The sequence below is a fragment of the Brachionichthys hirsutus genome, chromosome 5 (genome assembly GCF_040956055.1).
Source record: "Brachionichthys hirsutus isolate HB-005 chromosome 5, CSIRO-AGI_Bhir_v1, whole genome shotgun sequence".
Lineage (NCBI taxonomy): Eukaryota > Metazoa > Chordata > Actinopteri > Lophiiformes > Brachionichthyidae > Brachionichthys > Brachionichthys hirsutus.
In genome coordinates, this window is record NC_090901.1 from 778,435 (window position 1) to 900,330 (window position 121,896).

Below are 121,896 nucleotides of genomic sequence, written 5' to 3' on the forward strand. Positions count from 1 at the left end.
ACCAAAGGTCACTATTTTGGGATTTTTAGTTAAATATACACTCGGAAGCTGATGCAAAACCAAAGCAAGAAGTACATTTTAGAAATACATAACAATATGAGATTCAGGATTTAAATTGTTCTTGATATTCTTGTCTGCACTTTCTCTTAAAAGCAGGTTTTCATGACAAAGCAAGCTTGTTCACTGTAAAATGTCACGAGTGTCAGCTTGAGTTAGGGAGGTCAGTGTAATCTGAGGTGCCTCTTTTGAAAGTAAGCAAATATTTTTAATGAAAATCTGTGCCTGAAATATTCATTAGTGAATAGATTTTCTTTTCGTGAATGCATGTAAATACATGTAAAACATGTGAATACAGTAGAAATACATGATCAAAGGAATAACTGGCATATCCCAGCGAGAAAAGATTTTTCTAACTTTCTTTTTGCTACAGATGGAAGTGAAAATGTAACGGGACTGGACCTGTCGGACTTCCCGGCCTTAGCAGACAGGAGTCGGAGAGAAGGAAGTGGAAACCCAACACCGATTCTCAACCCACTGGCTGGGCGGGCTCCTTACGGTGAGACACTCTTACTTTCACACAAGTGGAACAGAATAGAAGTGACTTGACTGGGTTCATGGTAATAGCCCAGACTTTGTTTGTAATGAAGTCCACACTATACCTTCAAACAATAAAATGTATTTGTGTTTTCATCATCATCAACACGAAGTTGGCATGGTGACAAAGCCACCCACTGAACAGACACAGGATTTCTCCATTCATAACGAGGACTTCCCTGCACTGCCTGGTCCAAACTATAAAGGCCCCACATTGAACAGCGATGACAGCAAAACAGTAAGTGTGAACAGCTGATGGCCCCCACACCCACAGCAAGCCGGGATATCGTTAATTATTTATTACTGTTCATGGTTGAAATCTTTTTTAAATGGTTTTCTTTATTTGCAGAATTTGAACTCCACAAATAAGAGCACATCAAATGCAGATGGGCCCAAGTTCCCTGGAGACAAGACGGCCTTGGCACTAAACAACCAGAAGAAAGGGATCCAGGTGTTGCCCGATGGTGAGACTTCTCAGCCAATCGTATCGCTCCAATGCCACTGAGATACCCTTCTTAATCACACTCCTTGGGTGAGGCAGTTGGACTCTCTACCCTGTATTTGGTGTTTAATAATTGTTGAATATGCTTCAGTGTGAAACCAGATAGACCATCATCATCTTCATTAATCTTTGGCCATCACTTGTTAAAAATAATGACGGTAGCTTGTTTTGCTCTCTCTCTTGTGCATTTGGCGTGTGGTAGAGAAATATGGAGTTAATATCTTGACATGAAGTCGTAACGTTAGATCACAGTCAGCATTTTGTTGAATATTTCTGCTGCTGCTTCAGGTCGGGTGACAAACATTCCCTCAGGCATGGTGACAGACCAATTCGGCATGATTGGTCTGCTGACGTTTATTCGGGCAGCAGAGACTGATCCAGGGATGGTCCATCTGGCACTGGGAAGTGACCTCACGACATTGGGACTCAATTTAAACTCACCAGAGTAAGACAGCGGTTGTAATCCAAATCCAAATACTTTTAGGGGCTCATTAGCCGTCAGGCATGTGCTTGGTATATCATGCAGTAAGTGAAAAATGAAAAGCATCTGTTTGTAGCACTGAGTTACATTTTCTTTGAGGCATTCCACCAGGGATGGACTTAGCTCTATTTACAATTGCTGCTTCTAGAAGGATCACAAAAGACATCTCATCTAGAGGCATCTGGGCACATGTACAATGTACCGGTAAAAAAATGCCAGACTATAATTAACGTTGTGTTTCTCAACAAGTCTTTGTTTTTCCCCACAAAGCTACATTGTCAGGGCAGATGTAACGATAAATGTAGTGATTTTAATTGATACTTTAATGGAATGTATTGTTGTTAGCAGTAATTGTGTTTTTATTGGAAGAGCTCACTGCAAGCGTCCTCGAAGGCTGAATCGAAGCAACCGGCCTCCTCTTCGTTGTTTCGAGACGGAGAGAAGAATTAAAAGTCCAGTTGCTTCTGATTCAGCCTTCGAAGACTAACATGACCTGGAGGAATGAGAATCAACGCGAGCTTACTTTCTTTCTCAACTTTCTTTCCTGACAGAAACTTGTACCCCAAGTTTGCCTCTCCTTGGGCTTCATCGCCTTGTCGACCTCAGGACATCGGTAAGACATCAATAGGAAGAGTGAAGGACATTCGTGACATCACGCTAGTCCTTATTAGGTGCAGGGTGACGTTCTTTCTAACGTCACAGTTCCCATATCTATTGCATATATTTTGTTCAATTTGTTTTATTGCTGCAGAATTGCTGTCAGTTACACAGACTATAAAAATCACACACGGAAACGTGAATAATAATTATTTTATTTTATAAATTGTTCAGAGTACAGTAAAGGACATCCTCCATAATGTCTACGAAGCTATAATGTTTTTAAATCTACTTCTTTGTGCTGAGTAACTGTTGGATGAAGTTGAACCAGCAGTCGGGTTTATATTTTGGAAGAATTCTTTTGTTGTTCTCCCTCCCATCTAGTAAAACTGCTTTGAGTTTTTCTGAGCGTGAGGAAGTTAATCTTTTTTTCATGGTCCTTGGAAGAGGCATCGTTTGTAACTTGCTAACTTACTTGAGCTTGCCTTTTCAGACTTCCATGTCCCCTCTGAATACTTGACCAATATCCACATACGAGACAAGGTAATCATGAGCTTCAGAACAATGCAGCAATGAGAAGCCACAGTTTAGGATGTACAGATACAAATATTCTGCTTGTTCCTCACCGCTTCTAGTTGGCTGCCATTAAACTGGCTCGATACGGCGAAGACCTGTTGTTCTACCTGTACTACATGAATGGTGGAGACCTGCTGCAGCTTCTAGCAGCTGTAGAACTGTAAGTTCTGCTTTGTTTCAGAAACATTGTCTAATTTAATTTGTAAGTTAGACATGTTCCTTTATTTGGACAGATTATTGATATGTTTTTCGAGGTTCCATGGAATCAGCTGTAATTTCAATCTCTAGCTTCAACCGGGACTGGAGGTACCACAAAGAGGAGCGGGTTTGGATAACGAGGGCACCGGGCATGGAGCCTACGCTGAAAACCAATGCTTATGAGAGGGGAACGTATTACTTTTTCGATTGTCTAAACTGGAGGAAAGTAGCGAAGGTAAGAAATTGTGTTTCTGCAGCCTCTTTTCCGTAGAGGATAATAAATGAATGGAGGGCCCGGTCAGACAATGCACCAAAGGAGCAACTAGTGTGTGTGTGTCTGCAAAAGCCTGATCGTAAGCTTGAGGACATTTTTAACAGCTCAATTTCAAATCTTGGTGAGCACAACACACACACACACCATCCCATTCAGAGTAAAATAAATGATAGCACGTTTACAGGTGGGGCTACCGAGCAATTACCATATTGCTACTACAGCATCCGTTCAGGTTCTCAGTCAGATCTAATCAGTATTCTCCCCATCTCCATCCTCTCGGAGCTGCACTTCCAAATCTCAAAACTGAAGTTCCAAGATCAGTCCACAATGTTTTATAGTCGATGGTCCTCAAGCTTCATTATGTGTGAAATGTTGTGGATAAGAACGTTTCTGGTTTTTACATTTGTGTCTGCATTTCTAAGGAGTTTCATCTGGAGTATGAGAAGCTGGAAGAGAGGCCACATGTGCCAACGACATTTAACTACAACCCAGCCCAGCAGGCCTTCTAAGGCCCAACCAGTCCAAAGGCTGCAGCTGTTCCGGACATCGCTGTCCAGGAGGGGTGCTACGCTTCACACGGCTTGATTTTTATTCCTCAAGGGTTCTGGCTATTTGACTGGTGGAAGGGAGGGGGGCGGCATTGCCACCATCAACACTGCCCTACCTTTCCAAATTACATTGTTCCTAAAAACACCAATATGGATCGTTTTTATTTTTTTGTGTTCCTCCTGTTTTGAGCAGGGCCTGTCATGTTTACATCTCTTAATCTGAAGACCGACCTTGTGGCACAGGACCTAGGGAAGTGTTTCGAAAGGAAAAAGCCAGGGAAAGCAACGTTAACATTCTTAAATGCAAGCAAAAGAACGTGTTTATTGTTGCACTATATTTAGTAATAAAAGAACACAATTTGTTTGTGATTTTTCAAAAATGTGAACACCCCCTGGCTTCTTTTTTTGTTGAGGGTCAGGGAATTCAAGCAACCCTGACACGTGCGCCCCTTTTCATATTTTTCCTCCCATTTGCATCGCCTCGTTTTTTTTGCACCGCTGACCTGTTTTTGGTCCCATGATTTTTCTTCCTCGCTCTGCCTCTCCCTCTGACTTCAATGCCAGTTGAACATGGACTTTAGTTTCTACAAATGTGGATAAATCCTCAGAGGCTTAACGCCCTACTTTCCAGTCTTTGTTACAAATTTGTAAGATGTGTACATTGTTTCTCTGCACCACACAAATTATATGTACGTACAAATGTGTATATATGATTGATATATATATATCTATGTGTATAAATATATATATATATATATATATATGACATCTATTTTGGAAGAAATCTTGCCCTTGTACCTCATTTTTTTGAGGTGATGCATGGTGAGCTGTGGATGTCAACAGGACATATTTGGATTTGCTGGTTCTATGGGCACTTAAAATCTGAATTATACAAATTTAAAATGCCATTTAAGGAAAGGCCTGATTCTCAACCAAAAATAATAGTTATGCTCCAAGTTCAGAGTCCAAAGCATAAGGGATGTATTTCAACTTGAACAGCATTTCATAAACAGAAGATTTCCAATTTTAGAAGGAAAAAAATAAATCCAGTCATATTTTCTGAAGTTAAAAGCTTCTGTTCTTTGTATTAAAGCAGAAAAAAGGCTTTGCTGAACCTGTGTGTTAATTTAATGTACCATGCACAAATTTACATGTAGAATTATTTTTTTGAAAATAGGTTCAATGGCAACGATTGATTTATTTGTGTTAACACAAATATGCTATTAAGACCATGAAAGTCTTAATAGTTTTATCTTCTAACAAGCTATTTCAGGGTATTGAACTGGTACTAGTACTGAACTAGTGCCTTTATTCTGAACTTTTATTCTTTGTATTTAGTTTTTAGATTAGACAAATTCCACTAAGGTTTCTGGGACATACTTTTTTTTTTTGAACCAATGGACACATTCCTGAGCGGTGCCTTTTTTTCAAATGCTTAACTTCCGTAAATCCTGTCTTTAGTGGAATGCAGCCAACCTTGTTTCATATTGAGAAAGGCATATACACATCTTAATTCACTCAATGTAGAAAACAGAAAAGCGTGTTAGCAGGAGACGAATGCAAACAGTCCTCAGTGCACTACCATTTACAGAGACACTGAGAACATGCGATGTTAAAGACAATTTAGGCACGATCAGAATGTTTGACATCCAGAGTTCTACCAAGTTGTTGAAAATGAGATTTGTAGCAAAAGGATTCACTCTAGCATTAAACTTGCACCCAATCTCTCCCAACTGCTGCATTTGTATAAATGCTACAAACTTTATTGAAATCATTTTTGAAATCACACCACAGCTGCTGGACGTCACGTTGGGAAACGACAACGCGGTTCCTGTGGTAACATTGTCCGTACACATTTTTCTCCATGAAGACTGTTGCTTTGGTACAGGGTCCAGTCTTGTTTTGTGAACACAAACATCAGCGATGTCTGCTCCAGAACTCCGACAGGATTCTTCACAGCGAGGGAGGTTCAGAGGGGCGAGGGCCGTCTGAAGCGCCTCCTGATTTGGCAACATCATCTATTGGAGAAACAGCAGCTCATCTTTAATTACCGACGGTGCCACATTTCTATGAATTATGAAAGATAATCTGCAAAAAGATATTAGATTAGAGGATGGTGTGTCAGAGGTTTTGCATAATTGAAAGACTCCACGAATCACCACCTAACCTTTATCTTTCCTTTCCTGAGTCTCCTCAGCCGCAGTCTTATCTGCTCTGAAGAAGATCCGAGCACTGCTTAAAGAGAAGTGGAGCAGCTCAAACTCCTGAACAGAACAGAAAGAAATTAGAGTGAACAACTGTTCATAGAAATTATTGATGTACAACCCCATTTTCAAAATGTGCCGCTTGCCTCAATTTTGAAGAGTCAGTCGAATTAAATGAATATTACAGATCTCTACCTACATATTCCTGCTGACGGTCCAGTGGAGGTTGTACCTGAAGATAGACGTCCAGCCGCTTCTGAGTAAGGTTCATCGTTTGCAGCAACTTCTCATCCTGGCTGGCAGACTGGACGTTCTGCTCCTTCACCACAGCATTCATCTCTTTTTTGTACTTATCTCGGACGGCCTGAAACCAGTGCAGCGAGTCAAACTCCAGGTACTGGTCCAGCAGCTTCAAAATGTATGCAACACCTGAGAGGAGGTGGGGAGAAGCAGCGAGCAATAGAAGTGTAAGGAATCGAGCTGATGTTGTCCAACTTGCTTTTGACAGCATCACACACGCCCACTCACCCATTGCAAAGCCATCATCTGTGAACGCAGCTCCATTTTTGTTTTTCTTGTTGAGTTTCTCTTTGCAGTTGATGGAGTGCTCCACGAAATTCACCGTCTATGAGAAAGATTTGATTTGTTGAGCATCAAGCAGTGAAAGGGCTGCACAGGCATGTGCCACGCAGCTTGCTGCTTTCACTCAACAGGTTGGCGTCACCACACTGTCTGCATGAGCCCCGGTGTATCCCCCAGGCTCGTTCACGTCATTTATACAATCGCACATCAAGCACCGTTTTGACCTCAGAAGGAACGACTCCATTACACAGCAACAGTACGGCCCGGATACGCATAAAAGGGGCTGCTTCCACTCAGTCTTCTTCTTCCATGGCAAAATGCAAGTCTGTGTTTACTGACCATAATGATGTACAGTCAGGAGAATGCACAGGAAAACCCAAATAAGGAGAAATGCAATACAGCGGCAGAGATAGCAGCACAGCAGCCACTGACCAGCGGGGGCACAATCATGTAGAAGTTCCTCAGGTGCATATTCTTGGCAGTGCGAAACTCAGGCGCAAACACTCCCACCAGCATCTTGAAGTACTCGGTCCCTTCAGCAGAGTTGCTGGTCAGATCCTCCAACACTGAATCTAGGAGACTGGACACCACATAGAATCTATAAAGATGCTGTTATTTCTTTGACCTTTTCTTGCTATGGTGCCCTCTTCTGGTGGATACACGTAAATACGCTTGTTACAACTATTGAATCCGTGTATGAAAGACTGAACCCCACATCCACCAGAACATTTATTACATGAATCGATCAGACACAGAGTGCAGACCTTCCAAACGTTCTACCTGGCTGCTCTCTGCGTCTCTTCTGACAGTCCCTCCTCCTTCACCAACTCCTCAAAGTTGACTATGTCCTCCAGGTCAGGGACAAACCTGGACACAGAATAAAACATTGCAGAGCGATTCAGCCACAGAATTTCAAGGCAGCATGAATACATTTATTACCTGATAGCACTGCTGCAACAGTGGATCCCCCCTGAACGGATCATACGCACATAGCCCATGGCATTACCTGAAGGAAAAAAAACCCAGTAAAGTTTGCATTGATTTGCACTCGCAATTGATCATATGCAAAGCAGAGCTCGACAACACTTAAGTGTTTCTTACCAATCTGGCTGATTAGCTGCCTGAACTGGTCCAGGTAGCTTTGTCCATCGGGCGTGATGCCCAGCTTCCGGATGCCGCGGTTGAACTTCTCAGCTCGTTCAAATGGATACTACAACGAAACACGTGACTGGTGACTGAGGCTCTCTGAAACATTTGATAGCGGGCAATACAATGTAATCACATTAGCAAGCAAAGTTATAAAACATATACATTTAAACAGTGGTTCTGCTATGTTAATATAATTATTTGAGACTAACAAAATAATATTTTCTCCAGAAACTGCCCTTAAAAATAAACCAGCTTAGTTTCAGAATCTCCTTATCGGCTGATCGATTTCAGTCTTCCTTGTTTTCCCCCCACCTCTCACCTTTTGATCAGACTGGTCCTTTGTTTCTCTGAAGAAGCGGATGTCCTTGATGAGTCTGGACTTGATGTGTTCGTCATACATAAACTGGCTGAAGATGTAAAACTTCTTCCGCAGGAACTGGTAGGTGAAATTTACCTGTGTAAAAACAAATGTGTAACAGGTGAGACGCAAACAGTCACACGTGGGCGGGAGAGGAGTGTGTGATGAACTCACCGTGGTATTCATAATGCCTGTCCCATGCGTCCGGATGGAGTTGGCGATGTGGCGGATGTTGATGGTGTTCAAGTGCTTGTTGTTACTTGCCTTTTCAATGAAGATCTAGTAAAACATGTGCAACAAACGAATAATTGTCTGGTTCAAGATATCAAAGGCGAACATGGAGGCTTCAATGCTTACCTGGTTGTTCAGATTATAAAGGTAGCGCGAGACAAAAACGTGAATGTTCCTCATGATCTCCAGAACATCCAAACCCTGATGGAAGGACAGAGGCCAAAGAGATCATCAACAATGAATGACCTACTTTAAATCAAAATCCAAACCCTGATGCCGTCACACAGACCTGCTCCAGGGTCTGGCTGGGCAGGTGCGCCTCGGTCATAGAAAGTCCATAGCGCTGCGTGGCGAGGTTCCTCATCTCACTGTACGTGGCCCAGTCATGCAGGGCAACAGTTGTCAGGTTGTAGAACGTTTTATCCAGGTAGTGGGTCACATATGCTACGAAGATGTCAAAATGTTTTTACATTATTTTCCTTCCACAGCAAACAATCAGAAAATTGATAAAATGTCTGAAAGGAGCTTTATCAATTACTTTTTTTTTAAAATCCATAATAAAATATATATTCATTCTCTGACCCACAAATAAAAAAATACATTTAAATACCACCCAGCTAAAAGACAAAAAAAGGGAAACTAATTAGTGCATGTATTGAGACCTTTGATGTCAATGAAGCGGTTGAAGAATCGGATGGGTTTGAGGGAGAAGAAGTGAGCCAGGTCCTTCATGCCGACTCTGAAAGGGTTCCTGTCATCCAGCTTCAGGTGGGTGTGAACAGACAGACGCAGGTCTTTTTCTATCTCCTTACACAGCTTGTCCAGCAGGTGCTGTGAGAAAGAATAAAAGGATCACGAATGTACATCAGACACACGGAGGCCAAGGATGCTTCTGCTAAATATTTGTTTCATTCGACTCCAGTCAAATAATGTCAATGTTATACATCATAATATCAATCGTGTTCCTCTTTCACACCGTTTCATCATTCCTCACCTCATGGAACACGTCCATAATCTCCTTGTCGTAGCTCTCCAGCAGCTGGTCACATGATTCCATGTGTTTGGCATGCAACATAGAAGGCACACTGTCCCTTAATGCACTAAACATATACTGCTCCGGCCAATCAGATGCATCCAGGAAGACAGATAGCCAGAGATCAACACAAACAAAAGAGAAAGGTATCAATAAAAAAGAGAAATTCAGCCTTCTCAGAGTCTGATAAAGCAGCAAATAGCAACTTCTAAAATGCATTTATCCGTGTAATGTAGACGTTCTTAAACTAAATATTTTCATTAAAGAAATGAGGGGGACCTTTAAACATTCTATCTCTTCAAAACTTCAATGAAATCTAGAAGAAGCTAAAAGAAGCATGTTATGATCATTGTGCACAGAGTTACAAGTCGATCCTAAGAGAGTGCATCAGACCAATGGCCAGTCTGCTTACGTGCATTCGTGCAGCGTCCACAGCATTGTCGTGTACATCATCCAGGTAGATGGGAAACACAGCTCTGTGCCAGTAAAGGAAGCTACAGTCACACTGTAGCTTGACCCTAAGGAGGAAATGAACACTTCCTCAGTACGTCAAAATTAGGTGAAAGAAAACATCCAACAGCTTACAGGACAGCGAACATTGTGCCAAACATTTGATCAGACAAGGTCTAATATTAACATTTCCCAGCACCCAAGTGCCAAATATCTGGACGTTTTATTCCCTGCCTGCCAGCATTTGAGCAAAACTGGTTCATGCACTGAAATTTAGTTGAACACCATTTTAAAGAGGAAATCCTCACCTCTCACTCAGCTCACTCATCATATCTAACTTCTTCAGCACAAGCTGCAGCGGAAATAACTCTTCATCTTTGAAGGTTTTCTACAAAACAGCAACAATCCTTCTTTAAGACCAATGAGCATCATTCAAACGGCCAACAGCTTGACTTGTAACCCACCAGCTGAGTGCCGACGCACAGCGCCAGAGACACCACCAGGCGCCGCTCCTTCGTGCTCGGCCCATTCAGAGCGTTTTCTGCCAGCACCAGAGATGACAGCACATCCAGGCGCTGCTCGCTGTACTTCTTTTCTGAGATCACCCTTTTCTTCATAGAAACAAAATACCAATAACATGAAATAGAAAACAACGCGTCACATGGTCACAAATGGTGACCATGTCTTTTAAGATACCAAATCTCATCACTCCATTATTTTATTCTATTGAACCTTTGTGTCAATTTTTGATGCTCAGCCAAAATCTAATCAGCTCATTGATGAATTCAAAGGGAATAAAATTTCCTCAAGGTGTTCTAGAGATGTTTTCAAAAGAATGAGGCAGACAGACAACCTAAAAACACGGCGATAGCAGCAGCTGCATAAAAGTACATGTCATTTGTGTTTTTGGCTTCTCTACTCCTGCCATTTGTCATTTCTGTTTCTATTTACCTTTGCGATGCCGATGCCATTGAGGGCCTGCGACTGTAGCTGCTGAGTGACGTGAGAAACAGCGTCTGCTACAACCATGGCCCGCCTGTAAAATGTGTGCTCCACAGCCTGCGGACAGAAATACATCACATGACTCGACTGTGCACTGGGCAAAATAAAAGCATTCAACAGGAATAAAAGAAGGGAAACCTTGAGCAACTCGACCAATCGACATAGAGCTTTGACAGAGGTCTTGGTCATGGGCCGCTGCATCGACATGTACATGTTCATGGTGGTTTTTACAATGGTGCCAATGCTGTATGCATAGAGGATGCCCTATGAGAAACACACACAAAAACAGACTAAATTATGATACGGAATTTCTCCTTCTGATCCTGTAAGAGGCAGTTAACTCAGTCTACAATGAAAATAATCTGATTTTCAATCAATGCAAGTTAAGTGCATCTTGCACCTTGATTTTTGCAGGAAAAAAAAGTATAAAAGTAGTAAAAATAAAAAGATTAAAATGTAAAATTCAATGCAGAGAGTGTGTCTTTCTATTCTCACACTCTGATCTACAATCCTTGCTGGGTATAAGACTTTCAATCATCACCTGCACAAACACATTACACCTGCTGTTAAGGTCTTCTGCCAACTTGTCACTTTTATGCCCTTTGGAAAAGATGGACTCCATCTTCATCATCCAGGAAGTTACAAACACGTAGTAGGACTGTACATCCCTAACAAAAAAGGAAAAACAGAAACAGTAAGTTCCTCGTGTGTGACGTAACGATATAAAAGACTGCTTTTTGGCCTGCTGACTTTGTAAGTGTCTGAGCTCTTTGCTGTAGGAAGGTGTCTCTCTGTGCTCTGATGCCCTGCAGACTCTTCTTATCCATCAGCTTAGCTGCAGCGGGAACTTTATTGATGAGAAAACTGTCAGGAAACCAGATAATGTTTGAGGTCAAAGTGACAGCAGGAACCTAAAAGGGGGCAGAAACATAAAGGACTCAAATTATAAATGGGATGGGGCTCTCACATATTCCAAACCGAGGCCACCCAAGAACAATGAACTACCTTTTTACAGACATCAAGCAGTGCTTTGTAGAACTTTTTGTCAACACTCCGGAAGATGTGAAAGTGAAGCACAAAGAGACCACAGACACCGGCATATTTGTCTCTCTGGTCAACCTCTGATGGTTCACCTGCAAACAATACAAACACATAAATAAATACAAATCCCTCTTAAATTGCAGGACTCATCACATATGAAACCAGTTTGTCCCGAGAAGAGATACTCACCAACTTTTGTCTCAACACTGGTGAAAATAGTGCGAATGTTGAAGGAAAACTCCTCAGCGAAGGCACTGTTCTTGGCAGCAGCTGATCCTTCCCCAGGATTATCAAACCTCTGATCCACACAGGCCTGTCAGAGATGAAAACATCGCAAAGTTCGTGGTACTCACAAGACTTGGCAAAGATCAAGACCAATCCACGCTTAGACTGTAGACGTCTGTCGGCATCGCCATCAGTAAGATCACCTGCAGTATCATGCCGTCCAGCAGCTGCCCCTCAAGCTTGAGCAGGAGCTTCTCAAATGGTTTCAGCTTCTCTTCAGGAATGGAAAATTTTCCAATGTTATGGTGCACAGATTTCAACAACCTACAACCAGAGAATGCCATTACAGCAGCCTATAGAGCATTCACAGGCCATTTATGCAAGCGTGTCAAAACAGACTCAAAAATCATTCAACTGTTTAAAGAGATAAAATCCAGGATTAATTCGGAGAACAACAGAGAAAGATTTGTAGATCAAATTAAAGAAGTTATGTTATACTATCCTAAAATAGCAATTATTTGGATAAATCTTACTCTTTAATTGTATTCATGCAAACTTACTTTGTTTGATATTAAATGAGTATTCTCTTAGTGATCATAAATTTCATTATTTTGGAGGATATGATAACAATATTTCTTGGATACATTGATTCGTTTAAACAAAACATGAATTTAGTTCTTCCTCTATCGTGTGTGAGTGTTAACCTTTTATACATCTTCCAGTGATCTTTTAATGTGCTATGGTTTTCCATAATCTCATCGAGCGTAAGCAGAACCACCAACAACTCCCCGAGGTGTTCGTACACAACCTGAGGATGGGAAGCAACAGTATTTGTCAAAACATTATGGATTCAAGACAAGAATGAAATACGTAAACGCTTAAAACCCACCTGGAAATGGACACCTGATGACTCAATGATTTTTGTTGCACCTCTAAGATATAAGAGGGGACCTTTTTTTTAATCTTGCATTTTAATAGAACAAAACATGCTTTCTGTTGTAGAACCAGACAGTTATAAAGCACATTTGTCAATGTGAGTATAAAATTAAACTCGTCCACCAGCCCATTAACGACTAACATCACATGTTAGGTCAGATCTTACTTGTTGCTGTTGTAGACGGCAGCCAGCTGATGAACAATGCTGACCACCACTTCATAGCATCTTGACACATAACAGGACAGTTCCTGTCACAGGATGAACAGGAAGACAATCAGTGTTTTCTGGATTCCAATAACCAGAATTGATTAATTTCCTACCTGAAGGAATGCCATGAAAAGGCCCATCTGAATCTGTGACTCCCCTTCAACAACACTGCTCTCAGATACTATAATAAAAAATGCATGTCAGATTCTTATTTCTATCGATTGAGAATCTCTGTGGACCAGAGGGCAAATGTAACATAAACTATCATAGTTTGAGATTACCTCCTTCGCCATAGTACAATAAGCCATTGTAGAACTTGGTTTCTGCCTGAAAATAAGCAAAACAAAATGTTAATCAGCTTTGCAAAAGTCTTATAAGGAAACACATCTCTTAGACGTTACCATGCTTACCTCATATTTGAGTTTCTTCACTTCACTACATAGAGCAGCATAAACTGTAATGACTTTGTTCAAAACCTATACAAAACACAAAATAAAGGGCATTATGAATAAAAAGAGACAGCGAAAGATAGATCGAGAGAAAGACTGCCTTCTTCTACCTTGTTGTCTGTTTTAATTAACTCCAATAAAGATGACTGCTCATACGGGAGAAGCTGAAAGACAGTACAAAATATTGACGAGGAAATTAGAAGATTTTTCAGGTTAAAACAAAGGTAGCGTTATTAAGGGACTAGTTTTTAGTGCTAAACCTTAAGGGCGATGGGATCCAGAGTGAAGTCCCAAACATCTCCGATGGAGTCATCCAAAGCCTCCTCGATACCCCTCAGCTGGGAGGTGTACTCCTCCAGAAACTTGCTGTAATTCTTCAATTGAACCTCTGTGTGTATTTCTGCGGGGTGGAGGGATTCAAATAAACATTTCAACAGGCCATATATTGCAGCTCAAGACTCAATACCCCAGTAACAGACAAACAGTATTTGTTTGTGTTCTTCTTTCATGGAAAGTTGCTGTCCATAAATTAATAAGATATGTTTGGAATGGAATTTAAGAAAATTCTTAGATTAAGTCTAACTATTACTTATTTATTTTTGCAGAAATAGCCACAAAGCCCGTTTCAAACTAATTCACACAAGGAGCATTCCCTTGTTAACCCAACAAACAGGAGAGGCGCAGTGAAAGCTCATCATTCCACAAAAACAGAATTTTACCAGCATTATTTAGGCAGAGCAGTGGTGCCATGACGGACGGCTTAGAGACAGCCAACGACAGGAGGCGGAGCTAGAAGTGGGCTAGAGGTCAACCTAGGTCCTAGGAGAAGATGCACGGAGCTAGTGAGGGCAGGGTGAAGTGGAGAACGTTGCTTTGTGGTGGCGACCCCTCAGGGGACAAGCCGAAACAAAGGCTGCCCTTCCCCAGTGGGACACGTTCAAGGACTCAGAATTAAGAGCCAATCCTCCTGCTGCACCTCAGAGACGTTCCACGGAGACCAAAACAAACCCAACAAACAAGCGTTCTGTCTGAAGACTGGGCCGCGTCCCACAGAAAGTCGTTTGGAGGTTGTGACAGTCCATACAGAGGATGGTCACTTCTGTAATCAATGCTGGTCGGGGGTCAGTTCACCTGAGTAATGTTGGCGGTATTGTTAGATTTTGTCACTGATTATGGTGAAGCATTGATAGTTTATGGGTACAATATGGGTTATTCTTTTCACACGACACAAACGACCCAAACATGAACACGGATTCCAGTAACGTGAGTGACTCTGGTTTACTATGAACTAGTGTCAAAATGATTTGATTCAAACGCAAGACTTGTGCTTGACAGGGGGCGATGATTAATGTTAGCTAACTTGGCTACTCTTCAGAAATACCCTTTACAATAGATATGTCCTGAATGTTCAGGGTAATTAAGGTGCACGTATTTAAAATACATTTTACATTTGGCCAACATTCATTTGCCGTCAACATGAACAGGTTTTCCGTGTCAGCAGAGAGACGGTGCCTAGCGGCTTGCTAGTGGCTCGCTAGCAGTGGAAGCTAACTTAGCTGTCGGATAACGTTGATATTTTGCTGTTTCACCTCATTTCACCGACTTACTCTGTGAACCGTCGTCGAAACGGTCGAACTCCCAGTCATGTCCGATGGTTTCTACAGCCATAACGTGTCCCAAAACAACTTGTTAGAGAGTCACAATCCAATCCCGTGATTTGCCGAATGGCCGCGACTCGCTAGGACTCATGGGAAATGAAGTGCCTAAGACATGTGACCGCAATGCTGACGAGCTTCATCGTTTGTCTGCCTCTTAGTGACATAACTCAAAAGGTTATGGACGGATCTTGATGAGATTCTCAAGAAATGGGTGTTGCCTGGAACAAATGATGACATTTTGTTGATGATCCATAAGAGAGCCTGGATTTGGGATCATTTTGATTTTCTTGTTGACATTGCATCAAAGAAGTGTTGCAGTGTTGAGACCTCTGTCTTACCACCGAATTTCATCCGGATCAGATCAGGATTGCGCATACTATCGTGCTTTCTTTTCCAAAAATAGGGGTACATGTTGTGTTTAGCAGATTATGGAAAAATTTCAGGATGGAGTTTGATGAAAACAACTTTGTCTAACTTAGATCCCATCAAATTTTGATAGCGATCCATATACCTGTCTGGATCTGGATTTTCCCATTTACTGATAATAAAGGCTGTTTCAAAAAATCATATCTTGTAAAATATGCATTCAATTAATTAACCAAAAATCACCTTCATAAAGAGGTCCGGTATGAACTATCATGCAAAAGTATTTTCTGGATTTGATTCAGAATGAGGTCAGGAAAAATAGGAAACTAACTAACATTAAAAATAAATGATCCAGGTCACCATGTGGATGGTATAGATCCAATTCTGAGGGGAATGAGCTGCTTGGCGGAGGACTGTGTGTCTCTGAGTGCTTTTCTAGCTTTTTTTGTTTTTGTTTTTAAATACATGTGATAATTCAGATGTTTCAAAAAAGAGTGGACATGTTCATGGTGACTATTCTAATACTTTCTCTCTGACACAGTAAACACTGGAAAGAGAGGATACTGTTTGTGTTTGGAAAATTAGCACATTATGTTTCCCATTTTATTTGGCTAAGCAATACTATACTGGACATGATAGAGGGCAAGAGAGTTAGTTGTGTGTGTGTGTGTGTGTGTGAGTGTGTGTGTGTGTGCGTTTAAAGGCAGTGAGTTAGGGCATTGTCTCACTGAGGACTTAGCACACTATTCAGAGGACGTCAGACGCCATGGGAACATTTTTAAGTTAGCAGTGGAGTATGAGAATACAAGCTGCGGTTTCATGCTGACGGTAAGGAACATTTTAATTCTGAACAAAGGTATATAAGGTTATAATTCCAAAAGCATTTGTACATAATTTGTATATATACAATTAAACACATGGCAGTAAATCATTTAAGCTCTTTTATTTTGCATTATTTGTATTTTACATGTCATAGTCAAGTTTTGTATGTTTCCAATAAAGTATAATTTTACAACACCAAACGTTAAACTATATAAGCAGTGCTTGCCATTCTTTCACAATTTCTTTTAACAGAGCAAAGCAGATTTTATTATACTTTGACAAGTATGTTTAGTACCTCGTCATCTTTCAGGAATTCCAAAAGAACTGCAATGTCTATCAGACAAAACATCCTCAGTGTTGCTGATGGGATTCAGGCCTGAAGAATGAAAATGCAACCGATCTGTGCGATCACATGACCCTGAACCAACCTTATTCAACAACCAAGTGTGTGACATGCCCATCTCACACCCCTGGAATTGAAATGAGACAAATGATTGCTGATATTTTGACTTTACTTTTAAGATGTTTGCAATAACTATTTATTAATATTATACTATGTTAATTAAAATGTCTGAATTGTGTCTCATTATCAAACTTTGGAATGCTTTATAAAGCAAATAACTTGTTTGTGATATTCATTTTTATAGGTCAGCTGTCCGTGACCATTATAGGCCTCCCTATTACTCAGAATTTGGAGCTGCTGGGATTCTATCTTACCAAAAACATCTTGACACAATGGTTGTCCCAGAGTCACAACATGAGCACCTGAACCAGATTGACTCTGTAGGAAGAGACACCAGCCAACAGTGCAGACCCAACCTGTCCGCATCTCAACATTTTGGAGGTCCACTCCATCTGAGCACTAATGGGAGCGTGTCACCAGACAACACCATGATCGATAATGACCCGCACGAATACACTGAGTCCGACTTCCTGCTCCCAACTAAACTCTACGGTGCATCAGGATTCAGTAGATCCACAAGAGCAAGGGATCCAGGAGGCGCTGGTGTACCTGCAGAAAAACCTTGCTCTATGGTGCTTCAGATTGTGATTCCATTCATGCTGGCTGGGTTTGGGACAGTCTCTGCAGGGATACTGCTTGATGTAGTTCAGGTGAGAAATATAAATGAATGTCGATCATCCTTCCTCGCGTGAAGACTTGGATAGAAAAGAAAGGTGGAAAAGAGTGGAATAAGGTCAAGTTAATGACAGCACAAAAAAGAGTTGATTTAGGACAGTTGGGAAAATCTGATGCTGTGGGTTCTTCCTTGTGGTGCTGACTGTTTGATGTCGTTTTCATGGCAGAGCTGGGGTGTGTTCCAGGAAATCACAGAGATCTTCATCCTGATCCCTGCAGTATTAGGCATGAAGAGAAATCTGGAAATGACTCTGGCCTCTAGACTCTCAACTACTGTGAGTTTCTGCAAATACACACACAAACATGCATAAAAACCTTTTTATTTTTTATAAATAAGATGGCCTCATACCATGGTGCAAAATTGAGGTGTTTAGATTTCATCATATTGAATGCAGTGGCATAGCTGTATACAATATGGAGAATATAGATGACGTGAAAATGAATCATAAATGATTTTAGGTAGAATGCATGTAAACCTAAGTGCTTGTATAAATGTACCTGTTTCCAAACTTATCATTCCAATTGTCAGGTGAATGCAGGGAAGACTGAATCGGCGAGAGAGATGTGGATGTTGATCATTGGGAACCTGGCGCTCAAACAGGTCCATTATTTTCTGATGAGAGATGTAGATTTCATCTTCCAGTTAGCATTTTCTACATCATTAGCTGTTTACCTCTATAGGTCTGCAACAATTTCTTTTTATTGCGGTTCTCATTTTACAGCTACAAGCCACAGTGCTTGGGCTGTTAGCCTCTTTGATGGCAGCTGTATTTGGATGGATGGCAGAAGGCAAAATGCCCTTCAATCACGTGGTGCTTCTGTGTTCAACCAGTGTCTCCACTGCTTTCATGGCTTCACTGCTACAAGGTAACAAAATATGTAACATGAATGGGCTCTCTATTAGACATCACACCAATAATACATATCCTTCTCTGTTTCCAACACGACTTCAGCGACATTATGTTTTATGAGCAAATAACTCATGCAATGTAAATGTTACAGTGTTAAACCCCTGTGTGTGTCTTTGGGTCATAATCACTCTCTAGGTATTATCATGGTGGGAGTGATCACTGGCACGAGGCGGCTGGGAATGAACCCTGACAATGTGGCCACACCGTTAGCATCTGGCTTTGGGGATCTCATCACTCTTGCCTTCCTGGCTGGCTTCAGTCAGTGGTTCTACGCTCTCTTAGGTAAAGGCCGATGAGGATCCATTGGCTGTAGGTCTGTTATTTCTAGCAGATGGTGCTCATGGACCTAAAATGAACAATTTATAATCTGATTACTGGTTGATAATTAAGATGATAAAAATAATGATGCTTTCTCTTGGCAGATTTCTATCCTCATGTGTTGTACCTGGTGGATCTGTCATTTTTATCCCTGATTCCTCTTTGGATCATCCTCACTTCCAAACATCCAGCAACTGTCATCCTGCTCCGTACAGGCTGGGAACCAATCATTACAGCAATGCTCGTCAGCAGGTAGTCTGAAGCTGATGCAGATGCATTCACTTGAATTTTGTGTACGGGAAGCTGCTGTGGGGTTTGAAGTATGTTTTTGATGTCCCTGTTATTAAAGGTAAAACATTAATTTAGCTTAATTTAGAACAAGTTTATCTTGTTCATAATATCTAAATTATTTTAAAATGTTGTCCATCACAGATTCCAAATTGTATTGATGAGTCTCTTGATATACTCTGGTGCAAGCAAATTCAGCAGTGCCGCTGAAATTCTGTGTTTGCATGTCTTTTAGTATTGGAGGAGTTATTCTGGACAAGACTGTCTCGGATCCAAACCTGGCAGGAATAATAGTCTATGCTCCAGTAATAAATGGTGAGTTATCCTGGAAGTGACAAAAGTGCATTGATGGCCCAGTATTGGTGGATGTCTTATCTCAAAACGCCCTTATATAGCAAACGTAGATTGCTAGCTAGCAAAAAGCATAAACTAGTTTCTGTTGCATGGTGGCATTTCTCCAGGTTCTCCCGTTTCCTCCCATCTCCAAAAACATGCAATTTAGTTGAATTGAGTGTGTGTGTGTGTGTGTGAATGGTTGTCTGTCTCTGTGTGGAGTGAAAATGTCGTTCCTTTCATGCAAATGTTGGAATGACAATAAAAAGTCCTTTCTTCCTTATCAGGGTGGCTACAGGAATAATAAAACTGTTCCCACAATCAAAATATTAACACAACACTAAACGTATTTTTTCAACTTGAACACAAACAGTCCCATGAGCCTTTGCACTCCTAACTCAGGCCTGTCATCAATCAGGGAGACTGCTCCATTACCAGAGGAGAGTTTAACTCAGATCCAAATATCCCTTACTTAGCCACTAAATCTTAAATCTTCTGTTGACTCCCCCCCCTCCCCCACACCTTCAGGTATTGGAGGGAATCTTGTTTCCATACAGTCGAGTCGATTATCTACCAATTTACACTTGAATTACTCATCGCGAGAAATTCCTGCAGACCGAGGAGGTTGCTACAGCCCTTGCACTGTTTTCTTTGGTTCAGGTAAAGATATCAAGGTCAAAAACGATTAAACAAAAACACACAGACTCCGCCTCCACACAAGAATCTGAGGTTCAGCGTATTTCTTTCAGGTACAAACCATCAATCTGCTCGGGTTCTGCTTCTTTTGGCCATCCCTGGTCAGTTCATCTTCTTATACACTATCCACTTGATGACAGGAGGCTCCACTTTGCCAAGTCTCCTCTTAATTATCACTTTCTTGAGTGCTTCCCTGATTCAAGTGAGTCAAACTCAATGTGTGCTAACTTTAAATGATTGATCATTTCCTTTAAGTAACGCGTGTGTCTGTTGATTAGGTCGTTGCCCTGCTATGTCTCGCTGACTGTCTGGCTCATTGTCTCTGGAGGAGGGGAAAAGACCCCGACAGTTATGCGATTCCCTACCTCACGACCTTCGGTGACCTACTCGGAACTGCTCTTCTCGCTCTGAACGTTTTCATCCTGTGGTGTCTTGGTGATGCAGGCAGTGGATAGTTTGTATGTGAAGCTTTGAGGAATACCCAATTCTACAACAACAATGACAAAAAAAACAGAGATTAATTTTTTATTCTTCACCCCCCCCCCCCCCCCCCCCCCCTGAGATGACACCAGACTGCTGCAGCTCTGAATGAATGAACATCCAGCTCCTCTTTTTCTCCTCCCCCTCCAAGGTTAAATCTTCTTTGTATGGCGCCCGATTAAAAAAAGAATAGCGGTAAATGATGACGCCTAATGTCTGGAACACAATATGTGTTTTATATGATTTGTGTTGAGCTTTTTGACGTTTGACTTGCTATTTTACCGAGTATCTGTCTTCATATAAAATCAGCCCTGGCTTTTTTCTTCAGTTGTCCACAAGTAATGAAGTGTTTTGAATTTTTGTGAATTTACACTCCTCATGCTCCATAAAAGTTAACATTAAGAGCTTGTTGTGTTCATTTATTTTATTAGTTGATCAAAAATTGATCTTCAAATCAAAGGCTGTGACGCATTTGTCACAGAATTTTCTGGTCATAAATTAGTACTGCACAACGCATCAATTTATGATTTTATAAAGTATAAATTGTTTTTATATATATTTTTGTCAATGTATTTACACAGTAAAGGTCTGCGGTTGTAACTTCCCTCTTTATTGACGGGCATAACCGTCTTGTCATATGAATGTAACCGGATGATTGGATGTAATTAGGTAGGCAGGTGTGGGAGGGAGCACCTGTGGCCCATTTACCACTGATTGGGGGGGGGGCGTATATAGGTGCTTCCCCTCCCCCGTTCCAGTGTCCTCATTTGTGTTTCCCCCGTCTCGAAGGCAGGTTGGCCGTAGACTGTCACTGCCTTGTCTCTCCTTTTCTTTTGTTAGTTTTGTTCGTAGAGTGTTTTTAAGGAAGTTTTTAGAGTGTTAAATAAATATTCTGAATGGTTGAATGCCGTGCTGGTCATCACTGTGAGCGGACCTGTGGGTGGGGGAACCCGCTAAAACGTGCTGGGAACCAAAGGAATGAAAAAATAGCTCTTTAGGTTGGGAGTCCTGAGGTGGCGTTGTCGGCTTTGGCAACAATCGTCTAGCCCCATATGCACAACGCCACATAATGTTGCTATTCCCTGTGATTGATCGATGGTTGATCGATGATTGATCGCGATCAGTGATAAACAAATAACTGAATGTTTGTGCAGCGCTACGTCATGTACCGTAGGCGTGCACGTGAAAGCGTGCAGGCAGCGCCCCCCCCCCCCCCTGCTGCGTTAGGTCCTCCGAGGGGAGGTCCTGCTGCTACGTAGCGCGTGACGTCAAACATTTCGCCAACGAGGAAGAGTTTTGGAAATGCGAAGGACGAAGCTGCGGTGCGGCCAGCAGACTAGCGGACTAGCGGGCTAGCGGGCTAACGGAGCAGCGCCGCCCCGGCAGCTCCCCGCGTTCAGGCGAACAGATGTAAATATGGATAAACGAACTCAAGAAGGAAACTTTACGGACGCTCAAACCCGGATTCTGAAGTAAGAGCATCCTCCACGACAGAAGATGGAGCAAGTCGGCTAAAGTAAGTTAAGCTAGCACTGAGGGGCTACACTTCCACAGCGAGGGGCTACACTTCCACAGCGAGGGGCTACATTTCCACAGCGAGGGGCTACATTTCCACAGCGAGGGGCTACACTTCCACAGCGAGGGGCTACATTTCCACAGGAGGGGCTACGCTTCCACAGCGAGGGGCTACATTTCCACAGCGAGGGGCTACACTACCACAGCGAGGGGCTACATTTCCACAGGAGGGGCTACGCTTCCACAGCGAGGGGCTACGCTTCCACAGCGAGGGGCTACGCTTCCACAGCGAGGGGCTACGCTTCCACAGCGAGGGGCTACGCTACCACAGCGAGGGGCTACGCTTCCACAGCGAGGGGCTACGCTTCCACAGCGAGGGGCTACACTACCACAGCGAGGGGCTACGCTTCCACAGCGAGGGGCTACGCTTCCACAGCGAGGGGCTACATTTCCACAGCGAGGGGCTACATTTCCACAGGAGGGGCTACGCTTCCACAGCGAGGGGCTACGCTTCCACAGCGAGGGGCTACGCTTCCACAGCGAGGGGCTACGCTTCCACAGCGAGGGGCTACGCTACCACAGCGAGGGGCTACGCTTCCACGGCGAGGGGCTACGCTTCCACGGCGAGGGGCTACGCTACCACGGCGAGGGGCTACGCTTCCACGGCGAGGGGCTACACTTCCACAGGGAGGGGCTACGCTTCCACAGGGAGGGGCTACGCTTCCACAGCGAGGGGCTACGCTTCCACAGGGAGGGGCTAGGGTTAGCCACTCCCTGTGGAAGTGTAGCCCCTCACTAGCCCCTGTCTAAGAAATGCTCCTCTTAGACAGATGTTTGACTGTACTTGTACTGTAATACATACTATTGTTTGACTGTACTTGTACTGCTCTAACATTCCATATCAGGGGTGTCAAACCCGTCCGGTGGAGGGCCGAGGCACTCCAGGTTTTCCTTCCAGCCGGCCAATAAAGCAGGTGATTGTAATTATCAACACCTCTGATTTGAGAGGAGGAACTCATTAGTGAGATCAGCTGCTGGAGAGATGGTTGGAACGAAAACCTGGAGTGTCTCGGCCCTCCACTGGACAGGTTTGACACATGTGTTCTATATAATAAATATATTCATCATCACAGCTATATTTCTGTTGGTTTGGCAACTTGTTCTTTGTGTATTTAAACCTGTTTCCTGGAATGAAAAGAACCGCACGGCTCTGTTCCAGGTCAAGCTGACAAAAACACTCTTTGACTTTCATGTGCGACTCTGATGAAGTAGTTAAATCGGACCTTCTCTTCAAAACATTTTGTTATTGATTACTTGATAAATTGCAGGAAATTATTTTATTACATAAATAATCAATGAATAACCAATTACCGTAACCCTACTGTGTTTTGATGATATTGGTAGCAAATGTTCAAAGTATGTTCAGAACCATAACATTTGATACCGTGGCTTACCATAAGCTATTGTAGCACTACACACAAATACTTTTATATAAATTAACATCTTTATAGTCTCCACAACATTTTTTGCTGCCTAAATTTAGTGTCTGTGACTAATACTTTTGAATTCCTCTTTCAGGAATATTCCCTCCTACATCTCTTCTAAGACTGAACGGCGGTTAAAAATGGATCATTTTGCATGGATTAATGGACAGTGGCAGAAGGTTCAACCACCCCCGCAATGTGTACAAGATGCTTCTCGCGTTACCTACAACCCAATGTGGAATCAGCAGGCTGGGACGGCAGATAATTCACATCAGCAGAGGACACCGAACAAAAGCGTGCAGCCCCAACAAATCTCTCTCATTGGCCTTCATGAAAGATTTTACCCGAACAAGCGAATGCCACACACGCAGACCTCGGCAGTTCCTCATCAGACCGTTTCTACTCTGCAGACACCTGCAGGAGCACCAAAGAATCTCAACGTGATAAATGGCATTGTGAATCACTCCCCTCTGATTTTCCCGAGTGCGCATCCTGTTGTTTTGAATGGACTTCAGGTTCCTGTGCAGCAAGACTTTCATACAAACTCTGGAGTCATCAGTCCATCAAGCCAGATCCCATCCAACATGATGAAACCAAACACTCTTTACCCTCAACAATACGTGACTGTACAGGGGAACCAACAGAGTACGGACTTTCGGGAAAAAAGACTACAGAGCGATATTGATAAGGTGTCTGATCCCCACGTATATCGGATTGTCAAATATTTGCTTCAAAATGATATATCCGTGCCACCTCTTCCAGCATGCACTACAACAGCTACCTCGCTTCCACACAGACAGACGGCCTTCACCAGCAACTCTACGTCTACAATTACCCCCAACAGACAGATTGCTCATAACCAGTACTACAAACAAAATGGACCTCGCCCCCCCCCGCCATCATACGCCAGTGTGGTTTCTCAGCCTTTGAGAAATAAAATCAGTGCTCAAAACATTCTGGCTGTTTCAACTGGGAGTCAAAAAAATCAACAGCAGGGAATTCAACTCGGATTACTGCTGAACAACGGACAAGGGACTGCATGCGGCTTCATGCCAAAATCAAACGAGTGTGTGGCTACACAAGCGCAACCACGGCAACACCAGATAAACACAAGAAACGATCATCTGCACGTGTCGTGTTCCACAACCTCAGATGTTTATCTCCTGGTGAATAACGGGTCCCTTTACAGAGATGAGCAGTTTGTCAGGAAAGTCCCAATGGCTGATCCTAATCAGAACAAGCAGCATGTGAGATTGCCTGTCGCTGACAATTCTAATTTGATTGTACCTCAAGCCCAACTAATGAATTCTGGAGCATCTACCCACAACGTTGTGTCAAGAACCAAGAACAGCTTGAGTGCACCGCAGCAAACACCCGCACCAAACACGCTCCGTGAGATATTAGAACAAGAGGATCGTGGAGCAATACGGAAGTCAATGGAATTGCCTGAGAAGATTTCATCACATACAAGTTGGACTAAATCTTCGATGGGAAAAGATAAAGAAATGCTTGAAAGAGCTAAAATGCCCTCGACGATCACTGCAAATGAAAACTGCATTCAGTCGTCTCCTGGGTGCGCTGGCACGAGAGCTGTTGCTGTTGTTCAGCCGTTGTCACAGGAAAGCAACCGAGCTGTCAGCAATCACGCGTCCTCGGAGATGATTGGGCAACTGGCTGACAAAAATGTCTTCATCCCTCCAGCGGCATCTAGTAAAGGTGCCGCCGTGTCCTTTTCAGATTCAAGTGGGCCTCAGAATAAAGAGGCTTGTGCAGAACAATCAAGTGACCAGCAGGTCGGCCAGCAGTGCGCACCAACTAATCAACAGTCTGATCGAAAAGACAAAGATGTAAATCAGGCTGATCCAAACTCCATTCATGACCTCTCCTCAGTCCCAACCATCTCGTGGACAATTGAAAAGCTGATCAAATTGATAGAGGATGAAGAGAGGGCTCAGGTAGATCTTGGAGTTCATACAATTGCTGATTTTGGAAATACGTTGTTAAGCAAGTGTTGGGACGGTCACACTGAAAACCTGGCAGAAAGTATCAGGAACGACTGGTACAAGGAGTTGATCCTTAATGTTGCCGAGTTCTGCAGCAAACATATAACATCAAACGCAGATATATTGGCACAAGTAAAGGATGGCTTGGAAAGCCAACCCCAAAGCTACTATATCCTCAAAGAAAATGAAGTTTATTCAGAACAGCCCTACAAATCCTCATGGCTGAATACCAGCGAGCAGGTGGATGACTTTGAGAAGGAGTTTGGCTTGCCGTGGTCCTTGAAGCGTCGTATTCACACGTGTGTCTCTCAGAGACAGACAGATCATGGCTGCAAGGACGGTGCCATTCCTGCACAAACTGTAAGTGAGCTGTCAAACAATGTCCAGTCACAATCAGACCTTGAACCAGTTGAGTCAAGTGTTGAAAGCCTCCAAAACCCGACTGATAAAGGCACTAAAGAACAAAGTCCCTCTCCTATTGAAACAGAAATTGCTGATTCCAATGATTCCTATTGCTCATTTGTAATCACAGTTTTGCCCCCAGAAGAAGCCAAAGTTATTTTTGAACAGTGCAATATGGCACGTCAGCCAGGAACTGTGATGACTAACACCAAGGAAGATGAGCCACCTGAGGCTATCGATGCCACGCAGAATCACGCGCAGCAGGACAAAGAGCAGGTCTGTGCAATAGAAGAGATCTGCTGCATTTCAAGATGGATGCAATTGAATTCTGGGTTGAGCGGGCCTTCTACGAGTGCGTGTGACTGCAAGAGAAAGGAAAGTCTTAAACATCTTAATGGTGACCGTGAAAAAGAAGCGATGGAAGGACAAAAGGAAGACGACATGATTCAGATCACCAAAACCTGTATGGGAGAAGAAAAGCAAGCTAAGCGAAGACAAACCGATCTTAGCATTGAAAGTGGCCAAAAATGTCTCGCGCATTCTGACAATGAGGAGAAAGACACTTCCCAGACATGTTTATGTTCTAGGTGTGAAAGCGAAGCTACCAGCAATACGTCACACCTCGCAGAGAAGTGTGGACAGGTGCAATTGACATTCACTAATGTGGAAACTGAAGAACAACAACCACAAATTACTGCAGCGTTTAGCCTCAGTGATGACCAGGAAACAGTCGAGAGGAAGCGCAGGAGACTGAGTGGACATGGCTCACATCTTCCACTCGAATCATGCAAGAGCAAATCAGCATTTAATATGGATTCATTGCTTTCAACGTGTGAGGAGATGGTTGTTCCTGAAGAAGAATCTCTAGGCTCAAATGTGAAAAAGGTTCAACTAGTATTGTTTGGCTCAACGTCACAGGAAACGTGCAGCTTGATTGACGATGGAAAGAGGCAAGTGTCACCCGCAGGGACTGAAGGATTACTCTGGCCTCCGGAAGTTCTGTCTGTGGATGTTGGAGCCCAAAGGGAAAACTCTAGTTCAACTGTTCCAAAGGGTCGGAATTCAATCAAACTGCAGCTTCATGAACAATGGAAGAGATGTTATCATCCACCTCAATCTAGCCGCAGAAGTAAACTCAAAGCGCAGACACACACCGCTTTCTCTTCATCTGTTAAACCCACCAACACACAGAAGCTGCTCACTGCCTCTAAAAAGAGTATCTGGAGTGTGAATCGAAATGCCAATTGCCGCCTAAGTCTAAAACGGAGGAGGGTGTTTTTGTCTGGACAACTCAAAGAACGAGAGCCGATGAAAGAGCAGGACGGAGTTCGAGAGCCTGAGGATCGAATGAAAATGAAGGGCCATCAGAAGGACGCCGCGCTCCAGGAGAATGTCCTGAAGTTCAAAGTGCTGCCGAATACCTTCTGCTTCAGAGACGGCTTTAATGAGAAAAAGCAGACCAGTGACTCTGTTTCAAGTAAGTCATGATGTTGATATTTGAAGTTAGGGCAGCAGTTAAAACAGCTAAAACAGTGTATTTATTTATGCAGTAATGCCGTGACATACGAGTATAATTCGTTCCTAGGCCGAGCTCGCAACTCAAATCGCTCATATGTCAAATAAATGTTTTCCATATTAAATGACACGACCCACAACACAATCAGGTTTGTGACATCACCAATACTCTGGAACACAAACACCGAGAATAGACGGTGTCGCAGTGAAGTGAGAAACAATTGTTCGGCATTTAAACATTGTAAATGGAAAATATTTGAAATAAATCAGTGGGATTTAATTAAATAACCATATACCTACATTTACATTTTTAAGGAACATAAGTTTGATGTTCAATTTCAACGAAGCTTTTTTTGTTTTCCAGATAAGCCTGTTCTTGATAAAGGAAAACACAAGGACTCTGGAAATACTGTGAAAGGAAAAGGTAACAAATACATTGTATATTAGTTATTCTTAACTTTTATTTGTCTAGTAGTTACTAAGTGAATGCGCCCCCCCCTAATTGTTGTAAATTGACTGCATTGTAGGTGAATGGTTTCCACCACATTCTGAGAAGGGTTGTCTTCGACCAAAGATTCCTGCTCCAAAGACCTCTGGCCTCTTCCACGAGTTTCAGAGGAAATACAAGAAGATGACAAAGCCATCCGTTGAATAACACGAGAGGCAGATGTTTCCATGGCAACAGAGCACATTCTATAAATACATTTCCTTCTCTTGGAAATTCTGCATTTGAGAAAAGTTTACTTTGAGACTGTTAGACATTATTTCCACGTTTTCTTTATACGGTGTATTTAACGAATAAGCTGATGCTGTTTCATGTGTTTTCAACAGAGAAAATAACAGTTGTTTACCTTTTACATTCTACATTCATGTAAACTTCCTCCTGTTTGAAAATATATAAATAGTAGTATAAAAGTATTTTTGCAAAAAATGCAGCAGACTGAACTGTGTGTTTGTGGGTTTTATTCCTACATCATGTTTTCCTGCCAGAATTTTTGTATTTTCTCTAAGAAATCGTTATATTTTTAAGTACTTTTCTACGACGATACATTTTAAAATTTCTTGGATCATATTTAACTTGTTTTATGATAATCATGTTATATGCTGCTTTATATATTGAAGAAGGGATGTCTAAAAGATCCTGACTCTTACCTGATGTCATGAAGGTTTGTTTTAACTCTCGTTTTTACTCCCGTCCACTGAGTTTTTAAAATAAAAACTTCTATGCAGAAGACGGAAGTGTACATTATGTGACCAACAAAGGTCAGAGTCCTTACATCTAGGCTGGCGGTCCAAGAGTCTGATATGGACAAAATTTGAGCTGTGCCAATAATTATACCACGCTCATCACACACACACACTGGATTCCTTTATTATCTGCTCTGCTTATAAACAGCACAGATGCGTTTTGACTGTCTGGATTGTCAAACTGGCAAGCGGTTGAACTTTTTATCAGTTTATTTTGCAAAGCAGTGTGACAAGTACAAGTAAAACTTTTGTTTGGTCATAATACAGTCAGCAATATTTTTACTCCAGATATTTGACAGGTGGCTTTTTTGAAAGTGAGCCATTATAACAGTGAATGAAATATATCTAGAGCAATCATAATGGAAACAGCATAGCGTTGTTAACCCTGATTATTCCAAATGTAATGAAAGACAAAATGTTCTATAAGTAAGGACTTCAAAAAGCACAGGTGTCTCCATATATTATACATTTCACAAGATATGGCATTTCCATTGGTAAAAAGGCAAGTGAAAATAAAACAATGATATGTCAAACAGTTCAAGTTCATGTGAAATGAACACAGACTAGCCTCTCCAGTCCTCATAATTCAGGAGAGTAGTGCCAAACAGCGCTGCAGGTCAGACCGTAGTTCTCCTCTCTGGCATAATCAGGCAACTCTAAGAATCTGCAGTTTGGGGTGAAGAGTCTCATGCAGTCAGACTCTGCTCTCCAACTATCTCCGTGTTGTCTGAAATAAATCTTCTGATATACTCGTGAGACGGTCCGAGACGCGTCTGTTCCCGTTTGTGTGTATAAATGTTTTAGCAGAACGCCGGAGGGACACTAAAAGCTGCAGGATAACTGCCGTCACCCCAGCGTCGCTGATTTATCCGACGTTTCTACACGACGGTAATACTGTGGCGGACAAATGTTCCACCCATCCCCTGAAAACGGAAATAATAACTTCTGTTCCGCCTTCTCAAAGGTTCCTATGTAGAATGAGTTTCTTTTTTCTGTCTCCCTTTTCATTTTTGTTTTTTAAACAGACGATATGAATGAAGCGGACAGTTATGTTTCCAAAAACATTGTCTCTGTGTAGCGATAAATAATGAGGCAAATCAATTGTTTGAATGTTAATTGTTAAGTATATGGGATAACATTCAGAATCTATCTATCTATCTATCTATCTATCTCACTTAGTCACACTCATACACTACAGTCTCCCCTAATATTTTCATATTTCGTAGACGTATTGCTTTTTGATGGAAGAGGTGAAGGAGTTATAATGGATAGTTCTCTTTCTGAGTTTCTTGGAGCACACTTCTGTGACGTTGCTTTATCTCATCTGGGAATTGAAACCTTGAGGCCTACGTCTGTGCCGTCAGTTTGGCAAACCTGCAATATGTTCATTTTGTGAAGATATGGGAGATTAGGTGAAACTTTGATTTTTTTGGGGACACGAGCAGCAGATGGCTTATAAACACATTTGTGAAAGATATATAAAGACATCCATATTTGAGTTTACAGTCCATGAATGTTGTTGAAAGATAAGTGGCATATGGTGGAAGAACCACACAAGCTGCTGCACTGGCACTAAACAGCAACATTTCTGATCCAGTTAATAAAAATGAAACTCATTTCTGCAGCACTTGTTTCATTCTGTCAAAGCACACATACAAAGGTAAACATGAAATCCATGTCGTTTAGTGTTGTGGTGGATTTTTCCTGTATTAAGGTTTTCAACAAATATAGTTTAATATGTCAAACGGAAGCAGAGCACCAGCTTGCAGATATATGCAGAGAAATGTCTCTAACAGATGCAATCTGATTGCTGAGTCCTAAACAGACACAGCAGAAAAAGATGGCTTCAGCTCTCATCTGTGATATAAAGCTCGCCCCCCCGAAGGTTTCTATTCACTCTTTTGCTGCACTCATAAAACTGTTAGAACAAAATAGGTCATTTTCCCTGAAAATACTTGTGTTTCATAGCCAGTTGTAAGATGTGAAGCAGGAGGAGGAAGCAAGGCTCCCCAGTGGATAAAACTTACAGAAGATAAGGGCCCCCCTCCTCAGAAGATGTGAGCCCCCAGCTAGGCAGCAGACACATCTCTCCAATCACTCTCCATGTCAGCCCATTTGAAACACCAGCAGGCGACCATGTTTAAGGTCTCAGGAGAGGATTTAGAGAGCCGCTTGAACTGAATGGAGTGTTTCTACTGAAAGAGAAAATAGATGGGAGGACAGCCGGGGAAAGTTTCCAACTAGTTCAAGGTTGAAGCTGAACGCTCAGCAACTCTCAGGTTCAGATAATGAATGAATGAATGTTTGCAACCCCCCAAAACCTTGAGTTGCTGCAAGCTGAAATGAGCAGGCTAAAAAAAACTGAAGCCAAATCAGACACAAAGACCAAGGCTCAAAATGAAGTGTGATCCCATCTGAGCCTGTATGCTTGTGATAACACCGTACTCCTACTCCGTGATTCTGCATCCCACACATCACCCTGCGCTTTCATGCTTCTTGCATGAAAAGATTTAAAAAAAGAAGGCGGCATTTTCACACCTACTGTTTTCTGAAAGTGGAGCAGCAAAGGAAAGAAAGAGAAAGGTGAAAAGGTGAAAATCAGTGGAGGATGGGTGAGAATGGAGATGTTTGAGGGAAGGAGAGGAAGGAGGCAGACCAACATGTACATCTAAAGTATCTGAGAGTTGCTCGCTTGAAAAACTCAAACTTCTACTATATAGTGTGCGACTGGCGTTCATTTTGAGTGTGAACTCACAGGCGTCAAAGCAGCGAGTAGCACGAAGCGACCGTCTCAAGGAACAATGGAGGGAAATAATGTCGTTGATTACAAAGCTCAACTACACGCACACACACACACGCACACGTGTGAGACCTACCGCTACTCACAATGCATTAACCCATGTATCAGCCATGCTTGCTGATATGGCAACTTTTTATAATTCTATTGTAAATTAATTCATTCCCCTGCAAAGCTCGTTTTACTGCTTCATGGTGCATCATAAAAAACTCACGAGTGCCCCAACATTTAATTAAATATCATCTCTTCTTGAAATTAAAAACGTCGAATGCATATTTCCTCAGCTAGTAAAATTCTTAATTACCCTCTGCAGTATCACAGCTGCAATCGCTGCATGCGCTTGTGGAGTGAACTTCCCACCTAACAGCAATAAAAGATGAACCCGACTGAAGATGAAGTTGTTGTTTAGATCCTGATGACAGTTAAGAGAGTTCTCCAGCACTCATCATACCTCCAGATGGCTGGAACTGCTCTGGTGATGTTACTGAAGCCCATTTCCAGATAACATGAAATACTTGTTGACGAGATTCACTCGTGTCTTTTTACGCTGCAGCTCATTTGAGCTTGCTGACAGTGCTTATTTGATGGCACGGGGCTTGCCTGTGTTTTACCTTGAGGAGTTTCTTTTTTTAAATTTAAAGATTCAGCTCTGCAAGCTGGCCTTTTGATGTTTGAAATGAAAGCCCCTCGTTAGGATCAGTGGAAAACAAAATGAACAAAAGAAAGGTGCATGTTAACTGGAAACGTGTACCAGGGAGAGATATCACACAAATACAACTAATTTACTACAACATATATCAGCATTTGAATGATGGGAGTGACAGGCTGATATCTGCTTGGGGCCTGTGGGGCTCCAGTAATAAACATGCTGTGGTACAGAGAGGTTCATTCTGTCCTAAAGGCTGCTTCAGCCTCCATAGATGACATCTTTGTCTCCCAGTAGGGAGAGTGAAAACTGGAAAGTGTTTCTGTCAAAGCTACTGACGGCAACAAGGGAGAAAACGCTCCTCAGCCCCCAAGCGCTGCTGACCTTAAAAAAAAAAAATGAAACAGGAGTTGCAGTCGATGTTATCAGCGTGGACTTCACATTTGTTGCTAGTATTGATATATCCTCAATTTGTCAGCACATTTTAGAAGCCATAAAGGGGTTGCTGGTATTGAGTACAAAGAAATGTGTAAATTATCTGATGGCTGACGAAGGCCACTTGCAGATTTGTGTGTCAGTGTGGAGATGGAAAGAGTTTCTCCCTGGGTGTCGTAAAAGCTTTTCTTTACGGCCAGTCTGTGTAGCTTTGGAGTTAAAGTTCAAAGAGGGACAGCTGGTCTTTTCGCTTTCTCTTAAATCCTGTTTCCAGTCAGCTGGATCTGTGGATCAATTATACGGACTGCGCTGAGATATCCCTCAGCTCTCGGGCAGCCATACAGAAAGGATGGGGAGGAGTCTAAAAATACATTATTAGAACGTGGCCAGTTCACTTACACCACATGCTTTCCTGCAGACTGGAGCAGTTTCCTTTACGGCATAAGCAGTAAAACTCAAAGCTCCCGGCCGGCTACAACAGCAGTCTAGGAAGATGCAGCGCTCGCATCAGAAAGGCAAGAAAGTCACAGTCAATCAGTGGTTCAACTGTGATTCGCATAATGTTTTCCTCTTCAGACGTTCCTTCCAGCATTTATCTCTAGGGAGCGCACTACATGTAAATGCATTGGCTGGTCTCTGAAGATGCCACACTCTCTCAACACAAATGCCAATTTCTGATAGTTGAGCTGGCAGAGAGCCTGCAGCCGTCCAAATCCTGGCAATGCTCCACTGCAGCAGCTGGTACCACTGAGTGACCCATCCTGGTATTCTTCTTTATAAGCTCAAAGTGAACGCAAAATAAAATAATACAGCAACAGATCTGTAGGCTGAAAATGTGGTTGAGCAGAACACCAAACAGGATTTTAATTTACAGCACTGAAAGCAAAAAATGTTCATTGAAAAAAATGCAAAAACACATCAAAGCAGAATGTCAGTCAGCTGAAAACACGCCTCCTCCAAGACCAAACAATGCTGCGAACACCATACCTGGATCCCCCCTGTGAAGTTGCTTAACAGACTGTTCGATATATTTGTGTATTTCTCAGAACATCCTGTTTATAATCCTAATAATGCTCAACCCCCTAGTGGTTTTTCTTCTGCCGTGTGACTAACTGCTGAGTTAGTGACAATCGGAGATCTGTTATATGCTGACTAGACTGAAGAAGGGAACGCTTCGTGTTGTTTCGAAGAGCTATCTGCCCAAGGTTGGAGTCTTCATGTCTGGGTGATTTGCGCACGTACACATTCTTATCTGCAGCCTGAGCAGAGATGAAGCCTTTGAATCTGCATTCCTCAAAGAGACAAAGGACTCTATCATGACCATAGATTATTTTTGATTGTGTATGCCTGACTCCTCAGCAACCTGTAGTTATCAAAACATTCTTCACTGGTGCTTATCATTAACTCACCAATCAGTAGCAGAAGTTAGGTCAGGGTTCCTTTGATGCCATTTATCCTTCTTAATCTTACTCAAGATATTCATGAAGTATGACACCGCCCCCAGGGTGCGGTGCAGACATGTTCACCATTTATAAACTGTGTGCAGCCTGGGAGAGGGAGAGAGTTTCCAGAGCCGTGCGTGAGCTAACTACTCGCGCCTCTCGGCCTCTCCCAGCTGCAGCTGTCTAAAATAAACCTAAAACTACAGCCTCTGCCTCGTTCGTCTCTTGTGTGCAAGGCCTCTTGGGTTTATCCATTTTAGACCCCCCCCCCAAAAAAAAACAAATTCATCATGGAGATTACCCATTTATCCCAGCAAATGGTTGGGTGTTTTTAGCAGTAGCTAAATAAAGATCACCCTGATAACCATATATTCTAATCCAGTAAATACTGCTAAGGATTTTTTTTCAAGTAATGCAGACATCAGTTCAATTGTTTTTGCACAATTATGGACGATGTAGAAAAATCCCTTGTTTTGTATTTTTGAAGAAAATGAAATAGAATTCCCAGCCCAAAAGAGAACGGTTGGTGAAACTTAATTCTGCAATTAGCCAATGGGAAAATAAACCATGACCTCCTTGGTAGAAGTACCGAATACGCCTGCCAGATCATTGATACGTATTACTTACACATACATGATCATTTATTTTAGAAAGTCTAAAAAATATTAAACATTATCACATTAACTAAAATGTCCAAACAGATCCAGTTCATAACATTGGGGCACTCGCATTGCGACAGTTTAATATTTTACAGTAATCCACACATATTCATGAAGAGGAAAACGTTGCTCACCAAGGACATTTTAATTATTTTCCAAAATGCATTGGAGATGTTCCCTAAACATGTTGATTATTTATAGCATGTCTATATGACAGTAAAAATAACCCAATCTGGACTGAGACACTTGGAAGGTAAGGCCTGTAATATCCTGGCCTTCAACATGAGCATTTTCTTTGACAAAGCCTAATTTGCAATTAAAAGCTTTTATTCAAACGTCATCACTGAAATTACAAGAGAACTGAAGTATTAAAATAAACAAATAACACATTTTCAGTGTTTTTTGTTCTAAAAATGGACTTGAATCACCTTTTTCAGCATCACATAAGCAACTTTGGTTCTTTTAACATCTTTAACAAAGGCATATAAATACAAATGACAAATCATCTTAAATTACCATAAGCATTATTAAAAAAGTACATTCATTACACCACCATCTTTACAAAGGGGAAAGTCAGTAGAAATAAATAAAGTAAAACCTTTCGTCGCATCTTCTACGTGATTGGTTGAAAGGTCCTCTGTCCTACTAAACTGTGTGTCACGTTTCTGAGTTCAGCTTCGGAGTGAACCTTCTTGTATCCGAGCAGAGCCAGAGTGTCGTTGCAGAGATTCTGGACAGTCCTCGTGACGTCGAAGCCGAGACGAAGCCTCCAGCTCTCGGCCGCCACTCTGGAGTCTCTGGTGGTGGAGTACTTGTAGTTCCACTCAGACAGAGAAGACACATTACTGTTGGTGTTCCTCGTAATCCACGTCCTTACCCTGTCCTCCATCTCCAGGCCAACAAACCTGTAGATCTCACTGGCCTTGCCCACTGGATTGAATGCCAGGTCCTCATACCGCACTAGCAGGTAGCGCCCCCGCAGCCATGCCGGTCTTTGAAGGCCTGTTTCTGCCGAGGCCACCATGTCCTTACAGGTGCTAGTGATCTGCGACAGGTCAACGTATCGGGGCTGCCGTCCTGTTGCGTTCCATATCTTCCAAGCACGGAACTGATCTGAAAATGCCATCATGCGTGAGGCAAGGATAGCTCTCGGGTCTCTGACCAGGTGGATGATCTTCAGGTCCAGACGTGGGTCTTCTGTCAGGGTGCGCAGGTCCCCCACCTCTGGGACCCGCACAGTCTTTATAGCAACAAATCCCCTTGACTGACAAGACATGGAGGCTAAGGTGAGGTTCAGGGCCCCACACTTCCTGGGACACCAGGCTTCATCAGGTGGATCAGGCCCTGGTGAATCTCCTCCTTCTGAACACACGGGAGAGGAGCAAAGGGCGTGGCTGGAACTCCTGCGAAAGAAGGAACTTGTGACGTGACCCTGTGGTTCTGGCCGGATGTAATTTTCCATGAAGTGAATGTCACAGGTGTACAAGTTGAGGAGGAGGTCCCGATATGCTCCCAGTAGAGCTCGGCGGTCCAGGGTACGACGCACCCTGCTGCTGGAGTTGGTGAAGGCTTGCTGGACGTGGTAGAGAGGCTCAAACACATAGAAGATTCCAGGGTGTTGGTTGAGGAGCTGCCCGGTGAAGGAAGAGCCACTGCGCGTGGTGGCAAAGAGCAGGATGTGCTTCCGAGGTGACTCCGTGGGCATCAAACTGTCGTCACACAAGGCTCTCCACCGAGTGTCTTGAAGAGGGAAGCAACAGTCAGAAACCTTTCGTGTGTAAATCATATAAAAAGCTACTGATAGAAATGATTGTCACATGCTCATTCTAACCACGTAGAATACTCATTCTACAATAGCAGAAAGACTGAGCCTGCCCATTTTAACCTGCAGCTTGTACATACCTGTACATTAATTCCTGCCCAGTTAAATAAGATAATAATCCATGCCGTGATTAGGATTGACTGTAAATCTATTTGCGGTTCAAATTAGGTGTCAATTAATTTAATTTATAGGACAAATGGTAGAATAATCACCTCATGATTTTTCGCAGCATATGTTAATTATTTTCAAGTTCTGTTTAAAGAGGAGGATTTCACTTATTTCAAAAGGTCCATTTCATCTTAGAGAGAAAAATTTCATTTTAAAGGTTTTTTCATCATAACTTCGTGCCAAGATAATGTAAATGACTGAATCTTAAATTATTTACAGGGAAAACATGAGGCATGTAAAATATGTCTTTCCAAGGTTAACAAGAGGGTTCTGGTAACTCTAAATATACTACAAATAACTGATGCATACAATAATTACCGCTGATGAGGTGCTGATTGCTTTAATTACTTATGACAATAGGAGATCGGCACAGATGGAATTTATGGAGATAAATTGGGAGATAATTGCAAAGAGATTCATGTGCACTTGATTTATCTATCTTCTCCACTTCTTGGAAACTGCTTCAGAAAAATTAGTTGAGTTTAAGGTTTGTAATTATTTATTGAACCCTTTTATTTCAAGATGAGTTTGGGATTTAGATATTGAAAAATGCTCATAATTGTGAGTCCAAATATAGTAGTGGTAATAGTATTGATGTCTCACAGTATTGTTGTCTCACAGCAAGAAGGTACATGGTTTGAGTTCTAAGTTCTCCCTGTGTCCGCGGGGGGGGTTCTCCGGGTTCTCTAGATTCTTCCCACCTCCCAAACACGTGGAAATGTGACTGTGATTTCCTAATCTCATTGTGTCCCTAATCTTATTGTGCACTATGCAAGGACAATAAAGGCTTTCTATTCGATTCTGTAGACGAGACACTCGTCTGAGACGCTCGTCTCATCTACAAAAGAATGGATGGATGTCCATTACCGGGTCCTGCTGGAGTCTGTCCCAGGAGTCAACGGGGGAGAGGCTGGGCACACCCTGGACAAGCCGCCAGTTCATCACAGGGCAACACACAGACAGGCAATCATTCACACACATATTCAGACACATTGAATATGTCAGACACATATTTAGGGTAACCAATTCACCTCATTTGCATGCTTTTGGTGGAAGGAGGAAGCCAGAGAACCCAGAGAACACCCAGAGAGAACCCGGAGAGAACCGATGCACGCACAGGGAGAACATGCGAACTCCACACAGAACGGCTGCAAGTCGGATTCGAACCTGTGTCCTTCTTGCTGTGAGGCAACAGCGCTCACCACTGCGCCACCGTGCTGTCCAATATTACATTTATTGGTTGATAATGAGAAATGTATTTTCATGTTCACGGGTGAAAAATGGTGGCACGGGGAAGAGGCGGGGACAAGGAACGATGACGTTATATTACCCCCCCCCCCCCCCCCAACCGGATCTGCTTGCGTCAAGGGGTCCATGGAAGTTCAACACATGGTCCAAGCCATAAATCATTTTGACTATATATATATATATATAATGATCTTGTAATGAGGCAGTGCAGTGTGTGGAATACCTCTGTGCCTGGTTTGGCAGTGGGAAGCTCCCTGACAGGGTCCAGACAGGGAGTCCCTCAGGGTGCGGATAGCTGTGTACTGAACCCCCAGAGACGCACACACCAGCAGCAGCACCGTCTTCCAGGAGCACTCCATCCTGCCCCTCCCTCTGGCTCTACATCCTTCATGCTGACACCGCCATGAAAGCACAGACACACAAAATGTGATTTCATTTGGATGCTTTTAGAGCATCGTAGAGCTCAGATTCGTTTCAAGCCCGCAGCCTGTCCAATGAGAAGTTCTTGCTGGAACAGATAAGATTTTTGCTCAAGGGCTCTTAAGCAATAGAGAAAAAGGTAAATATAAATTGCTTTAAAATGTCTTGGCCATTTCCCCCCAGGAAACAGGAATGCTCAATGTTTCCGCTTGATTCCAGTGTTTGTGCTAAGCTAAATAAATCATCTGCAGTATTCCATTCAAAAGACTTTCTGCCTGAAAAACAGGTACTCAATATTAGACCTCTGAAAAACGGTAGCAATAATGCTCCTGCTCACAACACACAAACAGTTGCATTACTACTTTGAGTTTTCTTCTCCTCCCTTCCTTTAAGCCCAGCAGAGTGCAGCATACTCAGATATATACAGCTGGCTTTCTTCATGGAGTTGAGTGGAGAGCTTTCCTTGGCCATCGGGTTTAAAGAGTAAAGGGGAATGGAAGTTGCATTTGAGCTGCTCGGCAATCACACGAGATCCCTGAGCCCGAGCCACGCCTCCGATCATCGTCAGAACAGGTGAACATGTATCACAAAACTAAATGTTTCTCATGCATTTGCTTGCTCGCCCTCTTTCTGTCACTCTGCCTCTTCATTAGTGATGTTTATGTGTCCCCGGCACACTCGTGTCCTTAGGAATGCATCACACTGAGCCGAGATCGGCTTTTGATGTTCCATTAATCACAAACAGTACAACACTGAAGACATTAACTCTGTGGGTGAGGGGAATATCGCATCCACCGAGAAGATATCATAAGCCATTCCTTAGAGTGTAGCCAAATGACAGAATGAACCCATTGAGGGGAGAAACACACAAATGGGAACACTGTTGTATTTCTCTCTGAACAAAGTTAAAGCTTCTTGTCCTGCTAACATATTTGTTGAAGGTCAGGAGAGACAAATGAATAGAATATAAGAATATAAATAATTAGAATCATACTCTACTTGTGCCATGACCAAGGGACATCATTCTATCATCATTGAATTGTGGCAGGTTTTGTTTTCCATTCCGTTCATGACCAGGGCTCGGGGGCCTCTCTCCTGCCACCCTCCGTGGAATGAAGACAGATGCCTCAAAGTATATTAAGTCAATTTGATTTGCAAGTCCTCTTTTCTCCCTGACTTATAACTCCTAGAATAATAAACCCCCAATTTATTTATCCCTTATACAATAATTATTTACAGAGCAAAATAACTTCAGGGACAGGATCACCCAAATATTAGACTATAAGGTGCACATAAGGTGCTGCTGCGATAAGACAGCTGGAGATAATGCATATGTGCATGGTGCAACAAAGGCAATCGCCTCTGTGGAAAATAAAGGCAACAAATGAGGTTAGAAGCTAGTGATGAGGTTGGGACTGAGGGATTTGGGATGCAAGTGATTGAGGGACGTGACAGTGCCAAAGATTTTTCCATTAAGACACTGCAGTGTCTTCACAGATCCTCAGAGTAAGACTGAGCCCCGTGATCAATTCAGAAAACAAACAGCTGAGCAACAGAGCAACACCACAAGGAGTTTCAAGCAGTCTTTATCTTTCTATTTTCTAGCTATTTATCTCCGTTTCTCTGCTCTTTCTGAAACCAACACTCTCACACACACAAACACACACACACCTACACATACACACACAAAGCGTGCTACAGGCAGAGAGCAGAGCGCTGCAGTGGGAAGAGGAGCTGCATCTGGGCTACAGAGGGGCTCCCGTCATAGGAGATAAGATATTAGAACGAAGACAAGGTCAGCGCTACAGATGGTCCTGGACGGTGAATATCTTTCCATCATGAGGTGCAGTTCATCCATGTATTGATCCAGCAACAGAGAGAGAGAGGCAGGCAGCGGGTTATTGAAGTGTTAAATGTGTCAAAGTGCAAAGTGCTGTAAAGTTGTGATAATGGCGTTGATAGAGAGATTCTAAAACGGACGAAAGCATAAGAGAGTTTCAGGCTTCATGATGCGTTATTGAAAATCACAATTGCTGTAAAAAGAATGAGCTTAAATGTGAAAATACTGAAAGTACATTCATAATGATGAACAGCAATTACAACTAAATGTGCAAATCTTACCGTCAAGCTATCTTTAAAAAACGGTTGCCGTCCTTTAATCATTTCTAAAGATGATAAAAAATAAAATAAAATCCCCTCCATACGGCAGTGTGGACTATTATTGAGTGAAAGACGCACCCCACAAAGTAAGGTGCACGACAACCACGCACTTTCAAGTCACTGACATATTGATTTAATCCTCATGCTCAAATTAGACCGTTTTATTTGCTACATCTTTGCTAAAAAATACATTTATAAAATAAAATAATGTATAAAATAAAATCAAAAACCCAAATGGAGACAAACAGAAACACGAAATCCTGTCTTACCATCAGTGTATCGATCAGATCATCCGCGCTGCATCTGTCAATGCGTTTCTGCGTGCGTGGATGGAGCTGCCGCAGGTGTTCAGAGCTGGAGATGCGCCATGGACAGAGCGCGTCCCCGAGACACCGGCACGCCGAGCGCAAGCGCGAGACTGGATGCGATGCTGCGGCGACGCGCTTTACGCTATTATGCGTAAAGAGCCGACGTGATGAGACGTCACTTTGTCAAACTAAAATGCGAGCTGCTCGTCACACTTCAAGTTGTTTGAAATTCCCCGTCATCAACCCACTCGAGCATGACGTCATCAACATCCCATCAGGTCACTGCTTTTACCCCATCACTGCCATGCTCTCTGCAGGGATGCCCGCTTGGAGCACAACGCGCGTGCACGCGCGCGCACTCATCCACACACACGCACACACACAGAAAACCCATGAGATTAGAGCTAACATGATTACATAATCATGAACGCTACCATTTCTATTTTCTTTGTTGAAAATGGGACATTTTCCTGCTACTTGTGTGGGTCGATGATGTCACACCTGTGTCCTCTCCCCATTAATCAGTTCATTCCCGTCACCTGCAGCTCGTCTCCCGTCAGCCTGTACCCTTAGTCTGGAGACACACCTCAGCCAGGTTGTCGGTGATGTTTCCTACCTTCAGCGTTCCAGATTGCTCTCCCGTGTTTCGACCCTGCCTGATTCCTGGATCCCGTCTCTTTGCCTGCCCCTTGGGATCTGTCGGCCTGTCGATTCGGATTACCTGGTTTGTGACCTGCCTGATATCTGGAACTGCCTCACTGCCTGCCCCTATCTGGATTTGGACCGACTACCTGGTAACGAACGCTAAAGCTCTGTTTCTGGATCTCCCTGCTACTGTCGTGCGTTTTGGTTCTTACCTGCCTTGGTCCGTGACAGAAGGCAAGGTGGGAATCCAGTAAATATGAAGTGACGGGTGCTTGACATGACTCTGCACCAAAACAGGGTCCCTCAAATGCCAGATAGTACACTCCTCTAGCTAACGCGGTTCAACTTCTAAGCTCGTTATATCAAAGGTTCCCTCATACAGTCATGGCCCTTCACACGCTCGCTTCCATCCGAGCAACCTTTAAGGCTGAATCTCAGGCAGCAGCTGGACCTCTGTTCAGATCGATTGTAGTGACCGGAATATGAATTGGATTGGCTACTCCTGGATCAACATTTAGGTCAGGCTGTTTGGGCATGTTGTGATGAGTGGCTTTATGTGGAAGGAGAGGCATTTACATTTAACTGAGGGTTAAGGGCTTTTTAATGTCCTTCTTTTCTCCAGACATTTCCCAGTGCAGAGCAGAAGCTCCTGCAGCTGTTGGATAATAATTCTGCTTCCCTTGGACCAGGCGGTTTTCATCCTGTAAACATTAATGGAGCTAATACTCTATAGTGAACTGCACATTGACTGGCTTCTCTATTGTTTATTATTTAAACTATAATTGAGTATAACCTGAGGCGGTCAGGAGGAAGAGCAGGTACTACCTGATACGTGCATTTTTGGGGTCCCCTTTTTATGTGGATTTTAATCAAGGGGCAATTTCATTTAATTGAGCAATGCAATATAATGCTTTTATGATTAACTAAATTTGGTTGCAGGCACTCTTCTGAGTGCCTGTCAAAGACAAATGCTACTATTTAAGCATCTAATAGGCCCCCGAGCAATAAAATATTCATGTGGGAATTATGTATTATGATCAAGGTAGATATGAGCATTTAATTGCATCATGTTTAACATGGAAACAGATTCTGGGGATGAATATACTTGACAATGGTGCAAATATACATTTATACAGCAAACATTGTCTTTCGTCGGTTTATTTATTTATGTGCCTTTCTTTACTGTTTATTGGTCGATCAGGTTACGCTTTATTTGATCTTGATCTTTTGAGCTTATTGTGTGTTATCCCCCCCACACACACACAGAGCTCCTGACTTCCTGGTGTGATGAGATGGGTGCCTATAATCACCCCCGGGGGGTTATTGCAGGGTCAGATTTAACCAGCGACGGCTCCATTTGTCTTGGGAATGGGGGTCGATTCTGTTTGTGGTCTTTCATATCTCTGCTGTGGCGCATGCTGGCTAACGTGTATCTTTACTGTGAGAGACTGATGAATCGAAAATACTGTCTATTGCTGCTTCTCACTTCATGCTTGAACTGTCTGTTGTCAGAGGAAATGGGAAAGTGTCAGAAATCTAGATTTGAGATCTCTGCCCCTATCCAGCCAGCATTTACAGTGAAATAAAACTAAAGAGAGAAATTCTCACGCATCAGAATTGGACAGGCTGAAATGATTTTCTTATGAGGCGCTGAAACAAATTGTCAGCCAAAGTTCTGTTTCTACATGCACACAAAGGATGGCAAGTTGCCAAGAATTCCTATTGAGTCATGCAAGAATCTCTTGTTTTCGGTGTGGATCCTGCACTCCTACCTGCACTAAATCAGCTCTGAGCAGCCAAATGCCCCCACGCGGTCTGTCAGGCAATAAAAAAGCAGGATGTGTGAGAGCTGAATCCTCCGTGGGCCCCCTTGTTCAGATAAACCCGCTCTGACGCTTTCACCACACGCATGCAAAGAGTACAAAATTAGATGTTCAGAGAATTGTTATTTTTCAGAACTATCTTTGTGAATATCTCTGCAATCTGAACTTTCTTGGCACCATGAGACCCATGACTCACTCTGTGTCTGATCCTAACATGCCGGCAGTCTTTCATTTTATGTCAATCTTTCCACTGTTCAGGATAACCCTGTCTCCTTTGCTCAAAACCATTTTTATATCTGGGCATCTTTACACCTTCCACTTTCTATTAAAGACTTAACCTGTCGGTCAGATTACCAGACATTCAGTCAGCCTGTCGCAAGAGAAAGTAGCTTTCATAAAATGCATCCGAGGCAGGGAAAGCTGGTCTTTATGCCTTTACGGTATGTGAGGGAATGACCCCCCCCCCCCCAGCTCTGTTATTCAGCTCTCCCTCGCCAGAAGTGCAATAAAGAAGAAATTTCATTTCACCGTCTTGTACGCCAGTGGAGAAAGCAAAATCGGATTCAGCAAACACACAATTTCTCAACTTCTGCAACGTTATTGTGGTTTGGACTGTAAAAACAAAATGTGGACTCTTGTGTTACCGTTTTGGGACGCTTATTCTCCTCCTTGTTGCGCGTTAAATGTGAAAACTGATATTGTGTTCAGTGCATCAGTTTGTTCGTTTACCGTAATCAGCTCATCCTGTTCTGTAGACGAACGCCACTTGGCCACCCGTCGTCGCTTTGGACATGAGTCTGATGGTTCTGCTGAAGGACATAGAACTCCTGACCTGTCTTGCCTCTCGATTTTGGTGTGACGAGGACCATCTGAGGCAAATTCGACTCGTCCATAGAAAAGCCCATCTCTTGCTGTTTGGCACTAAAAACTCAAACTTGGGATCCTACTGCCCCCCCCCCCCCCCCCCCCCCCCCCGTTCAAACCAAAGCTCTCCGCTAACATTTATCCAAACCGGCTTGCCGAGGCTCCATTTATTAAATTTAGGGTTGCAAGCTGAGGTGAGTCGCCGCTGGCAGAATGAGACAAATCTGTTGAGTGACACAGGAGATGAGAGGAAAGACGAATGTGGGACATGGGGGTGCGAGAGCCCGAAGAGATTACTGCAGCGAGCAGGAGAGAAATGAGAATGTTTGAACGCGCCATCTGTGCATCAAAGGTGTCTCCGTGCTGGCTTGAGTTTTTGATGCGGTGCACTTTGTGTGATTGTTATTGAATGAGAGATTCTTTGAATATAGATTGTTTCATTTTCACTCTCCTGCCTACCAAGAGTTCCCTTTGTTACATTTCTGCAGTCGTGCTGCTCAGCTCTACTGTGTTAAAAACCAGCTGCTGTTTGCGAGCAGTAGACTTTACCCCGTTACTAAATATAAATATTTTAAACATAGATTTCACTATTTTGTTCCAATTACATGACTAATTATTTTCTCTAATGGTCATTTCTGTCAAAATGTTCCACGATGGTGCTTCGTAACCCACATAAATTATTTAGTTGGCTTTGCCTGTTGCTTTTTGCTTGTGGGGGATAACCCCCCCCCCCCCGGAACTGCTTGTGATCCACCTTCTGGTCTCAAACAGCTTGATCACACAGGGGAGTTTACGTGTTACAATCTGACAGAAAGCGAGTATCACAACATCTCAGCCTCTCGCCCACAAGTTTCACAGTTATATACTTCAAATCAAATCCACTGCACGCCTTTGAGACTTTGAGCGGGAAGCAATTGGATCTAATAGCAAGCTATTAGATCGGAGTGCTTCGTCTCCGTCCTGTTTGTTTTAAGCCTTTCTCTGCACCAGCTTTTTCCTCTGCATTTTTCACATGAATCATGTCCATTAGCAGTAATTGTTTTGGTCTATTATTGAAACCATTCGTGCAAAAGTAAAAATGCAAGAACCTGTTCCACCACATTTTTCACCCTCGCAACCTCCATCACATCGAATCAGGCCACAGCAGGTTCAGGCTGGAAGCCAGCAGGGAGCTCAGTGAGGTCACGCTGGCAGCAGCCAGATTATGATTGTTACCGTATTTGCTGGCTGTTTTGTTTTTACCGGGGGGTTCATTGAGGAGAAAAATGTGTGTGTGTGTGTGTGAGAACAATAAATAATTATGAATTATATTATGGTAGTGTGTTAACACTACCATAGCTCAGAGTTTACTTCAACTCAAACACGTATGCAGAGGCAGACGTGCACTCGGAGTATACGCATGCCCTCCCACACACACACAGTTGGCCTGAGATATGCCTTCACAATTGAGTCGGTCTGTTTGAAATCTCTCGGTGCAACAAACCGAAAGAATCTGATTGTCAACGGACATTGTTCTGAATACATCTTTTTGTTTGTTTTACTTTATTAATACATTTCTGATCTGGTACCCATTTAAAAACAGCTTCTTTTTTTCATAAAAGTGATGCATTTTTTGTTGCATGAACTGAGCTAAGCCTTAAGTCGGCCGTAAACATGGTCGGGTCTGTTCCTCAGCAGCAATGGCGGCTTGGCTTACATCACACGATGATAAACTATTTTCAACATGCGAGTTTGACAGTATCAAACAAAATTCATGTGAGCAGCGTACAAACAGGACGCACGCCTTATTTTCTTGAGCGTGTTGCTCTGACACATTACAGCACCATAAAATCTGTAGAACTATAAGGCACTCATTCCACTGTATATTGTCATATGAACACAGTCAGCCCAATCAGTAACAATCACTATGTGCTGTATTTTGTGTTATATTTCGCTTGTATTTCATAAAGTGCAATATTAAATGCAGAGTGTTGACTCTGCACTCCTCTGGTCTAAATTGGCTCCACAGTCAGGAGCCACAATTGATATTGATTCAAATCCCTACTCCTGTGTGGTTTTTGATGAAATGGCATAACATAGATCTTATAAAAATTAGAAAACTATCCCACGACGAAGTAAATACTTAAACATGCATTTTTTTGTTCTGCTTGTTTTCACATCTCAACTTGTTGCAGACACCAGAGAAGTGTTGATTTCGGATTCTGTGGTTTTATTGTTTATATATGTAATGCAATAAGAGTCATTGATCCTATTTTTTATGACAAATTGTTTTATTATAATTGCACAAGACTGTAAAAAAGCATTTCAAAATAAAGCACAACACCAGAAAAAGTTCCATAAAAAGCATTGTGCAACATCTGTGGTTTGTTGTTCATTTTTGCCATGGTGACATTACTTCCTTGTTGACATGACGGTTACAGTTAAATTTTGTCCGTTATGCTTTGACTTTTTCACACCGATAAATCTACTGACAGGTGAGATGCTTGACTGGCTTTCAGTTATCCCTTAAAGTGACATTACAGCCTTACCTGACTGTTCGACTTTTTCAAAGCACAAACCGAATAAAAGATCGAGCAGACTTTGTGAAATAAAATACACTGTCACAATCAAAATGGGTTTTTCTCCAGTCAAGAATTGTGTATTCGCACCTAAGAAGATAAGGAGCCAATAAGCACAAACATGATGCATAAAGAAAACGGTCATTTAGAGAGTTTGGCAAGAATGTTTAGTTATCATAGGTCTAGCGTGTTTAACCGTCATATTACCCTCAAATATTACAAAAACATTTTATCCTTGGTCATTCTCATCCCAGGGATATTTACCTCCAGAAGATGATTTAAAGAAAATTGTTGGCCAGGTTTCTGGGTCAGGGACTAAATTTATTCAATACATAAATAACCCCTTGATAACGAAACCTTGACCAGCCCTCTATCGCCACCATCAGGCCAAATTTAATATCTTTTGATTTTCAAGATAAGTTAATTTAATACTAAAGTCTTACGATGTAGAAGTCAAAAAATCCTGAAAGGCCAAGTGCATCAAATATGATATGCTGGGCTTTAAAGTCTACATATAACTACATCATTAAGGCTGATTTTAACTCAAATAAGAACAATCTGCACCAGTAAACAACAGAGACCCTCGTGTGAAAGTAAAATATCACACTTGCGGTAGTCTTTTGACATGAATGGTTGATATGAACTTTAAATTTAGCATTTTTATTTTATTCTTATTTCTATTACGGTACTCTTTATTAAACCAGAGGGAGGGAGAGAGAGTGCATGCAGATTGCAGTATATAGAGTACAATGAGGTGCACAGAGGGCTGCATGAATTAACAATGTCCTTGTTGGAATACCCCTCCCTCCACAACACGGGAAATATAGGGCTCTACAAGCACATTGCAAAAAAATTACTTCATCATAAGCTTATGCTTATTCAATTGTACCCATCAAATTAGGAAAAGTCATGAAATATGAAGTAAAAAAACAAACAAGTGATAAACATTAAATGGGGTCAAATTGACCCCGGGGATAACAGGAGGATTAAGGGTTTTCATCACTATTAGTTAACTTTTCGGTGCATCCAGGATCCACTTTCAGTTGAATGTCTTTGTTGGTGTTGATTCCAGAGCGAGGCGTTGTTACGCTCTGTTTGGGTGTGGTCTGCACCCTTTTTCTTTTTATAAGTACAGCAATAACAATCGCTCCAACCACCAGCAGACACGCCAGTCCTCCCCCCACAGCGTATGAGGTCACATTAGGGACTGAGGACTGCTCATCTGGGACTTCAGTTTCAATGCTTCCAGACTCCGGTTTATCGATTACAGAATCAAAATCTACGTCTGTTCTTGTATTTCTGATGGAACTTAAAATGGTTTCCTGTTTAAAGATACACCTGTATGAGTCGATCCATTCCTCTTCATCAGAATAGTCTCCATCATAATCATCTGCTTCATCATAATCCTCTTCCAGCATCTCAGAATCCTCTAATGCAACGCACCAGTATACTCCTACATCTCCCGCTTCCAGACTGGAGATGACCAGCGATGTGCCATTTTCAGACGGAGTCAGTCTGCCCCTCAGGTCCGGTGGGATTGGAACAGTCTCATCCTCTGAATCATGCATGAGGTCGTGTTCGCCTGATGTTTTCAGGCGATACCACTGCACCCTATAGAGGTCATCTTTGCCAACGTCACAATCTATTGATATGTCCCCTCCTTCAAAAACAATTTGTTCAATGGAGTCCTTTTTGGGGCAAAGAACCAAAATGTACTCGACTTCAGAAAGAGAGGAGATGCATGAATAGTCCCCACTGTGCTTGTCAGAGACCGCAGGAATGACCAAATAGAAGCGATCTGATTCATTACCGTATGACGTGAACATCTGATCGTTCTCTGTGACGCCGCTGTTTATTTTGCCCAGTGGTGTTTCCCATTCCTGGTTACCACCAGAGGGGCATTGTAGCACCAATCTGTCCCCTAGTGAGGCGAACACTCCCTTGCCCTCACTGCGGTCTGGCAGGTATATGTTCTGGAAACTGAGACAATCCTTACCTTTGATTACAAGACAGTAAAAATGCTGGTTATTCCCTAACATGCTTTTGTCAAGAAAAAGCACAGCTCCACTGTCTCTGACCTCCACAGCGCCCCTCAGCTCCTCCACCAGAGGGTCCAAGGACATGCTGGTATCGAGGAAGATGGTGAGTTTATAAGATGGATACATTTCAAGGTACCAGCACACAGAGGTTCCCTCCAAACCGACGTAAGTGCTGTTGCACAGGAGCTCAACCCCTTGATCTTGTTCCCTCATAGTGATCTCTTCAGCTCCAACCTCCTCATCACACACAAACAGCCTGTGTGTGTGCTGGCTAACCAGGGTTTGGTGTTGCCAGCATTCCCTCCTATAAATCCCCGAGTCCGTGCGCGTCAGGTGATGGATTTCCAACCCGAGCAGGTACTGATAATTGCTGAAGTGGATGCGACCATTGAGGTCAGCAAGGGGTGTAATGGATGTGCTGTCGGCTGAGGAGTTGCCAAGTAGCTGATCTCCCTCTGCAGAAGATCTATAAACAACAATATAATCCACTCCGAAACAATACCCCATCTCAATACTGCTCCCTTCAGCTCTCATGTAGGGCTCTTCCTCTTCACCGCAGACCAGGCAGAAAAGAAAGAGAAGCAGTGCCTCCAGAAAAACGATGGATCCCATGTTGTTCATCTGTCCGGGGCCATGTGTTCGCCACGCACTGGGAAGTATGCTTGCTGTGAGCTTGGTTTAATACAGCAACTTCCTTCACTTTAGTCCCACCTCCAGCTATTACACTTCCTCCCCATTCACCGTCTTCCACATGCTTGCAAAAACACGCTCTCCGTCCCAAAGTCCAACGACACTGTGCTGTGTCGTTGGACAGGTTTCCTCTCGGCAGCGGGTGTGTTCAGTCACCAAGAAATGTTGCTCAATGGCAGTTCATGTATCCACATTTCTGTCTGAATTCCATTCAAGCAGGCATGAATGCGTTTCTATATCCAGCAGTGACCTTGATCAATGAGCACGTTGATCAGGAACATGATCATATCCTGCATCTTATATCTTCATCCGAAAATTCTAATTGTTGGTGTTATATTTTGCAGCATAAACAAACAAACAAAAACATTGGTTTGCTGGTAATAAAGCGTCAAGATTAAGCACCAACTGCAAAAATAAATAAACGTTTCAATATGTTCCGTCCAGCTGAGCCTTATGCAGATCACATTAGGACTGTATGCTGCGAGGTTTGGTCAGCTGCTGCGTGATGCCAATTTTTACCTAAATTGCTTATGGACTAAATTTCTTAACATGTGGCCTGCAATAAAATAAATGTACAAATAAACAACATAATCCAGACATCGCCCCAGAGACGTTTAAAAAGTAAGGATCGACATTGATTGAACAGATTTTTACTTTCCATAAGAATCGAAGCTGTTGCAGCCTCATATTCATTGTTATATTTAATTTTACGTGTTGCAGTTTACTACATCCGTCACGAGACAACACGCTCCACCTTTAGAAGAAGAAACCCGTTCCATAACATTACGTCACTTCCTCTGTCCCCTGCTAAAGGTACCTCTTGTTTTAAATTCACAATACTTTACGTTGCCTCTGCTCTTGCAGGTTTCCATGTAGCTGCCTAGCAGGTTTATAAAGGCTAAAATACCTCAATGGAGTCGAGTTGAACGCGTGAATATGTCTATTACATAATGTCTGTTTGATTATGATTGGAAAAGAGCAACAAATCTTGACTGATATTGAAGGAAACGACTACTTCTCCTAGTGAAACCTGATGTTATGTTGAGAGACTATGAAGAGTGACATTAGAAAAACAGGGAGATTAAAATATCCCCTTGTTGTGTTTCAAAGTCAGCCTCTGCTTTTTTTTTGTCTTTTAATGAGGGTGAGCTTTCCAGCTAATGAATACATGAGTTCATACCTTTAGGCGCCTTTGCTGTTCTAATGTGGACAATGGGGGTCACAACAAAGAGAAAAGGACTTTTGTGCCCAGAGGGAGGGGGTTCATATACGTTAACAACTTCCATGTCCCATCTGCTTCTCCCTGCATCACTCCGCACGGCTCTGTGGAGATGCAATAGCCACTGGCCACTGACGGTGCGTAAGTGAATGCATCTGTGTGAGCTCTGCAGATGGATGCCTCACTTGTGTTCATTCTAAAACCGTTCATAACAAGTGAAGTGCTACGACAGAACCTCAAGCGCTGCAGCTGAATGCTGCTAATTTACATGTTCTCTAATTCTCAGTCCAACATATACAAGGACTTGATCGTTATTCATCAGGGCTGCAGGAGAGACGCGATCTCTTGTCATGCTGTTCTGTCGACTGCTGTGTCGTACCAAGCTGCACTCCTGGAATACACAGACGAGCCACAGAGCTTCAGTGTAAATTATTATGGCACTGCGTTTTTATGAAACAGACATCAGCAATTAAAAGCTGATTTCCAGCTGAAGTCAGCATTAATAAATACTGCTGCAGAAAATATTCTTTGGGTTAATATGAATTAATAAATTCACATCAGGGGTAGAACATTTTATTTGTGAGCATACTTATCAGTGGTAGCTGCTGCTGTTTTTGTGTGTGTCTTATATAATCCATTATGATTCAAAGAAAGTTGGTATCTTGTGTTTATACCAAAGTAAAACCCCGTTTTAAAGTTTTCAGCTTTAAAAACTCCCTGAACAAGAAGCTTTTAGATGTGAGATGTGTGTCATGTGGCCCCGCGTTGAGCTGGCATCTCATTCTCCCCTGTAGTCCACCTCTCGCCTGAAGCCAGCTGAGATGAAATGTCTCCATCTAGTGGCAAAACCAACGAGAGACTCGCATAAACCAGATAAACGATCTGATTTATTTATTTTTTAAATGATGGAAACAAAATGTCAGCAATGTGGCCACCACTGGGGTATATTTTCCTGAAACATGATGCACCCTGAAAACAGCCAGGATGAGGCGCCAAGCCTACTTGCTGGCTGTGGGTTTGTGTCTGCAAGAAAAAAAGTAGGCACTTATTTGACTCATCAATTTCTCACGCACCATCTGTTGGTTTGAGAAAGAACTGGGGCCTGACGAATAATGCTACCTTTCATGCTTCAGCTACCAGTGTGATAAAGAATATGCGTCACGATGCTTCACCCCGAGGCGACCGATAAGCCAACCACCAGTTGCTCATGACATTGTGACTGTGATTGTGATCACTCTGATAATGTCACTATGGTTACCGTCCAGTGTGCTTGTGAAATGCACTCGACCTTAAAATGTGCACTGTCATTGTTTGTCAGCCCACTCACTGATCACTGACGTGCTGCTTTTGGTCTCCCCTGTAATAAACCACAATCTTCCAAAACTCTGGGTCAGATTACAACTATAAGATTAATATCTGCTGAATACCAACAAGCAATAAATAATCACCACAGCAAACCTTGGAAAGAGGACTTTAATTTTCTCAACAGGCATCACGATGAATCACAATTCTTATTATTATATGATGCTCTCACAAATAAAAGTTTAGAGAATGGAAAGACAAGAAACTAAGCAATGGAATAATTAATTTGGCAAACAAAATATTTTCATGAAAAAGATAGAACTCCAAAGCATGTTGCTACTGTAGTGAAAGATGAAAGACACGGCGCAGTTTTTAAACGCATATTTGGCCCATCTTGAAATACAATTACATCACCTGCTGGGAGATGCTTCGTCGAGACTTGGCTATAATGTCTACAAGATACGGCGAAGTCTTCAAAATCAATACTTATTCATGGGTTTCTGCTTAAATCATACTTAAGTTCTGGATTGATCAGATTTATAATTGGAGCCATTGACATAAGCTGTTAATTTACTCACTGATGAGTATATGTATTCAAGCAACTGCAATATTACTGAGGAGCAGGAGGAAGAAATGAAGTTTCACTTGCTTATGCCACATCGCAGGTCTCTCTTTTGAATACTTGGCATTTGTACTTGATGCCGTTTTCCTCTTGAATTCCACTCGGGACATTGGGAAAGCTTGTGTGGAAAGAAAAGACAATTTTTTTGTTTTAGCAGAGAAAACTGGTGTGTCGATGGGTGGATGTGGCGCTTTGGGCACCATGAGGGTGTAGAAAGCGCCATGTGAGAGCGAAGTCTGCATTTACCATTTATCACAATTAGCTGCAACAGAAGGTTTTAATTTAACAATTGACGGGGCATTCTTTGGAACTAAATTCAGCAGGTTTAACAGGATTAGATGTGAGGAAGGCAGCAGCTACTATGATCTGATCGAAGATTAAACGCATACCTTTCTTGTAACTTGAACAGTCCTCTGTCGAACTCGGGGAAGAAGACGTCACAATCAAACTCTGCCATGACGTCAGAGAGGTAGAGCAACTGGCACCAAGGGTGGCCCAGTGCTTCCTGTTAGTGCAACAAGCAGCGAAAGAGATCCCTGTGAGTCATGGAGGTATGAACGTGGCTTTCGTGTAATCCAGCAAAACATTTCCACTGGTGAGTAACCAGCCCTGCTGACGTGGGAGGATTTCAAGCAAAGTCAATATTTAATTCTGAGCCTCTGCGCTGTCATTCTCCTCCTGATGCGCAACGTTGAAATGAATGGATATTTGCGTAGATCAAAGTCTCAAAAAGACCATGCATAACAAAAAACAACACAATTATCACCTCTCAGTTGTATGCCTCTGTGCAACTATCTTTTCAGTCCATAAACGCTCTACAATATATGCAGTAAAGACTACAGTTGAGATATTTGTAAGAAATTATTTACATCTGTTCGTTACTTTTTGACCGGACACTTTTCCGTCATACCGCAATTGAAGCCAGAAATGACTCCGTGCCGACGCACTCGATCATGCTTGAAAGACGAGATGGGCCTTTGGCTATTTGCCCGTTTCGCTGTTTACCTTGTAGACCCGCGTCCCACCAACGACCCAGATGGTTTCAATCAAGTCAGCAAGAGCGGGCTCTACCGCCAGACGGACAGCGCTGTCAAAGTCTGGACACAAGAAGTGGACTTGATCTGGAGTCGAGCTGTGGGATGCAGAATGTCCAGTAGATAGAAAAAGAGTGGAAGACAATAGATTACTAGATTATATTAGAATTTAGATTAGGCTATATTATATTAGAAGAAGACCCTTTTATTGCCAATGCATGCATACAAAACACACACACACACACACACACACACACACACACAATGAAATTGCATTTACACCAGTGACGTGTGGTCAGGAGAGGCAGGGGAGGCAGCGCCTCGCCTGCCATCGTGAGAAGTAAAAAAAAAATCAAATGATGATCAAATAAATATTTATTGTACAATTCGTCTGATCTGTAAATGAATTTTATCGTTTAATAAAATAAAATTGCTGTTTAATAATTAAAATCAATGAATCTGCACAAGCTCGGCTCAGATCGACAGCGAGAGAACGTTTAACCGAGTCGCATCACGGGACTCACGTCAGCTGTGTACTCAGCACCACATGCATGACATTGGGCAATGGGAACGTAGCTGGGGGGTGGCTGAACCAGTTATCTTTGCCCCAGACCATCAAGTTCATTTTTCCTGAAACGCATAGAATAAATAGTTTATATTTGACATTTTATTCTCAATTCAATTCTTATGGCACGGAAGAAAGGACGGAGTTCAAAAGCCTAAAATATTTTCAGGAGTAAAAGACCACCTTCTAAAGCGATAAGAGTGTAAAATATAGTGCGGGTCCCACACATGTGGGGTTCCCATGATTACCTGGTCTTGAAACCCTGGAGACGGTTTTCTTAAAGTACTGGAATTCAGATCTGTAGGACAAACAGCGGATCATTACTGAACTTATCCGGAGTGTCACACATGGAAAAAAAGCATGTTCTGTGGAATAAATCTAGATGTTTATCAAATAAGGTATCCAACGCATTTCTGTTTCACTTCTTTGCCCAAATCTCCCTGAAATAGAAATAGTTTGCAGAGACTTTCTGGTTAAAGCGTAACCTTTACAACAAAAACCTTTTGTTACCGGAACATTAAAATAAAAACTGATTGTCACTAACTCGTCAAACTGGTGACGTGAGTTAGACAGGCTGTTAAATAATCAGACGCCAAGAGCAGCAACTGGCGTCGCTACTTCTACTAGCCCTGAAACCAGTCGGGGTCATTTCTAAGGAAAAATGGAACACCTTTGTAAGGCGTTCGGAGGCTCTGAAAGCAAGTTCCAGATTGTCATATTTTCAAACCAAAACAATTAGTGGAGTCAGTGTAATTAGATGCCCGGAGCACAAAACCTCTGAAGATCAGGACAAAGGCTGAATTATTTCCAACACGTTGTCCGACTGAAAAAGGCTTCCCAAAAACAAGAGAGGAAATGGACCATTGTTGACAACTTTAGACTGACCGGATTTAAAATATGCACATTTTAAAATGACACTTTCATGACGGTGGGAGTGCTGCTAATTTATGTTCTGCTGTCTGTTGGAGGAAGTCAGTCATCCCGGGTTGAAAGTTTTGTGGTGACTTAAATAAACTTTTTTTTTTTAATTGAATTGATTGTAAGTTATCTTATATCACCAAAGCAATAAATGATCCCTTACAGAAACAGAAACAGAAACCTTCTCTTACACGAGTTCTGATTCGGCCTGAGCGCACTGACAGCCTCTAGAAACGGATCTGACAGCAGCTCGGAAGCTGATCGGTGCGTTCTTACGGTAGATTCCAGGGCATCTCTCCGTTCCGCGCGATGCCCAGCTCGTTGCAGACTGCAGCGATCAGGCAGATCGGTTTCCTCCGCAGGTTGTTCCCGGTGGCTTCCATCAAACGACGCACACGCGATCCCGAATCGGATTCAGGCGCTGGTTGCGTTTCAACCAGATTTGAACCACAACTGTCGCCGCCCATCCACAATCGCATCCCGAATCGGATTACGGTAGACACGATCAATCACGTGAATCACGACTTTGTTCTCGCAACAATGAACAGTGTCGGTATCCATAACACGCGTGGGAGTTACGTCATAACACGCGTGGGAATTACGTCATAACACGCGTGGGTGCGTTCACGCAAAGTAGAGAACACCCCCCCCCCCCCCGTTTTTGTATCCTGAAGAAAACTTTTTAAAGATATAGATCCACTAACAACATAGAATACCTTTATTAACAGGTTTCGAGTCTATATTTAAAACAAATCAACCAACTAATGGATCAAATTTATACTGGAAAAAACAAATACAGTTAATGAATAATAATAAATGTCACAGATCTCGAATAGAAATAGAATAGAATAGAATGGAAAGCCTTTATTGTCATTGCATAGTGGATCTACAATGAGATTAGGGGTGCCGCTCCGTCTGGTGCTTCGGTACAACATAAAATACAAATAATAGTAGAAAACAAATAGTGCATACAGATAGATTGCATTTAGTAGTAGCATACATTAGTTATTGCACATTAGGTCGGGGGGGGGAGAGTAGTTCTATTGTTTAGTACACATGGTGAGTATAGTTCTATTGTTTAGTACACATGGTGAGTAGTTCTATTGTTTAGTACACATGGTGAGTATAGTTGTCCTGTTTAGTACACATGGTGGGTAGTTCTATTGTTTAGTACACATGGTGAGTATAGTTCTATTGTTTAGTACACATGGTGAGTAGTTCTATTGTTTAGTACACATGGTGAGTATAGTTGTCCTGTTTAGTACACATGGTGGGTAGTTCTATTGTTTAGTACACATGGTGAGTATAGTTCTATTGTTTAGTACACATGGTGAGTAGTTCTATTGTTTAGTACACATGGTGAGTAGTTCTATTGTTTAGTACACATGGTGAGTATAGTTGTCCTGTTTAGTACACATGGTGGGTAGTTCTATTGTTTAGTACACATGGTGAGTAGTATTCCTGTTTAGTCCTGGTTGTTGTTCAGAGCTGGCTCTCGGGATAAAACTGTCCCTGAGTCTGTTTGTCCTGCTCTTGTGCAACCGGCCTGAGGGCAACAGGTTGAACGAGTTGTGTTGGGGGGGGGGGTCTCTGAAAATACTACACTGTGATGCAGTACTACACCGTGATGCAGTACCACACGGTGATTTAAATTAACAGGCTCAAATAAATATTTAGTTTCAACTATAACATTGAAGTCACTCACTTGGCCAAAGTGTAGGGCGTGTGTGGAATTTGTACGATGACCTCCGCTCCAGCCTCACAAGCACGTTTATGGCTGGCAGCATTATGTTCCACGCCAAATGGCTCTGAGTCATATTCGTAAGAGAGACGGGAGATATGCCATTTCCTAGGAACAATTTAACACTCATACATCAAAGGATATAATCTATTGTTTCATCTTGTGAAAGACAGAAACCACAGTGTTTATGGTAGACATGTAAATGAGCAAGATGGCGTCTTCTACGCTAACAACGCGTTTGTCAGACATCAGGCTGGCGTCCAAGTCCTCTTAGCAATGCTGCAAAAACCTGGAGCCAACAGACAGTAGGATCATTTCATTGACTTGATCACATACGTGACCTCCTGACCTTCGACTGCATGTATGAGGCTACTATCCAGATGTGTAACTAATGATACGTCACAAACGCTGCTAACAAGGTTAAATATGCAGCTCATATGGTTTCCCCCATTGCACAGTCCGAAGGAACTAGGCATCACATGGGGAGCCTCATGAGCTCACAAGACAGATAAAGTTTGATAAAGCGATCTTGTGATTGGCTAATAACTTCGCTCCACATTGATCTTTGGTGATGCTTCAGTCAGGCGTGATCTGACGTATTGCTTTCCAGTCACAAGCCTCTTCTCGTGATGCTGCTGCGTAGATCATCCTGGAGAAACGATAGGAAAGCCAGCCTGCAGCGAAAGCAATTAGAGAGACAACAGATCCACAGATTATTAGACAATCTGCTCTTGCTTGAATTTAGCTTTCCACACCTGGAGAATATCATATATGAGTAATGTTTGTTGATTTCAGATCAGCTAGTATTAAGCCTTGATGTTGCAGATTCATCATCTAGTGAAGGATAAATTCTATATCTCAGAAATTGTTGCTTTAAATGACCCCATGTCATGGAATGCGCGAAATCTTTTGACTTTTGTTCTACGTTCTACAGCGCAACACCAGGGGGCGCTGTTGCTCCAGGCAGACACGCAGTCAAACGCAGAATCTACCGACTCACTGCATCTCTGATGTGAAGCAGCTGGAGCCCCACTCGTATGTCATGCATCTCCAGCACATGCAGTATTTTCATGACAAATACATTAAATGTTTCCATCAGGGATGCCGTTTTCTGGATACTTTAGAGGTATGGAACTGTTTTCAGAGGTCAACTCAAACTAAATGCGTGGCGTGGTTGAATAACGAATCATCTCAACAACCGTCCTTGTAGCAATCGTGACTGTCGTTTAGGGCAGACAGAGCTCGATTCTAGAAAGCTGCATGAGGGGAACCCAACATGGCACCGACAGTGATCCCAGCTAACGACCTTGGAAGTAATTCAGATCTTTTCAAAGAGAAGGATGCATTATGCATGTAATTTATTATTAATGGTCCTGAGTCATGTTACGGTCAGGCCAACCGACGTTGAGCAGGATTATATTAAGTTCTCCTGTAATGACTGATTGTTTTCTAGTCGGACTTTTAGACTTTTAACATTCGGCAGTATTTCTGCAATCATTCAAATAAATATTTTATAGAAGGAAAGGCTGGAGAATCAAAAACGCGTTGAAGTCCATGTTTTATCAGTTTAATTTAAAAGCCTCATCAATTAAAGTTGTTATTAAACGCAATCCTCCAATTGAAACTGTTCGCTGCTTCATCGCCAGCGTCCATTGGCTGGCCGCTGCTCGCCGCCCCGCCCCCATCCGTCCGGCGCCGCGCTGTGGCTGTTGACGCGTCGGAGTGAGATCCTCCTTTAACTTTACGCGACTCATTCTAAAACACAAAGTCATTTATCTGCAGCGCGTGCACAAGGCGCGCGCGATTCAAACTCTGCAACGTTTCCGTGCACTTTCCCGAGCAAACATCTGACAGCATGACGCGCAGCCATGGCGAGGAGTAGCGGGGCAGCAGCGGGCACCCTGGAGGATGTGACGCGGGACTCGGGCTATGGTGGAGCCGCCGACTCCTTCAGGTCTTCCAGCGCGTCGCTGTGCGGCTCGGATGCGCGTGCAGGAGGCGATCACCGGCATTTAACCGACTCCATGCACAGCCGACGCAGCAGTTTGGACACGGTCCTGGTCGAAGACGCCGAGATCCCGGAGAGCACCGGCCGGTGCGCCAGACTACCGGAGCTCGAGGATGTGCCGTGGGACCTCGGGGAAGTGGCGCGCGCACTAAGCAAGGACGCGGACGCGACCCCCCCGCGGGACGTCCTGCGCAGGCTGTCGGTGCTGGCGAGCCGGGCCCTGCTGCGCGTCGCCAGAGAGGCGCAGCGCCTGAGCCTGCGCTGCGCCAAATGCACCAAACACGAGATCCAAAGTGCCGTAAAGCTCGTTCTGTCCTGGAGCGTCTCCATGACGTGCGTCAGCGCGGCGCTCCGTGCGTTGTCCGCGCACAACATGTGCACGGAGGAGGACAAGTTCAGCCGCGGCAAGTCGCTGCGGTGCGGGCTGACGTTCAGCGTGGGGCGCTTCTTCAGCTGGATGGTCGACAGCAGGGTCGCGGGCAGGATCCACGAGCACGCCGCGATCTACCTGGCTGCGTGCATGGAGAGCCTCTTCCGCGAGGTGCACGCGCGGGCGCTGCGCAGTGCGCTGCTGGAGCGGGACAATGGGATCCCGAAGTTCACCGTGGAGAGCCTGGAGCAGGCAGTCGGCGCTGACGCGGAGGTCTGGGGGTCTCTTCTGTCCTGGCAACACCTGGCCTGTGGGAAGAACGCGCACGGTGAGTCACGCACGACCACTCGGTCCATCTCCACACCGTAACGGCCACGCGCTCCAAATCCCACGCACGGGCAGCCTGTCATTCCTCACGGATGATATTCACATCCACCGGAACCGGTGAAAGATCAGACTCACCGGAGACACGATCCGTTACTGTCCACCGTGAGAAGTCTCTGTCTGTCTCTCACTAGATGAGGACAGATGTCTCTCACTGGGGGACTTTACAGGACTAGAAGAGGACAGATGTCTCTCACTGGGGGACTAGATGAGGACAGATGTCTCTCACTGAGGGACTTTAGAGGACTAGAAGAGGACAGATGTCTCTCACTGAGGGACTTCAGAGGACTAGATGAGGACAGATGTCTCTCACTGAGGGACTTTACAGGACTAGATGAGGACAGATGTCTCTCACTGAGGGACTTTACAGGACTAGATGAGGACAGATGTCTCTCACCGAGGGACTTTAGAGGACTAGAAGAGGACAGATGTCTCTCACTGGGGGACTTTACAGGACTAGATGAGGACAGATGTCTCTCACTGAGGGACTTTAGAGGACTAGATGAGGACAGATGTCTCTCACTGAGGGACTTCAGAGGACTAGGGACAGGTCTCTCACTGAGGGACTTTAGAGGACTAGATGAGGACAGATGTCTCTCATTCCTCTGTGGACCCTTCATTGGTAGTTTGCCAATAAGAGTAAATATCTTGTGTGTTCTTTGAAAGTAATCTCAATAGTATTGTAACTTCAGCCAGTAATACGTCACACATGTGCTTTCTCTTGTGTTGATGGATGCTTTACGCACACGTGTGGCTCCTCGTGCACTAGTGTGGCTCCTCGTGCGACAGGTTTATGTGATGAAAGGCCCCGCGGGACAATCGTGTGAATAAAACCGAGTTATAGTTGGATGGAGAGAGAGAGAGACAGGGATGGACAGATGAATCACTCTTTATCAAACTTTTCTTCTCGCTTCCATCTTTCAACTTTCAAAAGAGATCAACTGAAAGATCAGTGCAACGATAACTCGAAAGTCCTCCTAAAGTAATTTAGAGTCACCAGAGTAGATAATGTACATATATATATATATATATATATATCTCATGCCATTTTAATTTTTATCCTCGCTGACACAGACAGGAGGCCCAACATGAATGAAGGGAACGATATCTGTCTGCTGCATCTTCGTTAAATGTTCCTTTATTTGCACTCGACTCGTCTCTGGTTGGGTTCAAAGTTAGCTGCATGCGTCTCTGAATGGCAGCGGCGCTAAGTAGCTGCTGCAGCCGTAGCATCTTTGAGCGGCTGCCTGAAGGATCCAAATTGAAACCCTTGTTGATGGGTAGTTTCAAATAATTTGATCGAGCAGGCATGCTTCTCTCGCCCTTCACGCACATTCCTCATATTAGATCAGTATCACTAATGGATTTATAGTTCAATTAATTCACCTTCTGAGACTCTGAGACACAAGATACTCCTCACCATAGTGCGATGTTCCAAAATATGACCTACCTTTGTTTTGGGTCATATTTCTGCATCATGTTTGTAAAGCAGAACTAATTGCTATCTGAAATTGCACGCTGTTCTTTTTGGTATTTGTGGGTTGATTTATGAGCCGTTTAACAGCGGTGAAGGAGTGCAGGTCCACTTCACAAGTCTTTTGTTCCTGGTGTTCACGCGCCGTGGGGAAGGCCGGCAGACGGGAATGAGCAGCGCCGCTCTGTACCAGAGGCAACCGGATTCCATTATGTCCGGAAGCAAGATGGAATATATCTGAGCGAGGCAAACCCTCGAACAGTATTCATAGCTCTTGGATTATTTTTACACGCAGTGCACGTGGCCCCGGAAAGATGTGGCGTTGAATACAGGGTTAGGCTGTGGCTCAGTTGGTAGAGTGGGTTCGAATCCCAGCTCTGACTGTCCGCATGTCGAAGTGTTCTTGGGCAAGACGCTGAAAGGTGGAAAAAGCGGTTTATAAATACAGAACATTTACTGAAAGGACATTTACAATGACAATGTCAGACCAATAACTCCAGTGTTTTCAGCCTCTTTTCTACTTCAAGTATATTAATATCTGTGCCATCATTGAGGAAAGATGTAAAACTAAATCTTATCTGATGCCTGATTCCCGGTTATTAGTTTTTCAAACACTTGGGTAAGAAATTCAACTTCCACGGTTTTCTGCATTAGCGGTTAATTAATAAACAATGGCAATAAACCAATGAGGCGGCCCGGTGGCGCAGTGGTAAGCGCTGTTGCCTCACAGCAAGGAGGTTGCAGGTTTGAATCCGACATTCAAACTCAACAGAATCTACTTAGCAGCATCTTTAAAACACCAATTAAAAGGTTACATTATGTTTGCGTAATCTGCTCAGAAATGAAAGCAAATCAGCAACGTGTGTTTTTACGAGGTGGTAATGTGCAGGACACACAGACCAGTCCTCCAGTCTGAGATGTAAATATGCAAAAACAGTTGCTTTATTTCCAAAAGTAATGCAGCTGTGAATAGCAGAAGCACCTACATCACCTTTCAATCAGTGCTTCTCGACCATTGGCTGTGTATCTGCATCTGCAGAGACTCTCCCTGCATGTATAGATTTTTGCAAGTTGGGAACTTTCTTTGCAGCAGCCTTTGGGTGTTGGACTACCCTTAGCCAATAGCAGCCCCAGGGCAAGCGGTCAGGTTATCGGCGACAAACAGCCAGTTCACATTGCTGTCTCTCTCCCAGGAAAGAGCTGCAAATGAGTGTGTTGAGCTCCATCTGTATTAAAACAAAATCCTCAAAACAACCCACGTAGGAAGGACATCCAAACTTCACACAGAATTCAATCCCAGAACCTTCATGATCTGAAACGACAGGGATAATCTCTGTACCACTTTGCCACAAATGTTTAAACATATTCAATAGGAATACTGCGTATTAGACTATTGATCACTTATTACAACATGAATTTTACATTTTAAAAGGATGGGATCATTTTTATGAAATGTTTTGACATATATTTAGTTGAAAACAATACAAGCAAAATACATTTAATGTTTTGTGTCTTTATCTTCATTGTTTTTTTTTTGTGATTGAATAACTTTGATGCCAGCAGCGCATCTCAGACATGCTCTGACAGGCACGAGATTTTTAGATTGAATGTGCCTCTTTCATTTTCTTTTCTGAAGCATGCAGGTTTACATGTGAACAATGAAACGCCACAAAGACTGGCGCGTTCTGGGGCTTAGTAGCATTTTTGAATCTGCTGATGCACTACTAATTCTGTTCCAATGGTTCGGTATTCCATTACCTCCCATGAGAGCTCAAATCACTGACCTTCGGAGTAGTGTGATATTGCATACATACTCTATGCATGTTTGAATCTGCAAGTTCACGTTCTATTTCCTGCAATTGTCTTGATCAGAGCTGAAAAGTGAAGCTCGCTGATTTCAATCAAGATGTGAGGAAATCTTCTGTTCATCTTTCTTCACTCCTTCTCTGGCTTTTGCACAACTGTCTCATTTATGCTCCTCCTTTTTCATTTTCTATCTTTGCATATTTCTTACTAAGTGCAGACACACATATATATATATATATATGAGTTTATATTTTACCACTGCCTTGATGGAAAATAAGTGGCACATTGCAGTAAACTTGTCCCGTCTTGCGGCAGCACTGGGCTGTCGGTAGACACATACGACCTTCTCCAGAACTGCAATATGTAGATCTGTAGTTTTACACTGTGGCGTGTGTGTGTGTGTGTGACGTGAGAGAAAGTCACCAACTGGGCCAAACAACAAGACTTGACCCGAGTATTCACCATAATCTTTTAAATTTTGTCCACACCCAGTGCCAAGAAGCTTTTCTCGGTCCGTCTTTTCTTAATCATTGAACTGTGGACGTCTTTTCAGCCCTTCACTCAGGCTGACTCGGTTTGCTCAACCCCCCTCTGACTTTGTGGCATATGGTACAGATTACCACATGAGAAGGTGCATGTCCATTTTGTTCATGACATTTTTTATTACTAACATATGCCGGTTCCTGCTTTTCTCCCATTTCAGTCTTGAAGTGGATCAAGGGAAGAATAACAACCAGTCAGTGAGGAGACGGATGCAAACAGAAACTGTAACATCGGACCTTCATCTTTTTGAGGATAAACATGCAGACATTTCAAGATCAAATCATTATTTAGTACAAATGCTAAATACATGAGGATTTAAGTCTTTAAAGGAGATCACTGTATAATTACTCTCATAACGTCAGCTGCATTGACCTGGACCCGCCATTACTTCTGGCCATGAGATATGGATTTCAAAGGCAGACGGAGATGTCAAGGTTTATTCCCCCTGTGGGGTCTAAAACATTATCACAAAGCTTTTACAGCGTTTGCTTTGAGTGCTGATGGGAGGTGTTGAGGAACAGCGGGAGCTTTGGGAAATCACAAAATTCATACAGTCGGAGGTTCAACATTTTATCCAGAGCCTCAGAGGCAACGTAATCTGCTCTTCGATGTCATTCAGAAATTCAATGTGGAGATGACGTTAAAGCATTCATTTCCAGACTTATATCAGCTTTGATGCTAAAAGCGATGTGATTCAGCTCGGAAGAGGCTGATGGAGCAGACCCTCCCAATTTGGACTGGTCCCGGTTTCTTCAGAAATGTGATCTGTCATTTTACGGTTTAGTTTTCATCTATTGATAAAGATAGTAATTAAGAAACGAAGAGCAAAACCAGTAAACATAGTGAAAACAAACAAACGAAACGGGTGGAGCAGAGAAGTTAAGGCCAGGAAGTGGAGAATGTTGGCGCAGGATGCAGCCAAATGTGAACCATTATCAATACTGCTCCTTCTCTGCATCACCATTGGTTGCAGGAAACGGGGATCGTTCTGAATCATTACAAGCTCATCCCTGTGCGAACTCACAGGGATTTCACACATGAAATGAAAATGGTCCCATGACATCACAGTATCAGTGCTTGGATCAGACGGCATACTGTACAGAGGAGACCCACATGGTTGCGTTGTGGTCGCATTGGTTTGGGGCTTTTAGGCCTATATGGTGTAATGAAGGAAAGATGGCAGAGGGCCACATGACGAAAGGTCTATTATGAGAACAGCATTCCTTGATCCATAAGCAAGAAGGCTCCAAATATAGCTCCAGAGAAGGATGCGAAGAAGAGGGAACATGCCGTTATCTTTTAGTCAACGAACTTGTGTGGGTTAAGACGTAGAAAGGATTCATCAGCCTTCTTAAATCTCTTAAATGCACCAGATGAAGCCATGCAGCATTTACAAAGGATCAGAATCACTTTTTTCATTGCAAAGGGAATAAATGTGAACATATTTTTCTCTCAAAGGAATAGTTCAGAACGGCTCCTGCACGTAGCACAGTCGTTGGAAATGAGGGTGGACTTTTCCACATATTGTCCAAACATCCACGAGGACTGACATCATCATACAGTCTGAGGAGGCAAAAAAAAGCAAAATAAATCACTGTGATAGAACTGACAGTCCATGGGAGGATGGATGAGAGCAGGCCTCACAGAGGAAAACCACCAAATAGCATGAACCAGTCCAACAGGGCTGGGATAATGGATGGCAGCCCGGCTAGGCCCAGTTAAGATTGGTTGCAGGAGTTTCCCTGCATAGCCGGTGTGTGGGATACTCGCACAGAAAAGGACCGGGGACAGCAACGCACAGCTTGGAGGAGGCAGGGAGAGCCTCTTAATTACATCATGAAAAATAACGCACTACTTATCAAAACCAGGCCGGCATTACGAGGCTGATGAAGTTGGATTTAAAGGTGAGAGCTTCCACCTCTTTGAAACACTTCCTGCATCGCCGTTAGCTCGTCCACAGCCGAGGCCTGCAGGGTAGTTTCCCTTTCATGTCTCATTTATGCCAAGAGCAGCTTTTTACGGCCTTGGACACCTGCGGTTCAGAAACCGTACACACCTTCAAAGAGAATCAGCGCCTCACCCTTTGAATTAGTTTGTTCTCGCCGCTGGTCGGGCAGCATTTTTCAGTCCTTTTCAGAGGAATGAATGCGCGAGGTATGCTATAAACACACACAGAGAATTCAGCATTCTGGCAAATAGGATATTACTCATTTCACCATTTCATCATAATCCCAATTTATGTAGCGCTGTGGAAAGATCGAGTCAATCTCTAGGCTCCTACCTGCGGCAGGTATGAGACGAGACGAGGCAAAGGCCACAAACCAGCGGTTGGAAATGAACTGCGGCAATGTTTGTAGAATTACGTTGGAAGTAAACAGACAAAACAACACAATATGACATGAATATAGACACAACTGACGAGAGCATCTTCCAGCTGTTGATGTCTCTTCTTGTATCAACGCCCTCAGGATATGAGCTCGCCTGTCGTCATCTCCAAAAGACACAATACCATTCAAACATTTTCAAAAGCTTCTTCTGATGCTGTGACTTTTGTCAAAAGAAGTTAAGCTAAATTAGAGGCAGAAGATGGAGTAGCCACAATATGGCCAGTCATCTTATATTTTGCATTAAAAGTTGCTGATCCGGAGCTGACGAGGGATGATCATGTTCCACATGCTCTACAGGTCATCCCGTTCTGATCCTGCAGCCCAGAGACAGATCTCGCGTTCCACCAAACGGCTTCAGCTACTCTGAACCAAACTTTAGATTGTCTTATTTTAACCTCTTCTGCATCATGTCGGTGTCGCGAGGTCACTGCAAGCAACATGTGAAATCTCTCTGCGCTCATCTGGGCAGTTTGTGCTTCAATAACATTTGATGAGCTGGGAAGTGACTGTCAGCCGTGTCCCTCTAATCTATTGACTGTCCTGCACTATCTCCTGGCTGTCATTGATTTTGTGTCTTACAACTTATCAGTCTTCATTGTCTTTTTTCATGCTGTCTTGTGAATTGAACGGAAAAAGAGAGGTTGACTATAAATAAAATGGATCCACCAGTAGTGGTATAGAAAATGCTGCCATCAACACATGATGCTGTATTTGCTGTGACGGTCCTGTTTTCTCTTTCGTCAGCATTATCGCCATTAGACGAGCGAGTTTCGTTGTTACCGGTACTTCGGCTCTGCTGGAGGTTCGACTTGCTGCTCGCTGAAGACTCACTCAGCTTCCGATCTAGAATCCAGGCCACGCTGCCTTAGATGGATGTTTTTTTATAGTTACAGTATGGTGGAGCCAAAACCGCCACTTCAACGTATCCCACGCTCCCAACGCTGAGAAGCTGCTGTGGGATATTCGTCATGTCAGTCAAGGGAGTCTCTTTAAAACAGCAGTAGCACTGGGTTTTAGACAAATTCAAATCTTTCTTTTCCCTCTCATCTGGGCTTTTGTTTCTACATCAGTGAGTTTGGACCGTCGAAGTTTCGGCTGAACCGCTGATGACCTGTTGGAGCAAAATAAGAAAGTCAGTCACTCAAAATGCCTGAAGTTGTGTGTGTGTGTTGAAACCCTGCGGCTAATGTGACATGGCAGGGCACGAATGACATCGACTTCTGCCACAGTTTCAAATCATCTTACGTGAAAGGAGTTAAAGGACGATTATCGACCTTGTGCACACACACACACACACACTCAGTGTAATCTTTCCTGCGGCAGAAAGCACACCCATGCTTATGAAGGCTGATCGCATGCCCTCAAACACTTCATCAACACAGCTCTACTGTCATTTTGCACAAACATGCGCTAATTGTAAACATATACACAATTAATTCATTCATGGTTTCAGTGCGAGAGGGGCTTTGGCGGGAGGAAGTTAAAGGAAAATCATGAAGATGGAAAATGTAATGGCCAAGCCAACTCTAAACTCTGATCTCTCCAAGCAGCTGAATGTTTTGGAAAACTCTAGGAGGCAGATTTCAGTTCAAGGCATACACCCTCTATTCATACTCAAAGCTTCCATCAAAGCCTGGTTGTAATACCCCTGGCAGGCGTCGCAGCATTATATAATGCATGTGAGAGTCTCTATTGTGAAAACAGAAGAGACTGCTATTAGTGGCTAAAGGCCACTATGTGACACAAACAGAGAACATCAGTGGAACTTAGTACTTGTTAGCAAAGCAACAAAAAGACAGACAGAACAAAAGCACAAACTGGTGGTGGAGTTGAAGTGTGACTGAATTATCACTGCTCTGATATGAGGGATCTCTCATTATCAAAGTGACAGGGACGTTTGCTAACAGAGGGCCACAACAGTGAGGGTCAAAGCCCAAAGGAGGTGCTGTAGTACGTGGAGGGAACATGGAGCGGCACACAGCGCCGGGCCTCATCACTCTCTGCCAGGCCTGGCCCACTTCCAGTTTGTGTCTGCGCTCCACGCAAGTCAGACATGATGAATTACACGAGGTGAGTTAAACAATTGCTGAGCAGTTCGGACCGCTATTCTTCATAAGCTCCTGGTTTCCCATCCTGAAATAAGGGAACTATGAATCAACAAACATAAAACAAAGGTGGATGAGCTGCTCAAGCAATTCTTTGATAAAGGACTCTATTTTGAAAATCTGTTTTTACTGTCTCTGCATCTACTGTGCATTTCTTTGTGTTAATGTAATATCCATCCATCCATGGGTGTAGCTGGAGCGTATCCCAGCTGACTGCAGGTGGGAGACAGGGAAAGTTTACCTTTGTATTGCAGCGTTGTGTAAATGATACAATAAAAAACAGTCAGATAAACAATCAGATTTTCTTCTCAAGCCTGCAAAATTAAAAAACTGCCCTGGTTTCATCTTCTTTCCTTTGATTTATTTTTGACACTGAATCATTCCCTTGTTAAATACTTGTTTGTGGCATATTTCCTTTTTTACTATCTTTTGTTTGTATATGTGACATTTTCTTGAATAACAAGGTAAATGGGAAACGGTAGAGGGGCTAAAGTAGTTGCTGCCGTGATTCTATCAGAAGAAACGACACGTTATGAGCATTATAGATTCAGGGATGTGGAAATGTGCAGTGCAGAAATGCTCATTAAATAGAAGCTACCGTACAAATGTTCATAAACACCATTAATAGTGCATGAGAGCAGCGGTTCACCAGCACACATAGAGATGCACAGAGACTCAAAGGCACCCATTGGATAGACTGAATGTACCATCTGACCGTCAGGATTTACGTCTCCCCTACTCTGCACTTTTCATATTTATATGGCGTTGACTTATTATATCTGAGAACATCTCCCCTTAAAAGCTTCCAAGCAGCTCGGTCACCCATTTAAAATGACTCAGGGAGAACAGAATTCCCTCGCAGCAAGTCTCATTTTGGGACATTAGTCATTTCCTCTCCTCACTTCGTCATTTAGCAGGACTGTGTTTAGTTGTCAAAAGTTTAAAGGCTTCTCATACGTTACAGTCACATTTCAGAGTAATGGCATCCCACATTTTACTGTAATACAGAAGAAACACACGCGCATGTCTTCCTTTTTCTTTCCGTCCCCATATCAGATTATATGAGATAATCGTAAAGAGGAAAATACAGAAGCGCTCCAAAAAGCTCACAGAGAGGTCGTGCGGGTTTAGCCTGGAGATTACGGCTCAGTGACTTCTGAGTTTTCCCTGCTGCTGCTGATTGCCAGTATTGTCTGGAAAGCTTCCTGCAGGAAGCGCTTGATTCGTGGATATTACACACAGAATTATTACCCTTGCAGAAGAAATGAGATGAAAAGAGAAAAATAATAGTGAAAGAGCCGCTACTTTGAGGATGGGAGAACACACAGCCTACAGGAAGCCTGGTTTCCCTCATAGAGGAGCTTGCGTAACTCTGCTTGTCCTTGTTGTGCATCAGTTACCCGCCACCAGCCCTCGGCCAGCGTCTGCTGGAATGTATGCTCTATATTCTATGTTGATTCCTTGTGTCAAGAAGAAGACATTTTGGATTTTTGGTTAACTCGGAACACATTGGAGGGGTTACGGTCGTCTTGTCTTCAAGAAAATGAATGAATCTATGAATGAATGAATATCTGAGTGAGTGTATTGCTATTGAGTGCACGCAGTTTATTATTTTGTGCGTGTAGGTTTCTGTGAGCCGTCTCTCTCTACCAGTGTCCTATTTAAAAGCCAGTATTTTCTTGTGTGCATGTATTTCCTCGCAGTAGCGACACAGCCCTCCTTTATAACCCGCCTGGCTCAGGACTAACCCATTAAGGACTTGTGGCTACTTTAAACCATACTGCGGTCACCTGAGAGCACAAACCGAGACCGTACCCCTGGAGGTTCTGGTCTGACCAGGCGCGCCCTAAAGAAAACACTTTCATATTGACACCTCTATTTGTACAACTCTGCACATGGCAAAGATTTCTCAGAATGAATAAGACAGCTTTTTAGAGAAGGAAAGTCATTCTAATACATCTTAACAAACGTCACTACTCGATTTCCCATTTTCCACCTCGCTCTGTACCCCCTGATTGCTCACTAGGTATCCTGTACATATGCTTGCCATCTGGCCGGGTAGAGCAGAGCCAGAGCTGTGACCCATGTACAGTAAGAATGTGGTTAACCCTTCAGACCCACAGTGGTAAAATAAAATCATTTATATTTTTGATATATCTTTAACTGCATCACGCTGAATTCCAGGGAAACACAAATCCAATGCTCCTAAAGAATGTGTTCAGGATGGTAAACTACTTTGTGAATTTCACCAAAATAGATTTAAGTGCAGGGCAGATGCTGCATCGAGGACGACGTTCCTGCTCTCCTGCTCTTGTCGACCCTGAGACGTGTTAGACCGGAGCCAAATTCTGACAAATGGACCCGGAGAACAAGCAGTTTATTTAAGTAGTTTAAGCTAATCAACAAAAAAATAACAAATATGGAAGGTTCTCCAGACGACATTTCTTCTGTCGGGATAATTTGCAGAATTCTGACGGACTGCGAATGTGGGATTCGTATTTGACGATTCACTGGATCTCTTTTCGTCAGCAGCCTATTGTAGAATATGACGGCACTGCAATGAGTGACATCCTGATGGGAACTCATATACTCATTAGTTCTCCTCCAGTGGCAGTGTCATGCCTGGAGGATCATTCGGCCCCCTCTCCTCTTTTCCCCTCGCCACTCCTCAGCAACACGGAATTGCCCAGCTGCCATATGGCAAATGCAACTGGTCTAGTTGAAGAGATACGGACGCCCCGTATCACCAGCATTCATTCTAAGCTGGCGCTAACAATAGATAACCGTTTAAGAAATATGAGGATGAGCTGCAAAAAGCTCAAAATGTCTGCAGTTAGCCTCAGAGAGCGAGAGCGAGGTCTGTGAGCTCCCCCCCTCCCTCCCTGAGGACAGACACCGTCTTGCATTGGGATGCAGCGAGCCAGAGTCACCTTGCCTCAATCCATCATGAGCGCATTCAGCACTTCACTGTTTCCCCAAACCAAGGTTAAGGAGCTGGAAAGTGAAAACTCACATGTAACAGGAAGTATTGCTCAGTAGCATTTTTGTGACAACCGTCTCTCGGCCCATGATCTACTTGAGAAGAGCCGCTCAAATGCAGTTAAAGACATGAATGAATCAGACATGGAGAGGATGATAAAAAGACGAGTGTGAAAGGGACCAATTTAACCCCTTTTGAAAATGGCTGCCTACAGCCGCTGCATTGAGAGGAGCCAGATGAGGAGGCTCTATTCAGGATGCCTCCCTGGGGAGGTGTTCAGGGCACGTCCCACCGGGAGGAGACCACGGGGAAGACCCAGGACACGCTGGAGAGACTGTCTCTCGGCTGGCCTGGGAACGCCTCGGGATCCCCCCGGAAGAGCTGGAAGAAGTGGCCGGGAAGTCCTGTGCTCTGCTGTGACACTGATGCAATGACTTTCTCCTCGTCTCTCAGGTGTGCTCAGTCTACCTGAGGGTCTGATTCTTCACAGGGACCAGCAGCGGGCAGGGAAGGGCGGCGAGGGGAATGCCTACAGCCAGTCTGAGCTGCGCTCCATTGAACAGTGTCTGCTGTCTACAAGAGTGGGCGGCATCTCCGAATTAAGTGAGTTGTGTGTGTGTGCCACTGTCCCAAAAGGATACTTTAAAGCAAGGGTCCCCAAACTCAGGCCTGCGGGCCCCTGAACAATACCAGAGACCCCAAAAAAATGTTTTCTGATGTTCCTTTCCATACAACATGAGTAGCCGGTGGGGGATCAATAATGGTATTCTGTTTCCTAATATGCAGCGACGCATCTGAAGCAGTTTGCAGTTTTTCTGGCAGAAATAATGGAGAATATGTTCCTATTAGTCAGCAAAGCATCCTTCCTTTCATTTGGGACAATTTTAATTTTTTTACAAGAATTTGAGGTTTGTTGTTTGGTCCTCTGCAGCTGTGGAGGATCCGCTGATTGATCAGCTGATTGATCCAGCCGGCTTCAGATGCTCTCCAGTCGTTCTTCGCCTCTGCATTTTGTGATAATGCTGGAGAGTCTGATTTTGGGTGTGAGAGGTATTGTGTGTGACACTGGATCTTATAATAATAATAATAATAATGCTTGATGTTATATAGCGCTTTTCTAGGCACCCAAAGACGCTTCACATTGTGCATTATTCATTCACACCGTACTTAGTTCATGGGTTAATGTGGCTGCCAGTTTGTGTGTGTAGTTTAAGGTAAGACGTCGGCCCACCTCCACATTCGGCCCCTAAATGTTCAGGCACCCCTACCATCATCACACTTTTCCTGTACAAACTGACCCCGGCCCTCCATCAGAGAAGGGAAAAGGTATGTGGCCCTCACAGGAAAAGGTTTGGGGACCCCTGCTTTAACGGATTGACTCTTTTATTGCATGAATGCTCTTTTGCTTCCTTCACACGTCCGCCTCTTGCATTGTTCGGACTAAATGGTGTTTTGGCAGCCTCGAATAGTGTACCGTAATTTAGATGCTAAACGAGCTCTTTTGTCTGAGGGAGCTTGTTTGCTCCTACTCCATTTAGGCACGCGCATAGTATAACTCATTTAGACCAGGAAATCAAGTAGAACAGTATGACACAGATTGTTTTTAATTTTCAGACTGGCCCGCTTCAGAATTTCATTATATTTTCTCACAAACAGGAAGGAGAAGTGACAGAAACTCAATAATACAGGGCGGCGCCACAGTCATGATGTTTGCTTGAAGCGGACGGGGATAAAATACAATTCAATTTCGTGTACAGATTTTTAATTAACTGAAATTGCTGGACTTAAACAGCTATCATGTTTACTGTTTACTCTCGTTTAAAATTATCTGGAGGATATTAAAACATTTTATTAACTGAATCCTCTCAAGCTTGGATGTTCAAGCCCAACTGGATGAAATGGCAAATGATGCAGAGGAAATATCAGCCATAAATATTCAGTCTTCTCACGGTGCTGTCCTGAGCATCTCCAGCTCTCTCTCTCTTTTTCCAGACGGGTGTGTGGATACTTTTGAGTTCCCCTGACAGACTGTGCTCCGAAGGCGCTGGAAGGAATGAGGATAATTCCCTGATGGCTTTTTACTGGCTGTGTGCTTAAGATATTCTTCTCTTTGCACCCTTGTATCTACACTTACATGAACCTTTTTTGCTTTAGCATGCGTTCTGTTTGTGTGTGTTTGTGCAGGCGACCTGGTGTCTCGGGCCATGCACCACTTGCAGCCACTGTACATGAAGAGCCATAACAACGGGACGCCGATCCACCAGAAGAGCAGTGCCATTCACTGGCAGCCCGAGGCCATCTACACGCTGTGTTACTTCATGCACTGCCCTCAGATGGAGTGGGAGAACCCGAATGTGGAGCCCTCCAAGGTTACCTTACAAACAGAGAGGTAAGCAGACGCCAACCTAAACGACTCAGGTCAGTGGATCTGAACATGAGCATTGATTATATCTGTAAATAAACAACAACATGAACTGAGAAGTTGAGTCGCAGGTTTTTGGAACGGTAAAATATTTTAAATGTTGTACTTGTTAGAAATATCAGGTCATCAGTTTTGGTATCAAGATGTTGTGATTTTGCTCCTGTAGAGAACTGCACCGGTCAAACGTTTGCTGTATTTCTGCCTCACTGAAATAACACACCAGATGTTTTCATCTGGAAGAAAAGTACTCATAAGTGAACATTCAAGTTACTGGCTCCTTGGGCAAGCCCTCTGGGTGACCTGAGCACCGGCAGGAAGCAGGCGTGCTCAGACACGTGCCCAGTCAGTATTCATAATTGCTGCCGCTGACATGGAGGGACAGTCAGCCAGCAGCTGGATGACTGTCGGTGACATGCATGAATGACATCAGGACCAGGCAACGTTTCCATGGTGTTTTCTTCTTGATTCTTTGTTGGTTTTCTTTTTTCCTTTTTAGTTTTCCTACCAGTCAGGAGAAGTAGTACAGTCTACACGATCATTGCCGTTTCTTTTGCATTTATCCCTCATTCTGATCAGTACTTCCTGCGGTTTGACTTTCAGCATAGGTAGGGGGGAAACTCTGCTGAACAGTTGAGCCTGAGCAGTCCTGCTCTAGGGCCAACGCTTTACTGCCTGCAATGTGGCAAAGCTCTCATGTGTGTCTGCTTTACCTCCGATTGCAATTTCTAAATAAGAATTGCAATTTTAAAATCTTTGGATATATTTAAGTGAAACATGCCTCATAAAGAACATAATAAAGCAGCGAGACCTTGGACTTCCTGTGAACTCGTGTCCCCATTGGGCATTTAGGGAATGCCTACATCTTGATTAGGTGTTGTGCTCCGCTTAAACCAAGCCTGTGGAATCTGTAATGTCTTGTAAAGGTTGTAGGTCAAGCTACTTTGAAGTGAATGTAATGAGAGCTTGCAATTCCCAGAAGCTAAAAGAATCCCATCAACTGTGAACAGCATTGATGAGTGGCTAATTAGAAATGAGTGGTGTGTGCGTGTGTATGAGAGAGAGAGAAAGATATACAGTTGATTTATACTCATAACTTTGTGTTTTGCATGTGTACACTTGGGGAAATCATAGCTGAGTGCTGCAGATTTCTAACATCATGATATGTTTTTTTTCATTGAGGCTGTAGTCCAGTTTTCTGTGCATTCTTAAGATGCTCCGTGTGATCTCTGTTGTTTCGTCTCTAGATCCCAAATTTGGAAAAATAACAACAACACCCTTTGTGTTATAAATGCTGCATTCTAATATTCAATAGTCGCGTCACCTGCAGACAGAACACCTTTATGTTTACAGAATATTATAATGTTAAGAAAAATATTATATTTATGCTGAAAGCTATACCTTGTATTTTAAGGCATACTGAAAACTATGAGAATCAATTGTGCATATGTTGCAATGAAATACATTATATATATGTGTGTGTGTGAACCGGCTGCAATCTGTGATATCATCTTGCTCACTTTTCCCTTTTTCACTTCAAAGTGTCTCTCTGTGGCATACTAGCTTTGCCAGTGTGATTTCATCTTGTATTCGAAGTTCATCCTGTACTTAAACATCTGCGGTGCTGGGAAAGATAAAAAATAATAATTTATGCACATTTTTTATGAGGTGAATTTTCTTTGCAAATGCCTGAGCACACTGAGTTCTTTTAAGACTGAAGATCAGTGAGTCTCTGCTGGCCAGATCACGCGCCTTTATCTCCCCCTACAGGCCATTCGTGGTGCTGCCGCCTCTGATGGAGTGGGTGCGCGCGTCCGTAGTTCACACCGAGCACCGACGCAGCTTCTCCGTGGACAGCGATGATGTCCGGCAGGCTGCCAGGTTGCTGCTGCCCGGGGTGGACTGTGAGCCCCGTCAGCTCCGGTACGTGTGAACCCAACGTCATCATCAGTGAAGAAAAACACCTCCAACACGCATGTGAACGCACACAACATTACACAAAATGGTGCAAGCCCATGCTCCCATCTACCCTGCTGTGCAGACACATTGCTAAAAGCTAAAATGGTCTCGCTTTGCACTGAATGATTGTGTGTTTTACCCCTCAGAGCCGATGACTGCTTCTGTGCCTCGAGGAGACTCGATGCTGCCTCTATTGAAGCGAAGTTCCTGCAAGACCTGGGCTTCCGTATGCTCAGCTGCGGACGTACAGACCTGGTGAAGCAGGCTGTCAACCTGCTGGGACCCGATGGCATCAACAGCATGAGTGAGCAGGTCAGAGACACAGTCAGCACATTAAATAACACGTATTTACACTAATACATACACAGAAAGACACATTTTAAGAGTCGTCTTAAAGTTTTTCCATATTCATAAATACATAAAGATGAGGAGGTGGATATAATAAAGGTTCCTTTCATCCTGTCCTCCTGTCTGTCAATTACATTTCACTTCTTTAGCAAAACTCAAAACTTCCTCTTTATGAGGAAATGTTTTACACTATACTAAATTGGTGTGCTGTTAAGAAAATTATATGCTCGGTATTTGTGTTTTTTGTTTCCATGGTAACAAGTTGAGGGTTTCCATGGCCTAAGAAATGTTCAATATTCTCATGAAACTTCATGTTCACATCTCACATGTACTTTTTTTGGAGAAAAAATATTGTATTTATTTAGAAAATTTTCATTTTTCTAGGATGAAAATAATGGGGACAACTTTAACCATGTTTTTCTCGAGTATTTATATTCAAATGCCTCACCCAATGTCAAATGTGTGACAACATGAAATACAGGGGATGACCCCGCTCATGTATGCTTGTGTCCGTGGAGACGAGGCCATGGTGCAGATGCTGCTGGATGCAGGAGCTGACATCAACAGCGAGGTCAGTGCGAAAAGAGAAAACCAATCACGTCGTCTCCCATCTCCCCTTCTCTCACTCCCATGTCCGTAAATGTGTAAGAGCTGAAGATCATGAGGCACTGACTGCTGTTCCTCATAACAGTGTAATAGCAGACGGACGTTATATGTGCGGGGACACTCACTAGCATGCAGAGCTAAACCCCGATGCAGAGGTTTGTTGCTGAGTCATTTCTTCACTGTCAGCAGGAAAGCATTAAGACTCCCGATACGTTTGTCACAGAGTCTACAGACAGTCAAGAGGACGTTTGAGTCTGTGCAGACTTCACAGTGGCGATCCAGTCTCCTCCTCGTGGTCTTCATCAGTCACCTCGGGAACAAAGCGTCCTATCAGCTGTCGTATCAGGGTTGACTTGCTGTCCACCGCATCCATGCCACCCTGATCAAAGCACAATGCACGAAGCTCTGCCGACCGAGGCCATTAGGACGTTAACGAGACCGATCGATCCATTGTGTTGATCAGGAGGTGAACACAGTGACAGGAAGTCCGTTACAGCCACACAGATTCTAGTTCATTGCAGCCTCCGTTCCGCCCTCTCCGCCCTGCAGCTGCTTCTTTTGTAATCCGGAGGCCATGTTGTAGATTTAATGGCTTCGTATCTCCCCCCCCCCCCCCCCCCCCCCCCTTACCCACCCAACCCCCCTATCTGTGTCCCTTCCCCAGGTGCCAAACTCAGTGCAGAAACACCCCTCAGTCTTTCCCGAAACACGACAGGCGACGCCCCTCACTTTCGCAGTGTTACATGGACATGTGCCTGTGGTGCAGGTAGCGACGTCCTTCCTCACACGTGACTCATCATCTCCTCTCATTGTTGGTCGTCATTGTCAGTCTTGTCATCAAAGCCTCCTGGTGGTGGTGGTGATGATATTGTATGCAGTTTTCAGAGTAAGAGGACATTTATTCAGTCAGTGTTTAGGTTTGAACAGCATGACAATCTGTCACTTTGTATTTATTTGCAAATGCATCAGACTACATTTGGCTAAATGGAAAGTGGAAACAGCAGTCTAATTGTTATTGAACAAATTTGACTAATTCAGTTTGTCCTCTAACTAACTGCCCATTGGCTTTTTAATCGTTGACCTCTAATAGAAAACTTTGTCATGTGACACCACAATTTAAACTCTTAGTGACGTCAGATATCAGGCCAGACGGGGATGTCTGAGTTCGAAGTTAGACGAAGGCCAATCTTCAGATATGTGACACCAACTGAATCGGTAGTTTCACCTAAAACATTGTCTCCGTCAGTCTTTGGAATCATTATTAGTCTTCTCACAGGAGTAAAGTTTGTGTGAATCCTAATAATTCAGACTGACCTAATCCAGAATGTCATTTATATCCGCATCAGATTTTATACAGTTGATATGTCGTCATGGATGTGGATTTAATTTACTAACATCTTCTCTTCTCACCCTCCTCGCTCGCTCTCCTCCTGTTTCCCATCATGCCCTCGTATGTCACCACACATCTTCCTCTGCAGCTGCTGCTGGATGCCAAAAGCAACGTGGAAGGGTCCCTGCAGGATGGGATGGAGAACTACACGGAGACGCCGCTGCAACTGGCTGCTGCTGCAGGTAGACACAGATGGACTCCCATCACTGTACCTTAACGCCTGACTCGCAGCGTGAGCCTCGCACACAGAATGATCCATTGACGTTCCTTTGACTCATCATCGCTTCATTTCACGCACAGGTAACTTTGAGCTTGTGAGTTTGCTGCTGGACAGGGGGGCGGATCCCATGGTGGGAACCATGTACCGTAATGGTATCTCCACAGCGCCGCAGGGAGACATGAACTCCTATAGTCTGGCAGCAGCTCATGGACACAGGTAAGCAACACACAAACACTTTCATGCTCAAGTAACAGATACTAATACACTAAACAAATGGAATGTTTATTTGATTTTGCACTTTTTTTCATCTAGGAATGTCTTTCGAGCGCTGCTTTCCAACACAGACAAAGGAAAAGGTGATGTCGTATCCCTCGAAGAGATTCTGGCAGAGGGCTCTGAGCTGGAGAGTAGAAGTGCGTCTCAGATGGACCTGATCCGGACTGGGAAGGCTAAGCTTAAAGCCCTCAAAGAGGCTATGTACCACAGCTCAGAACACGGCCACGTAGACATCACCATAGACATGCGGAGCCTCGGTCAGTTTTTGATTTCTGTTTACTTAGAATAATATCAAACTGTATGCAGCAGCGTTTTGAGAGCCTGTGGTGTGTTGCAGACGTCTTTACATGTTTACCATCTCCCAGGGGTTCCTTGGACTTTGCACACTTGGCTGGAGTCTTTACGCACATGTTTCCATCAGCACCGCCGACCTCTTATCCAGGGTCTCCTGAAAGAGTTCAGCTGCATTGAGGAAGACGAGTACACCGAGGAGCTCGTCACACACGGCCTGCCTCTTATGTTCCAGATCCTCAGAGCCAGCAAGGTACCACTCCTTGTCTGTTCACTGAGCTCTTCATGAGGCCGATCAATTACCGGTACCTAGAATAATTAGGATTTATGACATTCACCCCTCCCGCCTTCACTGTGCTGTTCTGCTGCTCATTTTATCAGGGCTCCATCTCATTATTTAAGCTCGTGGTTGTCCTGGTGCGCCTTATTAGATTTAAAATCAGAACATTATTGTCCTGTCTGGCACCTCTGATTGTTTTGGCTTGAGATGAGGTTTTGTGTCCTTGCTGATATGAGAAAACCGCACACTGCAGAGTATGCATACCGATGTACACAAGCACTCACACAAACACGGAGCCAGACATCACACACCCGCATGCCTTCTTAGCCTTCTGGGGATTGCTGCATTGTCGGCCCTTGTCTATGTCTTGCCTGAAATATGATGGGGCCATTGACCCTGAAAACTACGAGGGCCTCTGGGACCCCTGGGACTGTTTATTGCACAATGAGCGCCAGACGCTCCAAGGCAGGGCGCATCCATCGTTGCTCTGACAGATCAGCTGCATCACCCAGTTGAATCCTTTATTCAGTGTTCAGTTTATTTCATACTATTCCTTATCACATTACTATCGAGCACACATTCCTGTTCAGTTCAGTTAGTTGTGATTTGTAGGACAGAAGTTGTGACTGGAACCATTAGTAGCATCCCATCTGTTCCAGTTTTATGTTAGCCCTTTGTTCCGATTAAGCCGAGCCGATTCTCACAGGCTGCATCTGGCTACTGAATGTCGGGTAACTTCGAGAAAAAAAGTTGTGTTCCAGGTGGAATAGGAGGTGGTTAATAGCTGGGGGGGGGGTATTTATGCCTGAGGTTACTGAGGCACGCACGGGGCTTGCAGTGTTGTGCATCAGCGCTGCGGCTGAATGGCACCGTCTTCCCTCCTTCTCAATAGTAAGGAGATAACACACGTCTTTCTCTTTCTCACACTCCTTCAACAGCTTGAATAAAATAATCTCTGCGGAACACAACCTGGGGGAAATGGGGGAATGCGCCTTATATTCATCTGATTCTATGTCGAGGTGAAAGGCGGCCGCGTGCGTGTGGCTCAGATAAAAGGCTGAACTAACTGTGTTTGGGACGTTTGTGCAGCAGAGGGTCATTACAGTAATGCACGTGTTCTTGAGTAACATGAAGTGACAGTGTTCTCTCGGATGTTTTGTTTCCCTGTCAGAATGAGGTGATCAGTCAGCAACTGTCTGCAATCTTCACCCAGTGTTATGGCCCTTACCCCATTCCCAAACTGGCAGAGATCAAGAGGAAGCAGTCATCACGCCTGGGTCAGGATGTTTTTATATTTGATTTATTAGTGGAAATCAACACACACACACCAAAAGCATTATTTTGATGTCCAGTGCGTCGTCTATTTGTAGTGGCTAGAAGGGCCAAGTTATTCACGACTATTGATTATCTGATAATCAGAAACCGCCAAGTGTTTATGGCGATACATGTTTCAGATCCTCACTTCTTGAACAATAAAGAAATGTCAGATGTGACATTTTTGGTGGAGGGGAAGCCTTTCTATGCCCACAAAGTCCTGCTCTTCACAGCTTCCAACAGGTATGCTCACGTAAACGCAATTTAAATCACTTATTGTAAAAAAGTGAATTTATACGGACACCTGATCAGCTTTAAAGTTACACTTATATATGCAGCTATGAGTAAAATATGCTGTGTCTCTAGATCATTGTGATGTCAGTGCTGTGCATTTCCGCCTCCTGATCAATAAGAGCATTTGTTTCACTCCCACGTTTTGTTGTATTGATAAATCAATCAGGCCTGCCATGAAGTGACTGATGAGAAATGGCTCTAAAATGTGTTTATGAAATGTCCTCAGAGAATACATTAAAAATACTCAACTTTTAGAACTGTCAAATATTTGAGGCTTGTTTTTAGTTTTTTACCAGAATGGCTGATCATTTCTAAGATTTACTATTTTTCTTTCTCTCAAGATTTAAAATTCTCCTCGCAAACAGACCTTGCGGTGAAAACACATGCATTGAAATCAGTAATGTCAAATATCACATTTTTCAGGTGAGACGCTTTTGAATGATGCTTGAACCACACAGTCCTGCTCATTCCTGCATGAATTTATATTTCTGTGTTCTTTAATGGGAGCTCTGAAACGTGTTTCTCCTTTTCAGCTCATAATGCAGTATCTCTACTGCGGCGGCACAGATGCTCTGCACATCAGGAACACTGATGTTATGGAGGTTAGGCTATCATTAAGGATTTCATTGCTGGCTGCATTGCACCGCCCAAATATTGCTTAAGTGCCTGTTGCACATTCTAAAGTTGACTTTGATTGATTTTCCAGCTTCTGTCTGCAGCCATGTTCTTCCAGTTGGAGGCACTGCAGAGGCACTGTGAGATGATCTGCTCCAAGAACATCAACACTGACACGTGTGTGGAAATCTACAACCACACTAAGGTGCAAAAGTAGAGAAGAATGCTAAGCATTGAATTCACCCACATTAATATTACTGGACTTTATGTGTGAAAGAAGTTTGTATTATTTTTTGCTTGATAATGTATGCTTTGCTAAAATTCAGGATTGCCCCTTTTCTTTTTCTTTTTTGCAGTTTCTTGATGCTCCAGACTTGGCATCCTATGTAGTGGGCTACTTTCTAAAGAATATGGTACTCTTGATCGGCCTGGAGCCATTTAAACAGTTGTTGTACGACATCCCTCCAGAAAGCCCCGGCTGTGATATCCTGCCGGACCTGGAGAAAACGCTGGCGAATCGCATCCAGTCCATCCACCTGTCCTCCTCCAAGGGATCTGTTGTCTGATCTCAATCATCTACTGAGCACTGTGCATCAGAGACATATTACAGACATGTGTGGCTGTACTGAGATGCATCTGAGTAACAAATCAATTTAAACCAAAAGGAAAGGTTTGACTCTGTGAAATATGCTTCTTGTTATCATAGCGGAAATGTTTAGAAGTCTGCCTGCCTTGTTGATATCTGTCTATGTGTAATGCTACACTGCCAATAACATGCATCGCTGTAATAATGCTCTTCATTCAGGTCGTGCTCCGTCTGTGTTCCCTGTTGCATTGAATGGAGCGGCTGGGACTAGAACCAGCTGCAACACGAGAGCATCCGAGTGCATGGCTCAGTTTGTCAGGAAGGTGACTAACTTCAGTGTAATGTGATAAGCCATCACAGTATCCCTTCCTGTACGCGAGGAGGAACTGACGCCTCGTGTTCTGATGTACAAAGTCATTGATTTCTGTATTTGTCAGTCGCTTAGCATTATCTGTGCTGATTACTTGTTAAAGCCAAACGAGAACAACCAGCGAGTCCCTGCGATGTGACGGATGTGACAGTGTCTTTCATCGTGGGACATTTGGCACCAGAGTGTGACAAAAGGACTTTTCCTCCCTTCCTACTGTGTAAATATTGTTCATAAAAGACAGAGCTATCGATCGTGTAAGTTAATGTAAATATCCACAGATGTTTTCTCATGTGTCTTAATGTTGGAAATCACTGTAAAAAGACAAAGCTCCTCTTTTAGATAACTAAATGTTGCATGTTGGAGGGACGACTGTTGGTTTATGTTTCCACTGTCGGAAGGTCATTTGGGGGTTGCTTTCACACGAACAGATGAAAGCAGGATGAGAGTGTTTTGTGGTGTGGACTCCAGCTTTGATATGTCCTGAACAGGACATTAAACTGTGTGTGCGTGCGTGTGTGGGTGTGTGCGTGCGTGGGTGTGTGTAACTTCCTCTGTAAAGATTAATATAAAGAATACTTTGAATCTACATACTATGGCTCCAAAACACTTGCAAGAAACATCTATTATTCTCTTTGGTGTCTGATTTTGAAAGCCGTCCTGGAGTAGTTTGTTCTCCGTGACCTAAGAGCGACCTCAGGTCTCAGCTGGGAGGTGGTTTAATTTGGCATCCAGCTGCATAGAAGCCAATCAATCAGCAAAGTTAATCATCCGTGTGCTGCAGGCTGTTTGCAAACTAACATTACTGTTACTGGATTCCTGTTTGCTCATGCTGCCAGACACAAAGCAGTTCTACTACTGTAATCATTATCTTCATCTTCAAGTGCATCTGAGTTGCAGTATCTTTGTCCAGGACAACAGGACTCCTGTTGCAATCAAATCTGTCTATCAATTTACACACTTACCGGTAATTCATAGCCTGTGACCCGGTAACGGACAAAACGGTTCAGAAAGAGGAATGAAGGAATGAATTCATAGCTTCAACGATAATGGCTTCTTCTCATGAAGCACAAAAAGTGATTTCAGGAAGTGTAAGCCTGCTAGAAATGTTGCATCAGGAAAACAGAAGAGGAGGTTATGTTTTTGATGCCATTTGTCTGTTTGTTGGCACGATTAAGGAAGAACTGGATGCATCTTGATGCATCCAGCAGATATATCTGAAGATGGGTCTTGGTCTAACTTAGATTCCATTAAATATTGAAATTCACTTCGCTCACCAAACATCACAGTCATAAAGGGGTCCGATATGCACTGTCATGTAAAACGTCTAACTTTGGTTGGAGGCTTCTTCAGTTCCAAATGACTGGTAAGAGAGTCCAGGACTGAAGAAGCCTCTTGAATGAGAGGAGAAACGTCTTCAACCAAACTTAAACAAGTCCAGTTGATGCTTCGTGGTCTGCAGAGGCACTTTGAAGAATACTTTCTCCCTAAGTGTGTGTGTGTGTGTGTGTGGCGTAGACATTAGAATGAAGAACGGTTGACAGCGGTTGTTAAGGAGTCACCATGGTTACCACCCCCAGAAACAATACTGAGCTGAGACTGCTCTGCTGCTTAAAGTCTGAAAAGAAACCTGAGGTGCACAAAGATAATGAAGCTGACACACTCACAAGGTACCGTCATCCATTTTAAGTGAGTTTATTCATCATCAGGTTGGGGAAGTTAGTGGAATGCCATTCAATTTATTTCGGCAAAAATCAACTTTTGATGAGGGATTTGTGTCTGGTTTTCTCTAGTTACGCCGTTTCCTTGCAGTGAACTGGAATGTCTAAGCCCAGGACTCTGTGTGCTGCCATGCACTAATTTCTGAGAGTCTTTTGTTCAGTTTTCTCGGTGGGTTGATGTGTGTGTGTGTGTTTGGTGTGCGTGAGCGAATGGGAGTGCCCCCAATGCGAGCCCCTTCATCCTCCCCTTGTTGTCATGCACAGGCACTCTCACTTTGGCATAAAGTAGGCTGGCTGCACAACAGCCATGTGATTTAACTCTATGCTCTGAAGGAATAAAAAAAAAACTTTTCAAAGAGAGAGAGCGAGAGAGAGAGAGAGGTTTAGGGCGGGAGATGGGGAGTAGATTTTTTTGAAGTGTACCACTGTTGAAAAATATCTGAGGAGATTCTGCTCGAGACTCAACTCAAGGTGAGTGTGGAACTGAAAAAGAAGCCGACTAGAGGAGGAAGATATGGTTGTCCTCATTGTTCAGGGAGGCAAAGAGAAGGGGATACTATTTGATCAGTTCCTCCTTTACTTTGCTTCTTTTATTTTCCTGTTTCAGTACCTAATGTTATTCCTTTTAAATATAAACCTTCCTTTTGATGGAAACAGATGTGATGGAATTTCCCCTCTTTCCCCCAGAGCCTGGACATCCTCCCTTTGCGGTTTCCCATTCCACCAGCGACATTTGTCTCCAGCTGTTTCCACGATGCAGTGTGATGAGCTCTCCATCAGAGAGGAGTTTACCTACAGCCACATGCCCACACTGGAAAGGGGTGGCGGGACACTGGGACGCCGTGACGACAGGGTAGCAGAGAGACGGACGGACAGGGACAGGTACAGGCCTGAGCGGGACAGTTACACCGTGGATGTGAGGGCCAGTGATCTGCAGCTGGCCCGGTCAGCGCCTCTAAAGCACCCCTGCTTCAGCTACAGGGCCTGGCTCTACAGTGTCCTCATTGGGGTGAGAGAAAAGCTAATAATCTGTACTTCAATAAAAGATCAGGCGGAAATGATTGAAACTTCCAAAAGTAGATATGGATGGATGTGATGTGTGTTGAGTTAAATCTGATGAATTGGGTTGGGGTTAGGGTCTTATTGGTATATGCGTGTGTGTGTTTGTGTGTTTGTGTGTTTGTGCCCACAGGGCAGTCTGCTCGTCACATCCGGTTTCTCCCTCTACTTGGGAAATGTGTTTCCGTTTGCCATGGACTACCTGCGCTGCGCTGCAGGCGCTGTAAGTGGTCCCGGGTACCTAGCTCCACCTCCGTGAGCCTTTAAGCATAGTTCAGATCAGATCTGTCACTGCAAAGTGTCAAGAATGTCAGTTAGAGATATTTTTGAGGCCACCATTCTGCAGAATAGATGAACTCAGCCGCTTCTTTGTTGGCACTCTGTACAGGGCGTCCCTGCAGCCATAGCCAGTTTTGCCATTGCCAAGAACAGACACGCCGCAGTAAGTGAACAATAAGCATGTATTTGTATTAGCACGTGTTTTTAATTGAGTTTCCTCAAGGCAGTTGAGGGTTTAAAATAATGAAGGTTTCTTGTTGTTTATTTTCCAGGTGTCGGATTTCCAGATGGTCTATGTAGCAACATTTGCTGTGACAACAACCTGCCTGGTTTGGTTTGGATGTAAACTGGTTCTGAACCCCTCTGCTGTCAATGTAAACACTCACAAGTTATAGCTTGAAAACCAGAAATCCTTTCATTCGTCATATGCGTTTTGCATCTTCAAGCTTTTCCGTTTGCTGTGTCTGTGTTTCATCTGATCTCAGATCAACTTCAACCTCATCCTGATGATTCTGCTGGAGGTGCTGATGGCCAGTACCGTGATTCTGTCAGCCCGCTCTGCAGAAGACTGCTGCTGCCACAAGGTCTCTGTGTGTATGACTGTATTTCAGCTTCATTCTCCAACCAATGTCCATCTTACTATATCCTTCCTGAATTGCTTCATTCATGCTTTAGGCAGCGACATTCGACAGACCCGTGGTTATAACACCTGCAGTATTTCCCACTCGGCTCCTGAAGGCGTATTCTGTGAGTCATCTTCAGTTTTGAGTTTTGCCGCCATGATATTTCAGGTTGATCAATTGTTTCCAATCGCTGATGATAGTTTCCAATAGGTGGTTGAAGTGATCGTGGGAATTTCAGCAGTATTTGGAGGAATTATTGCCCTCAACATGGATGCTTTGCTACCTGGCCCCTACCTATCTGTCACATTTTTCTGGATTCTAGTAGCTGTAAGTTTTTCTGACTAAAGTGTAAGCTAAAGCTCAGCTGATCAGAACGATTATGATCCTAAAACATATGACTGCTTTTGAACTTTGATATTTGACAGTGTTTTCCTAGTGCTATTGCCAGTCATGTGGTGTCAGAATACCCCAACAAATGTCTGGTGAGTACAAAGCAATACTCAATATTCAAGAGTCAATAATGGGATCAGGGTCTTGAGGCGATAGAGGAGATTGATTTGGCACGATCTCTCCTACAGCTTTGTGATGCTGACGATAACAATGCTGTGGAGCCGCACCCCAAGTTTCAGTTCTGGACGCTGTCTTCTTTGCATTGCACGCATTTTGGATTTCTAAAACTACAGCGCCGAATGATTTATTTGGTTAAAGATAGTCAAAATAGTTTTACATCTACAGTAATGAGAATCTGAGTTCTCTTTCCTCGTCTGTTATTATTGGAGAGTTATTGCACACTTGCCTAACCCTAACCCATTATATGGCCTTTTTTTTGTTGGTTTTATTTTTCTGCTCCTGAAATGTTCCATAGAAATAAACTGAATGTATCTCATGGAAAATAATTATGATTTATGTCTATTATTTCCTTAGCTGTACAAACCAAGTCTGGGGTTGTTTTTGTTGTTGTTGTTTTTTTTTTGGGGGGGGGGGGTCCAATGGATCTGCAAACCTTTCTCAGATCCTCTTCTCCTCTCTCTCCCTGGTGTGTCTCAGGCAGAGGTGCTGATTGTCATCAGCAGTGTGACGTCTCCCCTGCTCTTTTCAGCCTCTGGCTTCCTCTCTTGCAGTGTGATCAGCTTTATTGAAATTTTCCTACATGATGTTCCTATAGCCAAGGTGAGTTCAATGAAGTGAAAATGTTCGGGTTTTGTAGAATAGATTACCTCCAACCTTGACCTCCCTTTGTATGAGAAATACAGGAACAGAGAAACCGTAAAATTCACTTTTTACGGGATGTCATTCAGAATGACCTGACTGTGTGTGTGTGTGTGTGTGTGTGTGTGTGTGTGTGTGCGTGCGCGCGCGTGTCCTAGCAATCCTACGATATCCTGCTGCTGATTCTGATGGTGCTGCTGTTGGTGCAGGCAGTTCTAACTTCTGCCACTGTGGTGCACTGTGCCACCTACAAGAGTCAGCTCCGCATGGGTGCTCTGGAGTGCGATGACAGCGTGCACGCCATGGTGCATGGCTATGAGGTAAAGCGGCTCGCTGTGGACACAAATGCACTTGTCTGTCTCTCCAACAGACATTTATATTTAATTTGTTTTAACGCGTAATGAGTTGCCAACGTAATTTAAATGTGATATAACAAAAATAGTGGTTTAATCATATCACACAGTCTCCTTCACAGATCATTTAACTCTGTGTCACCCTTTTCCTTCCTCTCCTGTCTCTTCTTGCTTTGCTCCATCAGCAGCAAGTATCCAATGAAGCGCAGCAGGATTTTGACAAAGACAGAGCCTGGAAGGCAGTTGTGGTCCAAATGGCCCACTGAGCGGTCCAACAGTCCACAGAGACACTGATGAAGACAAATGGAATTAGTAAAACTCTCGGAGAGAGCAGACCTCCGCCAAGCAGCCCATTCTCCTCCTAACCGGATCTACACCTTGTGGGCAAGAACACAATGTTGTATGATGTTCAACGATATCGAACTTTGTTCACTAAACTAACTGTAGAACAGAATCAATGCTGAATTTGAGGTACAATAACGTTTAGTTTACTGTACGTCATTGTTGTATGGAACTACGTACAAAAACGTATTCAGTGTATATTGTTGCATTTCATTCTTTACTTTTATATCCCTGAGAGAAGAATGATCTAAATACAAAATATATACATTTATGCACTTTTTCTATACATGCAGATACAGTGTATTTAAGACATGGACATGACCAGTAGCTCAAAAAAGGTGCTGGTACTCTCTATTACATGAGTCAGTCTAAAAAAAGGGCACATTTTCAGCTCAATCCCGCGAGTTTGCCTCTTGATGCAAAGCTCGCAGGATCGAATCCCTGCCGCAAACTTACTTTGTCAACAAAACAACAATGTTTGTTGAACTTCACCTCTCCAAGAGTTAGCAGATCACAAAAACAACAAATATCTGTACATATACAACATATACAACAAATACACATATATACACAATATCTTGAATAGTTTGTATTTAAGACCAAGACCTCTGCAGATGAGGGAGGAGGGAGGGAGGAGAAGCGCGCCTTCCTTCCCCAACCGGTGGAAACCGGCTTGAGGAACTTGTGGATCGGACCAGCTGACGATCGTCGGGAGCGCGCGCGCTTACGTCATCGCAAGAATCCCACCGTGCAGGGACGCGCCTCGCTGCCAGCCAGGGGTTATAGGAAGTTACCGAGCAGAGAAAAAACAATCTGTCATTCTGCAAGAGCGACCCTCTCAAAGCGATGAAATAAAGAGGCTCGTGTACCCACGCACGCACGCAGATGCGTCTGTTACGAGCTCCGGATGCAGCTACTTTATTTCAACTTTAAGCAGAGTCGGGTAAACTGCAGTCTGATCAAAAGTAAAGTACAGCTGCCTTGAACCCAGAACAGCAGATACCTCCCATGCACGCCCCGTGGATTCGAATGGACGTTTCTCCGTGCGCGTAGACGCACGTTCATGGATGATAGACAGGCCGGACAAGCCTATCGGTGTCTTGTAGTTAGGTTGTACTCTCTGATCGAACAAATGAAATGATTGTAATAGTTGTTGCCGGCGTCATCCGGCTATTTATCCAGCCCTTAGTTCCAATTAGATCATTTATTGCTCATCTAATATTCAAATCACCGCAACACGCAAGGAATGCGGATATGCGACATTGGAAGGGGAGACGAATCATCTAAACACATTCAACACACGCGCGCGCGCGCGCACACACACACGCACATTTTATAGCATCTCTGAAAGCCTGGCGCAACTGCGGCGATGAAAGAGGAAATCTTAACGCCTTATCTCCTCATCCCTTGTTTCTGCAGAACAGGCAGGGAGGGGGGGAGGAGAGGGTAGGGGGGTGGGAGGCGGAATAAACCGGTGTGCTCGCAGACACGCTGGAGCTGCTCGCCCGCACTGCAGATTAACTCTTACTGTGCCGGAGATGCAGCGAAACACGGTGAGTGCATTCTTCTTCTTATTTCATCCCCTTCTACAGGGAAACTGGGAAGTGTTGCCTTTCCCAGTGTAAACAGGTGATGCTGGTAAGGAGCATCTGAGAGACGATCCTCAGACACACACACACAGATGGTCAGAGAGAGGCACACGCGCACGCACTCTATCCGAACACTTGATGCTGTCTATCCGGGAGCTATCCGCTGCTCGGGTGCTGAACAGACTCAGCATCTGCATCCGGCTGCAGTTCCCTGCAACACGCCGTCCTCCTGCAGGTTGTCAGTCCTGTCGAAATGTCCCAGCTGTGTTTTGTACGTCACCTTGGCTTTAAATCTGTATTCCTTTACGTGCTTCTTTCATGGACCATTAGTCTGAGATAGTTTCCTGGACTCGTGTCTTAAATAAGTCTGCTGAACTGGAGATGTGCCAGCAGCTCGCAGACCAGCAGTGCAACTGAACACTGAAAATGTGGTGCTACCCCTTTAAATTTTAAATTATTCAAAGTTTACTTCCGCTTGTACTTCAAGAATATGGATAAAGTTGTCCTGGTCGTCACCAGGAAGTATGTGCATAGAAAGGAATCACACACAAAGGGGCATCTTGTTTTCTTGCTGACCTGAGAGTGCCGTTTGTCCCATGTGAAACTATAATCTCAAGGTTCCACTCCTTCAAATGTGAAGTTCCAGCTGTGAGGGCTCAGCTTTTAAAGACGGCATCGACGAGCTTTGTGTTTAAATAATGAAGTGAAAGTGAAGGAAGAGCAGAGGGAGTGATGGAGCAATAAGGAAAAAAGAGAGAAAGGGAGAGAGCAAGAAGGTTGGGACTGCTGATTGGAAGGAGTGGTGTATGCTCCTATTGAAGGTCATTCACATAACCTTCAATGAAATGACTGAAATAAGGGGAGGAGTCACTGACACATTCCACCGGCCACTGACTGGGATCGGGTGCCCGAGTATGCGTGAAGGGAAGACAGAGGGATTTCCTGAGGAAGGTCGTAGACTTCCAAAGTCGCAGTACGGCTTATTTAAAACATGCTGGGTCTAAATATTTATCACATCTATCTTATTCACTCACTGAGCCACTTGTGTCTTTCAGGAAAGGATTGGCCAAAGCTTCGTTCCCATGGAGGCCGGGGCTGAAGTTGGCCAGCATACGACTCCGTGTTGAGGAGTGTTCGGCTACAGCAGGAAGCGACTCGTCTCCCCTCCAGACCACAGGGAGGTCGAAGGGAGTGCTCCGGATGCAGAACATCCTAGATCAAAACTTAGACATGGCCACAGCGCTACTGGCTGGTGAGAAGCTGAAGGAACTGATTCTGCCTGGCTCCTCCCAGGATGAGAGGGGGGGGGCGTTGGCCAGCCTCATGGTTCAGCTCAAACTCGAGCTGCCCTTTGATCGTGTTGTTTCTATCGGGACGGTCATCATCCCCATCCTGCTGGTAACCCTGGTCTTCACAAGGAACTTTGCAGGTGAGTCTTCTGCCACTAGAGGGGGTTCATTACAATGTAAGAATGACAACAGCAGCTTTTACCCTTGAGGTCAGGGTTCCGCTTAAATGTGTAATTACGGTTTTCTTTTGCACAATGCAACAATGAATGCTTCATTTCTGACACACAGTACTATCACAGTAGTGTTGTGTGCATTTACAGTTTTAAAGTAGTGTCAGTAATTATTTCCTTACAGTAAACAGTTTGGATAAATAGTGATTTTGTTTCATAAATACTCACATGTTATTCAATTTTCTTGCAGACTTTACACAATGCCAGATCTCCCAAATAAAACTACAAAATGTTAGGAATGATTGATGTATTATTTTAAAATATTTTTTTATCTGATCTTCTCTGTGCTCTCTGCGGATTATTTCTGTTCTCAGAGGAGTCCATATATTGTTACACACCTCATAACTTCACCAGAGACCAGGCACTGTATGCAAGAGGCTACTGCTGGACAGATCTTCGGGATGCCGTGCCTGGTGTTGAGTCTGACCTTTGGCCCTCACTATTTGAACACAAGTTCCTGCCCTATGCGCTGCTGGCCTTTGCAGGAATCATGTACATTCCTGCTTTGGGCTGGGAATTCCTTGCCTCCACACGGCTCACTTCAGAGCTCAACTTCCTGCTTCAGGAGATTGATAATTGCTATCATCGAGCGGCTGAAGGCAGAGCCCCAAAGATCGAGAAGCAAATCCAGTCCAAAGGACCTGGCATAACTGAGCGGGAGAGAAGGGAGATCATAGAGAATGCAGAGAAGGAGAAAAGCCCAGAGCAGAACCTGTTTGAGAAATACCTGGAGAGACGAGGCCAAAGCAACTTTCTGGCTAAGCTTTACCTGGCACGCCACCTGGCTATTATCTGCCTCAGTTCTATCCCCATTTCCTACCTGAGCGCATACTATGCCCGCCAAAGGCAGAATGAGTTCACCTGTGCACTGGGTGAACCCCCAGACATAAGCAGCTATGCAGAGCTCAAGCTCAGGGTCAACTGCAAGCTTCCTGCTGTGCAGCTGCAGCGCATCATGGCGGCAGTAGACATTGCTCTTCTCTGCACCATGAACCTCATCATCCTGCTTAATTTGTTGCACTTGTTTGTGGTGCGGAAGTCCAACTTCGTTTTTGACAAACTGCATAAAGTTGGTATTAAAACACGACGGCGTTGGCAGAAGTCTCAGTTCTGTGATATCAACATCTTAGCAATGTTCTGTAATGAGAACCGGGACCACATCAAGTCCCTGAACCGGCTGGACTTCATCACCAATGAGAGCGACCTCATGTATGACAATGTGGTCAGGCAGCTGTTGGCTGCACTTGCACAGTCCAACCACGATTCTACACCCACTGTGAGGGACTCTGGGATACAGACACTGGATGCAAACATGGATCTTGGAGTAGGAGAGCTTGGTGGGGAGCCGCTGGTAATCAAACGGCCCCGCAAGAAGATTAAATGGATACCAAGCTCGAATCCTCTTCCTCAGCCATTCAAGGTAGGGCAGAAAGAAATTAATACTCATCTTAAAGGAATGTGTCTGCTGAGGCATGAGAGTTCATCTTAACATGGACTTTTCTATTAAAAGGCTCAAAAGAAATGTTTGAATCGCTGTAGCTGTGATTTAAGGACCTGCTAATGTGTTTTCTGTCCTTTCTAAAGGAACCTGTTACCATGACGCGTCAGGAAAATAACACCAAGCCCGAAAAACCCAAACCAGTCAGACGGAAGACTGTGGCCGACAGTCTTATTGCACCACTTCTGGATAGCAAAAGCACACAGTACCCTGCAACAAAAGGCATGCATTTGAACTACAAGCAGCAAGTCTGTGACATTTTCATTTTCCTCCGTGCCAATCAATACATTGGATGAAATACGTATGCATGAAAGGGATCGCTTGGTCACAAATACACAGATCATTGTCCCCCATTTCTGCAGGTTACATTAGTTGTACAGCTCAATTTAGCATTTGTAAGCTAAGTGCTGTGGTTCAGGGCGGCTCGGTGGCGCAGTGGTAAGCGCTGTTGCCTCACAGCAAGATGGTCGCAGGTTCGTCTCCGACTTGTGGCCGTTCTGTGAGGAGTTTGCATGTTCTTCCCGTGTCTGCGTGGGTTCTCTCCGGGTTCTCCGGCTTCCTCTCACCACCAAAGACATGCAGCCTAGGCTGATTGGTGACGCTAGATTGTCCGTAGGTGTGAGGGTGTGTGTGGCTGGTTGTGTGTCTCTGTGTTGCCCTGCGATGAACTGGCGGCTTGTCCAGGGTGTCCCCTGCCTCTCGCCCATTGACTGCTGGGATTGGCTCCAGCTTGGCCCGCGACCCGATAACGGATTAAGCGGTTAGAAAATGAAATGAAATGATGAAAAAAAAAAAGTGCTGTGGTTCACTTTCATCAACATTGTTTTCAGACCAAAAAGAAAAAGACACATGTTTTCATGGAATATGCTCTGATAGACCAACTGACCTCTACGTTCATTTTATGTTTAATTTAAATCACAGATCTAAGCGGGATGGAGAAAAAGCACACTCGCAACTTCTCTCTGGATGTCCACCCGTACATGCTGGCCATTCGAAAGCCCAAGGTCGGGGTGTCAACCGCAGAACCTCTACCCTCAGAGCACAACCTGGATACGGTGTACCTCGAAGGTACACACACTATTGTTCACGTGTCTGGTGCAATAACAGGTAAGCCTGATTGATCCTTCACTCTCTTCTCAATCATTTGTCTGAAATATTAAAATAGATTACTTTTTCTACTTGCTTGCTTCTTCAGAAACGAAGGTCTGCTCTCCAGAGTCGACCAACGCTGCCTTTTCTACAGTGACCCTTCCCACCACTACTTACATCAATGGCGTGAGCCCTAACCCTCCCTCCAGCGAGGACCCGATCAGTCCAAAGTCCTCGCCCATGACAAGGGATAACCCCGAGTGTCCACCGCCCCCCTTAACCAGAGCACCTACGCACCAGCTGCTGAGTATTCATCACACTCTTTTTGAGCAGGAAGAGCATGAAGAAAACTGTAGAGACAGACTGTCAGAAAGACCTGGGGAGCTCATTGCTGCTGGAGAATGTTAGATTCCTTTCCCTGACCCGACTCTCTGCTCACATGACAACCACATCAATCACCACAGCCACCTCTTCTGCTTAAATTGACACCCTGTTGTGATGATGGGATCAGGCAGAAGAAGATGAGTTAGGGAAAAATGGAACAAACGTTTTTGTGTTCATTAATGGTGACAAGTGATATAGAGCAGGAAATGATGTCACATTCATGTCTCAGGATGACTGTGCAAGGATTAACACCCTAAGATTAAAACCAGCAGTGATAAACTTCAACAGGGTGCTATGAGGTCAAAAAGCTATTCGTAAAAAGACCTGTTTATGAGATGGAGGAACCTTCTAAAAAACACACATCTGCGAAAAGGACTGTTTTAGGGTTTCAAACAACATGTACTTTAAACACATACAAATGCTTAGTCCCTTTACTTCAACAGCCCAGTAGAAAGGTAGCTCACGCAGTACAGTTGGTGAGATCTGCACAATAAATATGCAAAAGATCACAATATATTTGTGGCAATAATGTATGCGCTTACAGCATCATGTTTCACTGAATGCTATGTATCGACACGCTATATGGCTCAGTGTTTGTGGGGTGACAAGTTTCATGGCACTATGATTGACATTTCACTAATGATTAGGAAATGTGTAGGTCTCAGAGCATTCCTCAACTGTATTTGCACGTCTTAATCAGTGAAAATAACAGGCTGCAACTAAAGTGTGGCATTGTGAGGTGAAGTGTAACTACAATATTGTTCTGATAATAGGAGCAAGATATCTATGGGATCTGGAGAAATGGGGAATGATTAGTCCCTAAAAGGGTGAATTGGAAGAAACTAGACTTCTATTTATAGAACATGTTATCTGCCATTTACTGTTTGAAATAGCAAATGATCAATATCATAGTTATGACACAAGTTGGCTGAAAATGCCAACGTTAGAATAATCCCACGTAATCAATCCAAATGCACTTTAAGACTTGTAGCACCAGTGTGTTTGTGTTGCAACACACCCCTGCCTGTTCTTGGATCTCTCACAGTCTTAATAAAAAGGGGGATGACAACGACTTTGGCTGTACTCTGTAAAATGCTGCAACAAAAAATAAAACACTTATTTTAATATATATACACACACAAATGTTTTAAGAAGAAACTAGACGTGTGTGTGTGGGGGGGAATACGTGTGCGTCAACTATCAAGACTACATGTTCCAGAATGCACTACGAATCCTACTATGGCAATGATGTACAGTAATCTGTACACGTCGGCCACTATGTTGTTTTTTGAGAGGCTCCGTTTCCCAAACGTCATCTACGAGTCAAACCAATCAGAGTCGGGATAGGACGGAACATGGCTTCGCCATAGTAGGAGAAATTCGCGTCCTGCCTTTGACGTCACGTCCTGCTTGACTGTAAAAGACACCGGCTGCTTTCCTCAGTACGTACTTTTTATTTTTAGCCAGCTATCATCGACATTGCTGGCCGCAGCCTTCGTTGTGAAATGATTAAATATCAATGTCTATGATTTGATCAATTCTTAATTAGCTTTAGTTAGCTGTTATCTTCATCCGGCGGTTTCTGAGCTAACCAAACGTAGCAGTCCGGAAGTAGCATAATGTTATGTACGCTGCAAGTTCCTTCTTCGGACAATAATATTTTTGTGTGTGTAGCTAACATAAAGTCGTGATGGTAGCCTCGCCGACATTGTCTTATACTTAGTATTTGATTTGTACTCGTGTTTTAATACGTTTCACCACTTTTCACACTTATATTGGATCGATTTAAGTGTCGTTCCACTTAAAGCGACGTCATCAAGTCGTTAACGCTGTCGTGTCGCTACCGTAGCTGTCATCCCCGTCTGTTGTCCTCGTTCTACCGTCACCAGCTGTCGGTGCTCCAGCCATGGATCAAGGCAACAATTCAGAGGTCGGTAGCAGGTTCATACTTTGTTATCTTGTGTTTTTGCCTACTCTAGTTTAAAAGAGGACTTTACCTCTCGAGTGTTTTAAAATCATGTAGACTGTGTTAAAAACACGAATTCTAAGTTCTTTAAGATGTCTTTGGCTCAGGTAAATGTACATATATCTTTAACAAAATGCCTAGACTGCTGCATCTGCATGAGTAATCTGCTAGTCGGCTAATCGATATTTGCTGTTCTTATGTGTGACAGGATGGGTCAGTAGGAATATCAGAGGATCCGTCGGTGGAGCTGCCTCGTCTCCCTCCAGGCCTGTGTAAGCGGCTTGTGTGTGTTTCTAATTCACCGTCTGTGCAAAGAGTAGAAAATACTGTTTGTGTAAATTCAGCCCTGCTGACTGTTCGTTGCATGTTTCTTTTCATGGATGTATCCTCCAACAACTGTCCTTACATGATTGTGTACACCATTTCACACCATGTCAGCTTTGCTTGAACATGATGATATAACCCTCCTTTAGTTCATCATATTAGAGATAGAATGATGACTGTAACTGATGTATTTTATATTTTAATAAGTGTCTGTTGATCCTGTATAGCGGATGGGGAAGCAACGGAACTTCTTTGGCAGTTGCGGGCCCAGCGCCGCCAGTCGTCCCCTGAGCTGCCCGAGACGGTGACCTGTCTTTCTGCCCCCGATGGAAGCGTCCTGTATCTAGTGGGCACTGCCCACTTCAGTGACAGCAGCAAAAATGATGTGGCTACGGTGAGCCAATGAGAATTTACAGCAGGAATTGTACAGCACACAATGTCTCTCAAACCCTTTTCAATTTCATGTGCGCAGTAAACTACAGAGTAATGTAGTGACTTTCCTTAGAAGTGCAGTCTTGTCTTCCTTTCTCAACACATCAGTTGTTTTTTTTGTCTTAACGTAATAACAGCTGAATTATTTTTATTTTCTCTCACACACACACACACAACATCTTTTGTTTCTGAATTCTGTGTCTGTGTTTCCCGCTGCTCTCTGTCTCCCCACACAGACGATCCGTGCTGTGCAGCCAGATGTGGTGGTAGTGGAGTTGTGCCAGTACAGGGTGTCTATGTTGAAGATGGATGAGAACACACTGTTAAAGGAAGCCAAAGAAATCAACCTGGAAAAGGTTCAGCAGGCCATCAAACAGGTCAGGCTTTCAGAATGAAGGAAAATAACAATGGGGTTGGTGTGGAAGCTAGAAAAGTAGCGAAAAGTTAAATAAAGGAAAAGCATTTTTAGGGCGTGCGTGTGTGAGAGAGATGAAAACGCATTCGCCATTCGAACCAGGACTTCCAATAGATGTTATGATTCTTGAACGTTGAAACTGAATTTCTATAATGAAATGTACATTGTATATAATGTAATAATACTTTTCTACTATTCAAGTATAACGAACAACCAGTTTAGTCGTGTTCATGTTTTCTGTGTGCCATCTTTAGAATGGGCTGATGTCTGGCCTGATGCAGATTCTCCTGCTCAAAGTTTCAGCTCACATCACGGAGCAGCTGGGCATGGCTCCCGGAGGAGAGTTCAGAGAGGCGTTCAAAGAGGTGAAACGCACACCAGATGTAGAAACAATCACATTCTCAGGAGATTGTTTTTCCTCTTTTGTTATTCTTGAAGTTTTTCTCTCCACGTAGGCTGGACGAGTGCCATTCTGTAAATTTCACCTTGGGGACCGGCCGATCCCTGTGACATTAAAGAGGGCCATTGCTGCTCTGAGTTTGTGGCAGAAGGCACGTCTGGCGTGGGGTCTTTGCTTCCTGTCAGATCCAATCAGGTATCAGCTCACAGTATTCACATTGTCATGCCACACAGCATTGCAAGACAGTTTTTTTATTTTTCCATTTTCCTGATTAAAAATGGCTGTTTTAGGAAAGAAAATATAAATTTACAATAACTGATTTATACTGCTTGATATACTGCATGCAGCAGTCATCAGTGACCAGAAAATAGAAATGTCTTTCCCTTCGCAACATCGACCCCCTCCGGGTTGTTTTGGGCTGTGTGTCCTGTTTTAGTAAAGAGGACGTAGAGAAATGCAAACAGAAGGACCTGTTGGAGCAGGCCATGTCTGAGATGATCGGTGAGTTTCCTGCTCTGCACGAGACCATCGTGGCTGAAAGAGACATCTACCTCACGCACACGCTCCGCCAGGCTACATGCTGTGTGACGGCCCCTCATAGTGCCCAGAGTATGTATAACCCTTTTCCCTGCTGTTGATTTACATGTAAATTGTAGTAATTACAATGCTGATATTGTATTATTACTGTTATTATTTTTATTATTAAAGTGATAACATTTTAATGAAGGGATAACATAACTTTCTTTATTGTGATAGAGCTATAAAGTGACATGTGTGTACATGTACACGTTTGTGTAACAAAACATTTTACGCTCTTCTGTAGCAATGCCTGCTGTGGTGGTGGGAGTCGTAGGGATGGGTCACGTCCCTGGAATAGAAAGAAACTGGGAAAAGGAGCTCAACGTAAATAAAATCATGAGGTATCTGTCGAGTATTGACACAATGAACAGATAATAATTGTACTGTCACTTTGCTGTCCAGCAGCTCAATGCGTTTGTCTCTTCCTTAGTGTCGCTCCTCCCTCACGACTTGGCACGGTCGTCAAATGTATCATGTGGGGAATGCTGGGATATGCCAGCTATCGTGTTGGAGGGCGTTTAGGCAGAGCCTTTCTGTCTTTACCTGTGGTCGATTCTTCACTGGAGAAGCTGCGGTCGCCGCTGATCCTCTATAAGCCATCAATAAATTGTTAATAAAACAAAGCATCTTTCACCAATGGCCTTAAAACAGAAGGTGAAGCTGGAGGAAAAGATCCACCAGCACACACAAGGAACTAACAAGGACCTTGGGGGGCTAGGACTCACCCACCTCAGTTAATGTCCTTGTAAATTCGGCAGGGTGATGCTGCCAAAGAGACCAGGACAGCACTTTTGTATTTTTTGCAAATCCTGCTTTTCACAAAGTTTGCAAATGGTAACAATTCCTCTTGACTATATATTCCCCCCAGTCCCTTTAAATGACTTTCTTATTGTGATCTTCACCTGTCCTAATTGGACTGAACCATTTTTCCAAGAAGCACACTTTTCCAACGGCGTCTGATTCGCTCCCCTTTTTGGTGCCAGCCGGCACTATTGGTCAGTGGCCTCTTAAGAGTTCAGCACTTTATATGGTAGAGAAAGTGAGGACATACAGTACCGGCTGCATACGCAGCCCATGGGAAGGGAAAAAAATATTTGATTCAGTCATCATTAAATTGAGCTCAATACAAAAATATAGACCAGGAACTCCAGGAAAATTGGGCCTCATTCGATAATAAGTAAGTCATTCTCTTCTCACCCTGGTTTGTATGTCAGTGAATCAGAATCATTCTGAGTTACAGGGGCTGTCAGTGCAGTGGTAGCTGAGGTCCGCACCTGGTTTTCAGTTTTGAGATAAGATAACTGTCAGTCGCTTTATTTCAATTGCATCCTCATACTTTTTGTATTGTAAATGAAGTGTTGAATTGAAGAAACAAAATTAATTCCGTAATGCTGTTCAAAAACCAAAACGATATTCTCCATAAGCAATAATGGAATCGCGATCAATCCGTTGCTACGCACCAGATAAGTTCTCATTTTCATGCAGTTATATTCATATGTAACTACGTGTGTCTAAACAACAGGTAACACATAAAAGTGTAATTAATATAAAAAACAAAAGCATAATAAATGTATTTAATCCGATTCTGTCTCATTTACATACCATTTTGGGGAGAAGTGTTATTCCTGTTAAAGGGAGTCTTCCTCCATAACATGACTGGGAAGCTTTTGCTCAGTTTTCTTAAAAGTCAAAATTGTCGATTTCTCCATCCCAGCAAGATCCCAGACACGGACACCATTTTCATATTCCTTCTTCAATTCAACAGTTCTTCTCGCTACTTTCATATTTTGTTTTCCAGTAGTATTACTGCTGCCTTTCTTCGGATTCGCGGCTAACGGCTAAAGAGAACATAGCGAAACATTTGCACAGTCTTTCTCCTATGGCAGGTCGACTCAAACTGAACTCCGCCTTTGTTCGCGTGTCATCGGTTTGCCCCAGATGCTCTCGTGTGTTTGAATTCCTAAAATCTATTCAACTTCTGAGGCATTTTAAGCTCATTTTTTGTTCGAGAATCGATTTGTTCCAGAACCGAGGTTCCACTGTCTACGAATGATGAAAAAGTGTCAATTCCATGGCTATTTGCTGCACTTAATCAACTCAGCAAGTATCTTGAAGGTTTTTATTCAATACCTTGGATGTTTTATATATATTTTTTAAATCACTGAGGCTTCATTATTTGTGTGTACGCTTGCTCTGAGGAGGTTCTATATTTGTTTGCAGAGTAAGAGATTTGAAATGGGACTGATTAAAATGTGCCTCAGAATGAGCAAAGCATTTGAGATATTGAGAATCTGGAGAAAAGGTGTCTTCATGCTTCTCCGGCGCTCAGCAGGATAATACAGTCAAACCTTATGTGCCGTTTCCCTTTTTCATCATTTTCAAAGGATTCATTTGCTGTATGTCTGAGAATTTGTATCAGAAACCTTTATGAATGCGTGCATTTACTGTAAGATTTGTTTTTGCCCATGCCTCAGTGTGGTATTGTCAATGTTACAAACCAAACATTAAAACTTGACTCCTTAAATTTAGATGCCATACTACATTTGCCTCTTTTTTTGTTCATCTGATAGATTACATTATACTTCAGAACATTGCTTGGGGATGACATCTTTTGTATCTTATGTGAAAATCAAAATGAAAGTGTTGTGACTGTGAAGATGCTTCTGTAGTTGTCCTTGAGGCAGGGAGGGGCTTCATCAACTACCCCCCCAGACATTCTCTATGTGAACCTTTGTGGTTGGGGTTCAGTTCCCTGAACGCCTCGTCCTCAACAACTGAGGGGTCAGCAGTCCTTCACGATGAAATCCTGAACAGCCTGGTCCAACATGCTTCCTGGGAGCTTGAGGATCAAACCTTTTTGCTGTTGCTACAGTTGTGGGCGGGGCTTCCTCCCCAACACGGTGGCATAGTTGGTAGCATTGCTGTGGGGGGTAAAATGGCCCTGGTCTCGAATCCCACTATGGGAATGAAATGGAGCAGGGGCAGCAGGGTAGACCCGGGGCACACCTGGGCGGAGTGGAGTGGACCGGTCCAGTTCACTCCGCCCAGGTAAGGCCCTAGGCCCACCCCGCTACCTCTGCTCCACCCCACTCCCACAGCGGGACTCGATCCCAGCACCACCAGTTGAAAGGGTATAATGCTACCAACACACCACCGTGCTGGTGAGGAGACCCGAGGTAAAGTCATACCTGTCGAATAATGAGTTGCTATTTCAGACCACAGCGTGTCGTTGTGTTGTTGTGTTGTTGTGTTGTGTTGTTGTGTTGTTGTGTCTCTGACCAGGTGACGTCGTACTGGATTCGAACCCAGTGCCTCTGGCCTAATGTCAACAATGCTACTGTCTATTGACCCTAATGTTTGGCAGGGTAAAATTCAGGCCTCGGTGGTGTAGTGGTTAGCACACTTGACTCCCAGCCAGAAGGTCCTGGGTTCAATACAGAGGCGTGCAGCATGCATGTTTTTTTACAAGAATTTGAGGTTTGTTGTTTGGTCCTCTGCAGCTGTGTAGGATCCGCTGATTGATCAGCTGATTGATCAGCTGATTGAGCCAGCCGCTGAAGATGCTCTCCAGTCGTTCTTCTTTGCACGTTGTGATAATGCTGGAGAGACACTGATTTTGGGTGTGAGAGGTGTGGTGTGTGCGACACTGGACTCAGAGGGGATCTCGCCCGTGGTGTAATTTCATGGAGAACTGCCACTGCTACTATCTCCAATGGTGTGCTGTGCAATAGTGATCTGAGTACTTTTTTGACAACAAATTAAATGCAAAACTGGTCCAATCATTTTATCAATGATCAATGACAACAAACAGCATAAATAAAATGTCATTATTTTAACCAAACACAAACCAGACCATGATGTCAATATTCCTATAATTTCAGTCTAACTGGTTTAAGGTTAATATAAGTATAAAAACACTGAAGAAAAAACCACACCTACGACAGTACGATAATCTATAGAGGATTTTGGATTAGGATCAGTAGTAGACAAGAATGTCAGGAGGTGATGAATTCAGCCATTGGGTAATCTAAACTCCTGGATTTGTCTCCCAGTCTGTTGTATCTGAAATTAAGAGAGACAATTTCCTATGTTATAATAAATATATTGAGCAAAGCATAAAATGCATCATGTGCTTAATACATTTTATATTTCACATCTTTAGTCAATAGTCCATCACAATATTTTTAATATTTTATCATATATTTCATTCAATACAACAACTCGATTTTCGGACGTTACCTGCCATTTTCGTTCCTTCCCTGGTCTCAGCTGGAACACCAACCCCATACTCGTTTTCAGCAGTGACTCGAAAGAAGTAGATTCCTCCCTCCTCCAGGTCAGACACCTTGTAGGACAGTCTACGGCATTTATCTGTAAGTCTTGTCCACCCTTGTCGTCTGATGTCCCTTATATCTATAAAGTAGTTCTTGACGGAAGCTCCTCCCTCATTCTCAGGTATGTCCCAGGAAACAGTGGCGGAGTTTTTGGTCACATCTTTAACGGCTACATGCGCTGGCGGACCAGGTGAATCCAAAACCCTCACATTCAACATCAAAGAGGCAGACCCAGCAGCGTTTTGCAGTTGGACGATATATTTGCCGGAGTCATCCCGTGTTGCTCCTTCCACTGTGATGGAGGTCAGTGAGCTGCTGGTACATATCATTCCTCTGATTCGCAAATCTACATCCGCTTTGTCCCATGTCACAGTGGGGACAGGTTTGCCTGTGAAAGGCACAGACAAAGTGAAGGAGCTGCCATCTTTAACAAGCAGGGTCTTCCTCATCTCTGTTGCAATATCAAATCTAGGCTCCTCTTCTCGTTCCATGGCCGCTTGAGGGTCGGTTTCAGGGCTGGGTTCACTTAGGCCAACCTTGTTAATGGACCTGACAACAAATACATATTCTGTTCCTGATGTGAGTCCAGTAACTGTAAACTCTGTTTTATCCGTTTTATTGGCTGCAACTGTCCAGTCTTCATCTGTCGATCTTCTGAAGTCTACTTTGTAACCGGTGACTGCTGCTCCACCATCAAATAATGGTTTGCTCCATGTAAGGGTGATGGAGGACCTGGATGAATCGATTATTGTTGGCTTTGTGGGAGGAGAAGGTAGAAACTTGGGATCTTCTGCCAGAGTGAGTGGGCATGGGAGACTAGGTTCACTTAGCCCAGCAGCATTCTCAGCAACAACTCTGAATTCATACTCAAATCCCTCATGCAGGCAAGAGGCTTTGACTCGTAAATCATAGACCGGCTTCTTGTTGACGCGAGTCCATCGAACACCTTGCTTCTCCCTTTTCTCTATGACGTAACCACTGATGCGGCTGCCGCCATCCGTGCCAGGTCTCTTCCAGGAGATAGTCATCGCATCGCTGGTTGCACTTGTGACCTCAACATCCGTAGGAGGCGATGGGATAGTAAAGGGATCCATGGCCTTGACAGGCTCACTTTCCAAGTTCTCTCCTTCCCCGTACTTATTCACTGCCTTTACCCTGAAGAGGTACTCATTTCCTTTGAGCAGCTTGGTTATTTTACAAGTAGTTGCCATCATGTCTGCGTACACAAGGGTCCAAGCTACACGACTTGTTTCACACTTCTCAATGATGTAACGAATTATCTCAGCACCACCAGTCTCATGAGGAGGAGCCCATGACAAGGTGCATTTCTCTGCTGATAGTCCAGAGACTTCCAGGGGTCCAGCAGGGGGCCCTGGCCTGTCTAGGACCTTACAGGTGATAGACATAGATGTGGTGCCACCTGTATTCTGTAGCGTCAGAGTATACTGTCCAGAGTCTTTCCTCACACTCTGTGTGATAAGTAGAGAGGTTTGGGTATTTGATGCAGTTATATCAACCCTTCCCTTGTTGCCAATACTTCTACCATTCTTCAGCCAAAACACTGTTGGGTTGGGGCGACCAGAGATGTCAGCATCTATTTGTAGGAGCTCCCCTGCTTTGACAACCACTGCTTGTCTAAATTTGTCTTCCATGACAATTTTTGGTGGCTTTACGTCATGTTGTACTGTAACAGGCCCTGTGGTACCGGACGGTGGGCTGTAGAGCTCAGCTGCATTTTTTGCAGTCACGCGGAAGTTGTACTCTTCACCTTCAGTGAGGTCAGTCACTTCTAAGAAGGTGTCTAGTAAGTTGGTGAAGTTGCATTTCAGCCAGCAACTATCCGGCAACTCTTTACGCTCAGCGATGTACCCAGTTATTTTAGCTCCGCCATCATATTCAGGTTTGTCCCACGAGAGAGAAACCGAGCTGCTTGTTATATTAGTGACTGTGAGGTTGTGTGGGGGGTCACACTGGTCTCTCGCTGCCACAGGCTCAGATGTCTTACTGCAATTCCCAACACCAGCTATATTCTCAGCACAGACTCTGAACTCATATATCAGACCTTCTTCCATGCTTGTTCCCTTAAACTGACACTCGGCCACTGGGCTTTTGTTTAACTTTGCCCACAAAATGCTGCTTTGGTCTTTGCATTCAATATGATAACCAGTAACGGGGCTGCCACCATCAGTGTCTGGCTTGGTCCATGCGATCACTATGACAGACTTTGAGGAATTTACTACCCTGAGATCGGTTGGAGGGCCAGGGACCTTAAATGGATACTGTGCAACAACAACTTCAGACTCAACAAATTGGCTTTTCCCGTATCGATTCTCTGCAGCAACACGGAACTGATATTCAGTTCCCTGTGTCAGACGGGAAACTTTGATTGATGTTCTGGTGACTGTCGCTGACGCAGTCTGCCATATGGTGCTGCCTGTATCTCTCTTCTCAACAATGTAATTACTAATTTGGCATCCACCAGTGTAATGTGGAGGCTGCCATGACAGAGACATAAAGTCAGCACTGACTTCATCCACGCTGAGGTCACACGGCGGCCCTGGTCTTTCAAAGACATTAACAAAGATTTCAGCAGACGTTGTTCCAACAGAGTTGGTTAGGGTGACCTCATACATACCAACGTCTGTTCTATTTGCATCCCTGATAATTATCTGAGATGATGTGTCAGATGTGTGCACATTCACTCTGCTAGTCTCTTTTAGCAAGTTGCCATCTTTCTTCCAGGCTGCCGTTGGTGGTGGTGCACCTTTGAATGGAACATCAATCTTTAAATCATTTCCTACTTTGACACTGAATGTGTTGGAGAGCAAATTAATAATGGGCCCAGCACTTGTATCATTTACTGTAACTGGTGCCAAAAGGGACTTTGGTTCACTTCTTCCTTTCTCATTGACAGCTCTGACCCGAAAGAAGTACTGTTTTCCTTTAGTCAGCCCACGAATAGTCACTCCTGGTATTTTACTCTGTGAACAGTTTGTCCATGTGTCTTCTCCCTTAGCCTGCATTTCGACAATATAACTTGTGATTTTGCTTCCTCCATCATGATCAGGCTTCTCCCAAGAGAGTATTACGCTATTGCAAGTAACATCACTGTGTGTGATTTTGCCAGGAGGCAAAGGAGCCTCAGACACTTTAATAGCCTCCGCTGTCTCTACTGGGACTCCAGTGCCAAAATCATTCACAGCCAAGACACGAAAATAATAGAAGCTCCCTTCCTGGAGATTTTCAATCTTATATGAGTTCCTCACACAGTTGCTTGAGACGCTCGTGAAAGCTTTTCGGGTCTCCTCTCGCTTTTCTACGATGTAATGTGATATTTTTGCTCCTCCGTCAATGAGAGGTGGCTCCCAGCAGAGGAACACCGAGTCTTTCTTCACATCCTTGACTTCTAAGTTTGTTGGTGCGCTGGGAGAGTCCAACACCCGAACATTGATGAATGCAGATTTAAAACCACTGTGATTCTCAGCAGTCAATTCATATTTTCCACTGTCAGTTCTACTGACATTCTCGATCACTAACTCTGTGTATGAGCTTGTTACTTCAATTTGTGCACGCTCACTGAGGGCGCCACCTTCTTTTAACCATTTAACCTCAGGGTCTGGCCTTCCCTTGAGGTTTACCAAGAGATGTAATGTGGAACAGGCTCGAACACTGACTATCTTCCTCAAACTAAGGTCTAACTCAATCTCGGGTGCCTCCAGTTTTGCAGAAGCTATCACAGATCCAGGAACATCCACATGCTGTCCAACTCCAGCAGTGTTCATTGCACAAATCCGAAAGTTGTACTCTGCATTTTCTCTCAATCTCTTAATAGTGTAACTTGTGTTCTCGACACCTGCACTTGGTGAGCATGTAATCCACATGCCCTCTCCAGCTTCTTTTAGCTCAACAACAAATGCGCTGACAGCTGCTCCACCATCATAAATTGGCTTTGACCAGGTAAGAGATACAGTACTGCTGGAATAGTCAGTCACTTTTGGGTTGGTGGGGGGACCAGGTGGATAAATTGCTTCGCATACCTTTATATAATCACTTGGCTCACTGGGTGTGCCCACACCAGCAGCGTTCTCTGCCATTACTCTAAACTGATAGCAATGTCCCTCAGCAAGCCCTGTACATCGGAAACGCAATTCATTTAGTCTTCTTTTGTTGCATTTAGTCCACCTGATAGCATCTTTGTCACGTTTCTCCAGGATGTAACCTTCAATCTCTGAGCCGCCGTCAGTGTCAGGCCTCTCCCAATTTAGTACTACAGAGTCGCCAGTCACAGTGCTGGCTGTAGGCGTTGAAGGTGCGGCAGGTGTCGAAAACGGGTTTTGTGCAATGAAGGGTTCTGATTCCAGAAAGTCACCCACACCAAATTTGTTCACAGCAGCAATTCTGAAAATATATTCTTTACTCGGCACCAGTTTTGTAATTTTGTAACTCACAGCTTCAACATGTGACTCGATCCCCGTCCATGTAACACGGCTGGTCTCCCTTTTTTCGATAATGTAGTGGGAAACGGTGGCACCGCCATCCTTTAAAGGGGGCTTCCAGTGAAGATTACACTTCTCTGCACTGACAACTTTCACCTTCAAAGGTCCATCTGGAGGTCCAGGTCTATCCAGGACTTTCACATTAACTGTGATAGATGTGGTTCCACCACTGTTGCCGAGGCTCAACACAAAGCGTCCCCCATCCTCTCGTGTGCAGTCTCTGACAGTCAGAGTTGAATGGACGAGGGTGTTTTTTACCTCCATTCTTGGTGTAACTTTATCAATTTCTTTTCCATCTTTCAGCCAAACGACTACAGGGAGGGGCTTCCCAAAGTAATCAGCATCGATAACAAATGTCTCGCCAGCCTGAACAACAGTCGTACTCTTGAACTTAGGATCAATGAATGCTGTGGGTCCTTCAATAACATCCTGAGCGATCATGGTTACACTTTCTGAAGGTGCGCTCCAAACACCGGCACCATTCTTGGCAGTTACTCTGAACTCGTAACTTTGGCCTCCTGTCAGTCCTGTGATTGTGAAGTTATTCTCAATAACATTAGCAAAGTTTGCCTTCATCCATCTGACATCTGGGAGGTCCCTCTTTTCAACAAGGTAGCCTGTAATGGTGCTTCCACCATCATACCTGGGTTTTGCCCACTGAAGTGTGATGTTCTCTCTTGTAATGACAACAGCTTCAGGTGTTCCAGGTGAGTCACAGGGGTCTCTAGCCACATAGCATTCAGATGTCTTGCTAGATGGGCTAAGTCCCGCAATGTTCTCCACAAAGACTCTGAATTCATACTCAATACCCTCCTCCAGTCCACTTGTTTTAAAGCGAGCATCAGTTATAACAAATTTGTTTAGCTTGGTCCATAAAATGCTGTTCTTTTCCTTGCGTTCAAGGTGATAGCCAATGACAGTACTCCCTCCATCACTGGTTGGAGGCTCCCATTCCACCACCATGCTGTACTTAGTCACTGTGGATGCATAGGGGATACCAGGGGCAGTGGGCACACTAAAAGGGTATTGTGCAGTTACGACTGGTGAGGTGATTGCAGTACTCTTTCCATACCTATTCTCTGCAAACACTCTGAATTGGTATTCGCTTCCTGTCTTCAGTTTGCTGACTTTGATAGTGGTTCTCACTGTCGTTGCTGACACAGTCTGCCATTCTGTACTTGTAGTTTCCCGCTTCTCCACAGAGTAGTTGTCGAGCTGACAGCCACCTGTGTATTCAGGCGGCTCCCAAGAAATGACAACATAGTCAGAGCTGACCTCGTCGATCCTCACAGGCCCTCTGGGTGGGTCTGGCTTTTCAAGAACAATCAAAGCGATCTCTCCAGTATGCTTTCCAGCAATGTTGCTTGACGTGATTGAATACTGACCCGAGTGCTCCCTGGCACCATGTCTGATATGAAGAACTGTTAATGATGATGTATTTAAAATCTCCAGCCTTGAAGTCTCTTTAACTGCCTGGCCATCTTTTTTCCATTCCATTTTTGGTGCAGGATGCCCAACCACTGGGATCTCTACTTTTAGCTCTTCACCATTTTTGACAGTAAATGTGTTAAAACTTATCTGGAGTTTTGGCTTAACAGCATTTTCCATATCTGTGACTTGGTCAGGTTGGATTTCTGGGTTGTGTTCCCGGTTCCTTGCAGGAGTAGCAGGCTGACCTGCTGTGAGGAAATGAAAAGGTCAAATATGAAGAGCGTAAGAAAGGATTTACAGTGGGGAAACATCAAAATTATACACGATTATAAATTGTATATATGGAAATAATGAACACAAATTAATCCACGTTAAATTTCCTTTGCTGTTCAGAAATGCACATCACATTAAAAACACCCAAATAATCAGTTGAGAACTGTTATATTACCTTAACTATTATTTGAATATCTTTTAGCTTCATTTAATCTAATGCATATCTTTATACGCCGTCAGTCATTATCCAATCTGTCTGTGGCAAAGCCAAGTGCTTCTTGATCTTATATTTCTGATAAGTCTCCTATTCCAAGGCAGACCTGGCCAGGTATTGAGCTACTGCCCTGCTGTCCCAAGGCCAATCTCATTACAACTGAGTCATCCAGTTGAAAATGTATGGCATGTCATTTATATTTTATAAATAAAATAACATGGACTTCAATTTTATTTCAAAGGATAATAGCAATATTCACCACAAAGACCAAATTGCATAAATGAATGACATACCTTGGACAATGACTTTGCAGGGTGACTGGGAATCCTTTCCTGTGAGTTGGGCATTGGTGTCTGGTGTCATATTTATATTTAGATTGTGAGCATCATCTGTTGCTTTCTTTTCTGTCTACAGGGAGGGAAACGGTTCAAGATTGTCAGAGAAAACACAATATAAGACAAGGTGACATATTCATTCACAAGAACGCTTTAATTTTATTGTAAACTCTTAGTTTTTAGTGGCAATCGCCCATTTTTCCATGTAGTTCAAACTTTATCATTAGTTAATTACAAATCTTATAATGACTCTATTTCACAGAAACAGAAGACACAAAAATGAACAGTCAAAGCATAGATTTTTAGTTGTTTATCATGCTGTACAAAAGGCCTATCAATAACTTAATTATAATCTTAGATTTCTAAATGAGACTTTACTTACGTTGTCATTGCTGGCTTCCATACTCTTTCTTTTTCTTCTTTATGTTAAAAAACAAAACGTGAATTAATTTATAACAAGAAAATACCATAAATTGAATTGACTGTGGTCTGTGCCCAGCCTGAAATCTGTCCTAGATTCTCACCCCTGCCAGTTACTGCCCGTTTTATCCCTACGAGCATGTGGTGACTAAAATAACCATGATGCCCGATTGGCCAGCTGCTCATTCTTTTGAAGTTAGTGGGGCCTGCAGTATGTGACTGGGAAAAACCGGAAAGTTATTCAGTACATACAATTACAGTTTGGTCATAATATAAGTTTATGACATGGATTTGACACTTAGACATCGTCTTCATACATTTTGAGTACAGTTGGGTGTTGATGGTAATATTTTATTTTAGGACAAGCACTTTTCTGAACGTGGTACAACAAGAAAATACTAGTATACGGTATTACCAACGCAACAAAAGGGATAGATAAATATAAATAAAAATGCTAATAAAATATTGTTTTTAATGTAGATACTATTTATTCTAACAAACCCGACGCTTTATTCTGAAAAAGAAATCAGCCGGATGCGTAAAAAATAAAAACACACGAAGAAGAAACGTCTACGGAAGCTGAGATGCTAACGTGGACCGGCGAGATTAGCAAACCGGCGCTAGGGAAATACATTGAAGTGAAAATCATCCTAATATGAGAATGAGAGGCTGTTGAACCATTTTAGATGTGTTTAATCGAATCTCATGGGAATCAAGACGCCGCCTTTCACACGATAGATCAGAAACCAAGTTAAAAGGTAAGCGACGTAACAATTCAGCAATCGCAAAACAATTCCTGCAGCAATTATTAATCAGCGATGTCTCATCGATATTTGAAAAGCCATCAATTTAAGAGAAGTAATTCATATCAGAAGTAAGTAATACATGTCAGCTATTTGACTGTTATTATAATGTTATAATATTCTGAAAATGTTAAGCTGGTATTTAAAAGGGACTGACATTTTTTGACTAGACAGTACATTTGATCTATGAATCAATGTTCTATGGACAGACTATTGATGCTAGCTATCTGCATCTCTAATGGCTAATGCTCCAGCAGGAAGGCATCTAGTTGAACTATGATAATGAACCCTGTTGTTAAATCGCATGCCTCACTGTTTCCCAGCAGGTGGACCATGCTGCTTCAGTTTGTGTACAGCAGCAGGGACTTCGTTGCAGATGTGTGTTGGAGCAGTAGAAGCAGTCTCGGGGTGATGGCAAACCGTTTTGACGAGATCATCCAAGTTGGCTGGAAAGAAAGGATGGAGAGGAGGCTGTTTCGTTACCATTTGGGTGATTTACAAACACGCATCCTGCCGGGCCCGTGTGGCTATGTGGCCCAGCTGAATATTCAAAGAGGAACGGAGAGAAGAAAGCCTCAGGAGATACTGAGTATTCAGCAGGAGTTCAATCCCAAGCAGTTTAACTTTAATAAAATTAATCCAGAAGAAATCATATTTGAGATGATGAAGGCCACTGAGGGAGCGAATGAAAGCGGACGGATGGTTGTCCTGGTCAATGTCAGTCCATTGGAGTTTGGACATTGTCTCCTTGTTCCAGATCCCTCACACTGTCTTCCACAGGTCCTAACAAAGTTTGCCATCCAGGCTGGTATAGAATCTGTGCTGCTGAGCTGCAGTCCTGCCTTCCGTGTGGGATTCAACAGTCTTGGAGCATTTGCGTCTGTCAATCACTTGCACCTACACGGGTATTACCTGGACCATGAGCTCAAGATTGAGTCTCTGCCTGCCAAGCTGCTGGTTCCTGAAAAGGGCTTTTATAGTTTGTTGGGTTTTCCTGGAGGCTTTTTGTTTTACACAGATTCAGAAAGTGTGGACAAAGTTGCCAAAGCCGTCTGTCAAGTCACGGACTTCCTTGTGGCTCGTAATATTGCTCACAACCTGTTCTTCACTCGAGGACGTCCACCCTGTGATCTCATACAGAAAGAAGAGGATCACCTTTCAGGAAAAGGTGTTCGTATCGCTGTTTGGCCGAGGGTGTCCATCTTTGGCACCAAGGAGGAATCTGCCTTCAGTGTTGCTCTTTGCGAGCTGGCTGGGCATTTGCCATTCAAGAACAAAAAAGACTATGAGCTCGCCACAGAGAAGGACGTAACGGATATCATTCGGAGGTACCTTCTGTCCGATGCAGAGTTTAGCGTGCTGGAACGGCAGCTTGCTCTTCATTTGGCTTTATAATAGACTTGTTCAGTGCAGCTGCTGTTGTGTCCAAAAAAAGATCAATGTTCATTTTTTGTGAATAAAAATTTTAATGTTTCAAATAATTGTTTGACCTTAAGTGTGTATAATATCATCTTCACATCAGCAGGCGAGATTGAGTCTCGGAGCTCAAGTTCAAAAGCTGATGAAAGGTTTGTCTCGTGTCAAGAGTCACTCGATTTGCTAAAGAGTGTTTTCCGCTCTGGCGTCGCTGTCAGCATTCAGTACCGGCTGGTTTGGTCCCGTCTTTCACTCCCACTCAGTCCTGAGTAGCATCTCCAGGTCTTGAAAGCTGTGTGGGTGGATATACTGTGACTTAGTAACTGGAGCATAAACGGGGGCTGTTTGGACCGAGTCTCACCTCCCTCAGTGTGTGCATTATTGAAATTCACTTTTAGGAAGGTTTAAGTTTAGTCACCACTCGTTCCTATTCATAGACACTGATTCTGGGATAGATTAGACACCTCATTCAACGTGACTTCTCAAAATGTGAATAAGTCGACCTGTCGTTGGAAGGTCAACTTTCTATCGCATATTTCACCTACGAGTTGCCTAAACGCTAGTTTCCAGTGAATCAGACCTGGAGGGTTGGACTGCAGCTTCCGGTATGTCTGAGTGTGATTTAGCTGAAGAGAGCGGGGGCTTTGGGTAAACTGGCCCCTGAATAAATCAACCAAGCTTCATGCATATGTAACCGGATGATTGGGTGTAATTGGGTAGGCAGGTGTGCGAGGGAGCACCTGTGGCCCATTTACCACTGATTGGGGGGGCGTATATAGGTGCTTCCCCTCCCTCGTTCCAGCGTCCTCATTTGTGTTTTCCCCGTCTCGGAGGCAGGTTGACCGTAGACTGTCGCTGTCGTGTCTCTCCTTTTCATTTGTTTTCTTTTGTTTGTAGAGTGTTTTTAAGGAGGTTTTTAGAGCGTTAAATAAATATTTTGAATTAGTAACTGCCGTGCTGGTTTTCACTGTGAGCGGGCCTGTGCTTAAGTGCCGTCGGGAAACCCGCTAGAACGAGCTGGGCACCAAAAGGAAAAAAATAGATCTTTGGGTTGCAAGTCCTAAAGTGGCGTTGTTGGCAAACCATCGTCTAGCCCCATATGCCCAACGCCACATTTTGGCGTTACACATAGGAAACACCAACAAAAATGGCTTCGCTTTCCTTAGATATGAACGCTGCTTCAAGACTCTTGACAGCACTGTCTTAGAGATCAACACTAATCCCTGTTGTTTGCATCAACCACCGGAATGACATCACCAAGACTTGGTTGCTAGGAGAAGATCACTGAGCATAAGATGAGAATCAGATCAGTGCATTGATCTGTGCGTTTAGCTGCTGACATGCGTGTATGTTCCAAGATAATGAAGCAACAAAAACATTTCCTTTGGTCGTATCGCTAGACGCACTAAATTCACTGGATGAAGTCTGAAGGAGGTTTAGGTGATGAAACTCACATCACACACGCATGTTTTAATAAAAAGCTCCTTTACATTTCACCATTTGATTTATTTGAGTGAAACAAATATACTTGAATAACAAATGTGCAAATATTTACCAGCCGCACATGATTGGTTGATACACATTTCAATCATTATATTTGAGATTCACTTTGCAAAATGATGAAAATCTACAATTTGAACAGACAAACTGAGCTCACATTAAATCACACAAGTTCTGGGAGCCAGTTCTGGTCTGATATTAAAGTTGGAGCACATTTTGTGCTCTTACTCTATTAAATATGTTGTTAGTTCCTTACCTCTCAACCTCATGGATCTAAACTAGTGCAGAGCCCATTCTAGCATGTCCTTCCAGAATGAGTCGTGTGTGTGTGAGACCTGCCATGATATAACTGTTATCCACCAATGAAGAACTACATGTCTGTTGCTGCAAACAGTGACATTAATATTTTATTACCTCACTTAATGACTAGTATACCGTCACTAACACGTTCTACCTGTCAGAAAGTAAACCGGGTTTCTGGCTCTGCGGGTCTCTCTGGTTCTGCGGGTCTCTCTGGTTCTGTGGGTCTCTCTCTGCCGTCGATGTGCTCGCCTGGTTTTTGTTTTTGCTCACAGATTGTCTTTGTGTCTTCACATTTTATATTATATTATCCTGAATGAAGTCTCTTTTCTTTTCTGCAGGTGTTCATTCCACACACATTGTGCCCCCCCTCCCCTTCTGAAACTGAGCAGGAACAGCTTCACGTGTTACTTCAGGTAACGCTTCCTTCCCTCGTAACAGACCTATAAGATAAAGTCAGCCCCTGGCTCAGTCAACAGCGTGAGTGATATTGATCTAAGCATCCATCCATTCTTCTTACATTATGCTGCCAGCAGGCTAAGCGGGTTGTTCCAGATCGTACACTTGTGACATACTGTGTAATTCCTACAGTTCTGGGTCGAAGCCAGGATCTCCTTAATTCAGTGGAGGGTTTCTGTTCATGCGAACCTCAGGAAACGTTCACCAAAAACAACGACGGGAAGCCAGCGTGGAATTATTGTTATTACCTCTAGCTGCTGAAACAGATTCATAATGACTCTGCTGTAATTACCTCCTCCAAGGCGAGGTGGTGGAGGTTATGTAATCACCGTCGTCTGTCCTTCTGTCTGTCTGTCTGTCCTGGTTTCTGGATCACTTTGAAATTTTCATTAGCATTGCCATCAATGGAGCTTCAAAATTTGTTCCTCAATATCTCGTTTGATTATTGACCGATGTTTATGGAATTTGACACACTCATGTAGGGGGGGGGGTCTCTATGTTACCACCGGATTTCATCCGGATCGGATCCAGAATGGAGTCAGTAGAAAATATGACATTTTAACATTGAAACCCACTTATGGATTCAGAAATCTATTAAAAATAAACATCAACTCTGATTCACTTTAACATTTCAGGGTTGGTGTATAAAGATACCAAGAACAGTTTAGAACCTTTTGGTGCTGATCCAGATCGCCATGTGGACGGAGTAGATCCAGTTAGGAGGGGAACGAGCTGCTCGGCGGAGGTCTGTGCTCTCTGAGCAAATCATTCATCTTCTCGCCACAATGTAAATTCCTAAACTATTTTGCACTTTTACTTTGAATACTTAAGCCTAAATATGGGCTAAAAATATAAACTTTAGTCGGTAAGAAGCAACATTCCGCTTTGTCACCTCTGACGAAACCCTGCGTGGATACACATTATTTACAGTTCATGGTTCACATGATCTAAAGACACAAGCCTCACCTCATGTTTGTCTTTCTCTAACGCGACGTCAACATGCGTGTGTTGCAGGAGGTTCAAGAAAAAACATGAAACAAATACTCCATCTAGTTTTAAGGTGCTTCATCACAATGTGTGTCCAGAATCGATCTGTCTCTGTCCCCTTGAAATATACAGCAAGCTTTCATTCCCTCTCAAGTAAATATCAAATCGAATTATGATTAAATATTTGGAGCCAATTAATGGAGCTTTTGGTTTATGTGAGGCACGACGCCATCTGAAAGATGAAATCAAGTATAAATGTGGAGGGAGGGACAGTGGGAGGATCTCCATGTTTGAGTAAACATTTGTCTTTGCTCAGCCTCCCCCGTATTTAAGATGCTCAGGGCCCTTCAGGTGTAACTCTGACGGAATCCAGCCGCCTTGCTGCTCTTCTACCTTTTAAAAAGAAGACAATAAAACTTGATCCCTCAGGATGGGCTGCGTCCAGAGCTTCAGGGAAATATGTGACCGTACCAAAAGTACTAATGTTCGTCTCAGTCTTCCGACAGTTTGCTTTGTGTGGCAAATAGCTATGATCATCCTGTTTGGGGTTTTTATTCGGTACAATGTAGAATCAGATCCACACTGGATAGAATACAGACGAACGCAAAACCTGTCAAGTGACATCGAAAACGATTTCTACTTCAGATATCCAAGTAAGTGTCTCGTCTTATTGCTTCTACTTTGATTTTGTTAACATTAATGTAATAAGCACAGAATCTTTACACTCTATGCTGCATACTATCCCAACATTAATGCCCATGTGGCCCTTTGCTTTACCACAGTATTTCACAATGACTTGGGTGTTTTGCTACCAGTTAAATCCTCTACCTGAGTAGATATAGATGCTGATAAGAGACAGTGTGGATGGAATTAGTCCTGCAATGCTGACGCCCAGCCCTTCACAGATCCCATGGGGTTGACATCCCTCAGGCTTTTCTTTCCAGCTCAACTCAAGCAAAGTGTCAACAAATATGTCCTTGTACACTTGTGGTACTCGGAAGGTCTTCCGTCTGTGTGGGTTTACGGCTGATTCACACATATAGTGTTAAATGTTGGATGATAAATGTGAGCCATGACGGTTAAGGCCTCGTGCAAATATCACAAAACCTATTCGTTTTTCTGAAATCTTTTTTTATTTTTATTTTTTTGCTGATCTGTGGGAAATGGGGTCTTCTTTTCAATGTCTTTGATTTACAAATTGGAATTATGCGAATTGCAAGGTGGAGTGGGAAAGCGTCACCGCGCTCTCATGGAAGCTATGCAGGAATCCACATGCTTTAAGTATTGGCTGTCTCACAGAGGAGCCGCCTGGTCCAGAAACGGTTCGCTTTTCATATCCGATTTGTGAGAGGATTTTGTACTTTATTACCGAGACATTTTATGTCAAAAACAAATGAGCAACGTTTTCAGAGTTATTTTCTCTTCCCCGCCATCTAGCCGGAACGTGGAGGTAAGCGTGTCCTTGAGTCGTCGCCCAGCGTGCCCCCATGTGCCCCCATGTGCCGCACCAAGGGAGATGTTGTGAAAACAAACAAGCCGTCTGTACAGGCGCTATCGTCTTCCTGCAGATGATACATCAACCCTAAATCAGGACTTAATGGCAAACTCTAGGACGGGGGTCCCCAAACTCCGGCCCATTTCCACATTTGGCCTGGCCCCCTGAACAATACCAGAGACCCAAAATAAAATTTACTTATTTTCCTTTCCATACAACATGAGTAGCCTCCCTTTTATTTTTAATGATGGTCGCATACGGCCAGAAAGTTAATGTTCCAATGTTCTGTAATATCAACTTATTACATAGTAATTACTTTGTAATAACAGGGCAGGTTTCCTCACCTCCACGGTGGCATAGTTGGCAGCACTGTTGAGGGGGGCAAAATGGCCCTGGTATCGAATCCCACTACGGGAATGAGATGGAGCAGGGGCAACAGGGTAGGTCCAGGGCACACCTGAGCGGAGCGGAGTGGACCAGTGGTCCAGTTCACTCCGCCCAGGTAAGGCCCTGGGCCTACCCTGCCGCCCCCGCTCCACCCCCACTCCCACAGTTTTTTACAATAATTTGAGGTTTGTTGTTTGGTCCTCGGAAAAGTGATGTGGCCCTCACAGGAAAAAGTTTGGGGACCCCTGCTCTAGGATATAATTATCATGTAACGATACCGTATGTGGCAATTATTTCACGGTGTCATCCACAGATATTACATTCATGCAGCCACTGAGATCAGATCTGTCTGTTTATTGTACTGTGGATTACACCAAAGCAGATTTACTTTAATCCTCCGGTGCTCATCTTCCTCACCTCTCCCTTCTTAGGCTTCCAGGACGTCCATGTGATGATATTTGTGGGCTTTGGCTTCCTCATGACGTTTCTTCAGCGCTACAGTTTCGGTGCAGTAGGTTTCAACTTCCTCATCGCAGCCTTCGGCATCCAATGGGCACTGCTGATGCAAGGCTGGTTCCACTCCTTGGACTTCACCGATGGAAAGATCAAAATTGGAGTTGAAAAGTGAATATTCAATTCTTCTCTAAATACCTTCATTAGAATATATCTGACAGGAATCTATTTCTCTCCCTGTGGGATGTCTATGAAAAGAGGAAGAACCAGTTTGATTCACGCAGTCTAATTTTCAGATGGTAAACAGAAACTTCGATGACGAGTAAAGATTCTATTGTGGCGTGGCGACAGGTATGACATGTGTCCTCCTGCACTCTTACTGCCTGTAAGGTGAATGAAAGACAAAGGACTCAACGAGATCCAGATAAGATCATCGTTGGTGCAAAATAGGCTTTTCAAAGACAAATCTCGTCTTTGTTTTTAGCACAGATGTCGTTAAATCATGTTGACTTGTTAATCCAATGATCTCCCCCCCCCCCCCCCCCCCCCCTTAGTCTGATCAATGCTGACTTCTGTGTGGCGGGTTGCTTAATCGCCTACGGGGCGGTGCTTGGTAAAGTCAGCCCAGTCCAGCTGATGGTGATGACTTTGTTCGGGGTCACACTGTTTGCTGTGGAGGAATACATTATCCTCAACGTCATACATGTAAGTTTGAAATGATTCTTAAAATAGATTCATCTTCAACAATTCATTAGCTTTAGAGGGCTAATTAAAGTACCCCTCTGCCACGGCCCTTTCTCTGCTGGAGGGGTGCGACGGTCACAACTCAAATGTTGGCCATTCTCCAGGAGTAAGGCACCAATAAATGCATCCTCGTAGCTTTCAGTAAAGTACCTACTTCAACCGCTGCTGATGTGTTCCTACCTGAAGGCCAGAGACGCTGGAGGCTCGATGGTGATCCACGCCTTTGGAGGCTATTATGGTCTTTCCATCTCATGGATGCTGTATCGGCCACGCTTGGATCTGAGCCACCGGCTGCAGAGCTCCGTGTACCACTCGGATGTCTTTGCTATGATTGGTGATTTTGATTATTATATTTTTGGCAATGCGTTTCGCATTTTTCTGGAAGTAATGTCGACTCTGATGCGCCACCTTTCTTTCTGCTCAGGTACCCTCTTCCTGTGGATGTTTTGGCCGAGCTTCAACTCAGCCATCACGGACCACGGGGACGGCCAGCACAGAGCAGCCATCAACACCTACCTGGCTTTGGCCTCGGCTGTGCTCACGACTGTGGCCATCTCAAGCCTCTTCCAGAAGCATGGAAAAATAGACATGGTAACATTTTTACATCTCACAAATACATCATCAACGCGTTTCATTGTAAAATGTAGACGCCTTGTGCTCCACCTGAGCAAACTCAACATGCAAACAGCAAACCTGACGGTGCCTTGAGGCGATGGCATGATAATATCGGTTTATCACTGATATTCTCTTCCATGACAGATAGATTGTTTTTATGCTTTTTTTTCCCAGGTTCACATCCAGAATTCCACTCTGGCTGGAGGAGTCGCCGTGGGAACGGCAGCGGAGTTCATGCTGATGCCCTACGGCTCTCTGATCGTGGGCTTCTGCTGCGGCATCATTTCCACGCTGGGATACATCTACATCACGGTTTGGAGTACTTCTGGCTTATTATGAAATAACAACTACGACATTATATTCAGTTAAAACTTTTAAAGTGATCATTAGTAAATCCAAGTTACAAGCTAGTTATTATTGCTAATAAGGCGCTTAAGTCAACTGTCAGAAATCAAATCCCTTCAGCCATTTATGGAGAAGTACCTGAAGATCCAGGACACAGCCGGAATCCATAATCTGCACGCCTTGCCAGGGGTCATTGGTGGGATTGTGGGGGCCATTACTGCTGCAGCTGCATCAGAGTCCGTTTACGGCCCAGAAGGGTGAGGGAGTACCAGCTGCCAAGGGCGGCTGCAGAAAAAGAAAGCAGTAAGATTTGTGTTCTTATGTCCAGCTGTGATCTGAAATAGGAGCCCCCCCCCCCTTTTGTTCAGGCTGGCTAACACCTTTGACTTCGAGGGTGCTTTCAGAGACATGGTGCCGACGCGGCAGGGCGGCCACCAGGCTGCAGGCCTCTGTGTGGCAATCTGCTTCGGTGTCGGTGGGGGCATCATTGTGGGTAAGGAACAAGCGCTGCAGCCGCTACAGACACAAATGCAACTGAATATAGAATGTTTGTGTAAGTAACTGACGACATTGTTAAAGCAAAGTTCCAACAAGTTCAGAAAAGGGACTGTTTGTTTAATAATGACTTTATTCGGATTGTTCTCAGGTTGTATTTTAAGATTACCAATCTGGGGCGATCCCGCAGACGACAACTGCTTTGATGATGAGTGCTACTGGGAGGTGAGAGAAAAGCCTTTACTGTCCTGAAGTTGTTACTTTTTCAACACTCCCCAAACTGTTTGGGGAAAGGAAGACTCTAATTGCAGAGGTATATTTTTAAACATATTGTCTTTGTACTGTTTTTAATAGAACTGAGAGCAACAGAGAATAAACATGTAAATAAGCTTTCCAGTTCGATGCGCAGTTTAGACGAGGCATTTCCTGCTTAGCAACATCTTTCATGTCCTTTAGTTCCACCTGGGTTCCAGTTAGCCTGTTGGCTCATCATTTAACGTTTGAAGACTTTGACACGTGAACGCGTCTTTTGTATTTGATGATCGTGCAGCTGCTCTGCATTAAAGCCATGACTGATTACAGGTGCCTGAGGATGAAGAGAGTGTCCCACCAGTCCTCCAGTACAACAACCACATGCGGAACAAAGCTGTGTGAGTGTCATTTTATGTTATCTCACAACAGCGCTTTGTTCATGGAGATCATTCACAGCAAACAAAGGATGCGGGTCGAGCCTTTGTTGCGGGGAAATGTGTTGCAGTGTCCTCTCGGTGGCAGCAGAGCCACATTTGTGGCGCCCGCATGTAGCTCAGTGTAATTCCGACCCTTTGTTAGGCATATCTATTCCTAGCTTTGAATGGCATGAACACAAAATTAGCTCCAGAGAGCATGGCGCCGCTGGCACACAGGCCAGAGCTGCCTCCCTGTTTGGGTTCGGTTATTATGGGATGACGATGCAACGTTGTCCTCTGTCGAGCCCAACCGTGCAGCTTGTTGATATGGGCTTTCACAGCACAGAGGCACAAGCCAGATCTTCAAAGTGACCTTGAGGGGGGGAAGCAGAAGTCGTGTTTACTGAAGGAATGATATTTGATTTGTTCATCGAATGAAGCTTCGCTGTTTTATGTTTTGGCATTTCTATCCAGAACGGAGTCAAATTTCAGCATGGAACAGACTTGATGCTGCGCCTCCACTCTGAGGGCGCTCACACCATGGTGGCCTGTTTCATGGTGTGAGCTACATGGTTGCTATTTATCTGTATTCACAACCTCTTAAATTGCACTACAGGGATTTTCTGCTGGAGCTTTGACATCCTGGGTTTCATATTTTCTGACACAGTAGACTTGTAGACCTATTAAGTCGCTTACGCTGTTGGCTTCGTTGGTTATTATTTTCATTATGACACATTAAAAAGAAGAAAATTAGTTATTCTGTGGGTCTTGAACATTATTTATCATTTTACTCTTTGTTAATTTCAAAAATAAGAGATGCAATACTTGTTTTAAACAATGTTTGAGAAATGATGAGTGTAACACTTTTAAATCCCACACACACTCTTCATATCTATAAATGCTAAATAAATGATTTAAAATAGTTTATAACACTGACACTGATATAGATAAGAATTCCTAGATATTCCTAATTAATTTATTAACATATAACAATAGAATTGTAAAAACATATTCCTTATAATTATCAATTTGTTCTAGATTTACTAGATTGTCATTTAATCTGTTTGAACTTCTGCTCAATGATATATCTTCACATCCTTATTTCACATTAATCAAACCTTTTATGAAATAACTATTTACTGGTTTATCTAAATAAGTGTCTTTAAATGAAAATGAAGTTTGATGAATGTTGATGTTTGTCTGACACTAAAATATTTGTGTCACTCTGTTGAAGATGAGATGTTTGTGCTACTTAAGTTGTCGTGTGACTTTGGAAATGAATTAATTAATAGTTATGAACAAAGTGTTGTAACTACATGATGGATTTTATGTCCTCTTTATATGTGAATTCAATAAATAAAGTATATAGTTTAAGTAACTGAACTTTTAATCATTTTATTGAAAGCCCTGCTCAAACCCTGTTCCTTTCTTGCGGGGTCAGAGTGGGGGGGTAAAGGTCACACCCTTTTTGCTCTCTCAGGTCACTGGGGACCAACAACAAGCTAGAGACGGGCCTCATCGTCGCGTCCTCGGGTCAACGGCTAGCTATTGAGGGGGGTCACTGACAAGGACGCCCGCATATGCTGAAGTCAATCACTAGACTCATTGATTCATACAATGAATATCAATTCAGTGTATGAATCTATTGATGGATAGAACGGCGTATTAGAGGAAGATAACGTTGATAAATTACCGATTCATACACAGTTCCTTCTATGTCCAGTAAATGACCCTTTAATCCATTTATTTCATTAGAACGGCTGCAATGAGCTCTGCAGCCCGTCTACCTGGCTGCGGCGTGCGATTGGTCGCAGACGGCAGCAGCGGTCCGTCTACCTGGGTGCAGCGTGCGATTGGTCGCAGACGGCAGCAGCGGTCCGTCTACCTGGCTGCAGCGTGCGATTGGTCGCAGACGGCAGCAGCGGCCGTCTACCTGGCTGCGGCGTGCGATTGGTCGCAGACGGCAGCAGCGGTCCGTCTACC

The 121,896-nt window shown here is 43.6% G+C and overlaps 15 protein-coding genes across 15 annotated transcripts in view; 9 read left to right on the top strand and 6 right to left on the bottom strand.

Moving 5' to 3' along the window:
- cnot2 (CCR4-NOT transcription complex, subunit 2) overlaps positions 1-5,385 on the top strand; it is a 6,652-nt gene extending 1,267 nt beyond the window's left edge. Inside the window, exons 6-14 of the mRNA XM_068739816.1 lie at positions 431-556; positions 708-832; positions 944-1,058; positions 1,385-1,541; positions 2,129-2,190; positions 2,668-2,717; positions 2,810-2,910; positions 3,039-3,183; positions 3,645-5,385. Of these exons, the coding sequence (XP_068595917.1) occupies positions 431-556; positions 708-832; positions 944-1,058; positions 1,385-1,541; positions 2,129-2,190; positions 2,668-2,717; positions 2,810-2,910; positions 3,039-3,183; positions 3,645-3,731 (968 nt within the window). The 3' untranslated portion in view covers positions 3,732-5,385. The remainder of the gene's footprint in view (positions 1-430; positions 557-707; positions 833-943; positions 1,059-1,384; positions 1,542-2,128; positions 2,191-2,667; positions 2,718-2,809; positions 2,911-3,038; positions 3,184-3,644) is intronic.
- A 115-nt stretch (positions 5,386-5,500) lies between these two features.
- On the bottom strand, positions 5,501-15,306 carry washc4 (WASH complex subunit 4). Its single transcript, XM_068739815.1, has 33 exons — positions 15,246-15,306; positions 13,899-14,038; positions 13,749-13,802; positions 13,600-13,665; positions 13,471-13,516; positions 13,303-13,370; positions 13,148-13,230; positions 12,935-12,977; positions 12,750-12,853; positions 12,249-12,369; positions 12,010-12,133; positions 11,785-11,912; positions 11,530-11,690; positions 11,321-11,447; positions 10,918-11,043; positions 10,729-10,836; positions 10,242-10,388; positions 10,086-10,165; positions 9,740-9,845; positions 9,289-9,405; positions 8,957-9,125; positions 8,584-8,738; positions 8,421-8,495; positions 8,238-8,342; positions 8,025-8,159; positions 7,658-7,766; positions 7,496-7,562; positions 7,337-7,423; positions 6,989-7,136; positions 6,503-6,599; positions 6,207-6,403; positions 5,938-6,034; positions 5,501-5,788 (listed from the first exon to the last, which is right to left on the bottom strand). The coding sequence occupies exons 1-33, from the start codon at positions 15,304-15,306 to the stop codon at positions 5,724-5,726; spliced, it is 3,516 nt and encodes a 1,171-aa protein (XP_068595916.1). The 3' UTR covers positions 5,501-5,723.
- A 1,913-nt stretch (positions 15,307-17,219) lies between these two features.
- Positions 17,220-22,924, top strand: LOC137894387 (solute carrier family 41 member 2-like). The gene is made up of 11 exons (XM_068739869.1): positions 17,220-17,597; positions 17,790-17,897; positions 18,152-18,223; positions 18,345-18,489; positions 18,669-18,815; positions 18,956-19,103; positions 19,375-19,454; positions 20,001-20,132; positions 20,222-20,370; positions 20,447-20,622; positions 22,411-22,924. Exons 1-11 carry the CDS (start codon positions 17,220-17,222, stop codon positions 22,922-22,924), a joined length of 2,049 nt encoding a protein of 682 aa, XP_068595970.1.
- A 3,385-nt stretch (positions 22,925-26,309) lies between these two features.
- si:ch211-106e7.2 (uncharacterized) lies at positions 26,310-28,765 on the top strand. The gene is made up of 3 exons (XM_068739719.1): positions 26,310-27,529; positions 27,932-27,991; positions 28,095-28,765. Exons 1-3 carry the CDS (start codon positions 26,368-26,370, stop codon positions 28,220-28,222), a joined length of 1,350 nt encoding a protein of 449 aa, XP_068595820.1. The 5' UTR covers positions 26,310-26,367; the 3' UTR covers positions 28,223-28,765.
- Positions 28,766-35,407: 6,642 nt separating this feature from the next.
- si:ch73-62b13.1 (Carbohydrate sulfotransferase 1-like) lies at positions 35,408-38,418 on the bottom strand. Its single transcript, XM_068739703.1, has 2 exons — positions 38,256-38,418; positions 35,408-36,534 (listed from the first exon to the last, which is right to left on the bottom strand). Exons 1-2 carry the CDS (start codon positions 38,389-38,391, stop codon positions 35,408-35,410), a joined length of 1,263 nt encoding a protein of 420 aa, XP_068595804.1. The 5' UTR covers positions 38,392-38,418.
- Positions 38,419-52,232: 13,814 nt separating this feature from the next.
- zgc:153031 lies at positions 52,233-55,599 on the bottom strand. The gene is made up of 6 exons (XM_068739709.1): positions 55,476-55,599; positions 54,530-54,579; positions 54,241-54,346; positions 53,688-53,814; positions 53,072-53,187; positions 52,233-52,800 (listed from the first exon to the last, which is right to left on the bottom strand). Exons 1-6 carry the CDS (start codon positions 55,580-55,582, stop codon positions 52,710-52,712), a joined length of 597 nt encoding a protein of 198 aa, XP_068595810.1. The 5' UTR covers positions 55,583-55,599; the 3' UTR covers positions 52,233-52,709.
- A 3,209-nt stretch (positions 55,600-58,808) lies between these two features.
- Positions 58,809-81,575, top strand: btbd11b (BTB (POZ) domain containing 11b). The gene is made up of 17 exons (XM_068739030.1): positions 58,809-59,646; positions 71,451-71,600; positions 73,182-73,386; positions 75,187-75,339; positions 75,522-75,687; positions 76,205-76,294; positions 76,994-77,095; positions 77,808-77,901; positions 78,020-78,155; positions 78,252-78,472; positions 78,581-78,759; positions 79,958-80,063; positions 80,241-80,343; positions 80,736-80,817; positions 80,928-80,996; positions 81,101-81,214; positions 81,366-81,575. The coding sequence occupies exons 1-17, from the start codon at positions 58,809-58,811 to the stop codon at positions 81,573-81,575; spliced, it is 3,018 nt and encodes a 1,005-aa protein (XP_068595131.1).
- A 2,862-nt stretch (positions 81,576-84,437) lies between these two features.
- Positions 84,438-87,472, top strand: mlc1 (modulator of VRAC current 1). The gene is made up of 11 exons (XM_068739588.1): positions 84,438-84,692; positions 84,876-84,965; positions 85,131-85,184; positions 85,294-85,395; positions 85,507-85,611; positions 85,697-85,768; positions 85,855-85,971; positions 86,070-86,126; positions 86,692-86,814; positions 87,012-87,173; positions 87,392-87,472. The coding sequence occupies exons 1-11, from the start codon at positions 84,438-84,440 to the stop codon at positions 87,470-87,472; spliced, it is 1,218 nt and encodes a 405-aa protein (XP_068595689.1).
- A 2,865-nt stretch (positions 87,473-90,337) lies between these two features.
- panx2 (pannexin 2) lies at positions 90,338-93,651 on the top strand. Its single transcript, XM_068739748.1, has 5 exons — positions 90,338-90,566; positions 90,971-92,076; positions 92,241-92,376; positions 93,076-93,261; positions 93,350-93,651. The coding sequence occupies exons 1-5, from the start codon at positions 90,338-90,340 to the stop codon at positions 93,649-93,651; spliced, it is 1,959 nt and encodes a 652-aa protein (XP_068595849.1).
- Positions 93,652-95,030: 1,379 nt separating this feature from the next.
- trabd (TraB domain containing) lies at positions 95,031-100,271 on the top strand. Its single transcript, XM_068739353.1, has 10 exons — positions 95,031-95,069; positions 95,477-95,557; positions 95,802-95,865; positions 96,145-96,311; positions 96,586-96,726; positions 97,019-97,129; positions 97,220-97,359; positions 97,601-97,773; positions 97,988-98,084; positions 98,174-100,271. The coding sequence occupies exons 2-10, from the start codon at positions 95,534-95,536 to the stop codon at positions 98,355-98,357; spliced, it is 1,101 nt and encodes a 366-aa protein (XP_068595454.1). The 5' UTR covers positions 95,031-95,069; positions 95,477-95,533; the 3' UTR covers positions 98,358-100,271.
- Positions 100,272-101,173: 902 nt separating this feature from the next.
- LOC137894177 (immunoglobulin-like and fibronectin type III domain-containing protein 1) lies at positions 101,174-103,531 on the bottom strand. The gene is made up of 2 exons (XM_068739656.1): positions 101,983-103,531; positions 101,174-101,805 (listed from the first exon to the last, which is right to left on the bottom strand). The coding sequence occupies exons 1-2, from the start codon at positions 103,481-103,483 to the stop codon at positions 101,771-101,773; spliced, it is 1,536 nt and encodes a 511-aa protein (XP_068595757.1). The 5' UTR covers positions 103,484-103,531; the 3' UTR covers positions 101,174-101,770.
- An 8-nt stretch (positions 103,532-103,539) lies between these two features.
- Positions 103,540-105,100, bottom strand: LOC137894388 (immunoglobulin-like and fibronectin type III domain-containing protein 1). The gene is made up of 2 exons (XM_068739870.1): positions 103,638-105,100; positions 103,540-103,546 (listed from the first exon to the last, which is right to left on the bottom strand). Exons 1-2 carry the CDS (start codon positions 105,098-105,100, stop codon positions 103,540-103,542), a joined length of 1,470 nt encoding a protein of 489 aa, XP_068595971.1.
- Positions 105,101-106,359: 1,259 nt separating this feature from the next.
- Positions 106,360-109,229, bottom strand: LOC137894390 (immunoglobulin-like and fibronectin type III domain-containing protein 1). The gene is made up of 4 exons (XM_068739871.1): positions 109,209-109,229; positions 108,785-108,899; positions 106,526-108,252; positions 106,360-106,371 (listed from the first exon to the last, which is right to left on the bottom strand). The coding sequence occupies exons 1-4, from the start codon at positions 109,227-109,229 to the stop codon at positions 106,360-106,362; spliced, it is 1,875 nt and encodes a 624-aa protein (XP_068595972.1).
- Positions 109,230-110,382: 1,153 nt separating this feature from the next.
- gdpgp1 (GDP-D-glucose phosphorylase 1) lies at positions 110,383-111,479 on the top strand. The gene has a single exon (XM_068739802.1). It carries the CDS (start codon positions 110,383-110,385, stop codon positions 111,442-111,444), a length of 1,062 nt encoding a protein of 353 aa, XP_068595903.1. The 3' UTR covers positions 111,445-111,479.
- A 3,662-nt stretch (positions 111,480-115,141) lies between these two features.
- On the top strand, positions 115,142-120,421 carry rhcgb (Rh family, C glycoprotein b). The gene is made up of 11 exons (XM_068739428.1): positions 115,142-115,364; positions 117,025-117,217; positions 117,601-117,751; positions 117,977-118,124; positions 118,215-118,381; positions 118,580-118,717; positions 118,871-119,007; positions 119,119-119,243; positions 119,397-119,470; positions 119,828-119,895; positions 120,388-120,421. The coding sequence occupies exons 1-11, from the start codon at positions 115,142-115,144 to the stop codon at positions 120,419-120,421; spliced, it is 1,458 nt and encodes a 485-aa protein (XP_068595529.1).
- The last annotated feature ends 1,475 nt before the right edge of the window (positions 120,422-121,896 follow it).

Excerpts from the sequence above, each read along its gene's own strand:
- washc4 (XM_068739815.1), bottom strand. The coding sequence starts at position 15,306 with ATGGCTGTAGAAACCATCGGACATGACTGGGAGTTCGACCGTTTCGAC. Across the intron at positions 12,978-13,147 it reads GCCGTCTACAACAGCAACAA|AGGTGCAACAAAAATCATTG; the intron begins GTAAGATCTGAC and ends CTTATATCTTAG. Across the intron at positions 9,126-9,288 it reads TTATGGACGTGTTCCATGAG|CACCTGCTGGACAAGCTGTG; the intron begins GTGAGGAATGAT and ends TCTTTCTCACAG.
- LOC137894387 (XM_068739869.1), top strand. The coding sequence starts at position 17,220 with ATGGTTGTCCCAGAGTCACAACATGAGCACCTGAACCAGATTGACTCT. Across the intron at positions 19,104-19,374 it reads ACAGCAATGCTCGTCAGCAG|TATTGGAGGAGTTATTCTGG; the intron begins GTAGTCTGAAGC and ends CATGTCTTTTAG. Across the intron at positions 20,371-20,446 it reads TGAGTGCTTCCCTGATTCAA|GTCGTTGCCCTGCTATGTCT; the intron begins GTGAGTCAAACT and ends TCTGTTGATTAG.
- si:ch211-106e7.2 (XM_068739719.1), top strand. The coding sequence starts at position 26,368 with ATGCAATTGAATTCTGGGTTGAGCGGGCCTTCTACGAGTGCGTGTGAC. Across the intron at positions 27,530-27,931 it reads GACCAGTGACTCTGTTTCAA|ATAAGCCTGTTCTTGATAAA; the intron begins GTAAGTCATGAT and ends TTTGTTTTCCAG. Across the intron at positions 27,992-28,094 it reads AAATACTGTGAAAGGAAAAG|GTGAATGGTTTCCACCACAT; the intron begins GTAACAAATACA and ends ACTGCATTGTAG.
- si:ch73-62b13.1 (XM_068739703.1), bottom strand. The coding sequence starts at position 38,391 with ATGGAGTGCTCCTGGAAGACGGTGCTGCTGCTGGTGTGTGCGTCTCTG. Across the intron at positions 36,535-38,255 it reads CTGCCAAACCAGGCACAGAG|ACACTCGGTGGAGAGCCTTG; the intron begins GTATTCCACACA and ends TCCCTCTTCAAG.
- zgc:153031 (XM_068739709.1), bottom strand. The coding sequence starts at position 55,582 with ATGGAAGCCACCGGGAACAACCTGCGGAGGAAACCGATCTGCCTGATC. Across the intron at positions 54,580-55,475 it reads GAGATGCCCTGGAATCTACC|ATCTGAATTCCAGTACTTTA; the intron begins GTAAGAACGCAC and ends TTTGTCCTACAG. Across the intron at positions 53,188-53,687 it reads GTGGGACGCGGGTCTACAAG|GAAGCACTGGGCCACCCTTG; the intron begins GTAAACAGCGAA and ends TTGCACTAACAG.
- btbd11b (XM_068739030.1), top strand. The coding sequence starts at position 58,809 with ATGGCGAGGAGTAGCGGGGCAGCAGCGGGCACCCTGGAGGATGTGACG. Across the intron at positions 73,387-75,186 it reads GTTACCTTACAAACAGAGAG|GCCATTCGTGGTGCTGCCGC; the intron begins GTAAGCAGACGC and ends CTCCCCCTACAG. Across the intron at positions 77,096-77,807 it reads GACATGTGCCTGTGGTGCAG|CTGCTGCTGGATGCCAAAAG; the intron begins GTAGCGACGTCC and ends CTTCCTCTGCAG.
- mlc1 (XM_068739588.1), top strand. The coding sequence starts at position 84,438 with ATGCAGTGTGATGAGCTCTCCATCAGAGAGGAGTTTACCTACAGCCAC. Across the intron at positions 84,693-84,875 it reads TCTACAGTGTCCTCATTGGG|GGCAGTCTGCTCGTCACATC; the intron begins GTGAGAGAAAAG and ends TTGTGCCCACAG. Across the intron at positions 85,972-86,069 it reads TTTTCTGGATTCTAGTAGCT|TGTTTTCCTAGTGCTATTGC; the intron begins GTAAGTTTTTCT and ends GATATTTGACAG.
- panx2 (XM_068739748.1), top strand. The coding sequence starts at position 90,338 with ATGCAGAACATCCTAGATCAAAACTTAGACATGGCCACAGCGCTACTG. Across the intron at positions 90,567-90,970 it reads CTTCACAAGGAACTTTGCAG|AGGAGTCCATATATTGTTAC; the intron begins GTGAGTCTTCTG and ends TTCTGTTCTCAG. Across the intron at positions 93,262-93,349 it reads CGTGTCTGGTGCAATAACAG|AAACGAAGGTCTGCTCTCCA; the intron begins GTAAGCCTGATT and ends TTGCTTCTTCAG.
- trabd (XM_068739353.1), top strand. The coding sequence starts at position 95,534 with ATGGATCAAGGCAACAATTCAGAG. Across the intron at positions 97,130-97,219 it reads TCAGAGAGGCGTTCAAAGAG|GCTGGACGAGTGCCATTCTG; the intron begins GTGAAACGCACA and ends CTCTCCACGTAG. Across the intron at positions 97,774-97,987 it reads GGCCCCTCATAGTGCCCAGA|CAATGCCTGCTGTGGTGGTG; the intron begins GTATGTATAACC and ends GCTCTTCTGTAG.
- LOC137894177 (XM_068739656.1), bottom strand. The coding sequence starts at position 103,483 with ATGTCTATCACCTGTAAGGTCCTAGACAGGCCAGGGCCCCCTGCTGGA. Across the intron at positions 101,806-101,982 it reads GGAAGGAACGAAAATGGCAG|ATACAACAGACTGGGAGACA; the intron begins GTAACGTCCGAA and ends TCTTAATTTCAG.
- LOC137894388 (XM_068739870.1), bottom strand. The coding sequence starts at position 105,100 with ATGCAGGCTAAGGGAGAAGACACATGGACAAACTGTTCACAGAGTAAA.
- LOC137894390 (XM_068739871.1), bottom strand. The coding sequence starts at position 109,229 with ATGGAAGCCAGCAATGACAAC. Across the intron at positions 108,900-109,208 it reads TGGAAGCCAGCAATGACAAC|ACAGAAAAGAAAGCAACAGA; the intron begins GTAAGTAAAGTC and ends CCCTCCCTGTAG. Across the intron at positions 108,253-108,784 it reads CTGCAAAGTCATTGTCCAAG|CAGGTCAGCCTGCTACTCCT; the intron begins GTATGTCATTCA and ends ATTTCCTCACAG.
- gdpgp1 (XM_068739802.1), top strand. The coding sequence starts at position 110,383 with ATGCTGCTTCAGTTTGTGTACAGCAGCAGGGACTTCGTTGCAGATGTG.
- rhcgb (XM_068739428.1), top strand. The coding sequence starts at position 115,142 with ATGGGCTGCGTCCAGAGCTTCAGGGAAATATGTGACCGTACCAAAAGT. Across the intron at positions 117,752-117,976 it reads TTATCCTCAACGTCATACAT|GCCAGAGACGCTGGAGGCTC; the intron begins GTAAGTTTGAAA and ends TCCTACCTGAAG. Across the intron at positions 119,244-119,396 it reads CGGTGGGGGCATCATTGTGG|GTTGTATTTTAAGATTACCA; the intron begins GTAAGGAACAAG and ends GATTGTTCTCAG.